General features: G+C 49.7%; 10 protein-coding genes across 15 annotated transcripts; 5 read left to right on the forward strand and 5 right to left on the reverse strand.

The window, feature by feature from the left end:
• Positions 1-504: 504 nt before the first annotated feature.
• On the forward strand, positions 505-4,588 carry ANKRD34B (ankyrin repeat domain 34B). The gene has a single exon (XM_036402530.1). It carries the CDS (start codon positions 505-507, stop codon positions 1,987-1,989), a length of 1,485 nt encoding a protein of 494 aa, XP_036258423.1. The 3' UTR covers positions 1,990-4,588.
• A 1,654-nt stretch (positions 4,589-6,242) lies between these two features.
• Positions 6,243-15,703, reverse strand: FAM151B (family with sequence similarity 151 member B). Of its 2 annotated transcripts, XM_036403317.2 has the most exons (6): positions 15,665-15,703; positions 15,196-15,321; positions 14,084-14,240; positions 11,401-11,609; positions 9,699-9,834; positions 6,243-8,160 (listed from the first exon to the last, which is right to left on the reverse strand). In XM_036403317.2, the coding sequence occupies exons 1-6, from the start codon at positions 15,681-15,683 to the stop codon at positions 8,010-8,012; spliced, it is 798 nt and encodes a 265-aa protein (XP_036259210.1). In that variant the 5' UTR covers positions 15,684-15,703; the 3' UTR covers positions 6,243-8,009. The 2 variants fall into 2 exon arrangements, with proteins under 2 accessions (XP_036259210.1, XP_036259212.1); XM_036403319.2 differs by lacking the exon at positions 9,699-9,834.
• Positions 15,704-16,587: 884 nt separating this feature from the next.
• ZFYVE16 (zinc finger FYVE-type containing 16) lies at positions 16,588-43,268 on the reverse strand. Of its 3 annotated transcripts, none has more exons than XM_036403422.2 (18): positions 43,158-43,268; positions 36,231-36,339; positions 33,909-36,043; positions 30,644-30,740; positions 29,614-29,790; positions 28,665-28,813; positions 26,241-26,619; positions 25,512-25,634; positions 25,257-25,412; positions 24,461-24,685; positions 23,079-23,167; positions 21,157-21,261; positions 20,590-20,740; positions 20,323-20,403; positions 19,641-19,803; positions 19,176-19,281; positions 18,605-18,769; positions 16,588-18,342 (listed from the first exon to the last, which is right to left on the reverse strand). In XM_036403422.2, exons 2-18 carry the CDS (start codon positions 36,298-36,300, stop codon positions 18,181-18,183), a joined length of 4,533 nt encoding a protein of 1,510 aa, XP_036259315.1. In that variant the 5' UTR covers positions 36,301-36,339; positions 43,158-43,268; the 3' UTR covers positions 16,588-18,180. The 3 variants fall into 3 exon arrangements, with proteins under 3 accessions (XP_036259315.1, XP_036259316.1, XP_036259317.1); XM_036403423.2 differs by having other exon boundaries at positions 43,137-43,268; XM_036403424.1 differs by having other exon boundaries at positions 43,213-43,230.
• Positions 43,269-43,966: 698 nt separating this feature from the next.
• CCDC125 (coiled-coil domain containing 125) lies at positions 43,967-55,636 on the reverse strand. Its single transcript, XM_036402558.1, has 12 exons — positions 55,610-55,636; positions 55,034-55,410; positions 53,893-53,951; positions 53,210-53,296; positions 52,305-52,382; positions 51,539-51,624; positions 49,877-49,959; positions 49,217-49,329; positions 47,390-47,497; positions 46,249-46,420; positions 44,894-45,027; positions 43,967-44,318 (listed from the first exon to the last, which is right to left on the reverse strand). Exons 2-12 carry the CDS (start codon positions 55,302-55,304, stop codon positions 44,010-44,012), a joined length of 1,500 nt encoding a protein of 499 aa, XP_036258451.1. The 5' UTR covers positions 55,305-55,410; positions 55,610-55,636; the 3' UTR covers positions 43,967-44,009.
• Positions 55,637-56,403: 767 nt separating this feature from the next.
• AK6 (adenylate kinase 6) lies at positions 56,404-59,025 on the reverse strand. The gene is made up of 5 exons (XM_036403977.2): positions 58,974-59,025; positions 58,335-58,427; positions 57,587-57,645; positions 57,328-57,473; positions 56,404-57,236 (listed from the first exon to the last, which is right to left on the reverse strand). Exons 1-5 carry the CDS (start codon positions 58,999-59,001, stop codon positions 57,047-57,049), a joined length of 516 nt encoding a protein of 171 aa, XP_036259870.1. The 5' UTR covers positions 59,002-59,025; the 3' UTR covers positions 56,404-57,046.
• Positions 59,026-59,162: 137 nt separating this feature from the next.
• RAD17 (RAD17 checkpoint clamp loader component) lies at positions 59,163-75,319 on the forward strand. 2 transcript variants are annotated; one of them, XM_036403825.2, is made up of 16 exons: positions 59,163-59,341; positions 61,947-62,210; positions 62,949-63,032; positions 63,701-63,857; positions 64,339-64,475; positions 65,569-65,621; positions 65,713-65,838; positions 65,938-66,007; positions 66,650-66,758; positions 68,700-68,894; positions 69,331-69,416; positions 69,699-69,845; positions 70,256-70,402; positions 71,109-71,229; positions 72,462-72,519; positions 74,601-75,319. In XM_036403825.2, exons 1-16 carry the CDS (start codon positions 59,309-59,311, stop codon positions 74,791-74,793), a joined length of 1,980 nt encoding a protein of 659 aa, XP_036259718.1. In that variant the 5' UTR covers positions 59,163-59,308; the 3' UTR covers positions 74,794-75,319. The 2 variants fall into 2 exon arrangements, with proteins under 2 accessions (XP_036259718.1, XP_036259719.1); XM_036403826.2 differs by lacking the exons at positions 59,163-59,341; positions 61,947-62,210; positions 62,949-63,032 and having other exon boundaries at positions 63,796-63,857; positions 64,326-64,475.
• A 6,544-nt stretch (positions 75,320-81,863) lies between these two features.
• Positions 81,864-83,829, forward strand: EXOSC5 (exosome component 5). Its single transcript, XM_036403392.1, has 6 exons — positions 81,864-81,982; positions 82,478-82,591; positions 83,077-83,198; positions 83,278-83,418; positions 83,490-83,579; positions 83,665-83,829. Exons 1-6 carry the CDS (start codon positions 81,877-81,879, stop codon positions 83,755-83,757), a joined length of 666 nt encoding a protein of 221 aa, XP_036259285.1. The 5' UTR covers positions 81,864-81,876; the 3' UTR covers positions 83,758-83,829.
• Positions 83,830-91,674: 7,845 nt separating this feature from the next.
• Positions 91,675-95,933, forward strand: SLC25A51 (solute carrier family 25 member 51). The gene is made up of 2 exons (XM_036402885.1): positions 91,675-91,810; positions 92,495-95,933. The coding sequence occupies exon 2, from the start codon at positions 93,159-93,161 to the stop codon at positions 93,999-94,001; it is 843 nt and encodes a 280-aa protein (XP_036258778.1). The 5' UTR covers positions 91,675-91,810; positions 92,495-93,158; the 3' UTR covers positions 94,002-95,933.
• DCAF10 (DDB1 and CUL4 associated factor 10) lies at positions 95,925-107,462 on the reverse strand. Of its 2 annotated transcripts, none has more exons than XM_036402884.2 (7): positions 107,157-107,462; positions 106,511-106,624; positions 104,043-104,240; positions 102,752-102,954; positions 102,535-102,645; positions 101,484-101,629; positions 95,925-100,266 (listed from the first exon to the last, which is right to left on the reverse strand). In XM_036402884.2, exons 1-7 carry the CDS (start codon positions 107,444-107,446, stop codon positions 99,922-99,924), a joined length of 1,407 nt encoding a protein of 468 aa, XP_036258777.1. In that variant the 5' UTR covers positions 107,447-107,462; the 3' UTR covers positions 95,925-99,921. The 2 variants fall into 2 exon arrangements, with proteins under 2 accessions (XP_036258777.1, XP_036258776.1); XM_036402883.2 differs by having other exon boundaries at positions 95,925-100,290.
• A 5,169-nt stretch (positions 107,463-112,631) lies between these two features.
• TRMT10B (tRNA methyltransferase 10B) lies at positions 112,632-117,567 on the forward strand. Its single transcript, XM_036402943.2, has 7 exons — positions 112,632-112,826; positions 112,928-113,206; positions 113,637-113,789; positions 114,286-114,364; positions 114,644-114,711; positions 114,893-115,016; positions 116,945-117,567. The coding sequence occupies exons 1-7, from the start codon at positions 112,638-112,640 to the stop codon at positions 117,136-117,138; spliced, it is 1,086 nt and encodes a 361-aa protein (XP_036258836.1). The 5' UTR covers positions 112,632-112,637; the 3' UTR covers positions 117,139-117,567.
• The last annotated feature ends 1,578 nt before the right edge of the window (positions 117,568-119,145 follow it).

Genomic DNA, 119,145 nt, shown 5'->3' on the forward strand with positions numbered 1-119,145 from the left:
GTCTGCAGGTATACTTTCTTATATGACTGTGTATTGTTATTTACAAATGTATATTGTTATGAATGTTATGTACGCTTAATGTAATTTAAGCTCTTAATTTTTTGTGTGAAACCTCCTCATTCTCTTTGATGTTGTCAAATGTTTCTTTTGTTGTGGAGCTGATACTCTCTACTCAGGCAGAGGACTGTGTAAAGGACAGTCAAAAAGTAAGAAGGTGACAGTCATGCTTTAATCTTATATAAACATAATAATTATATTGAAGGGGTTTTTTAAAGTTTTCAACACATTTGTTGTAAGTCTAAGGGGTGGGAAAACCTTTCTTCTTTTCTTCCCCTCATAGTTTTTTCACAAAATACGAGGGCGTGTCCAGGAGCAATTAGCGCAGTTAAACCCTCTGTTATTTTCTCCCCGTTTCCTTCTCCTTGTCCCGGGGACGCGTGTGCTTTCTGAGGCAGGCCAGTGAGGCTGTGAGGCCAGGGCAGGTGCCGAGGGCAGAGCAGGGCCATGGAGGCGGGGGACATGCCGCCCGAGGGCTACTCGCTGATCAAGGCCGTGTACCAGCGGCGGCTGCGGCTGACGCGGCTGCTGATCGACGGCGGCGCCTACATCAACGAGAGCAACAGCCGCGGCGAGACCCCGCTCATGGTGGCCTGCATGACCCAGCACGCCGACCTGCAGAGCGCCAGCAAGGCCAGGATGGTCAAGTACCTGCTGGACAACAAGGCCGACCCCAACATCCAGGACAAGTCGGGCAAGACGGCCCTGATGCACGCCTGCCTGGAGAAGGCAGGCCCCGAGGTGGTGTCGCTGCTGCTGATGAGCGGCGCTGACCCCAGCCTGCCGGACCACTCCAACTGCTCCGCGCTGGTGTACGCCATCAACGCTGCCGACAGAGACACCCTGGAGCTGCTGCTGAAGGCCTGCAAGGCGCGAGGGAAAGAGGTCATCATCATCACCACCGACAAGTCCGCCTCGGGCAGGCAGAAGACAAAGCAGTACCTGAACGTGCCTCCTCCAGACCTCGAGGAATGCGCTTCCCCAGCTGAGTGCATCTCCCCGTCAGAGATAGAACCAGACGAGGGTCCAGAAGACCCGTTCAGCTATAAAGAGCTGTATGGTGGGCAGCAGGGGGACAACTCCTCTGAAAGAGTGCCACTGATGACCAAATGCAGCTCCACACCAGCACGGTTCAAGCTGACACAGGTCCTGCAGTGTGATCCGTGGCTAAAGTGCTGTCCAGCAGTGTTCCAGCAGAGGAAACTTGCTTCTCCACAAGAACTCCAGAGTATCAGTCCCATGGAAGAGCTCTGCTGTAAAGTCGATGACCTTGACTTGTGCAAGAGTGTCACCTCCAGTTATGAAAGTAGAGACAGGAAGGACCCTGCTCAGGCACTGAGAACCTCTGATCAAACCATGTCAAGGAAAGCACTACGTGATGCAATCAACTATCAGCCTCCTTTTGTCGAAGAGAAACACAACCCCAGTGAGATTCCCATGGGCATGGATGCCAGTTTGGGACAAATCAGCTTACTTTCAGACCTCGGCAGTATTATCAAGAAAGGAAGTGGAGAATCAAATTACAACATCTCTGGTTCTCTGTTAACCAACAGTCTAATTCCTGCTGCTGATACCAAAGGTAGTAAGTCACCAAAAGGAAATAGAGAGATTCTTCCTACATACCAGACTTTGTTGCGAAGTCCAAGAAGAGGTCTGGAGATGTCTCCTGTTTCTCCAAGAGGCAGAAGTCAGGCTCCCCTAGAGGAAGAGGCCTCAGGAGCCTTAGTGCTGGATCAGACGAGGCCAGGTTTTCTGCCTCCCCTGAATGTGAGCCCCCGCCCCCCAGTTCCAGAGCTGACTGTCATAAACACAGTGTCTGGAATGGTTTCTTATGGACAAACTCACCTAGCACCCCCAGGATCTGCTTTCCCTAAGGGGCCCAAAGAGACGAATCTGATGCGGAGGAGGCCCTATGAGCAGATCACAGTCTAAACAGATTCAGCACTCACTGAATCTTTAACAGAAGAGCAAAGGGGATATTTACATGTAAATAAATTCACCGCAGTCCTTGATTGTAATAGTATGTATCACAAAATAGAGCAGGTCTGTCATGTAAAGTAATGTCTGCCTCAGGATTAGTGGTACAGCCCAGAAAGTAAATGAAAAGACGTCTAATGAGGCTGTCCTCTGCAATCTAAGCAGTATTTGTTTTGCTGGTTTTGTAAAGTTTTCAACTTGCCTGTGACAGACAACCCACAGCAGTCCTTAAGTGTTGCAGTTCTCATTGTAGGTTGTAAATAGTACCCCTCCAGGCTTTCCCCAAGCGCACGCCCTTGCAGCACCCAGAGAGGTGGCGCACACGGAGTCTGGGACCCCGAAGCGTTTGACTGTGATGCCGGAGCCCAGACTGCCTGTGTCCAGCTTGTATATACGCGCACAGAAACCCCGAGGCAGCGGCGTGCGGCGGGGCGGGCGGCAGCAGGCGCACGCCGGCCGTGTCTCCTGGCCGCAGCAGCCCCGCAGAACGTCACGGCTGGTGGCACTGGTGTGGCAGGGCTGTGCTGCCCGCCGAGCCCCGGCAGCGTGCCCCCGAGCCCGCCGGGCCCCGGGCGCCGGCGGTGGCAGCCCCGGGGCTCCGCAGCGCTGCCGGCAGCCAGCAGGGCGAGTGACCCACCTGCCCGGGGTGTGCCACACGCCAGCCCCGCTCAGGCCGTCCCGGGCACCGCGGGCTGCTGCAGCCGCAGCCTCTGGAATCCGCTCCAGAGCGATTTCTTTCATTCAGGAAACCGAGGAAAAGCGCTTTTATTTGGGGGAAGCGAGGGTGCGGGGGGCAGAGCCTGCGCCTGGAACAGGCTCTGTAGCCTCCTGCAGTTCTGGAGCCCCCAAAAGGAGACCTGGCCGGCGGGCCGGGTCCATGTGCCCCCGTGACAGCGCTCCTCACCGGGAACGGACACCGGGACACACCCGGAGCGTCTGCACGAGCAAGGGCACTGCACACACACACAGACACACACACACACTGGGGAGCAGCGAGGAGCTCTGCCCTCCCGCTCAGACAGACCCAAAACAGATAACCCAACAGCTCCAGGGAAGGTGAGGCCCTGGCACAGCTTCCCCAGAGAAGCTGTGGCTGCCCCATCCCTGGGATGTGCCAGTGGCTTGGAGCCACCTGGTCTACTGGAAGGTGTCCCTGCCGTGGCAGGGGCCTTGGAATGAGATGGGCTTTTATTTCAGATGGTTTCCAACCCAAATCACTCTGTGATCCTGTGAGTCTAATTATGAAACTCACCTGGGAGATGGAAACCCACATTCTGCTAATTTGAAACAGAGGCCTGAATTCGCCACCAGTGGAAAGCAGTCCTCTGCAGCCTCTGAGCTACTGTGTATTTTTGGGTATCTCTATCTAAAAATCTTTCTTTCCTTTAGTGTCTTGTGATTCTGAGTATCTCCCTTGTCTTTGTGTGCATCCCATAGATGTTGGAATTCTGGTATTGCATTTAGATCTCATCCTCTAAATTTTGAGAAAAAGTGAATGTGTTCTGTTGTGTTGTAATTTACAGACATTAGTTGTATTGAAATTGTGTCTGTGTAATGTGAATTTCAGTATACTGAAATTAGGTATTTATTTATTGAAAATGCTCAGTGGGTATGTTGCAGCTTCAGTCAAAGTTCACGAAATCTGGCATTGCCTAAAAAAACCCTGTAATGTTATTTAGCTTTGCACTTAGTAGGAGACAATGTAACGGGGATCTTAACCATAAAACAGTGGTACGGGGATCTTAAACAGAAGCCGATTTAAAGACGATCGGGGACATGAAATAATTTGAAGGGGATCACCAACATTCAAATATTTAATGGGGATCATCACCATAAAACAATTTAATGGGGATTCTAAACATTAAACCATGGGGATTGCCAACATATACTCTCTGTAAATAACTTTTGGGAGTATTTGTTTCCATTCAGGTTCTGCCCTTTCCTTCAGGCCCTCTGTACGTCAGGTACAAAAAAGGATTATGTGGACATATTTTTAAGAAACAGAAATTATGTGGAACAACATATGTCAGTATTAACTGAGTACAAATTAGTCCCTACACAGATTAAACTTTCCTAATGTTTTTATGATAATACAAAGGGAAATGGCAAGTTCTCAACCGTTCATCTCATAGTGAAGTTAAATATTTGAAGGGGAAAATAGATCTTTAAAAAATAAAAATTCTTTCTTAGAAGAAATTGACTATCACCAGGTGTTCTAACTGGTATCTTTGCTGAGGGTATAAACCCCAATTTATGCTGTTTTGATTTTAAAATTAATTATGTATCTGGGACCATGGCTCCTTAAATGAAACCATAATTTTTCTATTAAATGCTCAGACAGTGGAGGGAAGTGGCAAGTGTCTTGAAAAGGGAAGTTTTTTGCTAGTGTTACCAGTATTGTGTGATTGTGATGTAAAGTGGTGTGAAGTGTTAGTATTATTGTTTGTGTTACTGTTACAAGTGACCTTCAAAGGAAAAAAGCTTTGTTCTCTTGCTGTTGTTATGCTGAATAAATAAAAGTTATTTTTCCCCCTCAGAGGGAACATGGAAATAAGCACATGCTTTTATTCACTACTCAGGGAATGATGAGTCATTGCAAAAGGTACTCACTCACAAGTGTTTCTCAGGCTGCCTCTGTACAAGAAAATGGGAACAGTTACTTCGATTTAATCCAATACAGCTAAATTTGTCCAGGGTATGGTGCGAGAGAGGCTCTCTCCACCTGCCGGAAGCTTCCTGCGGCTCCACTTGTGGAGCAGAGATGCACTTGTGTTATCTTTGAAGCCTGACTCCATGACATTTCCCAGCCACGGCGATGTTCTTTTCAGCAGAGCACGGTCAGCCTGACCCGAGTGCCTGGTGTTAAATCCCGGGTGAAAAACAAGCCTGTTCGGTGTCCTTGGCTGCGCCGCGGCTGGGGGGGAGCCAGGGCAGGCGGGATCGCACAGCCACCTGCCGGCTGGGGAAAGGTGCGAAACAATCCGGGTTTCTCCCTTCATGTTCCCTGCAGAAGGCTGACGGACCGTGCAATGAAAGCCACTTCAAAACAAATGCTGGAGGCTTCACAAAAAGCAGTGATTATGTAACAACTCCCGTTATTTTGGTTTAAGGGATTTAAGAGCAGCAAGTCACTACACAAAAATGCCATGAACTAGCAGTTTTCAAGGTTGTATTTAAGGTGCAATGTTCAAAGTATAGGCTTCAAAATATCTTTCCCTGCACATTTAATTTGGTTTCGCTTTTAAGGAGTAATTGCTTTGTTGTGATCTTTGTCTTTTACAACTGCACAGCACTTCTAAAAGAATATTGCCATAATTTGATGCAGCTATACAAGAAAAACAGTAAACTAAGTAGGCACTAAATTTCCTTTCTTCTCCTCGTCAATCCCATGTAAGACTTTTATCTCTCTGCATGCCATACACAGCACAACTAACTACTTTCCCAACTAAAGCAAGGGGTTTATAAATATTCTTACATTTTCACTGTAAATACTGGCACTGCACTAACTTCGAGGAAATCAGGTTTCATAACAAAACACCTTAAGGAAGCTCAGGGGGAGGTTTCAGAGTCAAAGGGATAAAATTCCAGTTGTCATCACTAAATATTCCCATAAAACACCCAGCTGTCAACCCTCTTGGAAAGACAATGGGTCTTTCACTCCTGTATACCTGCTGACCTTTTTTGTGAAAAAGCTCCCCAACATTGAGATAAATATACACACATATATATGTATATGTCTAAATATGCAAAATTCCTGTTTTTCAGCAGCACCTGTTACCTGAGCCAGGCATCTCCCGGACTGATGACGCAGGCAGCTGCAGAGCTCCTGTTAATCCAGGGGTTTTGTCCCAAAAATTGTGGCCAGCTAGTTAAAAATGATGCTGGGATCTTATGCTGAACATCAGAGAGATTTTCCAGAAATATACACGAGGCTATTTATTCTCAAGTTCCTGAAACTCAGACACAGAGGCACGCTGAGGAACTGCAGTGAATTCCTGTATTTTTTCCCTGAAAGCATCAGCAACTTTGAACACTTTCATGCGAGTTTTGCAGGCGGAGTGAGTTACAGCCTGCCTTCTCTCAAAAACGTCTTGGTTCTTAAAAATAAACCTGACCTGTACATATATGTTAAAGCCACATTAATGTCTCCCTGCCAGGCCCACAGCAACACATTTTATTTTAGGAGAGCATTTGAATAAACACAGAGAAACAAAATCAGATGAATTTATTTATGCGCAAGTCAGACTAGACTGACATAAACAACTTCACAGAGAACTAGCAAAGATACATAGGTAAAATTACTTACAGAAATTCATATATATAGAATAATCCATACAGAATAATCATATTCACCACATAGCCATTTCCTGGTAATCCAGATGATGTCTTCTTTAATTTTATCTGATTATCCTGTTTACTGACATCCACAGATATTGCTCAGATATACTTCTTCCTTAAAAATACTTCTGGCAGTTGCTGATGTTTTCTACTTAATAGTTTAATGAGTTTTAACAAATCCCAGTACTTGAGGTGGGAACTGGTCAGTGGGAGGATTTATAAACAGCAGAAAAATGTGTGCCTGTGGTCCCAAAGAGGCCTACCATTGAGAGATGAAATCCTGCAAATCAGTGAATGCAACTGCCTGCAAAAAAACACAACTGAAGAATGAATTGCTTCTCCAAACTCACTGTAGAAATCAGACAGCCAAGACTGACCCTTTGGTTGTTACTGCCACTCATTTTATGGGTGATTAAATTAAATTAAGTACTCTGCTTAGTTATCCCAAGTATAATCAGGTAGTTTTCTTCCTTATGTGGAACAATCTTTTCCTAATTTTTGGCCAAGCACATCTCAGTAAATGACCAAAATGAAGAAAGCTCTACCCCTCAATAAGGGAAAACAACTATTAGATAAATCTCCCAAAGGAGTTGTAGATTACAAAAGGGAGTCTTGAATTTTAGTGTGAGATCACGATAATTCAAAATGTAGGATTAAGAAATGTAACTGTTTTATCACAGCTGTACCAATGCCATGTAAGAGCCAAAAATTACTGTAGTTTACTTTAGTACTAACAGCCTGTAAAGTGCTGTGTACAGTATCTGTTAGGTTAACAGGTGAGTTAATGAAATTCCTACAGGAACCATGTGAGAGGAATGGGAAAGGAGGACAAGAGGTTGACAAAGTAATGCCTCTCAGGGCATTAGCTGTTACTCAGAGGCTAAGATGTCCTCTGTGATTGTGGCAGAAACCTTTGGTTTTTCTGCTATCGTTTGTGGTGTTTGGCAGAAGCCAATCCCCCAGGGTCGGTGTCTCAGTCCGTGTGAATTTTGGCGAATTGCAGCAGCAAAAGAGGCAATAAATGGCTTTAATGAACCAGGTCAGGCTCTTCCTGCAGGTGGTTAGCAGGGGTTTAGCTTTTATCTGGGAAATTTCCACTGTGGAGAATTCTGAGAGCTGCAGGGCCGCACGGGCCCAGTGAGGGCCGAGCCACCATCACGCACCTGAGGGCCTGAGAGCCATGGGGATGTGCCTGCAGCCCTGATGGGGACAGCCCAGAGCAGGGACAGCCCTGATGGGGACAGCCCAGGTGTGGGCACTGCTGCCCACACCCAGCCCAGCTCAGCACCAGCCAGGGCTGCTCGCTGGCCATGGCACTGCCCTGGCACTGCCTGGGCACGGTGACCACGGGCACGGTGACCACGGGCACGGTGACCACGGGCAGAGCAGCTGGCAGTGCCATCCTCCCCTCCTCCAGTGTGGCACCAGGGTCCCACGCCAAAGCAGGGCCAATGGGGACGGCACTGCATTTCTGTTTCTGCACAGTGCCAAACCAAAACTCCTCCAGTAACCACAGGCGTGCTCAACACGGCCCTTCTGGCAAGGAAATTGCATTTCTTTGAATAAAATATCCTCACATTTGAAGGGGTTTACAGTTTAAAGCACTACAGGGTCAGGCATTGCCTGCTTTGCATCTACTATTCTATTCCAATGGCTTTTTTGAATTCAGAATTTTGTGGCTCAAAAATGTCATAATAAACCCTACTTTTATCAAAATTTTCTCGGATGAGAAGCAAGTCTTCCACAGAATACACATCCTCCTTTCCTGTCCAAACAGTGAGGCTGTACCTGTGTCCAGAAACAGGGAGAAAACAAACAAAACAAAGAGAAAAAGAGTATGTTAAGATAAAGCATGTAAACCAGGAAGACATTGCACTAAAACAGACTCCTAAAAATACTCAGGATTAACGCATCATAACTTTAGAAATGTAATTAAATACCCCCAATTTATCTGTGATTGTTCTGCCAAACCTCAGAGGGATTTAAATAAAAAACCCCAGGTAAATATCCAGCAACAAAATTTGCCAGACTGAGCATTTAAGGTTTGATAAATTAATCAATAGTCATAAGCTGAGCCTCAAAACAGGACATATGATGCAATCCCAGACACAGGTGATTGTTGTGCTTTGTCACATCAGCAATGTCTAGAGATGCCACCTAATCCAATTCTCATTAACTGCACACAACTTCTCAAAAAACACTGAAATCCCCCAAAGCATTATTCAGTTAAAGCATTATTTCCACATCCTCCACATGACATATACTTCGTTTTTCCCTTTTGTTTAATAGAACTGTATTAATTTTAGAAATGGATAAATGAACATTCAGTTGTATGGGAGCAAAACTGGCTCAGGAATTTCTGTCTGTCTTCTAATCATGCCACTGAAGAACCCCCCTGACTTTTATGAGGAGGTAAAAGAGAAAAATCCCAGTATTTCAGTTGGAATGTTTGTATCCATTGATATTTGAGACTGACAAAATTCATAAGATACATTCTTAGTGCAATAACATTTTAAAATCAATTTCCCAGGAATTTAACAATTTCTGTCTTGAGTGCTCATCATAAAAAAGAATATCAGCACTTAATTTGTTCACCCTGTTTTTCTGAATAATTAGAAATTTTTCAGAGATTCCCTTAAGTTTTCTGTCTTGGGCTTTGACCTTGGTTGGAATGGTTTTATTAAACTCTGGGTAGGCACAGCAGTTGAAAAAGATGAGTAAATGGTAATATGTGGGAAGCTGTTTTTATTCTCATTCCATTACATGTGAATAATTTTTATAATTAAATGCTTAAGGGTTGGTAAGAATGATTTTGAAAGAAAAATGTAAGTTCCTGTATGAAAACCACTGAATACATTTCAAGTGCCTCAGTAAAATTAATTAGCATGGAGGGAAACACCTGACTTCCAATTTAGAAATCATCTTTGACATTTCTCAAAAATGCTACAAAAAATATAAATAGCGAACCCAATACAAAGTCTTTGGATTGGATGAATTCCCAATTGCAACATCAAACTATTTAGTCTATTTAACTATATTCATCTCAGGAAATGCTTGCAGCACAGCCGGGTTCCACAGCTATGCACCATTTAAAAGTCCTCATAGTAGGTAATGAAAAATAAGCTTCTGGAATTTAACTACTTTAGAGAAATTAATAGTGACCACTTCTGTCTGAGGACTCCAACGCTTGGAGGCCTGTGGGAAATGAAGCGCTGGGAGAAGAAGAATTTCCACATTTCCAATGCCTCTGGGCTGAGTGTGACACAGGGCTGGTCGGGACGGGCCAGGGCCCAGGGGCTGAGGGATGCAGAGGGAGCAGCACTGACCTGGGGCACTGCTGCAGCAGCCACTGCAGCTGCGGGAGGGAGCCGGGCACCAGCGCAGCCCTGACCGCGAACGTCACCGGCTGGGACAGCGCGCGGCACAGCCGCCGCATCTCCTGCACCACGGGCCACTCGTAGCCTGGGGACACACAGCACACCCACAGAGCTCACTCCGAGCCCCTGCGGACACTCAGAGCTCTCTGATCCTGGGGACAGACGCAGTCCCGCGCCCCTGGGGTCCCCTGGACACACAAAACCTGCACATCCAGCGTTCCTCAAAACCACACAGCGCCACCCCGAAACTGCTGCGTGGCTCTGAGCAGCAAACGCCCCAGGGGAAAAATGCAATAAATGCGCTATCAACATGGAAAATGAACTTGCTATGAAAACCTTTATTTCCCATACTTTACATACACGCTTACTTACTTTACATACAGCTCTACAGCACGTGGCATTTTTAATGTATCTTTGTCCTTTCTCTAAAAAATTCTCCTGCCACTGACTTCAATATGGCCTAGTTTAACATTGTTGGGGACCCTTTAAAAATAAAAACATTAAGAAAAAATTAGGACGAAAACTTAAGTTAATCCTAGGAATGAAGATGTACACAAATCAACACGCACGGACAAAACCATTCTGTGCCTAAAACTGCTACAATCGAGCAATCTAAAATACTAAAAGTGCCTTTGCTGGGGTTTTTATAAGGACTGGAGCTCTTTCAAATTAAATTGACTGTTCTTTTGTTTCTACAGGCTATGAAAATCCTATAACAACAGTTAATAATTTTTTCCTCCATTACTCAAATGGAATGCAGTAACTAGAAAGAGTAAAAACACAGTAAATATTAAAGAAAGTTTTCTGGGCCAAGCAGCAACTTCTAGGTGAAATCACTCAGATGAGCTAGTTTTCTTAAGTTTTATAGTAGAACCTCACTTAGTATTTCCATAAACTGAAATTTGGAATGGAGGTGAAGTGAAATTTGTTTTCACAGGTTACCCAGTATTTCTAATGCATTTTCCAGCAATTTTTTCCTGCACTGAAAATACCTGGGAGAAAGCACTGAACACTTTAATAACACTGCAGTGTATCATACAACAGAATACTAAATCTTGCTAATGAGTAAGAAGCAATGGGAGTAGTGTATAATCCTGACACGGTGGCCCCAGACAATATTGGAGGGGACTCTACTTCTCATGAGAATTGCAAGAGGAAGCCTGTGAAAAAGACCCTATATTAATGAAAATTGGAAAGCTAACTCCAAAAATTCAACTTTCCAAGAGAAATGAAATGTTAGGGATAAGGCTGACCCATGATTTGACTTCAGTGATCAAAAAAAGCAGAGATAAAGTTCCACATTTTCAGCTGATCTGTTTTTCCTCAGGATTCATGCCATCCGACCACCAGATCAATGCTCCCAGGATTCAGGGACAGCCCTCCCTGAAACAGAGGCTAAGGAGTTTGTCCCTCAGAAGTGCTCAGCAGGTGAGAAGGAGCTGAAGCACAAACCAGCTTATTTTAGGACCAAAAGATGTGGTTTTCACCCATCTGTGCTGCCACTGCAGCACTGGTCTGACCGCTGCACAGTGCTCTGTCCAACACCGCAGCACAGGACAGGGTCCCCAGAGTCACTGCAGTTCCCAGCCGAGGACATGGCCTGGGGCTGCTGCCAGCTGCAGCACAGGAAGCACAGGAGCCCTGCCCTTACCTTGCCCTCGGTGGCAGCCCGTGGTCCAGCCCAGGGACAGGGTGGCATCGGGGCAGGAGGAGGTGACGGCGCTCAGGAAGGCGCGGGCGTCCAGCGGCGCGCAGCTCCCGCCGGGCCCCGGCAGGATGTCCCCGTTCAGCCACACGGGTCTGTCCAGGGACTGCCCCGCCTGCCCCAGCAGCTCCAGGGAGGGTCCCACGGCGGCCAGGCTGCGCAGGACACAGGGCAGGGTCAGGATGGCAGCGTCACCCCAGTGTCACCGCAGCCTCTGCGCCGGGCAGGGCGCACCCAGCGCCCGCTGCCATCCCCCGACTGCCCCTGCAGGAGTAAAACCCCAACTCCCACCCCCTGCTCCCAGCACCTCCTGGCCTCACCCTGACCCCCTGACCTTGCCACCTCTTCATCTCAGGCCTGAGAAGGGTTTTAACAAGGGAAGCCACTGCAGTCTCTAACACTTGTGCTGCATCAGCCACAACTGCTGCAAATCCAGCCCAGAGAGCGAAAGCCATCTGTCCCCACCTTAACCACACTCAAACTGGAAAAGATTTTATCATTAGGCAGATCCAGACTCAAAGCTACCTTCAGATGCATGCAAGGTGATGCACCTGTACTAGGGGAATAAAAGGCACGACACAGACCAATTTAAGGCAACTAAAAGAGAGAAAAGGCACCCACTTGAACATTTAATGCCTGGTTGTGGTTTGTCCCACAGCTCCTAAGTGTGGCAGCACACAGAAGCCTGCCTGTCCAGTGATCATCTGACAGATAATTATTGAATCGTTAAATATGAGCTGGCATCACTTGAGGAACCAGTGCAGACACCCTGTGAGCATTTAACACAACCCGTGCTCACATATTCCTACTGTCCTGTCCAGCCACAGGAAAAAGCATAGCTAGATTTTTCCTACCACAACTTTCAAAGCACTGAGGAAGGAAAGGAGATGGGGAACAGTGGGGAAAAGAAATGAACACCAAGAAAAAAAATCTTCTTTCTGTCATAGCCCATTAAGTAATGCACTCTGTAACAGCGAGGAATTTAAAATCACTATGGTCAGAGTTTTGGAATTAGGTTAGGTCAGTCCCCTGAGCTGCTTGTCTTGTTTCCTCTGTAGAGTCCCTTTGTGTATTTTGCCTTTTGTGCTGTTGGGAAGGCTGCGCAGAGGCAGGAATTCCACTCACTGAGATGAGCTCGGGCTCTGTAGGAGAAAAGCCAGTGATGGTGTTAAGGTGTGGGCTGCAGCATTCCTCACAGTCTGGGGCCAGAACAGCTGATATCCTCACATATGCAAGGGACTGTCAGGGCCAGAGGAATCCCTCCCCTTGTACTGCAAAGTGTAAGGTGAGAAAAAAGCACAAAGCAAAATGGCAACACAGGGAAAGAAAGAAAAAAAAAAAAAAAAAAGAGAAGAAAAAACAAAAAATCAAATCAAAACAACAACAACAACAAAAATCCACTCCCAAAAACCACAAACCCCAGAGCACTGGTTTTGTTGCACAGCATTCAGAAAACTCAGACTTACAGCTGACTTCATGTGAAATGACTTTGGCATTTCAGAACTGGGACACTGAAGACCTTTTGCAGAATACATGAATTTCAGTAGCCAAAGCCAGCAGGAAATGTAATTATGTGGTCAATCAGGCTGATAGAGCAGAGATATAAAAAAAGTACATTTTAAAAGCACCATTGAAATAAATCTCCAAAACTTCAGCAATGGCATCCAATTAATTATTATGCAAAGGAACATCAAATTCACTATTTGACTCTATCTGCACTGTGTGATTTACTTCTAAATGTTTTTATACAATAGTTATTTTATAATGCCATGTACTTTTAAAAGTTTTCTTGAATCACTCCACTTGGCTGTAAACTCCTTGTGGAAAAAAAATGAAAGGAAGGTAGTTTAAAATTCATTTAAACAATAATTAAAATGGAGGAGAAACTTCACCAAAACTCACAAGAAATAAGCCCAAACAAATGCCTACTGCTGCTTTTCCCCTCCTCTGCCCAGAAGGACACACACAGATCCTGTGACAATAAAAGGATTTAGCCTGCCCACATTTTTCACTTTCATGAACTTTCACATGAAAACCGTGACTGTGTAACACAGAACCACAGGCATAAATCACATTTTACAACTATCTCGTGGGGGGTTTCTGCATTTCTATGGAGTCCTTAAGCAGTGATGAAGCTCTTTGTAATTTGCTGCCGACACAGACTGAGCACAGGGACACCGAGACAAAGCAAGAGTCAGGAGCTGAAGGGCTTCATGTCTGGAGGTCACAGCTCATTTCAAACTCTTCCAAGGCAATCTCCTGGGGCTTTCAGGTGTGTTCGAGAAATGAAACAGCTAATGGCTCAAACTGTGACTGAACCTCTGAATGTTTAGTTAGTAAGGGCAGAGAAAGGAGCCTTCCAAAGAGGCACCAGCATTTCACCTGCCAGATGGGAAAGTTCTGCTCACAGCACCTAATTCACTGAGCAAAACCAAAATCACTACTTGTAGCTCAAAACTCTTTTAGAGGTTTTGTTCTTGCCATGCTTTGAGAATTATGGACTATTTTTCCACATGGATTATGCTTCTGAATGCTAAACTGCACAATAAGGAGGAGTTGGTTGACAACGAGCTGTAGAACTGTAACAGGTAAGAATGCAAACAACACAACAATCCCTTTGTTGAGATACCTCTTAAAGTCGAGCTTGATGCCTTTGTTGGTGCTGCCCATCTGTGCCAGCCACTCCTGCAGGGTGATGTCGCTGTCAGTGTCCGGGGGATGAGCCAGGATGGGGTCCCTGTCCCCTCCCCGGAGGACAACGTCCACCTCCACCATGTGCACATCGCCTGGGGGTTGAGAAATCGCAGCTCAGCTTTCGGGGCTTCAGGGCAACAACGACCCAGCAAGTCTGTCCACAGCAGCCCTGCAGCCTCACTCCAACGGGAGCTGCTCTCTGTGACACGAGAGATGCCATTCTGGGGGGCTCCCAGCCACTAAACTCTTTGCAAGCCTTCAACCAAGTGAAAATTGATGTTTGAGGGGGCATTTGGCCAAGCAACAACGTGGGGTTTTTTTCTTCACGAGAACAGATAAATGGACATCCAACATGTGAATCCACTGGTGTTAAATTTCACATCTTTTCCTCTGTAAATAGGGTTCCTGAGAGAGGAAAGATGAGTGCAGGATTTAATACTGGCAGAGAATGAGCATTCCCCTTGACTCATTGCCAAAACCGACAAGGAAAATGTTAGCTCACACACACGACAGGCAAAGAGGAGTCTCAGGAGAGCTCAGGCTCTTGAAAACAGCTTTATGTAATGAATCTGGGCAGTGCTACCAGCTTTGCAGAGGGCCCTAAACACACAGTGACGGCTGAAATACAAAGAAAAGAGCTACTGATGGTATTCAGGATAAAGGATATCATATATACATTTATGCAAATATGTGTTTGGCAAATATTCACATAAATTTACACACAATTCACTGCCACCCAGGCTGGTGCACCAGGGCCCTTCTGGCTCTGCACAACCTTTCCTTGAGAGGAGAAAGGGGGGATTTGGGATTTCAGCCCAGGGAACAGGGACAGGAGCAGAGGGAACTGCCTCAGGCTCGGCCGTGGTGGGCACAGCAGGAATTTCCCCATGGAAAGGGGGCTCAGGAACTGGAACTGCCCAGGGGGGTTTGGAGTGCCCAGCCCTGGAGGGATTTCACAGCCGTGGGGATCCTGGAGGAGAGAGGGGAAGAGGAGGAGGAGGAAGGGGAGGAGGAGGAGGAGGAGGAAGAGGCCTGTGCCGCACTCACTTCGCGCGGCCTCGGCGGCCCGTGCCCGGCTGTTGGCGGCGTGGAACCAGCGCACGGCGGCCCCGTCCCTGGCCGCGATGTGGCCGGTGCGCAGGAAGTGATCCACGGGCCACTCGCTCCAGGCGCCTGCGGGGACACGGCGGGGACACGGCGGGGACACGGCGGGCAGCCCTCAGCGCGGCCCCCCACAGCCCCGAGACAGCCCCGGGCCCGGCCCCGGCCCAGCCCCGGCTCTGAGACAGCCCCGGCAGCCCCGGCCCCGGCCCAGCCCTGACAGCCCCGGCCCCGGCCCCGGCCCCGGCCCCAAACCAGCCCTGACAGCCCCGGCCCCAGCCCAGCCCTGACAGCCCCGGCCCCAGCCCGGCCCTGACAGCCCCGGCAGCCCCGGCCCCAGCCCGGCCCTGACAGCCCCGGCCCGGACCCGGCCCCAGCCCAGCCCTGACAGCCCCAGCCCGGCCCCGGCGCTCACCCCGCGCCCCGCTCGCCATGGCCCGGCCCGGCCCGGCCCCGCCCCGCCGGGGGTTGGGTCCCGCCGCCGCGGCTCCGGGCGGGGCCGGGCCGGGACTCGGTGTAGTGTGTGTCCGAAGGATCCCGAGCAGGGCTGCTGTGCCGCTGTGTCCTTTGCAGCCTCAGCGGCAGCACAGGCCTGAGGCGGGGACAGGCAGCCGGGACACGGACACGAGGGGCTCCGAACGCTGGAGTCAGATCGGGAGGACGCGGTGCTCAGCTAGGCCAGGGCAGGCTCAGGGTGGGCACAGCAGGAATTTCCCCATGGAAAGGGGGCTCAGGAACTGCCTTGGCACTGCCCAGGGGGTTTGGAGTGCCCAGCCCTGCAGGTGTCCCCTGGAGGTGGCACTCAGAGCCCTGGGCTGGGGACAGGGTGGGGATGGGGCACAGCTGGGACTCCATGGGCTGGGAGGGATTTTGCAATTGATTAATTCTGTGGTTCTCTGTGATATCAGGATGTTGGTGTAGGGCCCTGCATGCCTGGCAGCCTGGTGTAAAGGCTCAGGGCCCCCAGGTGCTGCAGCCCCCCTGCTCAGGGCAGTACCGGACTCAGCCCTGCAGGTCACACAGGGCTCACCCAGCCTGCGGGGCACCTGGGGCACTGCTGGCACAGGGCAGGGCAGGGGCAGCCCCGGCTCTGTCTGCGTGTGAGCGACGGCAGCGCTGGCAGGGAGAGGGCAGGGCTGTGCTGGAACAGCCCGGGGGGCAGCCAGGCCTGCCCAGCCCCGGTGGGGATCTCTCTCCTGGGTGCCACTGCTGGCCTGTGGCACGCTGAGGAATGAACCCCATTTCTGGGGCAACATCAGGAGTCCCAGAAAGCTGCAGAGACAGGACACGCACATTCCAAATCTTTGTTTGTTTCATTACGAGTAAGAGGCAGAAGGCTGCAAGCACTGTAGTTAACTTTATTGATCATTACTGAAAATGAGTTAGTAGAGGTTAAGTGCCAAGAGGCAGCTGTTCCTTCAGGTTCCCTGCCCTGTCACAGACCCAAAACTCTGCTGAGCCTCTTGCTGGGGCTCCCTCGAGGGCCTGGATGCAGCTTGTTTTCAACAAGGACAGTTTTGTTCGTACTCTGCGTGGGTTCAGCCCTTCTCCCTAACAGCAGCTTCTCAGGAGAAGTCAGCTGAAATGCAGCTCAGCTCCATCCAGGGTAAGATCTCGAGGCCTGAACCCTTCTAGGACTGGAGTGTTAAAGCACAGGTAACAGCAGAGCAGATTAGGTTAAATTACAAATTGTTTTTGATACAAAAACATAAAATATCCCCTATTAGCATCAAGAAGGCATCCAAGTTTTAATATTCTCATTATAAAATTGTACCAGCATTTTTACTGAAAACAATATAGATCTTGTATCTATTTAGTTTTGGTTCTGTTCTCGACAAGCAGTTGTGTGGCTGCTACCAAACCCCAACGGCAGTTTGATGAACCTCAGTACAAACCACATGCATCACAAATACATAAATAGGTCTACATGACCCGGTATAAAAAATACATCCTATGCAAGAACCTCAGGTATACTAAAAATCCCACAACGGTTTGGGGGTTGGAAGGGACCTTAAAGAGTCCCAACCCCACCTGCCACGGGCAGGGACACCTTCCACTAGAATCAACCTGTTTGTGAAAATTCAGACTTAATACATCTGTTCTCCCTGAAAGCAAAGGTGGCTACTAAAATGTGGCAAAAGCAGTAGACAGGAGCAGAAAAAATACTGCAGAATCGTTGTCTGACTTATTGCTACATGTAGATTACATCACGAGTAATCTGTTTTTTCCTAATCCTTGAAAGGTCAAATTGTGTATGGAATTCTGAACAGAGTAAAGAAAAAAGCACTTTTTATAAAAATAGCATCCATTTAAGTTAGATAAATCCTTATAAATACAAGAAAGAAACCAGTTACTCTATAAAACATTAATTGAGAGCATATGAAGCACCAGCATCACATCCCCAGGTTAAGGACCTCAGTGAGGTGTTTATCTACACAGCCACAGCGTTCCCCTGTGCTGCCAGAGCTGCCCTGGCACACGGGGGGCTCCAGGCAGCTTCAGCACCTCTGGGCTCTGAACCCCTTTCCCATGGAAAGGAAACGGCTTTGGGCCAGCCCTGCTCCAGTGCTCAGCTCTTGCAGAGATCACACAGAGCCCCAGCAGCTTTAGTTGCACACTGGTGTGAGGGTGAGAGGCAAGATCCTATGACTTGGAGTCACACTACACCTACCAAGTGCTGCAGCTGTGTGACAGTAGCAAAACCTGCACTCTTCTGCACCTGTATTAAGTGTCAGCTTTCGGAACTCCATGACACAAACTGACTCTTTTGTGGCAGAGGAAGCAGAGAGCATCTGAGGGGTTTAAAAATAAACAGTTTGAAAAGCTATTAAAACATAAAAGGTTTAGAAACTTTAACATTTTTAGTGTTTGTAGCATTACAACTTTGGTGTTCAGATCTAGCAAATCAGTATAAGCATGTAATCAGCCTCATCAAGAGAGGTGTTCTATAATGAAAAACACTAATTCCATTTTCAGTGGCAGAGCTGTAGGATCTGACATTCCACTGTGAATCACAGGAATCAGAGCATTGTCCAAGTCGTTCAGGTAGTTCTGTGGGAGAAGGTGTCCTCCAGAGCCTGCTAAGTATTCAACCTGGGAGGGAAACATACTGATATTAATTAACACTTCTTGTATTAACATTATATGCAAAACATGCTTTATCACAGTAAAAGAGTATTCCATCTACCATGAAGTGAGAAATTAATGACTAAGACAGCATCTTCCCCAAATGTCATCCTCAGCCTGGATCTTGGGTAGGGCAAAACTCTAAACCTTCATGGAGAGATCCAAGGTATTTACAAGGGAAGGTACTTCAGTGGAAATGGAGTGTGTGCAATAAAAGTTGAAAGCTTACCATGTCTGAGTCGATGGAAACTCTGAGTCCTATCTTATTCATCCCGTTATTTTTCAAGGTTTTAAGGTGAGGGCAAAGAGCAGTGCTGCAGGCAATGGCAATCTCTCTTGCAAACCGGTGGGGAACAGCACTGGAGAGTTCATGATCCTTTGCAAAATAGTAAACCTGAGATCAGAGAAAGGGAGGGGCAGTCAGCAGCCTGGTACAGCCCAAGGTTAGGAAAAAGAGTATTTCAGGATCACATAACACCAAACAGGGCAAGCTTTGGTGCTTGTCTGCTGGGAAAGCACCCGAGTCATTCATCCACACAACCAAAATACCTCAGGAACCATGGGAATGCCTTCATTAGGCATTTACAGAGCTGTCACTGCCAACAGACTTGAGTCTTTTTCAGAGGACAAAAAATTACAAGTGTGTAAACTCAGCAAGCAGCTGCAGAGAACGTTCTGCCTGGCAGCATGGCTACACACAAAATCAGCTCATTTTAACAGCTTCACTTAGTACCATCACATTACCACTTAAATATTCCATAAGTAATAAAAAAGGCTCAAGAGCTATGTAATTCACTAACTTCAGTGCACTTCATAACTTTTCCCTCTCTTTCGAAGTCTCTGTATTGTGGTGCTTTTTCCCTCTGAGTTCCTTCCATTGATTCTCCGTCAACTGGGCTCAAAATTCTATGGAAAACAATAGTGTGATTAGCAATTTAAACAACACTTATAGTTTAGATACAGTAACTTCTAAGCATTAATATTTACCTATCCTTTAAGGCTATTTAAACACCTTAACAACAAAGTACGAAACAGGACTTGCACTATGAAAATACAGATGGTACAAAAGGAAATATCCTAAACAGGGAACCAACAGCATTAATAGAAACCTAATCTTGCAGGTTTAAGACACTATAAACCATCCTTGGTATCAAGCACTTTCTGTCACAAGAATACTTCAGATTAATTTTAAGAAACTAAAGGGAGATATTTGAACATTGGGAGCAAGAACTCTCTCAGATGTCTGGCTTTGGCAGTACATTTACCCTTTGTTTGTTTTCTCTTCATTTTCTACCCAGCAAATATCTACGTATTCCTTCACGTCCTCTGTGTCCACTTGTCCACAGGTTATCCTGAAGTCCTTCTTGTCTCTTAATGCCTGACGAAGGCCTTCCATAGCTTCTCGTGTTATTTGTACCATTAGCCCATCTAGAAGAAAACCAGTTAAAATTCCACATTATCCACAGGAAAAGCAGCTCAGGTTGTTATAGAATCTTGGCTTCAGTTCTACTGAGACCAACCATCTCCTACAGGTAATTAATAAATGCACAAAAGTACTGCATGCCCTACCTACAGCACTGAACGTTACATGAAAGAGGAAGAAAACCTATTCTGTCAACAGAACTCAAACTAAAAGATAACTTTTAAGTTAATTTTTGAAATTTTTTGCATATATATGCCAATATATATATTTCAGCAATATGTCAATGAAAATAGTTCCATAAAGGAAAGACTGCAGTGATTAAACAGAGTTTAAATTTGAATGTTTTAAAACAAGTAGGTGAACTATCATGTATTTTTATGCAGCATTTCTTTGCAATAGGTTTCATACAAAATTTAAAAACCTGAAAAGTTTAACTTATTGAGGCATAAAGACCTTGCACAAGACTGCTGCTATTTTTTTTTTTTTTTAAGTCTCTTAAGAGGAGAACAGAACAAAATTCTTACCTTCAACTATACTGGATTTAGCTAAAAATCCTGAAGATGTTTTTAGGGCTCCATTAAACACCACAAAACTTGCACCTGTAACTGGACAAAGTAAGAAGGAAGTCAGCACCATTTCGTGTCACTCCAGTCAGTCATAACTGACATTAAACTTGCACTCCTCCTAAAACACAATTTAATGTGACACCAGAGATGCATTTTCCGTGCAGCCTAACGCTGAACTTCCATTTCTGCTCTAGAAATGTGCTTTTCCTCCCCCAGACCTCTTACCTTTCCTGGGCTGTCCCGTGGCACCGATGGCCCGTGTGTGACAGAGGCCCTGCTTGTTCTGCACACACACCAGGTGAGAGTCTGCCTCGGTGCTGAAACTGGCTCCAATGCTAATTACATGTTCGTTAGAGGAACTGATCACCCTCATCACCTGTCAACACAAAGTTTGTCATTACACTGAAAAATCTCACCAAGAGGGTTTTTTGGTTGTTGCTTGTTTGTTGTTTTTTTTTTTAATTACTAAAGCAAAACATCATAATCAGGAAATCTGCAAGAGGGAATGTTTAAAAATAATATGCTGAAGGATTTTGAAGAGACTGCAGATCTTTCAGTATTTAACAGCTATCCTAAACCTCTACTCCTCATTATCCACCTTCCAGTGTATCACAGAAGGAAGTGTGTGCTCAGGTAATTGCATGCCCTTCCCATTACACGTTTAGGTCAGTATAAAGCTCTGAGAGAGGGTTTTTTCAAAGAGCTGATGGTAGAGGTGTGACTGCTGTTATTAAAAAAATGGAAGACTAAAGCAGTTTGGATTAGAAACCTAAGATGGGGGTGGGTACTCACCTCATGGTGCTTCCTCAGAGGTATTTTAATACAGCTTCTACCCATTTCCACATGGACAAACAGGTTGTCTATGGTAGGCAAACTATATTGGTAATTTCTAAAGTCCTATAAAAGACAAAATATTTATGTTAGCAGACAATTAAGTATTGCTTTATTACCTTTTCCTTACCTTCATCACTTAGATGAAGGTACTCTAAATGCATCTGCAGGACCTCCAAAAAACAGTAGTATTTAGAGTGGCTGAAGACTTAGGGATCCCTTTTTGCCCACCAGGTGTATGTGACAGGCATCTCAGTGAATGTATTAATAAATTCAGAGCACTGACAAATTAGCTGTATTAACCAATGGGTTATTTACTCTATGGCTACTTCATTCACATTAGAATCCCAGTGATTTAAGGAAAGAAAAACTTCAACACTCTCCCTTCTCTGATAGAAAAGTGAACTGTGGAAGATGAGTTAGTTTGCAAGCTCACAGCCTGTCCCCTACATCTCTAATTTGATTTACAGATTGAATAGCGCAACGTTTCTTATCCCTTTCTGTGGCAGAAGTAATCTCCTATAACCTCAGCCACTTCTGCAAAATTCTGTTTATTTCCAGAACAACAACATTAGGTATGAAATGGTCTCATTTGCTTTTACTACTTCAGCTAGGAAAAAAAGTATAAAGAGGCTCTTTTCACCAGCTGAGCCAGGCAATCAGTGCCTTCCTCCATCAGCACAGCTGCAGCAAGAAGGGTATTTACAAAACATCTCAGGGCACTAAGGTTTCCATGGGACAGCATCCTGCAGTAGGGATGTAAATCATAGGTGCCCTTTGCCTCAGCCACTTGTGTGGGGACAGGCTCTGCGTGATCTCTCACAGAGCATCTGCATCACAGGTGCCAAGGCACCACCCAGAGAACATTCTGCAGCCATGCAGTGACTGGAACTCCTGCAAGGAGCACCTACTGCCCCTGCCTGCCTCAGGCTGACACAGCCACCAAGGGGAACCCAGGTAACTCTGATCCCCCTGGAAAGGAGCTCCACAGAAACCCCATCCAGCAGCAGCACTGCAGGAAGGCTGCCCAAAGCCTCAGGGGGCAGCTACACAGTGCCACTTGCACAGCACCAGTGAGGCTGGTGGTGGCGCGTGGATTTCAGTGGGAGGCTCCTACAGGAGGAGGAAATGTGCTGTTCTTTGATGGGGCACCTCCTCCAGCTGCGATCTGCACACCTGTGCTGGCAAAAAGGGGCAGAGACTGCAGTTTCATCTCAGCTATGATGGTCTCCAGACCCAGGAGAGGATGCAGTGATTGCCCAAATGAGACCTGTTCTGCTTTCCATGGCCCTGCCCTGAATGCTGGGATGGAAGGGCTGGAAGTTCTGTGTAAGTATCAGAAGAGGAAGGTTACTGGCCAGGAACGCAGGCTTACTGCAATCTGAAATCAAATCATTTGGGTAACAGAGGGAAAGCTTCCACAGGAAATGGCATGAATTCCAGACCTACAGTTTTGCCAAAATGCCCTTCACAAAAGACAGTCAAGCTGAGTAACTGTGGCAAGGTTAAGTTTGTCTGACAAAGCAACTAAACTGCAGTTAGTCCCCAGCATCTGCCTGTCAAGTGTTTCTTCACATGTAAAACTGTCAGATTTAAGACCAGAATCCCTGCACCACAATGATGCTCAGAAGAAAGAAATGCACCTGAATGATGACTACCAGCATCAATGCAAATGCCAAGATCTCCCTCACTCATTAAAAGTCTTTTTTTGCTACCAGAACTAATGCATAACAGTACAAGGTGAAACAAACTGCTTTCTTAACTCTCTCATGAGTTTTAAGTTAAGTATGACAAAAACATTTGCTCTGCTCTCAAGATTCAGCATTTGTTTGGAGGATATTTTGATGACAACAGGAAGGGCAGGTAATGAAGCATCTACTCACAACAGGCAGATTCAGAATGTCCAATGTGCGTCCCATGTCTCCAAAGAGCGGCTCCCGGTGCCTGACACTTACCATGGGAGCTGGATAGGCTAGGAAGAAAAAGGGCACATTTACCTAACAACAAACTCTACAACTTGCTATTCCAAGTAGTTCTATAGGCTTTTTTTCAGCCGGAAGCTGTCTCTAAATCTCAAGATCTACCAGCCAAAGGAAGCAGAGCCCCTCTCTAATTCTCAGCCACTGTGTGGTTCTCTCCCCCCACGGTTATATCTGACAAAAGTGGCTAAAAAAGCCAAGCGCAGCAAGTGGATTGGTAAGAAAAAGAACAACAACAAAGCAGCTGCCACCTCTGTTACCACACAGACAGGATCTGGCTGGTAGAGGTCCACTGTGGGCTCCAGAAGTCCATGAACAGGTGACAGGTTCATGTTTATGTGTTGGACAATTCCCACCTTTACAGAGACGGGGCAACTGAGAGGCATTTTAAAAGATTTTATTCCATATCAGTCTCATTGAAGGGTGAGACATAAGAGATGTAAAGCTCAACGCCATTCTATCAGAAACCCACTTATTTCCTGGTTACAACACCTCATAAATGTTTCTCAGTCTATTAGCTGTAGCCACACAGTGCTGCTAATACTTCTAACACCAACCACCTATTATTTTACCCCATGTGGTTTTGCTACAATGCATCTTTCACAGTTCTAAATCTTCAAAATATCAGGTCTTTTTGCAAGGCCATCCTTTGAAACTTTTTTCTAGTTCAATCTCTCTCTCACCAATGTCATCTCTATTCCATGGCCTTCCTAAGGCAGCACACCTTGTCTCAGAGTTTGCATACAGATGTGCAAACAAGGCTGTGAGAGCTTTCAGTCAGGTTTGGAGAATCCCTTATAAATCCATTTCTCACATTTATGGACTTGCAGCTTCTACAGTGGTGGGCTACAGCCTTTTTACGTGCCTAGATGTTTCCAATGTATTAATAAGTTATCCTTTTAAGTAATCAATACCTTTATTTGGTTAATGAAGCAGTAATATTTTGCCAATAAACTAATTTAATTAAAATAACCATTTTATCAGAATTGCAAACTGGACTTGTGATCATCCCTTCAAACCCCTCTCCTACAACCAAAAAAATCTTTATATTTTACTGACAGTTTTTGTTTCTTAGCTTTCTCATCTGCTAAGAGAAAAAAAAAAAAATCAAAGAAGTCTATCAGGACAATGAACACTCCCAGGTGGCTCCACATGTTGGGCTTATACAAGTATAATATAAAATACTGCAAAGATTATTTTAAAATAGCTTGCTTGTCTAAAAACTACTAGTATTTTCCAAAGGGAACTTTACAGTTTATGCAGCTACTGGCACTGTTAAAACTTACCCCCATATTCTGCTCCCAATCTCAGCATCAAACGTACTGGAAACACTTTTGCCCAGGGTATTTCCAGCTTATGGATAAGAATGCCACAAAGAAAAGGGTAATCTGGTAGAATCTGATCATCAAGTTCCTGAAAAGCTGGTGAAACAAACAGGAATCCGCCATGCTCTTTGTTGCTGAGAAAGCTTTCTGTAAAAGTAATGTTTTCCATGTTTTTTATGAACCTTCCTGTAGAAAGAGGAATGGAGAGTGTTTACAGAGCTGGGTCACTCAGAGAACTGCACTAAGCAGTGAGCTCTGACAGACCTGCCAGCCCACCCTTCCCCTCACATCTTCCTGCAGCCTGTCAGCTATCTAAACCCACAGAGTATGAGCCCTGTACTTCATCACCAAATGAACCTGACTACGAAACTAAGCTCCTCCAAACAAGTGCCTAAAGTCCTAAACACATCAGTGGATGTGTTTGATCAACAGACCTAAGATATTTACATTTATGAGCACTGTACTTCTACAAATGAAGTGCAGGTGTCCTAAAAACTACAGACTCAGGGCTCATACCCAGAATCTCCAGCACAATACAACTAAAACAACAAAAAAACCTGCAACATGTTTACAGAAGTATATAAAACAAGCATAAATTTATTTGTTTCTGTTATTTAGAACTCTAGTCTAACACTGCAAGCTCTTTCAACAGAATCATTAGACAAATAATTCAAGAAAAATTACCTATCAACTTTACGTTTTAAAGATCAGCAAGAATATTCTACACAAGAAAAAGTTAGACATTAAAATGACACACCTTTCATTGCATCTTTATAGATGTCAAGAAATAATTTGAATAATTCACTAGGGAAAACATCTTCATCTGGCAAACGCTGCAACAGAATGACAATTTCTGCCTGACCCAAACCATGCAGTCCATTTGTTGAGAAGCACCAGCACTTTTCTGAGGAATCTTTAAAAAGATAAGATACCACAGTAATGCTGTTTTACAGACAGAAAAAAAAAAGAGAAAAGGCTTGATTTAATGGAAAAGAAAATGTGCAATACTTACATGTTATTAGCTTCACATTGACAAGCAAGTTTGCATTTAGAATAAAAGTCAATGGATTAGGACCTCCTTCCCCAAGCAGCAAGGTGACCTTTTGGTGAAATGGATGTTCCTCCACCACAAGATCTAAATAAAGTGACACATGATTTAGTTCAAAATACCAGCCAATGACCCAAACCAAGAATCAGTTCACTGCATGACAGAGTCATCCCATCCTCCTACCCCTGTGGTAATTCCCAAGATTTGAAGAGCTACAGATCAACCAGGGAACAGCTTACTCTAAGATTCAAGGAACATAGAGAACTGAAGCAGCAGCTTGAAAGAAAGGTGCAAACCAAGGGTGCCCTTCCTTTGGAAATCCCTGACTGAAAGTGTGCTGACTGCTCATTCATACCTTGATTCTGCCAGGTACCTCTGATGAGCACAGCCACCACTATCATGCAATTAAGTGGTGACCCACTGTTCTCATAACATACTGATCTTGTTAAAAGTGCACAGTCATTACCCAACAATCCAGTGTGCAACAAATAAATTACATGAGAATTATATTAAAATACAAGTTTTTGAGTCTGTATTTATGGATGAGTCTGTATTTACAAATCTGGGATAGTGGAAGGTGTGGGTGATAGGGGGTGGCACTGGATGAGCTTTAATGTCCCTTCCAAAGCCAAGCAATCCTAGGATTCTGTGAGTAAACAGCAACAAGTTTCTCAAGAAGTTAGCAGCTTTTACCTTTCCCTTTTTCACCCAGCGCCAGCAGAAGTGGAGGCAGCTGATCACCACCAGGAAGAAGGCTGATGTCTCGTCGCACCCAGCTCTCTACCCCACACAGGGCTCTGCAGCTTGAAGCAGAGACAGGCACAGCCCGTGTGCTCCGACCCTCTGAACTGGGACTGCTCTTCTCTGCTGCTGCTGCAGGGGAACACTCCTCAGTGCCCAGAGTGACAGATCTGTCACCAGGTGCCACCTCACTCTGGCCTGGCGTGGCCTGCTGTGCACCATCTGAAGGAATAGAAGGATGCAATCCCTCCATTCTTGTCATCTTATCTGTTTCTTCCTTCAGTTTTTGATTTACATCAGTTACCAGGTCATCTTCCTCTGGGTTTGCAGCCTGTAAAGAAGAAATAACAAAAAAAATTCTACATTGTCTCATAACCAGCTAAACTTTCATTACTAGTACTCTAGAAGCAAAAAAGAGAAAGAATCTATCACAAAAGTTAGGAATACATTTCCTCCTAATAAGAAGAAAGCCATCCAATCTCTCCTGGATCCTCCTCTCTTTTTTTTTTTTGTTTAGGAGTTACATGAGTGAAGATGCAGAGTTAATATATTTGTTTGGTAACACAAACTGGCTCAGCAGCTGTGTACTGCAAACATTTCTACACTATTTCTACTATTCTACTAATAGCTGAATGTAGCTTTGCTCAGCCTGATTAATTTCTAGTTTGGAGTCCAACCCACACGGTTTCCCCAGCAAGACAGGTATGACAGCCATACCCAGGCACACTGGGATGTCAGCTGCCATAAAAAAATAAAATGGAAAAAACTAATCCCCCAAGACCCCTCAAAAAAATCAGAGATGTACATGATCTTTCTTTAGCCTTGCATCCGATACCAGAGGGAAGACTTTGTCCATGCAAGAAAAACCCTGGCAACTGTAAGCTTGCCCTGTAGCAGTTCTCCTGGTGTCCCATCAGCTTCCAGCAAATCCTCCATTTAACAAATATGCTGCCACAAAATAAAAAAAAAGCCACCAACTCCAAAGGGAAGACTCCACAAAAACACAGACAAAACCAAGGCTAAATTGGCTAATAACAGACTTCTTCCCTGAATCTGCTTGTGGGTGTTTCATACTTGGCATTTCTGCCCTTCACACACCTGCAGCAGCACTTCCAGGATTTTGTGCTGCCTTTTCTTCGGAGCTGCACTGTGCTGGTTTTGTCCAAGCTCCTGAGGCTGCACAGGAGAACCATCAACTAATTGTCTTCCACTCACTTTATCCATGCTGCTTTTAATTTTACACATTGCCCATCTTCTGCAAGTGCAAATATCCTACTCTTTCTCCAAAATGAGAGACAGGCTGTATCTTTTGTTTGACTCTTTTTTTATTTGATTACTACAGTTCTTCATGTGTATAAGCTGGTTAAGTGTTAAGTGTATAAGCACCTGTTAAGTGCTCAGATCCTCTATATACAAATAATAATGATCTGGTTTTTTTAGCTTTATCAATATATTTTAAAAATTCTTGAGTGCTGTGAAAATCATGGAATTTAAGTTACTAATTGAGACAGTGCTTCAGTGCTTTACTATGTTTTATCTTAAAAAGGCTTCACCTGAGGAACATTGCTAAGTCTTTCCACAGCAAACATTACACCTCTTCTGTGGACATTTTTTTTAAATTGCAGTTCATTCACTAGTATGCATGTGACTCATTATTAGAAAACCAATCCCCCTCTTGGTTCAGTATTAGTTCACACTAAAAGCAATACACAGATTTTGTTGCACCCTATAATGTTGCAACCTATAATGCCCTAATAATTGCAGGGCACTAAGCAAGTTGGTTAGTCTGATTCAGCAGGGAAACTGATGGATTATATAATATAGATAGATAGATAGATAGATAGATAGATAGATAGATAGATAGATAGATAGATAGATAGATAAATGTATTTATATAAACTGATGATGGATTATATAGTGTACATATAAATATAAACTGATTGGTTATATAGTACATATAAAATATAATATAGCATACCACTGGGAATAAAAACAAACAACCACAAACTTGTACTATAAGCATGTTGCTAATGACAGCCTTAAGAACTGTGGCTGAGGTCACCTTCACAAAAGTGGTTCATCAAACACTGTGTACTGAAAAAATTGCTTTGGCAAATTTTCAGCCACACCAGTTCTGAAGTTCACAAACTCCTCAAACCAAACAAAGTTTTCCTTTGAAAACTCTGCTCAGTTTTACTCAAATTGAAAATTACTACAATGTTTTTCAATCCAAGGACTTCAGAGCTGGTGCCCAAAGGACTGTCTCAGGTTCCAAAGGCTGTGACTCAGAAGCTACGGTGTGTAAGAACCCCATTCCCAGGCCAGCAAAGCTCTCCCAACAGGTAATTCATGCAGCTGAACCATCCCAACTCCTACCGCGGGTGTCTCGGGCCGGTCTGCGTTCTCCGGGCTGGATTCCTGAGACCGCTTTGCTCCTGAGGACAGCTTTGCTGTGTCTGCCACCTCCCCGTTTGGCAGAATGCCATCTGCAAACCAAACCCTCTTCTGCTCTCTGGGGCACAGCCCTGTGACAGGTGAGAACAACAACTCTGTGTTATCGCGAGTTACAGCCGCTCCAACAGCTGAGGGGGACAGAAATGAAGCCCCTTCTCCCCACCACATGGACAGAGAATGTCTGTTCACTGCAACAAAACACAGGGTGACATCAGCCAGTCTCCAGTCAGGCAATGTAACCTCTCACCTGCAGAGGAAGCTGCCCTGCTACAGTTAAATCTATCAATTCGTATTACAGAAGGCTACTTCCTCAATCACCCCTCCGCAGTGACATAAGAATGAAATGCATATCACAATTAAAGATGGAATACACTCTAAAAAAAGTTGATTTATCATTTTAACAATGTGTTTTGTTTGAAGAAGGTCAAATGTTTAAAAAAAGTTGAACAAAGACACAAGTTAGCCACTAATCATTTGTATTTACACAGAGAATAAGCTTTGCTCTTCCCTTGTACCTTCTCCCAGGTACTTTTTGTTTTCACTTTAAGACTGGCAGTCCAACACAAGCCTCCCTCCTAAGAGATGTAAAAGACATCTCCTAAGAGATGTAAAAATTATAGAATGAACAGCTACACAAAAAGATTTACAACGTAAACAGAGAAGGCAATGAAAAAAGTAACATCCACTTTTCATAAATGGAGATTTAGGACCAGCTGGGGCCTGACACCCAGACTGGGAAGTGAAAGTGTTTCCATTCAGAGTGTTCCTGTTTCACACAAAAAAACCCAACTATAAATCCCAGACGTGATAAGCAGATCTTCCCAAAGAGACTCTCAAAGTGTCAGATGTGTGTTACACCAAGGATCTGTACCTTCAGGACCAGGTTGTTTAAGTGCTGAGGTAGGCAACAGTGCAGATGGTGAAGGAGAGCTGGCACCCCCGGGTATCTGGGCCCCTTCTACAGGCACAGCAGCAGAAGAATGCTCAGAGGAGACACTGGAATTGGGGACAGGACCAGTTGGACTCATCATCCTTTCAAATGCCTGTGCTAAAATAATGTGGTTAGTTTTTAAGATCGCACAATTTATTAAATTTCATTTGCAGAGCAGTACTGTAGGTGGGTGGGGGTTTTTTTGCAGAGGCAATGTAAAGTTTGTGATCTAGCTATGAAAAATAAACAGTCAAACTGTTGTATGGAAGAAAATTTAGACTCATTTTCTACCTGCATAATTGCCTCATTTCTCATGAGATAAAGAGACCTCCCCTTGTTCTCCTTGCAGTGGCTACACCACTGTGACCCCTGGCCCTTGGGGCAAACATGTGTCACATCTGAGATCCACTGAGGCGCCTATTAAAAATCTGACATAGTTTTCAACTTGTTATTCACATACTCATCAACAGGACCTCACTTGTTTCTCCTGATGTTTTCATAAGCATCCATGGTTAGCTTTCCAGTTAAGAAAAGGTTATCTGATGAGTCATTTACTGCAGCCCTGGCAAGTAACTTTAAAAACACCAGGACAGGAAGCAACTTAAAGTTGGGCAAACATGTGAGAACAAGGAGAGATGTGGCCTTTAAACATACACAGGGCTACAGTGGAGGGAGGATAACTTCTGCTAGATTCCTGTCACAGATGACTCAAATTGTATTCTTCTGTAACTTTCTATTTAGTCCTATGGAGTTAAAAGCTAATTTTTTTGTTTTTTAATAAAAAACAACCAACTAGATCCTCAAAGTTCACAATAAGAACTGGAATCCAACTAAGAAACAATTATCTTTATCCCTCCATCTCAGAAATAGAAAAACCTACACCAATTAAAGTAATCAAGCTCCCCAAAAAGAATAAGGGTTAAAGAGACAGTTCAATGATTACTGCAATTACTCAAAAAAACCTCTTTACCTTTATTAATATCATCATAACAGCCAGTGCAGACTCTTGCTTCCTTCTCCATGTATTGCAGTTTGCATTTTCGTTTGCAACAGCTACCACAAAAAACCTGAATCAGAAAAGTATTGCATTAAATATTATAGACATATTGCACAGCAAATAGCAAAATACACTTCCTTCATTCTAAACCATCTGCAGCCTTGTATTCAAGCCTGTATCTTAACCCCTGACAAAGAAATCCTCAGGAAAAAAAGAACGACAAAAACAAAACCCTCGAAATACCAAGCAGAAAGCAGAACATGGAGGACCCAATTGAAATTATAATAAAATTCTTCTCTGGAGTGAAGAAAAGGATTTCAGGTCACACCACCCATCCCAAATTCTTCTCAATCCTACATGTGATCCTGCCATAAGTATTTTATATCAGCCAGCAGTGCCAGGGCCAAGGAGTGAGGCGCAGAGCTGGTTCTTGCTCTGGTGCTTCAGGACCATCTCTGCAGCCCTGTGTGCAGCAGGGCTCTCAGGAAGCTGTTACCTGCCTGCCAGGCGCTCAGGGCTGCCTCTCCAGCCTGGCACAGCCCAGAGCTCCCTGCTGCAGGCTGCTGGGGCAGGCTGCTGGGGCAGGCTGGCTCATGTGCTGGGGCTGCTGAGTGGCTCTCCTGCTCCCTCAGCAAGAACAAGCAGTGCTGCCTGCATGGGACAAGCTCCCTTCAGACAAGTATTTGCAAAGAGCGCTGCTTTGGAAGAACAGAATATGCTCTTCTATTCCAGCAGGTATATATCCTCCCTATTTTAAAGCAGAAACAGGGGAAAAGTGTGCCTCATTAGCCTGGACAATCTACAACGGGATCTACACAATCCCATTCAAAGAATTATGTCTTTAGAATAGCTGGTGTTTTGCAAGAGTTGCTATAAATATCTGGAGGTTTTGTCACTTTCCCCTTATGTTCTTTCAAATATGATCTGCAAGTTTTTAATGAGTCACACCATTTTTAGCTATATGCAGACTCTGGACCTTTTACAAAAGGTCATCTGAAACCCCCTAAAGGTGTTCTCTACTCCTAATTGCTCCCAGTCCAGAAAAACAAAGTGGATCAAGGCAGGGGGGAAGGGGGGAGGCAAATCCCAAACAGGAGTGGCATAGGAAAAAAGAAAGTTACTACAATTAACTCCTCCAAGCAGGAAAACTCACTGCAAAAGCAGTGATTGATCAGTGTACTACAAGCTAAAAGAAGAAACTATTCCAGCTGCTTCTGGATTAGTGCCACAGGTAATCTACCTCTACAGGAAACACACATGCTCAGTACATATGTTAAGAATGTAATGGATGAGGATTAATTGCTAATCAGTTATAATCCACTTCAGGGCTTCAAATGCCGAGCAGCACAATCCCTAGCAAGGAGTGTTCTCCTCATACCCTTGCCGACACTGGCACTTGCAGGGGATTGCAGGAGGATTAAATCCTAATGCACCTGAAAGGTGAAGGCAAACTAAGGGACAGGAGAAAGGAGGTAAGTAGCAGGCTGTTGAGCAAGCAAGTGGGTCCTGCTTGAACTAGGAAGAAAAAAGGTACCACAGCAAGAGAGAAACACCTGGACAATGGAACTGCAAAGCTGTTTGGCCTTGTGAGGGCTGCAGAGGGCAGAGAAAAAACAGGGACCACTAACTTCACACTTCCCTGTGCCACAGATGCCAGAGTCCACAAGTGTTGCTATTTTCAGGGATAAAAAAAGAGGTATGGGAATCCATACAACTGTCTTCTAGAACAGTCCACAGAGGACAACTCTGAATTCCAAACAGTTTTCACTTAGTTCCCAAATGGCTGAAAGCACAACAAACTACAGCTTCACAAGGAGTGTCCGATTTGGGATTTTTTAAGACAAAAAAAAAGTTGCTATTAAAAAGACACAAAGTCTTATGAGGCAGAAAGTTAAGCTGCCCATTCACAAAAGCTGTAATTGCACAGCACTCCCATATCTGTAAGGTTTAGACAACCCATGCTGCCTTCACTCCCTCTCCTAATGAACAGGCATTGTGATGCTCCCTAATTACACTGCTGTTCTGCCATGAGCCCCTCAGCTGACACACTCACAGCTGTCAACAGCACTGTGCAGTGAAGGGTCTCCCATCCCCACCTCTAGACAAGGTGTGAGAACTTCACAGCAAATGTGAAACAGGAACCTGGAGTCAGTCAGACTTATGACCAAAATGGAACCCACTCCGAAGGACTGTGCTTTAAACCATCACAAAATCTCACCAGGATGTTCTGGCAGTAAGTTCCATGGCTGCCAGGTCAGCACAAGGAATTCTTCATTTCCTGGACACCTCAGTTCACACCCACATTTTAGTTCACAGTGGCTGAGTAAATGAGCATCGTGCTTTGAATACAGAGTGCTAGAAGAGAGGTGGAAAGAAAAACTGCCGTGCCTTTCCAGGGGGTGCTTAACACAGGGGATGCAGAAATTTAGTGCAGACACCAGTCTTTGCTCTGTCTCGTCATCCTTAGAGCTTACAGAGCAACACAGAACAGTGAGGTCACTAGTACTCCTAGCATTTCCATCTATGTACTAGTACAAACCACAGTAGATCACAAGGGAATCTGAACTGAGTATCATCAGTTTTTGGCATCGCTTACTCTCTGTAGAAGACCTCAGGCTTAAAAAAAGTTCTGCAATTACTCACTTTGTTGGTGAATCACATACTTTTCCCCTGAGATGAGTTCCTTAGAAAGTGATACATCTAAACACACTGGAAGACAGATTTAGACCATAAATCCTTTTGCATTGGTACTGCTGCTACAGCTCCTGAAAGAACACAATCCCTTCAGGTTCATTGGCAGTGCCCCACAGTTACAATAAAGTAAATCCACTGGATTCTTATCATCACCACCTCAATTTTTTAGAACAAAAATACTTAAGTTAAAAGCTCAATAACGGGCTGATTCAATACGATTATGATTAATTAGTCCATCATCTCATCTCCCCTACTCTATGCAAAACACACCAAGCTATCCAGTAATGGCAGGTAAGAACTTACTTTGTAATTCTCTTTAGTCACAATTTTCACAAAAAAGGCCACATGTTTCTTAATTTACATCAGTCTTTTCCAATAGTCTTTAGGTTCCTGTGGAGGGAAAATACAACCTGGCCTTTGTTAAATAAAGTACTTTGGGCCTAGAACACTTCTGTCAATATTCTCTCCCTTCTCTATCTTGGTTATGGCTAAATGAGAACGTCCTTTTCCTGTGGCAGCACAGGACCCCTCCCCAGTGACTCACCTTCCCACAGGCTCGGCAGTGGTGTCGTCTCTTTGTGAAGGTGAACTTGGCCTGGCAGTTCATGCAGTTGGGTGCCTCTGAGTCCGGGACCCACAGGGGCTGCTTCCAGGACAGAGCTGCAGGTGCTTTACGTGGCTCAGCACCTTCAGATGTTTGATTTTCTCCAGCCCCAGAGCTGCTTTCCCCAGGCTCAGTATTACCAACATTTACACTGGTGTCTGAGAGGGGAGCCTCTGGGCTAACAGAACCACATTCCTGGTTTTCTCTTTCAAGTACATTTGTTCTATTCAGTTGTTTCTGACCAGCAGCTCCTTGGGAAAGGTCAAGCAATTGCTTTGGTCTTGCACCTTTAATACAAACATCAGAAGCCAGAGCTCCACTGCCACTCTCAGTCATGCCTTGACTTTGAGACATGGTGACCTCTGCTGCAGCTTCCACTTCATTGTCAGGAATAGATGCTTTAAGGTTACTATTAATGCTTGTTATCTCCTCCAGTTTTGCTTGCATAAGCTCTTCACTGACCTCTGTGAAATCCAGGTTGTTCAGATCTGTTAAACTCCCTCCATCTGCATCAGCTTCCACCAAGTTACCATCATTGTCTGAAGACTTCAACATACTGGACTGCAGACTTTGTCCATACAAGAAATCATCAAGCTCAGCGTCACTTATCAGAATATCACTTTTAATAACATTCTCCTCAACAGTAAAGTCAGCCAGAACAGAGCTCACGCTCTCATCATAAAAAGTGTCTACACCAACATCATATGGCTCAGCTCCAAGGTCTAGAAAAGCAGAAGCAAAAGCTTTGATTTGCTGAGAATCACTATCATCAATTACATTCTCAGTACTGTATTTCTCTCCATCTCCACTTTCTTCTGCAATATTTTCACTGATTTCAGCTACATCTTCTTGCTCATGCCAGGTTGTACTTTCACAGGATTCCCTGCCAGGGAGATGAGTTTTAGACTCTCCAGCATGAACAGTTACAGTATCACTAATAACCTCTGCCACTGCATTTTGAGGTAGAGGATTAACCTTTTCTTCTGATACAACTAAGGAACCACACATGGACACAGGAAGGGAAAGACAAGACTGAGATGTCTGGACATCCTCAGCTGACATACACGAACTGGAAACACTGCTTGGTATCTCACTGCTATTAAGTTCTTCACTATCTACATTCTCTTCTGTGGCTTTCTTTTCCAATTCTACTTCAGCTCCTATCTGACACGAAGAGCCTGGTAAGACACAATTTCCAGGTACTGTTGCATTGCTGTTGTGCAGGGGGTGCCTCTTTGGCAGATCTGAAGGCATGGAATCAGCATTACTCCCATTGTTTGGGTCTACTTTTCCTATGGCATTTCCTACACACGCTTCTTTGCTTGCTGCAGAGCACGCACTGTCGTCTTGTGTTTCAAAAGGCAGTTTTTCATCTTTGGGACTGTGTGCATTCCAGCTCTGTGATGTTACACTGACACATTCAGGATCCAGGGCAGCAGTTTGTCCGGGGTGGTTGAGTACTTCATTGCACTTTACAGGTTCTGTCCTGTGTTGATCATCACATAGACCCAGGACTGTTCCTGCAGCGTAACTTTCAGGTTTTAAAGCTGAATTATTAATTTGTTCTGTTGTAAGATGCCCTGAACGTTGTAACACTGAGTCCCCATCCCTCTGCTGTGCGCTGGCAGCCCTGCTGCAGCCAGGTGAAGTCACACAAACAGGAGTGGGGACACAAGACACACCACAGCCAGCGGGCCCCTGGCTGCCCTGGAACTCATCCTGAGCCCCTTCTGGAGCAGCCACTGAGGGGATTAAATCTGCTGTGTCACTGACAAGATCACACACAAGCACGCTACTACACCTTCCCAGGCTCAGAGCCTCAGCTTCATTTAGGGAACTACTGTCCACAGTGGACAGGAGGTCAGGTCCAGCCACACCCCTCTCTTTGGGTGGTGAGAAGCTGAGCACATCCCTTGTGCCTGCAGGGACGCAGGGAGAGCTCTCCTCTGGGGCAGGACATCCAGCAGGATCCTCTGGCAGCTCTGCTGTGGGGTGTGCATGCTCTAAGCAATCCAGGACTGAAGACAGCTTTGAGTCGTATGGATTTTGAGGTGCACTGAAGCACTCATATTCATCTATTTTAAGCAAGAAGAGATCAAAAGCAAAGTTTATAAGACTGCTCTCTTTCCACAGTGTACTCCCTCCTCTCAACCCCATCTATTCATCAATACAAGCTTTTACTTAGCAGATGCTACTTTCAAACTCCATGGTAACAGTCATTTGACCATGTACTTCCACTAAAAAGGCAACGCAGAAACCAACCTGTATTCTGCTCAAATTCATCAAGCAGTTTGTCCAAGTCACAGACTGCAGCTTTAAAGTAACTGTCCATTCTAGTCTCAGTTCTAGCGAAGCTTTAGCCTTCTTAAACCTTAAACAGAGAAAAACACAGCATTTTATTCAAGGCAATTTTTGTTTACAAAGCCCAAGTGTTCATATTAGACAGCAGCTCATATGAGGTGTTTTTTTATTTTTATTAATACTTTGTTCCCTCTCCACGTAAACAAAACCTAAGCACAAACAGGGCTGCAGCCTCTAAGCATTCTGGATATGCTCAGTGTACTCAGCATTACAAACAATACATCCCCAAACTCACTTCAAACTGCAGAATTGAGGATCCTTATTAAAAAAAAAAAAAAAAACCAAAACAAACAAACAAAAACCAAAGCATCTGAAAGCATCTGCTATGGCATTACAATGTCAGCATGTTTAAAACCAGAAGGAATATTAGGATCTTCTAGTCTGACCCCATAAACATTTTATGCCACACAGGTCACAGGCAAAAAACAAAATAGGCCATTATTACCTTTCAACACAACTGAACTGTGTAAATAATAGTAATAATTAAAAATCCAACATGGTAATTGAGCTCATAATTTCTGTTCTACTCAAAACACACTAACTATGCTTCTGAGACCCCAAGAACATGAAACTCTTATTATAGACTTACCAGGTCATCAGAAAGCTATTTGTTTATCAATCACACCCCCCCACTGCAAAACACCCTGGTTTATTTGTTTAATGAACCTTTCCAGCCACTCAATTTTATGCCTTTTTGGTCATTCAGAATTGCCTTCCAACTGCACATCTTCTTCAGTGGCTGAACACCCATACAGTGGAACTACCAGTCAAAAATCAATATCTACAGCTCCTCCGAGCGAACTGAAGGGACTGAGATCGGTTTAGTCTGACGTCTGTAAACCACACCTGTTGGAGAGCTGTCCAGTTTTCCTCCTGCTTTCATCAGTGCATTCAGCCTCTGCACTGGGTGACCTCACAGCCTACCCCAAGGCCACTGGAGCTCTGACCGCCTAGCAATGCCCAGCCGTCCTCCCGAAAGCTTAGAGCCCAGACAAGCAAACACTTCAGTCCTCTCACGCCACGCACACCGCCCTGCAGCTGCAGATCTAGAGTCCATGCCTTACTTCCCCCCAGCTTTAAGGCTTCCCCTCGCTGAATGGTTCAGAGCAGGAGCTTTAACCCGTGTCAATGTGTAACTGTTCACCACATGTGACGCAATTATTGTTCCACACTAGAATGCGTGGAACAAGAACACTTCAGGGCAACGTGTGGTTCAAACAGGGGCTTGCAAAAGCGTTAAGGAAGGTGAAACAAATACGCAGTAACACAGTACTTTGTGCCCATAAGTAAGCCAAAAATGTGAAAAATGCCTATTATATGATTGTCTTTTTGCAAATGTTAAAATGAATATAATATGTGCAATGTTAGAAAGCTATGCTGTATTAACGCTTTTCAGTAGTGTGTTAAATATAGTTTTTAGGCTATAAAATAATATTAAAATAGAAACAATACAATGTAAGACACTTTTTCTAACTAGCTCAAGAAATTCTTTGCACAGAGATAACAGCAACAGCACACCAAAATCCCCAAGAGAAGAATTACTGCCTCCTTATTGGGAAGAACCAGACTTGGTGGGGACGGAGATGACTGATTTACAAGATGAGGGGGGGAAAGCTGGCAATAAACAGGAAACACCCTCTGCTTGAAAAGAATTTTTGAATCATGCATGAGATACATGAATATGCAACAGGCTCTTGCTTTTAAGGGTTAATCCTTTGTTAGCGAGCCGAGCCGTGCTTCCTAGAGGAAAGCATCCAAATGTTCAGAATTCTTTGGTTTTTTTATTGTCCTTTATTGTCCTAACTCTGACTGTCCAAATTCTTATTGCTCTAATTTGTATCACTATTTTTATATTTTAGTGTATATTAGACTTTTAAACTTAATATTAGTTTATATTAAACTTTTAAAATTTTGGAAGAAGCGATCACAAAAATGTCACCAAAAATGAACGACCCGAATATATCACTGTTTGGGTATCTGTGGCCATTAATCAGTCACAGCCAAAGCCTTCAGGCTGCACTCTAATACAAGCCTCTGACTGTTGTCTGGAGCGCTGGAGGAGCAGCAAGCACAGGACTCGGTGCCCCTTCTCCTCACCCATCTGAGCACAGCTCCTTCCTGTAACAATCACGACCTCCCGGCAAGGGGGATGCAACAACATGGACTGGAAGTTATTTCAATTAAGAGCCTTACACGATTAACATCCTTTTGGTGATTCGCTGAGAGACATCAAAGTGCAGATTCCGTCCCTAAAGCACGTATCTGTGGGCAGTCAATACTCAGATAGACCACAAAAACAAGAAATATTGAAGGGTTACAAGAAAACCGGGTATCAAAGGATGCGTAATGCCGGTTTGTGTCCTCTGTAGGTATTTATTATACAACCTCATCACTTATCACAGATATCAATAACAACAGGAGCTTACAAATAACAAAAACCTTCCCCACTGGAAAAAAAAAAAGACGAGAGGCCAAGCAATTATTTCATCTACCTTTGTCTTTTACTTAAAGAGGCCTAAGGAATATTCACTGTGCTGCACTCTTGAAAGACACACAAACAAACTGTGATTTAAGCATAAGGGCATTATTAGATGACAACACTATCTATTTTTAGATTATAATGCTAATTAGAAAGGTGCATTGATGCTGTACAGCATTGGCCCACTAAAGTCTCCAGAAAAAGGAAGAACTCAATGAAAAGAACCGCAGAACTAAAACCACACACCAATATTTACATCTATTTAATATAGATTAACCCACTTCTACAGAGAGCTCACAAAACTATCATACCTCAGTCTAACCCAGCAATGTTGCTTTGTTTAGTTAAATCTATTTTAAAAATAAAATGGTTATTTGAGTTGGTAAAGTATTTTGAATGACTAACCTAACCTTGAAAAACCAGCATATGCATTATTACTAATTTCATTACTCTTTCCACAAACTTTTCATATGTCTTCATCTTTCTACAATGGACCTACAAGCAAAAAAACCCTGAAACCCACAACAAAACCAAAACCCCCAAAACAGGGCAGACCAGCAGTACCTCCTTGTCCCTTGTGCACCTCTCTGTCCCAACTCCATGTGTCTGCATCACCGAAGAATTCTAAAAGCCTTAAAAGTTTTATTTTTCTGCTGCCTGGATTTGCCTGCAGCCTGTCCCAGTGTTTACATTTTTGTATTAGAAGCCATGAAAAAGCTCTGGTGACAAATTTTTATTAAATGGCTGCTTGCTTCCCTGAGTGAAGGGTCTGGAGGAACCACATGCTTCAGCAAACTGCATTTGTTCTGAGCATATTCTTTTAAGACTTATATTTGTAACAAAAGAATTACACTACATTCTAACTATCAGAAACCAGGAGCACCACCACCATATGTTTTCTAGGCAGGCAACTGTTGTTTTCTGATTTTGTTTTTGAGAGCTCTGAATACAGTCACTAGGCACTCTCTAAACTGGTTCACAGATTAGGTTTTTTTTTAATAAATGTTGTACTTATGACTTTACCTGAGGCAATAACACTGCAAGGAGACATACAACTTTAGGCTCTCACCAGCTCCATTTTACAGATTTTTTAAAAAAACTTTTAAGCAATATTGAAATCACTGCCTGTTAAAGACTATATGGTTTCAGATAAAGATAGATCAAACATTTATGTAGGGGGAGACTTGAAGATAAAATAGCCGTCTGTCTCAAAAGGGAAAATAATCATCTAAGCACAAAAGGTACTACCAAAAAGTGCAAACTGGACATGTCACTTCTCCAGATAAGCCTCTAAGCAGGCTCATCTTGGATCCCCAACAAATGGTCTGACACACTTCCAGAATAGCACCACACAGACCTAAGAACCAGAGGCAATAGTTCCACCCCACTAAAACTGTTAACTGTGGAATGCAAACCCTGAGATCTCGATGACTGCAGGTGTGACAGGGCGTCCAAAAACCCTTCACAGCCTTCAACACTTCCTTTAAATCCTTCATGAATTACTTATCCCTTCAGACGTAACAGGCACATGTTCCAGAGTTCAAAACCAGCATTCCACTGGGGATTTCTCAACACGCTCTTATTTAAAGGAGAAGATCACACAAGGCTGCTGGGACACCGGGTGGCCAGCTTACAGGATGGCTTGTCAGGGCTTTTTCCCCAGACACACTCTGTAAATGGAGGCAGTGAGCAGCTCTCAGTGGTGGGTGATAACTTGCAAAACAGAATGGATAGGTTAATTATTACCAACTAGCCAATTCAATGTCTGAAGACAAGGTACCTTTTGATATCTAAGCACCCCTGAAACCACTGTCTGTAGTTTTCACACGTACGGGCACCACCAGACGTGCAGTTTGTTACAGCTAATCCCCACTGCAGAGGATTTTACAGCAAACATACCAGAACAGCCCAAGCTGGGGTTTAGAGGCAAAGGAACACAAGCAGGGGCACAGGGGACATCTCTCCCCTCCAGAGAGATGACCACAGGATGACCACCACCACAATTCTGATCACCACAACTGCAGTCTTTCTGCTCGCTGGCTACGTTGCTTCAGCTCCATCACCGTGTTTAATTATCACATTTGGCCTGAGCAGGATGCTGAACTAAGGATTGTGGGAGCACTGAAATGGTTTTTTCCACCTTAGCACCCCAGCAGCTAGCACAGGCAGAACAAAACCTCCAATATAAACACGAGCACTCAGCACTAAATTCACAGTGAAATGCCCATGGAGTACAGTGTGCCCCTTCTCCCTCTCTAAGGGTGATGCCATGATGATTTTTATCTTTTTCTTAATATACCTTTTATATATTCTCAGTACCTTTAACATACATACCTGTAATTCTTTAGGCCTAATATCTTAATACAATCTTGGTATTCTGCTAAGCCAAAAGACCCAACTCATAAAAGCCTCACAGTTAGAAGCCAGAAAACTTTACACTATCTTGAGAAACAAACATCCCCTCTAAAACACATCCGGTAAACTTAGGCCTATCTAAGAAAAAATACTTTAAAATAAAAAAAAAATCACACTATTTATTTAAACCTATCGTTGAAACATCTCTGTTAAATATACTAATTTAAAATTTGTAAAATTGTACACACTATCTCCTCATATGTACGCATTTTGGTATATTCCACCGTGACAAATTTTTACCCCATAAAAATCCTTATTAAATATAAAATAAAAACCTTTATCCCTTACCCGTGTCTAACTCTGAACTCTAAGACCAAGGAAAAGGCATCAAGGGTACTGAAGGAATTAATTTCCAGCTTTTTACCCCTCCCTAACATCATAAACCCACACATAGACCTGAAGCCCTAAAGACAAAAAAGTTTAAGGGAACAGCTGCCCACAGATCAGCAATCAACCTGATGGAGAAGTTCAGCACAACTGAACAAACACTGCATGAAAAATTTAAATAGAACAAAAATTATTCTTGCTGAGCAGAACAACCTATTGTCCAAACCAAAAGCTGAGGTGGCTGCTGCCACAGCAAGTTTAGGAGCTGAATCATGGGGTGAACAAAAAGCCGCAGAAGTTTTCAGGCGTCTAAGGACAAGCTTACAGGACACACCACAACAAATTGTCTTGTTTGAAGAATGCCATCTCCTTAGGTAAACATGGACTCTTCAGAAGGACAGAACTCCAGCAGCAGCATGGACATTGCCACCCTCACAGCTCCATCCCGCATCACCTTCAGCTTGTGAGGATTTTTGTTCGTTCATCCACACAAAAAACCCTGAACTGAGAACAGCATTACTAGCACCACCCAGAATCCCTGAATTAAAGGACTGGAAGGTTCCTCTGGAGCTCCCCAGCCCAGCCCTGCCCAGGCAGGGTGCCCTGGCTGGGGGCACAGGAAGGTGCAGCTGGGGCTGGGATGTCTCCAGCCAGGGACACTCCAGGCCCTCCCTGGGCAGCTGTTCCAGGGCTCTGCTGTCCCTCCATGGACACAAGTTCTCCCTCCTGCTGCCCTGCACCTCGCTGCCCTTTATTTGATGGCCACTGCTGCTCATCCTGGCACTGGCAGCACCGAGCAGAGCCCGGCCCGTGCTCTGGCAGCCCCTGGAGATGTTGGGATGCATTGATGGCATCCCTGGCAGCGTTCCCTTCTGCAGCCTGCCCAGCCCAGCTGCCGCAGGCTCTGCCCAGCACACGGATGCTGCACAGCCCAAATCCTCTCTGGGGCCTGCCCTGGGCCCTCCAGTAGATTCTTCTTTATTCTGCTGTGAAGCCCAGACGTGGGCACAGCACACTGGAGGCAGAACAGACCGGTTCTGATTCCCAGTACCAGCAGTACCAGCAGCCAGCCCCGCCGGGAGGAACGGGCCGGGCAGACCCAACCCACCTGTATCTGCCAGCCGGGACAGAAAATGGCTCTGGAGAACAGGACCAGGCCCGGCAGAGCCCTCGGTGCTCGGCGGAAACCACGGCTCGCTCACCACCCCGCTGCTCTGGTTTGCATTATTAACCAGCCGAGGTTCGCATCACACCTCGCCGGCCACAGAGCACCGACAGCACGGGCTCTGCCAGCCGGCTGTGGCCTCGGCCGTGCTCCCCAGAAGGTGTCAGGGACCATTCTGTGCTCGTATTGACGCACAGACTCAAAATTATTTACACTCTCTAAGTGTACGGTGTATGATTGTCCATTCTACTCTATATACCACATATGTATCCTATACAACCTATAAAATAATCTCGTCTATTTTACTTCATATACCGTATATATTCTCCATATACTCTACACAGCACTCTTTGTATATATACTATACTCGATATACCGTATATAAGAACAGCAGTAAGCAATATCACTAACACCCACAAACCTCCGGGGGCAAATAACCCACCCAGGGAACCTCAGTCAGAGGTCAGACTCCCACAGCCGCGTCGCCCCGACCTCACCCGGCCGGCTCGGGGCCGTCTCCCCTCAGTGCCCGCCCCGGCCCCGGCCCCGCCGGCGGCTCCGGGCGGCGGCCTCGCCTCTCCGCTGCGCGCAGCGCGCCTGCGCGGCCACACCCGCGCCTGACGTCACCGCCGCCGCGCCCATCCCCACCCTGCGCGTGCGCTTCCTGCCGCGGCCGGCATGGGGCGCAGCCCGGGGCAGGGGCGGGGCCACACGGCTGACGGACAGCGCCAGAGGGCGTGGCATACCGAAACGGGCGGGGTGTGCTTCTGATTGACAGTGCAGGAGGGCGGAGTCGCCGACGGGACGGACCTGGGGCGGGGCCTATGGGGGCGGAGCCTCCCGTGCAGGCCACACCTCCTGCTTTGTTCCGTACCCCGTCGGCAGGGGGCGCCCCTCCCATCCGGGTCTTGTGATGTCACACCCTCAGACCCCGGTGACGTCACTGCCACGACATCTGCCACCCTCAGGCCCTGTCTATGCCCGTTCCAGTGACATCACACCCCTCACAAGTGATGTCACTGCCACTCCATCAGCCCTGCCTGTACAGACCCCTGCTCAGTTCCTGTCTGTGCCCATTCCAGTGACATCATACCCCTCACAGTGACATCACTGTCACTCCATCCCTGGGCACTGGGCTCAGGGGAGGCCCAGGCCCCGGAACACCATGCCCTGCTGAAGCTGGTGAAGCTGCCCCTCTCCCACAGGGCCCATGCTGTGCCATCAGCCCCACAGTGACACCATCACACACAGTTCCAGGTGTTTCCACGACAATCTTCTTTTTCACAAAGCCACACTATGGCGAGAGCACCCGCAGTCCCTCAGCCATGCCCAAGGGCCAAGAGCGCGGCCTTGGCAGCATGGCGGCTGCGCCCGTGAGGGGCGGGCAGGCACAGCTCGGGGCAGGGGCGGCCGGGGGGCGCTGCGCTCCGAGCCTTCTGAGCCTCCCTGGGCTCTGACACCTTCCTGGGCTCTGACACCTTCCTGGGCTCCGACACCTTCCTGCCGTGTGCCCCCCGGCCTGCCCCGGCCTGGCCTCCGCCGCCCGGGCCAGCATGTAGCTGACCTTGCGCTGGTGCGCCAGGGCCTCCTCCTTGTCGTTCACCTGCGGAGAGGAAGGAGAGCAGGCCACAGTCAGCTTGGGGTACTGTGAACCCAGCTAACACACGCACTCCAGGAGGTGAACCAGGTGACAGTAAACAATTTTAAAATCAAAAATTATGGGAATTAGAAAATTCAGGAAAAAGAAAATTCAGGGAGCTAGAAAGAAAGGCTTAGTAGGCCCTGGGAAAATGTTAAAGGTAGGCCCTGGGGAATGTTAGGCCTTGTGTTTGCTAGATCATGGGAAACTGCACCTGTGTAGTCAGTATATGATGAATGATATAATTGTTAGATTAGATAGAATTTTTGTTTAAAGAATCATAAGAAACTATGTTAGAGGTTTGAGGGGATCACAAGGAATCCATGCTTGGATGAAATCAATGTATACAATAGAACAATGTAAGTTTAATAATTAATATGTAAGTTACATAATGATAAGATATAAATACACATTTGGTCGGGAACCATGTCAGGTCAGATTTGGGTCTGTACCCCTGACACCCAGAACTCTTCAACAAAAGCACCTGCATATAATCATTCCGTGATTGTGTGTTCCTGAATGCTGACACAGGTACTGACCAGATCAATCAGCATCCTGAGGATCTCGTGGGCGCTGTCCAGCTCCTCCACCTTCCTGCAGTCCCCCTCTGACGAGAGCAAGCTGGACAGCTTCCTCCCCAGGTTGGTCTTGCTGCCCTCCAACTTGACGTGCTCTGTGGAAAACACAGGTGTGTCAGCTGCTGAACTGCTCAGGTAGGGAAAAACGACTTTGGGAGAAAGTAGGCACTTGTAAACCTGGATCCCATAGAAAATAATTTAATAATTTAAAATAATTTAGTTTTTTTTTAATACCATAAAAAAGGGCAATACGAGCTGCAGCTTCCCCCACTGCATGGTACACGGCAGGTTCCCACTGCTCCTGCTGTCCCACAAAGGCTACACAGACCTTACACGGAGGCACATTGAGAATTCTTTGTGCTCTATGGAAAATACACTTTTGATGCTCTAGTTAAAGAATAATTCAAGGTAGTTTGTTTTTAAACCATAAGTAGCCTAAAAAGTCCAAAGATTCTCTGACACAGGCCACAAACTTAAAAGTCTGTAAGATTTCCAGAAAACACATTAAAATTAAGGAACAGCTGTGCCAGTTAACGGAGCCTGAAAGCAATGGTGTCAGCATAGGGGAAACAGCTACTCAAGGTTATGCTGCTGTAGTGCTACACCCCAGGAGAGCCCAAGGGATCTGGGAGACACAGCACACTTCTAAGCCTGGCACCTCCTGGCCAATGGTCAAAACAAAGATATTGTGCCATTCCTGAAGTCTGCAGTGGTTCTGACCATGATGTAAGCACTTAATTAATTCTCTTTAAACCTTTTTAATTTTTTTTTTTAAAGAATAAATTATTATTAGAATTATTCTTATTTACAGATCGGAATTCTTCCTCTTTTACACAGGGCTTTGTAACTCTGTATTAATGTAATAAAACTAGTAAACACTAATATTGATACATATGCATAATTAAAGGCTAAAAATATTCAAGAAAAAAAAACCATCTGTTTGGTACTCCAGTGAATTTTGGAGTGGCCTGGGTTAGAAGAGACCTTGAAGCTCAACTTGTTCCACACCTTCCACTAGACCACGTTGCTCAATACCCCATTTGGAGCTAAAAAAAGCTCCAAATACACTTTTTTCCTTTTTGCATTTCTCCCCCTTCCCCAACTCTTCCATGGAGCCAACTTGAAACAAAACCCCCAACACCAGAGCAGTTGCTGGTAGCACACAACCAGCCAGATGTCAGCTCTCCTGAGTGCAGTGCCCAAGCCCTGCTCAGCAGCTCAGGCACCAGCACACATCCAACAGGGGCAGAAGAGGCCCTGCTCTGCCAGCCCCACACACACAGACAGACAGACACACAGACACACTGCCCAGCTACCAGCGCCCCGCAGGCGTCTCCAGCTTGCAAATCTGCTCTCCTTCTTCACATTGATCACTTCTGCCAGCCTCAGGGCCTGCTCCTGCCTCTGCATCAGCTGCTGCTCAAACGCAATCCTGAAGGCATCTGCCATGATGTACGCTTCATCCTTACTCTTCTTCAGGTTTTCCATCTGGTTTTAGTTCGGGGAAAATTTAAAACGTGTTAGATAATTTGGAAGCAAAAGCAGATTTAAAATTAAGACACAGACAGCTTGCAAGTAAATATAATCAAGGAAGTAGCAGGAACCAAAGGGTTTTCCTGACATGTAAAGAAATGGATTTTGAAACATGTACTAAGGTCCTAACTCTTCATTGTCTGCAAATATTCACATTCCCAGCCACCTACACAATCATTTCTGTGTATTTATTTATCTCTGCACATCTACAAGAGCTCAAGGAGGGAAATAATAACCCATCGCATCCCGGCCAAGCAAGAAAAAAAGGAGCAGGAGATTGGAGCCCATATGAGAGACCTAAAGGGACAGGCCAGCACCTATTTTCAAAACCAGTTAGCCAACTGCAAGCTCTGCAGCAGGACCACAAGGATGGCTACCACACTTGCAGAGTCAAATACAAAATAGAAGAAAAATTGTAAATCCACACAGTTTCACTAAATAGAAAAAAATTAGGAGCCTGGAATTCACATAACTGATTTAACTGTGAGGTTAAAAGGTATTTTCCAGCAAGATCAGCTTGCTGCCCTAGCTGAGTGAGCGGGCTGTGGGAGCTGATGCCAACAAGGGAGGGGTGAAATGCACTGCCAGGAAGGAAGGGAAAGGTTCAGTGCTAGTCCACATGCAGTGTGTACATTCATGGAGAGCACACACTTAGGGCGTGTTCCCTTTTTTCAGATTAAAAAATATGGGGAGAAAGAATGCAAAAATATTTTTTTTAACTAGTAAAGCTGAGTAGATAAAAATAATTTTTTTTTCTACCAGCAGAAGTTATGGCATTACAAGCATCACAAACGAACTTCACAGTGTTTTGAGATCCATTGTGGTTGTGAGAGTTTGGGTAAACAGTGTCTGGGTGTTTCTGGCTTTGTTTGGACTGGTGCAGGAGCACCCCCTCCTCGTCGCCACGCTGCCAGGCCTCCTCACCTCTTGCTTGAGATGAAGGAGCTGCTTCCGAGTGAGAGCTGCCACTCTGGCACACGGGCAGGGCTGCCCCTTGGCAGGACTGCAGGTGCAGGCTCCCAGCACTGCCAGCTGGAACACAGAGCAACCCCGAGGTCAGCATCTGCTCACAGAGGTGCGAAAAACGCCAATCACTTGTTCTTGAAATTTTAAAAGTTTAATAGGAATAAAATGGTTGTAAAAATATAATTAGAGTAATAATAATTTGGACAATTTCGATTAGGACAATATGAGACAACAGAAACAAAGAGTTATGGACAGTCTGGGTACCTTTTCTGGGCAAAATAAGCCCGATAAAGGACCCAGGTTAACAGAGGATTAACCCTTAAAACAACAGCCTGTTGCATATTCATACACCTCATCCATGATGCATCAATTCCATTCAAACACAGGATTCTGCCTGGGCAGTGTCAGCTGCTTCCTCTGAATCCTGACAGCTCTTCAGGGCTGAGTGAGGCAGGAAGAAGTTCATTTGTTCTGATAATGGAGCAATAAATTCCATTTCTCTGAAAGATTCAGGTGTCCTGTGGCTGCTATCTCAGTGCCAGTCCTTTCTTTAGAAAAAGTATCTTACATAGCAAAGTTTCTATTTTAACCTTATAACCTAAAACTATATTTAACACATTACTTAAAAAATTATTACAGCATCATTTTCTAACATAACACTTATAATATTCATTATAACATTTGCCAAAAGCCAATCATAAAATACGCATTTTTCACAGAGGGGCCAGCAGAAACTCCCCCCCCCGGAACCATGAGCAGCTGCGGGAGATGGAGGGGAATGACTCACAGTGAGAGCTGTGTTTTCAGGCAAAACCTGACAGATGGGTGTGCCACACCCTGCAGCCCTCACTGGCTACTGCTGGGCTCGGTACAGCGCCAGCAACCACGGTCAGGTGCTAGGCAGAATGAAAATAAGCATCACCGCTTGTGAAAAATAGCCCGATGCCTTCTCCTGCCTGATCTTTCTTTGCAAGGTGGACCAGGTAGAAGAAAACTGATTAACAGGCATGCAAAGGCATGTGCTAATTAGCCAAAAATGGGTTCAAATAAAAGGGTGTGTAATGAGCAATTATATATATATTTTTTTTCTCTGTGTCATTTGTACACAATGCGAAAAATGCGTATTTTATGATTGGCTTTTTGCAAATATTAAAATGAATATTATTTGTGTTATGTTAGAAAGTAATGCTGTATTAATTTTCTTAAGTAGTGTGTTAAATATAGTTTTAAGTTATAACAAACTGTTAAAATAGAAACTGTGCTATGTAAGAAACTTTTTCTAAAGAAAGGACTCACAGTGAGATAGCAGCCACAGGACACCTGAATCTTTCAGAGAAAGAGAATTCATTGCTCCATTATCAGAACAAATGAACTTCTTCCTGCCTTGCTCAGCCCTGAAGAGCTGTCAGGATTCAGAGGAAGCAGCTGACACTGCCCAGACAGAATCCTGTGTTTGAATGGAATTTATGCATCATGGATGAGGTGTATGAATGTGCAACAGGCTGTTGCTTTTAAGGGTTAATCCTCTGTTAACGTGGGTCCTTTTTGGGGCTTATTTTGCCCAGAAAAAGGTACCTGGACTGTCCATAACTCTTTGTTTCTATTGTCTCATATTGTCCTAATCCTAATTGTCCAAATTATTATTACTCTAATTGTATTACTATATTTACAACCATTTTATTACTATTAAACTTTTAAAATTTTAAAAACAAGTGATTGGCAGTTTTTCACACAAAAACATATCTCTGAAGCAGCCATTTGGAAAAACACACAGGCAATACTTACTTCAAGACCTGTGAAATCAGTGATGTCACTTTTGTTCAACATGTTCTCCTGAAAAACTTTCTGTTGTTTCACATCTAGCATTGCAAGGAATTCCAAGCACTGCTGGTTCAGGACTACAAAATAAAACAAAGGAAGAGAATTACAAATATCTCCTGCTCCAACTTCTTCATTTCTGAGTTCAACTACACCTGAATGAGGCAGCTTTACAGCTCAAGCATCAGTTTGGGAACAAGATGAGTGTGTAGAAGGCGAAACTCATCTCCCAGTTGTTTCTCCTGGTGTGTTCTCCCAGAAGTAATGGCCCACTTAGAGAGGAGCATTTCCTGTATTGTTCTGCCTCAGGACTGAGTGCCCGTCTCCTTGTACACTCAGAAGTCAGGCAGCCTCCCATTTAGGACAGCACAACATCGGGCAAGTGATGATTTAACTCAGCTATTTCAAAGCTTTTTGGAAGGCAAAAATGAAGGAAAGGGACTCGGGTCTTCTGATTCAGTGGCTGCCCTGGCTGCTTTCCAGTTTAATTTCCAGGCTTCTGCAGATCCACTAAGATCAGCTGCCAGGAACAAGACGTTGATCCCCACAGGAATCTTCCACCACAGCTAAAACCTGATTTATTCCTGAAAAACAGTGTATTCAGAGGAATAGCTGCTGCTGGCTTACTTGCATTTTCAGCCTTAAGTGTTTTAACTTCTTCTGTCCTCAGTTTCAATGCTTCCTTAAGAGCTGCATTTTCACAGTATATCCTGTAGAAGTCAGAAAATGGCTTTATTATAATCTTAAAAACGTTTTTAAGTGGGCAGTCAATAATTTTAAAAATAACCTGTTAAAATATGGTATCTAATATTTCTGAAAATTAAAATTAGGATTACTTGACAGACAGAATAAAAAAATCAAAAGTGAAAGGAGTTGAGTACTAGATATACATTAAAAAAAATCCCAAACCTTCATGTGTAAGTAGGCAGTGCCCATAGCTTTAACAAGATATTAGTTTAAGTGTCACATTTCCATTAGAAATGCAAAGAAATTGGTAATTATGAACCTCTGAAACACTTGCTAGAAATTTCCTATTTCCTTGAAGGAACAAAAGTGACATTTGAGGAGCACAGCTCTGGTCTGTAAACTTCCTGTAGTCTGAATCCTGTTTTCAAGAACAGCTGTGCCTTCAGGTGTTGCTACGTGAGAACACACAACACACACTGATAATGCATTTTTCCTTGAAGCATTTCCCTCTTGAGCAGAACACTGGCAATCCAGCGTCCTAAATGTCAAAGCAATACAATTTATTTGGTGCACCTCAGCTCTCAGTAAATGCAGCCTTGGAAAAAACCCAAGGGAAATGCTCATTCTTCTTGTCCTGCTGCCTCAGATGTCAGAAAACTATCAGAAAAATATGAGATGCTGTGCAAAGCAGGCTGAGCCCCTGGCTGTCAGCTTTCTGAAGCTATGTCTGTGTCTTCCACCAGCCAACAGCAGTTTTGTGGCTCCACAGACTGCACAGCCACATTTCCAACCTACTCAGTCAGGAAAGCCAGAGAGCCTTTCAAGAGGCATCCCTTGACAAATGTGTCTCTGGAATAGTTTGTAAACTTGTGGCTTACTCTTTGATTCGAAGCTGAAACATATTTAAATATAAAACCATATTCTGATTTGTAAAAACAACAGCAAGAATATTAACAAATAATGACAATAACAACTCTGATGGGTAGACTTTAGAGATACAATTTCTACATGTAAATGAGTGAGCCTGCTGGTCCCATTTCTCAAGGTCTGTTATGTATAATTAGTTTAGAGCCTCTGGCACATTCCTCTTGCCCAGCCACACCTGCTGTCCACCCAGAGTGACTCCTATTTAACAAAGAACCTCTTGATCAACCTCTCTCTCAGGCACTGCATTTTACCTGTACTCATGCCCGGACCTACAGTGCCAGACAATAAAGAAATGATTAACCAGGGAATTATATTTCCACACGCATGAACATACCATTATTTTCTCTGCCTTATCTGTGGTTAAGGTAAATAAGGATAATCAATCCCCCAGCTGGCTAATATCATATGATTCAAAAAAACTTAGCCTAGGAAAGCCAGCCTACTGACACCTAAAAAAAAAAAGAAATCAGGACGATACATCTAGAAGTTTTAATTGAAAAATACAAATGTGACTAGTGTGAACAATCAAAATGGTTCAGAATTTGGAAAGGAATTGGGAAAATACAACGAACCTGAGGAAGCAAATTTGGAACACAGAACAGAAGACATAGAGCACTCAGTGCAATTTTAAGAATCAACCAAAAACCCCAGTGATACACAGTGTAAGCCAAATACCTGTCATATTTTTCTGTCCAGGTGTCTTCTATGTTTTTAAATCTGTCCTGATCAAATTCAATTTCCCACTGCAAAATATTTATTTCCTGTGGAAACAAAACAAACTTACAGCAGCTCATTAGAGGGTTCCCCCCAGAAGGGTGCCAGGGATGCTGGGTTTGGCAGAAATCTGAGAGACAATCTGAGATCAAATAACAAATAACAGATTTGGTACTAGACACCAAAGTTTCTGCACCACTGGCCTAGGGACTCCAGTCTCTGTTCAGAACTACTCCTTCCAGAGGCCTCCAACAGAGACAAACCCACGCTGTCCCACCTCCCTGTCCCACTCCCATGGTGTGGAATAGAGCAGAACAAGAACCTTTGTTCTTCTAGGAGGAACAAAGCAAAGAACTCAGTTTGACAAGGGAGCTCTACACCACCTCCCTCCTAAAACTGGGCAGCCATTCTTCAGGGTCCCTGGGAAGCCTCAGCTGAATCCCTGAGGAGCTGTGCAGCTCACTCTGGGCAACTGAAACCCTCAACCAACACCAGCTCAAAGTACAGGAGGAGCTCTGGTGGTTTTACGGTATTATAATGATAGCATGAAAAGGCCGAAATCCAAAGAGATAAATTAATATTTCCACTTTCTACCAAAAAGGGACAGGAATTCCTTTTATAAAACCCCTGGAATTAATGTCAGTTAATAGCACATTACATAGACAGTCTGATAACCCCTTTTTAATAGCCATGGGCTTCTCTGTGTGAAGGAAACACCCACACTTACCTTCTCTAGAGTCCTCTTTTCTTCCTCAGTTTTCTGAAGCATTGCTTTTGTATGGCTCGTGGCTTTATCAAATACTGCCTGCAAAATCAACAAACAACCAAAGCAAAACCCAAAATGCAACTCTGTCAAACGCTGTGATTAAACTGAGTTAATTTTCAGTTTCACACCCATAGTCAAACAGCAGAGTGCAGAGTCACAAACACCAGCAGCCTCCTCATGAGCCCCAGAGGGTTCTGATCTCAAGTCTAACTGAGCACAACAAACTTTTTGGGTTTCAATCCCAGAACCTCTGCTGCATCATTCAGGTTGAGATCGTGTCTTCTTCAGGAAATCACACCTTGAACAACTGGGTTACAACACACCTAAGCTCTGATCCAGGCCTAACTGGCTACAAATATGTGATGGTAGAAACTACACAATTAGAAATGGGTTATGTAAGTAGGTTAAATTCCAGGAACTGATTTCAGCAGAATTTGTTATGAAAGAGAATAAGAATACTACAAATGGTGAACAAAAGAACAACCTGACATTTAAGGCACAGTGTCCTCTAGGGCAGCAGATGGAGCAGCCAACTCAAAATACTCATGCTTTGCAGCAGGATTCCAAGCACTGCCTAAATATTCAATATAAGGGACTGCAAAAAGCCCTTAATTTTATCTTTAGTAGATAAATCCTCAAGGATTGTCAAAGCTAAAATTATAAGAATTGCTACAACACTAAAGTCTTCTTAAATAACACACTAGTTGCAGTAAATTGTAGAGGCAAGTCTGTGGACACCTGCAGACTCGATGATGTAAATTGCAGTCCTGGGAAGGCCTTAAGGTTTTTGAGGTTTTGATGAGGAGCAGCAGAAGATTTCCTCTGTTTTCCTTGTTACCACCAAGAGATTTCTGAACAGCTCCTACCATGCTCTGCAGGATTCTTAGGGCTTCATCTTTTCCTTCAAGCTGTCTTTGAGATGCTTCAAGCTCAACCTTCAGAATTTCAAGTTCCTGAGGTAAAGCAAAGTAGACACACTGAGTAAAAGCCAAGGTAATCCTGATAAGATTTGGCTGTAAAACCAATGTAAATTCGCCCTCCTCAAAAAACAAACCTCTGTTTTACCTGCATGATGTCTTTCCATGGGCTCACCTGAGGTCAGAGAACACAGTGCAGGTGGAACGTGTATTTTTACAGCTGAAGTCAGCTGGCTGTGATGCCAACACCTCAACACATTTAACCACAGTAAAATCAAAATGTACTGTTAACTACCTTTCAAGAAACATGCAGACTAAAAATCCAAAGATTGTTTACACATTTTCAAGCCCCAAAGCTTAATAAAACATAAACATCTGCTAGAAAAGTACAGCAGTACCTTCACTATTCTCTCCATCTTTAAAAATATTTTGTAAACAAACCCCCCAGAATATAAAGTACACAAAATCACACTACAATTTCCTGACATAAAGTTTAATGAAACTTCCAACTCCTGCTGTAATTCCAAGAACCTCGGTGCACCCAAGTCTCCCAGCATGCCAAGGTCCTCTTGCTACATGGGAGGGAAATGCAGATTTGGAGAGCAGCACCCTGGGCACTGCTGGTTACCAACCTCCAGAGCTTCCCGAAGCTGTTGCTTTAGTTCCTCATTTGACACTTCAGTATTAGATTCTGTAGGATCCATAGAAGACAATAAATGATAAGATATTGTGACATTTAAATTTTAAAAAAAGTGAGGATTTGACCCTGAAAACAGGTAACATACAAAGGTGAATTTTCATCTTTGTGTTGTGCGGGTTTTTTTCTTGTGGACCTAATAAACAGATTTAAGAAACACACCAATATAATCTTCAAACACATTGCTTCAGAATTGAAGAAGTGAAATGGGGGAAAAATGTCAGCTGTAAAGAGACATAAAGTAAAGGCAAACATCTTATAACTTCCTTTAAAATAAAGCCAACAAAATTGCCATCCTGATTTTTAAAAAAATTGTTTAGATTCTTTTCTGATTGTAACTTTTCAACATCCACACTCAAAACAACAGCTAGCACTATTTAGAAGTAGGGGCAATTTTCAGGAGGCAGAGATAGCTCAGCTTACTGTGGAAAGGATGACAGGGAATTGTTTAAAGGAGAGAAATAAGTAAGTTACAAAGAAATACCTCAGTCAAAATATTAAAGATTGACAGGAAAGCAGCCAGACTGTAATGAACAGCACTGCCTACATTTGATTGTTTTTACAGCAGCATTGCCTTCACAAAGAAAGGAAGATGAATGCCAATGCAGGTTCTAAAAGCTACTTCCTAACCCCTAATGTAAGCCAATTCACTAATTTCAACTAAAGAGCAAAAAAGATTTTGAATATTTAGCTATAAACTTTAGGAACTGTCTTTGGGAAGATTTTAACTGACTTAAAGCAGGAATCCAAGCAGTGCCACCCATTTTCACAGACACAGCCAAACCCATGCTGGTACACCCACCACAGGATGCTCTCTGATAAATGTTGCTTTCAAATGCAGAATTAAACACCTTAAAACTGGACATTTTACACTAAGAATGGCCACTGCCTTCAACACTGAGAGGCAATTCTCCTGCTCATGTTCCGGGAGGAATCTGGAGGATCCCAGCCCTTCAGGGATTTTGGCAAGTGGTTCGAATTAAACGTGATGACACTTTGTGAGGCAGCTGAACGGCTCACTTCCACTAACAAAAACCTTTCGTATGGTGAATAATTAACTTCCAAATTACTCTTACCACAGCTATTCTGCCGTGTGGAACTAGAGGCAGGTTTTTTGAGTGATCCATCGTAAAAGCTGTTTCGTTTTGGAGCAGGAAGAGCTGCAGCATCACTTTCTTCTGCTACCTTTGCGGACAAGGGGGAATTACAAGTCTTTCCAGACCCCTTCCTAGATCTAACTGAATAGGAATTTTGTAAGTTTTCCCCTTCATAAACACCTCCCGGTCTTCTCCCCAGTCCGTTTCCCAGGTCTCCACATGTCATGTCATCCTCTTCTGCTTCCTCCATCTTCTCCTCCTTTTTTTCGGGTTTTCCGTTGGTTTGGGGTTTTTTTCCCTGACCGAGGGCCCCTCACCTACCGGTGAACAGCGCCTCCTGCAAGGCCAGATTTCATCTGGAAAAACAGGAAAGCTCCGCGTTTACAGCAGCAGGGCGAGCGCCGGGAGGGAAACGCGGGGCTGCGGGAGCCGGGGCTGCCGAACCCCCGCTGCCGCCCGCGGTGAGAGCCCGGCCCGGGGGGGACATTCCCGAGGGGACACACCTGGAGGACACAGCGGGGGGACCCCCCGGCCGCGCCCGGGACCCCGACCCACCTGCGCGCCCGCCAGCGGCTGCCGGAGCGGTCCCGCCCCGGGGCGGCTCCGGGAGCGGCTCCGGGAGCGGCTCGAAAGGAGGGGTTTGCCCATTTCTGTTTCTTATCATTTGGTTTGCTCATTTATCATGGTTTTTATCCCCGTCCCCTGCACGGCCCGGACCCGCGTGGGAACGCGAGCTGCGGTGACCAGGCACGGCCACTCCAACTGGTCCCATCCCAGTTCTCCCGGACTGGGGCTGTCCGGACACCCCACACAATCCCCTCACCTGTTCCCTACTCTCGGCAGCCTCTGCCCCAGCTGCCACAATGCCCGGCCCAATTCTCCCAGGAGACACACTGTTTTTCACCGTTTTGCTTTATTATATCATCAGTTTTCTGTTGCAGTACTGCTGCACAAGTGTCACCAAAAAAAAAAAAAAAAAAAACAACCAAAAAATCCCAACAGCACATTTGGAATAAAAAATAAAGCTGCAAATATGTGACAACAACACTCTTCACAACAGAATTTCTCAAGAAAGTTGTTTTACTAGCCAAACTCGTGTATATAAAGGGTTTAGAAGCAAGTACTTCCTTCAGAACCTTCCACAAGGCTTTCCTTCCAAGCAGCTTTTCTGTGAGGACCGGTTTCCTGTTCCTTGTGCAGCCCTGCCCCCCTGGGGCCCAGGCTTTAAACAGCACTCAGAACAGATCCTACTGCATCTGTGACCATGCTCGGGATCCATGCGGGTCTGTCCCGACACAGCATGCAGCTCCTGGGTCATCCTCCCATCACTGGGACAGGGAAGACAGAGAAAAAAGGAAAAATGAAGTTTATTGTTTAACACTCCAGACCAGTGCTCACATAGCTGATGTTTCCTTACACATGAAGGAATCTCCAAAAGCCCCGTGCAATCATTTCAAAGCAACTCTCACATCACTTGTCTTCCCTCCAACACCTTAGCCTGCAGCAAACCCTCCCTCTCTGCATTGTCCTCACATGCCTACAGTGCAGCACAGCAGGTTTTAGACCCACAACTCAAACCAACTCCTTTCCAGGACACTGTTCCACCCTCTGGAAATCAAAACTGCTTCAACTGCCACCTGTTATCAGCAGGATTTTACAGTTTTCTCACAGGAAATTCATGGTTTGGTTTTAATTGTAAGGTCTAAAGAATTCTCAGTTACTGAACACAGCTCCTGGTACTGAGGACAACCGCCTCATTTTGATCCTTTCAGTCACTTCTCCTGCTGTATCAGTTTTATCAGTATCAGTTCTCCTGTTGCCTCTCAGGGTGCTGTTACACATCCTCACACACCCTGGCTACTCTCAATCTTCTCCTACTCCCCAGCCACTTACAACAAAACTCAGGTTCATTTACAGTACAAGAATTACAAACATAATTTATTAAACCCTCCCTCCCAAAAAGAGATCCAGCAGTTACTGTTTCATCAAAAGTCAGTTATTGTCCTTCATCCATTGCTCAATCCATTGCATAATCTGATCCAAATTTCTCTCTAGGTCCTCTGGAGTGTTGCTGGGTAACTGGTGCACAATTTCCTTTTTATAGGACAACACAGCTTCCTCATACAAAGTCTGAAAAATTTCGCATTGAATGTTGTCCTGCAGCTTCTTGCCCGTGTAGCCCCTGGAGAGAGAGCAGCAAGAGGCAGAGTGAGGCACAGAGGGAGGCTGAGGAGGGGTTTTGGGGCCGGTGCAATGACACCCAGGTGACAGACCTGCTGTGCAGCCTATCGTACAGACAGGAGTTGTCTGTGCGCAGCACGAACACGATGTGGAACCAGCGCTCGGGGAAGAAGTCGCAGCCATGGTAATCCACAATCACCCCTCCCTCGCTCATCCTGGCCTCCAGCTCATCCACTACCTGCACACAGAGAGGGGGAGAGGTCAGACTCACCTGGAAATGCACTGAGAGAGACAGGGGGGCTCACCTGCACTGCTCAGAGAGCAGAGGGGTGGCCCGGGACCTGCACTCACTCTGTCCTCATCCAGGATGGGGCAGTTGTACTCCTCATCAAAGCCTTCATAGAGCTCTCCTGCAGCACAGAGGAATCACAGGTGTTTGCTGGGTGCCACAGCAGTTACCATGGTAATTTAGCACAATAATTCACATTTCTGTTTTTGTCTCAGGAGATTGCAGGCAAAAGGCAGAGTTCAGGGTAGGGAGCACTTTGTTTACAAATGCATGTCACTATGAGTTTGTCATTTATTACTTAGCACCAAGTGTGCTGCTACAGACATGCCTGCTGAAGTAAATTAATTTAATTTGAATAGAACTGCATGTTGGTCTGGCCTGGAAGGGACCTCAGAGCCCACCCAGTGCCACCATGGCAGGGACACCTTCCACTGTCCCAGTGTCCAGCCTGGCCTTGGGCACTGCCAGGGATGCAGGGCCTGCCCACCCTGGGAACAATTCCTCATTGCCAAGATCCCATCCAGCCCTGCCCTCTGACAGTGGGAGCCATTCCCTGGCTCCTGTCCCTCCACGCCTTGTCCCCAGTCCCTCTGCAGCTCTCCTGGAGCCCCTTTAGGCCCTGGAGGGGGCTCTGATGTCTCCTTGGACTGTTCTCCTCTCTCACAGCCCAGCCCAGGTGTCCCAGACAGGTGTGCAGGGGCTCCCAGTGCCCGAGGCAGCCCAGCAGAGTCCCGGCCAGCAGCTCCACAGAGATAGAGAGGGGCTCTCTCTGTCCCCATGTCACAGCTCGGGGCTGCTGTCACACAGCACCTTCCTTGGCCAGGTCCCCCACGTTGACATAGCTCAGCCCAGATCTGGAAGCCAGCTCCTTTCCCAGCGTGGTTTTCCCAACTCCCGGCGTGCCTGCAGAACAAACCGCAGCCAAAGGTAAGGGGAGAGCTGCAGGTCACCACGAAGAGCCCCCGCCAAGCGCCCTGGAGCCTTCTGACAGCCCACATCGCAGAGTTCATGGGTTGAAAAGGGGCAAAAAGCTGCGGGACAAAGAGAAACAGGCTGGGGCAGTGAAACGGGAAAACAGGGAGAGAACTCGGACTGTGAGCAGGAACGCCACTCCCAGCGTGCGGGACACAAGGGAAATCCGCACTCCTTCGAAAACCCCCAAGTAACACAGAGGAGATGCACACTCTCATGAGGGAGGGGAGCTGCAAAGCCACCCCGGGCTGCACCCACACCTCGGAGCAGCCAGGCTGCTGCCTCACACCGGAACCGCCCCGGCTGTAATGGGGCCCGGGGCCCGGGCCCCGACCCCAAATCCCGCCGGGCTGGAACCCCGCGCCCCGAATCCCCTCAGGCCGGGCCAGGGCTGGGACCCCAGTGAGCCCACACCCGCAGCTCCCCGGGCCGCGATGGGGCCGTGCCTCGCTGCCCCCCAGTGTCCCCGGTTCCCACCGGTGATGAGCACATTGGGCCGCCTCATGGCTGCCGCCCGTCGCCTTGGAGACACGTGCGCAGGGGCCTCCGCCGCCGCCGCGCGCGCCGATGGCGTCACCGCGCGCGCCCGGCGCGGCGCGGACAGCTAAGAGCCGGTGGGGAGGAAGGACCCCTGGGCGCCGTGTGAGGGGACGCGGCCGTGCCGTGCCGTGCCGGTAGCGCAGCGTCGGCAGCTCCCGGGACGGGTCACACGGGGCTCGCCCTGCCCCTGGAGCCACTCCGAGTCCCGCGGCACCCACTCCCCTGGCCTTGGATATCCGGCCGGGCCCGGCGGGGGGCTCCCCCGGCCGAGGATGTCCGGCAGCGGCCCAGGACGGCCGGCGGAGGTTGGTGTCATTTATTAAAGAATGCTTATTCTTTATAAATAAGGGCTCTCGGCGGCCCGGTCGTTCCTCCGTGGGCTCTGTATTTGTCCTGTTTCAGCGGGGCTTGTTCTGAGGGGCTCTGATTTTTAAATTTCACGGGGATGTTGCGGGTAGTGGCTGCAAATTCGTCCTTATGCGGTGAGTGGGGCAGTAACGGTGGCGGGGCCGCCACTCTGTCCCGGGCACGGAGCGAGGGACAGTCACAGCTTGTCAGGGAAGCTCTCGCTAGGTCTCAAGGTGCGGGAGGGATCCCCAAAACCTCCCGTAAACCGCCCTACACCCCCGGCTTCCCAAACTCTCAGAGAGCGGACTGAAACCAGTGCTGGATGATGTTAATGCCAATGAGCAGTGCTGCAGGTAGCGGGCAAGACACGGTGAGACATGTAAGGACATATCTGAGAAAGAGATCTCCAGGACAGGGTGATGATCTGGACACGGTCTCAGCCACAGGGGGGAATCTCAGATCCTCCGGGTGCAGTCTGTGGGGTGGGGAGCACCAGGTCAGTGCACGACCTGCCTGTCACACACAAAAACATCCAAGGAGCATCCGTGTAATGTACTCTGAGTGAAGCGGACTTTTCCTTTCAAAGTAGACTTTCTCCATTCGTTTTCCTTTCACTAGGGACAGACAGGAATCTGCAGAGGCTCCTGCTCCCCTGGCATGGCAGGAACAACCTCTGACAATGTTCTCTGCCTCACAGAGGCTCCCTGGGGTCCCGGCCCAGGGGGACTTGGGGCCCGGGGTCCCGGCCCAGGGGGACTTGGGGCCCGGGGTCCCGGCCCAGGGGGACTTGGGGCCCGGGGTCCTGGCCCAGGGGGACTTGGGGCCCGGGGTCCCGGCCCAGGGGGATTTGGGATCCGGGGCCCAGCCTGCATCACAGCTCAGGGTAGTCACGTTGTGAGGAGGAGAGACCCCAAAACCTCCTGTAATCCACCCCACACCCCCAACTTCCCAACCCCTCAGAGAGTGCAGCTGGGTGTGGTGCCAGCCCCAGAGCTGTCCAGAGGGACAGGGCTGTACAGATGGCACTGAGCCTCTCCTGCAGCACTGGGGCTGCCAAACAGATACATTTGATAATGATTAGACAAAGACATCTTAGCCAGAATTGTTCACAGGCAGTATAACCACTGCTCTAGTGCACTGTGCAGCCACAGATGAAACGTGAATTGTGTGAGCAGTGGGAATGTGAAGGAAAGGCTGGCCTTTACTTCTTGGAGGCATTTCCAGCCTTAGTGCTTCTGTGACTCTGAGCATTGGGGTGGCTGTGTGACAGCTGCAAAAGCAGTGGCAGAGCAGAGACCAGGCACAGACACAGAACCTTGCTCACCCAGGCTGTGTGCCCATGGCTCAGCCTGCAGTTGAAAGCTTGCTTTCATTTCAGTCTTGCTTGTAGTTCCCATATTCTCAAAATGTTTTGCCAGACAATCATATTTGTAAGGCTTTCCTGTTTGATCTTCCCCTAGAGGATGGGGCTTTGCCAGTCTGAAGTGCTGCCCTGCCAGGCTGGGCCAGCTCAGCAGCTCTGCAGAAGCTCTCAGTGGGGTCACTTGCTTGTTCCTTTCTCTGGGGATTTGTCCAACCCTGCCACAGCCTCAGCTCCCTCTGAGGATGTGGAACTTTGGGATGGAGGAGTCAGGCTGGTTTCAGCATTATTCACCCCAAAAGCAGCAGTGATCCCCTCCTGCATTTCCCACTGGGGCTCTGCGGACAGGGCCTTGCTGGGGTTGTGTGAGCCCCTTGCCGGCAGAGCCTCCTGCTCCAGCAGCTCTCAGTGTGCTGTGTTGGTTCAGGGCTCCACAGCCCTTTTGGGGGATGCAGTGTCTGCGCTGTCACTCCCATGTTCACCCAGCCTGCTGCCCCACACCGAGGGGCTGCCACGGCCCCTCTGGTGTTATTGGGGGTCAGTCTGCCTCCCTGCCCCAGCAGGGTGCTCCTCCAATCCAGAGTCAAACCCTGCTGCTGCTCAGCACTGCTCCTTGTCCTGGCACGGGCTCTGGTTCAGCGCAAGCTGCCCAGGGCAGCAAACACTCCCTGATTTCACTGTGCTGCCTCAGCAGCTGTCCTCTGCCAAATGTTTCTAACCTTTATGCAAAAATGGTTGCATTGTAAATATTTTTTAAAAGCAGGGGAAAAGTGCCACATACTGAAGACTACACAGAGACAGTGTAAGCATTACTATCATATAAAAGTGGTCTGAGTAAACTGATGCTGCTTTTCCATTAATTTTTAATTCTTTAGGTTGGATGTGTGTTTGTGGAGTTCTCACCTCGGTGATTTGCCAGTTTGCTGCAGAATACTCCTGGCATAATGATGCAGCTTTCCTTTTCATACAGAAGAATCACAGAACCCCAGAGCAGCTGCAGTTGGAAGGACCAAATCCCACCCAGTGCCACCCCTGCCATGTCAGGGACACCTCCCACTGTCCCACGCTGCTCGCAGCCCCAGTGTCCAGCCTGGCCTTGGGCACTGCACACCTGACAAAATGTGCCATTCTCCAGGGCTAGCTGTGCCCGGCTGAGGGCAGGAGGGCGCCGCGTTGCTACCCAAAGTTTTGTGTTCCTGCAGGTGGCAGAGTGGCTGGCACATCCCTTTGATGGCTTCCTCGGGAGCACGGGCCCGTGTGCCGCCGCCGTCGGGCCGCGGAGGGGCGGCGCCGGCAGAGCCCGCGGGCAGCAGCAGCAGCAGCAGAGAGCCCCGAGCCCCGCGGCAGAGAAGAGCCGAGCCACAGCTCCGCGCAGGAAGAGAGCCAAGCCGGGAGCTGCGGATCCGCCCTGCGGCCGGGCCCTGGCGGAGCTGCCGTGGGTGGAGAGATACCGGCCTGAGAGCCAGGTGTGAGAGCTGCTGCACCACGGGACGGGCTGTGCCTCTGCCCCAGCCTGCCCCCACACCCTGCTGGTAGAGCACGCGGCTCCTGGGTCTTTGCGTTGTCACTTCTGATGCATTCACTGCCTGCCACACCCCAGGAGCTCTCTGTCTGTGGCAGACACGCGTTCCCCCAGGCTTCCTGAGCAGGAAAGTTGCTCAGGAGGTGTTGTTTCCTGTCAGTCCACTTGTAAACTCTCAGACCTGTTACTGAATTCCAGACACATCTGGTATTCCAAGCACTGGGGAAACACAGCTATGTGGGATTTGCAGAACTTACAAAAACTTCTTCATTATTAGAGTAAAAAAAGTAAAAAGGACTAGCTCCAGCAATGTGGGATTTGCAGAAGTTACAAAACCCTCTGCAGTAGAGTAAAAAAAGTAAAAAGGACTAGCTCCAGCAAGAGCCATGAAGTATCCTGACACAGACAAGATTGTAGTGTAACCGCTTAAATAGCTCATTATTTCCTGACTACAAGGAATGGGAAACTGATTGTTTGAGGAAACAGGATGAGATGATCATCCTTAACGGTGGCATTGCTTCTGCAGGGCACACATGTAACTGGAACACACACCAACATGTCTGTTGATATTTTATCCAGCATTTATTCTATTTTTTTAATTTCATCATTAGAAACCAAGAGTTTAGTGTATATACATATATATATATATATATAACTTTCACATATTTTAACCTTGTTTCAGAATGACCTTGCTGTGCAAAAGAAGAAAATTGAGGAAGTTGAAACCTGGTTAAAAATGCACATAGTTCAGAGGCAGCCAAAGCAGGTAAACTTGCTAAAATTGTAACTGGAGGCATCAAACCATACAAATGAGCTATGCAATGCAATTTCAGGTTCAGAGAGAAAGCTCAATTGAGGGAGATAGTGACTGTGTATCGTTGTAAGAAATACTCTAAGAACATAGGTTAGAGCTCATACATTTATAATGGGCTTATGCTCCTAAGAGGTGGATTCTGATTTTGCTCAGAAATACTGTTTTCTGGCATCCAGTCATAAATCACAACTCTTCAGTATGTGCTTGAAGCTGCATTTTATCTGCCAGGCTGATTTTTTTAAGTCTCCTGACACATTTCCAGTTGCGCTGAGCTGGTGTAAGGGTGGTGAGGATGTTTTTAATCTCAATTGATAAGAGGCATTCTTGGACACAAATTGCCAGCCTTGCCTGGTGTTTTCCAGAGCCATTTCTTCAGGTGAGTGTCACATGCAGTTTATTTACCAGAGGCAGTGGGAACAGAGCAAGGCTCTCAGAGTCCTGGCTTGGTTCTCTCTGAGTACTCAGCAGGTGAATTAACAGCAGAAACTGTGTGACTGGGGTTTCACTGGGAGAGAGGATCATTACCAGAGGAACAGGAAAAGCTCAACCAGTATTCGTCCTTAGCCAGCTGTCAGTCTTTATTTGTCACATCTGGATTATGTTTTGTACTTCTGTGTCAGAGTGGCTCTGTCTTGCTGCTGACTGGTCCTCCTGGCTGTGGAAAAACTGCAACTCTGCAAATTCTAGCCAGAGATCTTGGCCTTCAGGTGCAAGAATGGACCAATCCACTCTCTTTAGACTTCACAAAGGAAGACTTGAGGAACATGTTTGGCCATGGTAAGTATTTTGGGGGTTTATATTTTTAACTTTTTATTTCCCCTTCCAGTTACTTTTGTGGGTTTTTTATCTTATATTTTTGCTTCATTTCTGTCTGTCACGTATGAAATCAGATCCTCCATGTTAAGTCCATTCCTTAGTGTTTAATGGGACTCTCTCTGTGGCTTTTATCTGGAAAGGGATTTAGGGTTTTTTACAGTGTTTCATCCAAAATGATTGACACTTCAAATCAGTATAGAGAGTGCTGTAATAGCCTGGATGTAATCTGAACCAAAAGAATGAAAACAGGTAAGTGTCTCTGTCTGGGTTCTCTGTTGAATTACACCCCTTTAAAAATTCTCCTGTTTGTCACATGTTTGCCAAAGGGCTTGTTCAGTGCTGCTGTCAGAAAATAATATGGGTGGGTATTAGTTCATGTGGGTATTTATATTTTACTTGGCATAATATAGAATACATATTTTTAATTAGTTTTCTTTTTCAGACTCAAATTTTCATACGTTTCCGAGTCAGGCCCAAGCAGCTCTCTTTCAAGATTTTCTATTAAGAGCAAATAAGTATAACAAACTTCAGATGCTTGGGGAGTCCTCAGAAAATGATAAAAAGCTTATTCTTATTGAAGTAAGTGAAAACTTGTGCAATGTTGTGTTTCAAACAGTACCTTTTGTTGTAATATTGGCTTGCTGGCTGGCTTCAGATACTGGATTGGTGTTTCCCAGAGTTAGCCTGCTTTACTGCAGATGAGATCCTCATTACTGTTTGTGTCTCTGCAGCACTCTAGAGCCACGTCCTGCCTGTTGTTAGTTATGCCACAGAAGCAAGTAGTGAGGCAGATTTGGGAGTCTGCTGTGAGCACAAAAATGCATAACAGAGTATCAAAAAGCAGATCAGTATTGAGAAGTCATTCCCATGTCTCTGGATGATTTAATTTCTAGAAGTATGTATGTGTATAAACAAGAAAAGTGGAAAACACACCCTGTTCCTGTTCTTTAATGATGCAGGAGAGTGTCGGGGACTCTTGGGAATGAACACAAGCAGGAGCAGTTTAAATTTAGCACTTTCTCCCTGGTTTGACACAGGTGGTGTTGTTTAGGGCACAGGTGTGAACTGAGGGTTTGTGGGCAGGTACAGGACAAGGCTTTATTTGTACTTGCATAGAAGTGTGCTTCAATAGCAACTTCTTTCTGAACTTTTCAATTCTTTTCCCAAGAGAAATTTTAGAAATTGGTAGTCAGGTTGTCTGTAAACTTTCAAGACCAAAACAGACAGAAATTCTGGCAGGGTAATGTGATGTTCTGTAGAATTTAGGAAGCAGATTCTCATGAGACTTGTCTTTATTAAGTCACCCTCTTGTGCACGTGCTTTCATACCTCACATGGGTCCTCCCCTCTTCCCCAAGGGAGCTGCTTCCTGGAGTGCTTGTCCTCTGGGTGAAACTCCTGTCCACAGGCAGTGTGATCACCCAAGGCTGTGTCTTAGGGAACTGGGACAGTAAGAAAACATTTCTGTGTAGATGATCCTTTTCCTTAATGAGACATACTGTGCTTTGGGTTTGTTTCCTCCTCTGCCCAATGTCAGCTGTGCTTAAATGTAGTTGACAGCAAGCAAACCAGGAGTTAAAAATGTGTGCCAATGTAGTGTGCCATGAGGATCAGTCTGTGGAGGAGAGTATTTCCATCTGAATGTCATGACAGCAGCTCTTTGTTTTGGACAGGACATTCCTAACCAGTTCTACAGAGATCCTGGCAGCCTGCATGAAATCCTCAGGTCAGTGGCAAATGAGTTGTTAGTTGTGAGCTTTAACAACCTGCAAAGCTGCAGTTTGATATTAATCACATTTTGTTGTTCTGCTGTGCAGGAGTTTTGTTCGCAGGAGTAGGTGCCCCCTGGTCTTTATAATCTCAGATAACTTCAGTGGAGACAGCAACCAGAGGTCACTGTTCCCTGCTGAAATTGTAGAGGAGTTGTGTATATGCAATATTAGGTGAGATCTTCTACCTCAGTCAAACACTGTTCAAATAACTGAGAGGTTGGAAACTAATAAGCTCATATTTTTTTATTGTTTTTTTATGGAATTCAACAGTTTCAAGCCTGTTGCACCAACAAATATGATGAAAGTTCTCAATCGAATAGCTGCAGCAGAAGCCAGTATGGTAAGTTTTCAAATCTCTTAACTTTTCTGCAGGGCTAGGACCATATAAAAATATGTTATTTTTGTTGCTGTATTTGATCTTTGATAGCAGAGCCCCAAATCTCCCCAAAGGAAAAAAAAAAACGTTTTCCCCAGGACACCAGAAAGCAAGGAACAAGCTGGAAAGATACCCTGTTTTTAAGATTAGTTTCACTTGATCTGTGGTCCAAGTCTACAAAATTGCTTCTGAAAATTACTCTGGTTATTACAGTAACTATATAAATGAAACAAATAATAGGAAGAGATATAATATTTCATGTATCCACTGAGGCCAGAAGGGGTCATGAACATAAATCTTGTATTGTTCCTGAACTGTTTTGATTACAAGCAGTATGATACTGAGTGACACCTTGCAAAGAATTATGTGCATTTTTCTGTTTAATATTGTTATATAAATTGTGGCAGTGTGCTTAAACGGATTAAGTTTTTTTAAGTCTATAGTATTCTGTGGTTTGAGCACATGGTGGATACTCTTGTGTCTGTTCATGTTGTGTGGCAGAGGTGGGTTCCCAGAGCCATGTTTAAATGCTCCCTTTTCCTGCTCCTCTATTGCTTTGAATATTGCTGTTTTTCCTGTTTCTTCTATTGCTGTTTTTCCTTGTAGAACAGAGAGAATTACACTCTTGATAGAACTTCTCTGGAGTTGCTTTGCAGAGGTTGTTCAGGTGACATAAGAAGTGCAATAAACAGCCTTCAGTTTTCCTCTACAAAAGGTAAAAATTAAGGTTTTGTTAGGTGAAGTGATGTTTTGACCATTTCTGCTGAAAACATGTTCTGTTTGCAGCTGCAGCACAGGTGGGTGAGTTGCAGAAACATCCTGGACACGCTTCTGTGGAGCAGGAATAAACACAGGGTGTGTGGGGGCGTGAGTGAGGCTCAGCTGCTCCAGGCTGGGCTGAAACCATGTGCGTGTGCTGATGTGATTTGATTAAATACCCCATTTTCTTCCTGATATCTCTGCTATTTGTGTTTGCTGTTCAGAGTTTCTATGATGCTGCCTTAGTTTGAAAGGGATACTTTCATTGCTTGGTTTCTGCATTTCCCAAACTGCTGATTTTATGAGCATTTTTCAAGTCAGTAGTTGTTAAGGAACCAGTGTATGTGAGTTGCATTTTTAAAAGCAGTACTCTGGTGTGTGTTGCTCATTCTCAGCACTGTGAAATTATGACATCATTTTGGTCAAACTTAGGTCTAAGGAAACAGACTCACCACTTGTCTTCTGCTGTATGTGGTAGAGCTAGTAATGGTGTTGTTAACTGTCAGACTTCTTTTCCCTCCCATTTGTTTGCAAGTAGCAAATGTGCTCACGGAATACAAGATTAAAGGTAGTTCCAAGCCCATTTTGCAAGAAGGAGAGTTTACTTTGGGGTTTAGGGCATATTGAAATTAGCTGGGGAGTGTTATTTATGTTACACAAGGCAGAGAGTAAAGTTTCTAGATTCAGCTTGCAGATGTTGAAGGTCAATTATTCTGATGATGTCTTCAGGTGTACCAGGCTTGGATTGTTCTGTGTGAATCAGAAAAATAGAGGATTGCTCTCAGTGGGGTGATTATGCAATTGGAATGAGTGAACATTAGATTGGTGATACCTGAGAAAAGCATGCAGCATCTCACTGCTGGACACATCCTCCAGAAAATCTAAATAATGTTAAAATAACCAGTTTGTGTAGTTTTTAATAAGTTATCTTAGAAATGTAAAACCATGATAGTTAGGGCTGGGGAGAAAATGAAGGCAGAGCTTTGGTGTGTGGACTGTTGGAGTGCACACTGAGCATTCTCCTCTCACATTTTCCCTGACTTTGAGAGGGTGTTTGAGCAGAACATCTGTAGTTGTGCAGGTATTTCAGTGATACTGTCTAGTTTTGGGGTTCCCCATCTCCTTGCTGGTCTCCTGAGCATGCAGCATTTGTTTTTATGTACATAAGGTGTGTTTCTTCATGTGTGTATCTATGTAAGTATATTTTGTAACACTATTAATGGGTAAAGTAGATCGATGGTAGTTGTAGGAGAAAAGGAAAATACCTAAAGGATAATTTATCTTAGCTCAGTAAGGAACATTCAAGTACCGCAAAAGAAAATTATGGGTGAAAAATTTCAAGTTTATTAACTTAGAATAGAATAAGGGTTTTATTTCATGAAGCTCAAAACTTTGTGGAAGATAGTAGGCAGTTGGAAGAATCACCTAAATGAAAGGTTTTCTCTGCCAATTGATATTTCAGGGAGGGAGGTTATTGTACAGATAATGCCAGTAGAAGACAAAATTGATAAGTAAACAGGATGTAACTGAAATATAATTTACAAATATTTGTACTTGTTCTTTAAAAATGTGAAGTTTAAACGTGGTCAAGTGGGGAGTGTATCAGAACTAGATGGGATAAGCCTGAAGGCTTTTTTCAAAGACAGCTGTTTGTTGTTCAGAAAAGTACTTGGTACCTCAGCTGTGCCTTAAGGGACAGAAGTGGAATGAAGGTAATGAATGATGCTAATTTAGGTGACTGACTAATAAATGAGTTTTCTCATCGTGCTCCTGTTTATACAGCCTGTTCTGTTCCTTCTGTTAGTACTGTTCACACAGAACATCAGCAGCAGCATAATAGAAAACTTCTGCAGATACATGTACTCTGTCTTGATTTTATTTTTTATTTTATTAATAGGCTGCTCATTGGAGAAAGAATTTTGGTCAAAGAAGAAGAAGAGCTCCACAATAAAATGTGATGAAACAGGAGTATCCAAAGTAAGAAAGAAAAGTAAATGTAATACCTCAGAAGACCAGGAGATACAAGCGATTGGTGGCAAGGATGCATCTATTTTTCTTTTCCATGCTCTGGGGAAAATTATTTATTGCAAAAGTAAGAAAACTTTGACTTATTCTCCCTTTCAATGGGCAAAGCATGTCAGCTGCTATTAACTGGAGTTGCTAAAGTAAGGCTTTGGATGGGCTCTGTCTGGGATGTTTGGTCAGTAACAACAGCACAAAATCAGCTACATCAGGGTCCCTCATGCCACTGGCTGTGCACATTTCGGTAGTAATTCCCAGTACTGGCTCCAAAACCAACTGAGGAGAAGTACTGAGGTGAGGGAATACAAAAATTATTTTGTTAGATTTGTTATATGAAGCTTAATGCAGATAATTCTGTGCTGATGACTGTGTTGTATTGACTATAATAATTAAATACTTGTGCCTGTCCCAGGGCTTTCTGGGAATGGAAAAGGCTGTAATTTAGCTGCTGGTGGAGCTGACAGTTGCTAACATTTGTGAACATAAAGCCTGTGCAATCCTTACAGGAGAGGCAGTGTCACAAGCAGAGTGCCCTCAGCTGCCTGCGCACCTGTCCAGACACCGCCGGGACACCTTGCTCATCCAGCCTGAGGTACTGCTGCAATGGCCCCAGGAGTTCAGCTGGGCCCCAGGGGGGTGCTGCAGATCCTCAGCCACATGGGGATCCTTACTGCTCGCACCTGGTGTGCCCTCAGTCTGGGTTAGGGGATCACTCACCTGGGAGGGAGCACTGGGGCAGACCAGCCCCTTGTGTCTGGGCATTGCTGCACAGGCCTTGCGTCCCAGCTCCCTGACCTAGATGTATCACAGCTTTTGTGCAAGGGTCCTTTTCCTTATCCACCTGTAAAATCCAAACTCTTCTTCTTCCTGACAGGAAATTGTGGAGAAATCTCATATGTCTGGAAGCATGTTCAGTCTATACCTTCACCAGAACTACGTGGACTTCTTTTCTGACATAGATGATGTAGTGAGAGCCAGTGAATATTTGAGCACTGCTGATGTCCTTTGCAGTAACTGGAGTGTAAGTGTCATCTTTGTATAGACACACACTTATCTTTAACTACTTGGACATTGAGCTCTCAACTTTTCACTGCATTTTTGGGAGTTTGCTGCAAACTTAGGGTGTGAGTGATTTGAATTGTTCATGAATGCTGAAGTACATCAGCTGCAGAAGAGATGCAGAGATGATGTTTTGTTCACCTTCTGTCAGCATTTTATTACAATGGGCTGTAGTGTTTGTAGGATACTCTACAAAGTATTTTTGAGTACAATAGATTCCTGCTAAGAAGCAATCAAACTGTTTCTCTAGTCAGCTGCTTTGAATACAAGTTTTGCAGTAATCTAAACTCCAGGAGGCTGTGCATGCTGTGTGTGTTTCAGTGCAGATGAAGCACTGCCCGGAGCTCACCCCGGGCCCCGTTTCTCCCTCAGGCACGGCTGGTGATGGAGAGCTACAGCGCCTCCGTGGCCACCCGGGGCGTGATCCACTCCAACACCTCCAGGGCCTTTGCCCACCAGCAGGGGGGCATGGGCTTCCGACCCTTACACAAACCACAGTGGTTTCTGATCAACAAAAAGGTACAGCCTTGATTTTGTTTTTTCTTCCTTTTCCCCTAAGTTGTGACTCTTGAGTAGTGTAGATCAAATGTGATCACTAAGATGCTAAACTTGTCAAATACCCTATTTTGAGATAATCTGGTTCTATAAAGCACTTGCTAGAAGAGCAGTTTGCATCACTCCTTTAATGTAAAAATAAATTGGAGGCCAGTGACAAAGTCTGATGCCTGTGTCCAAGCTGGCATGTTCCTGGGAGAGTGTTAATCCTAAATTAATAGGGAGACAACTAAGTGCTGTTAAGTGTTCCTAGAACTGAGTCTGGTTTTGTGCAGTTTGGAGCACATTGAACTGTTGTATAAGTGTAAGAAATGCCTGCTGTTATGGTTTATGTGTTCAGGTGACACAGCAGGTCTTAGCATTTTTTTACTTTTGAACTAATACATTGGCAAAAAAACATTGGCCTTGATGGGCTGGGAATTCTATAACCAAGGAATATATATATTTTTTTTTTAATTTTAATGCCCAGTAAAAGGCAAAGTTGAAGGCTTCTACCATTTTAAGATTGGCATGTTAACTGCTTACCTTTTCTTTATCTGGTCTCATTTTTCAGTAGCTCCCTGTAGCAGGCAGGAAGAAAGTCTTTGTGTTATGGTACAGAACATCTACATTCTTAATGTTTTACCTGTTTATTCACTTGTGTTTTCCCCCCCACCCCCACCTCTTACAGTATCAGGAAAATTGCATTGCTGCAAAATCCCTGTTCTCAAGCTTCTGTTTACCACCTGAGTGCCTTCAGACAGAGCTCCTGCCTTACCTTGCTGTGTTAGCAAACCCAATGAGAAACCAAGGTAAGATGGATCAAGGTAACTCCTGGTCTCGAAGTGTTTTTGCAATTGAAACATACTGGCAAATTTCATAAGCCAAAAGGTCAATACTGTTTATGTTTTTGCCTCAGCATAAAACATTCTCCTGGCATATGTTATGTAGGTGATGCCCAAAGATGCTTCCAGTACCAGAGCCAGATTTAAAGCTGCCCTGGTAGGTTGGTCAAACTGTAGTGGTTAAGGTGCTCTCTAGACCTAGGCCTTTGATTATATTTGCTGGAGGATTTGATGAGAAGAGTTTTGTAAACCCAGCAGCCAATATTGACTAGATCTTCATTGCTTACTGATACCCTTCTGAGAAGAGAAAGGACTCTGCATGATTCCATGTGAATCAAGCAAAAGCCATTTATTGTGTCTCTAAACATAGTTTATATTTACTTCTTGTCTTGGTCTACACAATCATGCATTGTTTCATTGGCAGCTCTGCTTTGTCCACAAGGCAGCATACATCTTTTTAGTAATCCAATGGATAGATGCTGTAAGAATCATTTTATTGGGGTTGACATCCCTATGTCTGCCAGCAACTTTTCTGCCTCTTCTTTCTTCTTGCAACATCAGGTTTTTTACCCACAAAGATGACCTTGTTCTTTAGTTCCAGAAGGTTGGGCTGGTTCATTTAGTACACGCCCATTTTCCTGTGAATATGATCCTACACCTTTCCAGTAACAGCAACACACTTACAACAGCTCAAAAAAGCCTTTCAGAGATAAAAGAAGCAAAATTCCAGTTTGCAGTGCATAAAAAAAAAAAAAAGTTAAATCTGAGATAATCTATTAGCAAACAGTTCATGCAGAAAAATTTACTTTGTGTGGTACATAATGCAAAAATTAACATTTACAGAGCTGGGCCACTTACGCTGTTGTTAATTGTTTATAATAAAAAGCATCATGTCTTAACTAAGGCCTTGACATCAGGATGAGTGAACATTGTAGGCTGTGGAATAACAGCTCTGCATGATAAATACACAGGGGTGAATGTCAGGGATTTGGAATTTTGTATGTAGGCCATCTGTACATATGTTGTGGTAAACTGGAACAGTTTGGGGGGGAAAAAGTTACATGCACAGTGTTTTGGTATCTAAAATATTTCAAATATAGACAGGAATACTCGACTAAGGTCATTGTTGATTTTCTGCTATGCCCAGCTGTGTTCATTATGATCTACCTGATATGATACTGGTGGCTCTTTGTTCTTAGCTCAGATTGCTTTTATCCAAGACGTGGGGAGGCTGCCACTGAAAAGACATTTTGGGAGGTAAGCTGAACTTGTGTCTGCAGTTAAAAAGTGACACTGTGTCATATATGAAAGGGAAGAACCCTTTCATTACATAAGTCTGTGATGTGACATACAAAGACAAAGTATTCTTAAAGGTTTATTTAATCTGAAATCAGATAGCTGCACTGATTTTATCTGGTAGTAGTTTTGCCTGTAAGGCTACTCAGAGTGAACCTTTGTTCAGAATTCATGGTTTCTCATCAGGCTGTAGCTGCTGGCTGCTGGGAGCCCAGGGTTTTCCCTGTGGGGCTGCAGTGCCCTCCTCACAGGCTGTGTGTGCAGCCTCAGGTGACATGGCACGAGGAGCTCTCCTGTGACTCTTGTGGGCCCTCTGGAGCCGAGACTGCACTTACCCCAGCACAGCCTCAGCTACACCTCTGTGGCTGTGATGCCCCTGGAATTTAAAAGGGGTTTCAATTGATGAGGTTTTAGCACAGAATCAAGTTCACAGCTGCAGTGAGACAAACTGTCATCTCCTAACTAGGATGTAGTTTGTTGAGGCATCTGACAGAGCATCTCCTGCTTGTCCCCAGTGTTGCTGCTGAGTTTAACTGTGAATTTCCAAGCTTTATTTCCCTGTTCCCCAGCTGTTGCATTAAAAGCCATTTTGGTTGTTAGTCAGGGAGGAAGGAGAGTGTCCCTAAGGGGTGTATTTCCTTGTAATCACCCTGCCACAAGGTGTGAAGTTTCTCAAATTAACTGTAACTTCCTCATCCCTTTAAGTTCCCCTGCAGCATGCCGGTGGGTACTGACATTTTGTATCTGCATTAATAAGCTGGTGAGGTGTCACAATGTCTGATGCGAGGGGTGATGCCCTGCTGGCAGCACCGGCGTCCTTTTCCATCTGTTCAGTAGGACAGAGAAATGCAGGGCTCCTGCTAGAGAGCGCAGTGTGTTCCTGGGCAGTGCCTCTGCCGGAGGGAATGAGGCACAGGGCTCAGGGAGCAGCCTGTGCCCTGCTCAGGGGCTCTGGGAGCAGCCTGTGCCCTGCTCAGGGGCTCTGGGAGCAGCCTGTGCCCTGCTCAGGGGGCTCAGGGAGCAGCCTGTGCTGTGCTCAGGGGGCTCTGGGAGCAGCCTGTGCCCTGCTCAGGGGCTCAGGGGGCTCAGGGAGCAGCCTGTGCCCTGCTCAGGGGCTCTGGGAGCAGCCTGTGCCCTGCTCAGGGGGCTCAGGGAGCAGCCTGTGCTGTGCTCAGGGGGCTCTGGGAGCAGCCTGTGCCCTGCTCAGGGGCTCAGGGGGCTCAGGGAGCAGCCTGTGCCCTGCTCAGGGGCTCTGGGAGCAGCCTGTGCCCTGCTCAGGGGGCTCTGGGAGCAGCCTGTGCCCTGTTCAGGGGCTCTGGGAGCAGCCTGTGCCCTGTTCAGGGGCTCTGGGAGCAGCCTGTGCTGTGCTCAGGGGGCTCTGGGAACAGCCTGTGCCCTGTTCGGGGGCTCAGGGAGCAGCCTGTGCCCTGTTCGGGGGCTCAGGGGGCTCTGGGAGCAGCCTGTGCCCTGCTCAGGGGGCTCAGGGAGCAGCCTGTGCTGTGCCCTGCTCAGGAGGCTCTGGGAGCAGCCTGTGCCCTGCTCAGGAGCTCTGGGAGCAGCCTGTGCCCTGCTCAGGAGCTCTGGGAGCAGCCTGTGCTGTGCTCAGGAGCTCAGGGAGCAGCCTGTGCCCTGCTCAGGGGGCTCTGGGAGCAGCCTGTGCTGTGCTCAGGAGCTCAGGGAGCAGCCTGTGCTGTGCTCAGGGGCTCTGGGAGCAGCCTGTGCCCTGCTCAGGGGCTCTGGGAGCAGCCTGTGCCCTGCTCAGGAGCTCAGGGAGCAGCCTGTGCCCTGTTCGGGGGCTCAGGGAGCAGCCTGTGCTGTGCTCAGGGGGCTCTGGGAGCAGCCTGTGCTGTGCTCAGGGGCTCTGGGAGCAGCCTGTGCCCTGCTCAGGGGCTCTGGGAGCAGCCTGTGCCCTGCTCAGGGGCTCAGGGGGCTCAGGGAGCAGCCTGTGCCCTGTTCGGGGGCTCTGGGAGCAGCCTGTGCCCTGTTCGGGGGCTCTGGGAGCAGCCTGTGCCCTGCTCACGGTGCTCCCCGGTGCTCTGCAGGCTGCAGCTGGAGGCTCTGGGTGACAAGGACCCCGGCGTGCCCGAGCTGTCCCACGGGGACGGCGACCCCGAGGGGCTCCCCTCCAGCCAGTCCAGCGGCAGCGACCTGCCCGGCAGCCAGCCCCAGCCCGTGGCAGCCCAGGCCCTCCTGGAGGAGGAGGAACTGAGGATCGAGGAGTACGACAGCGACTGAGAGACCGCGACACGCCCCGCGCCGTGCCCGCGGCGCTGCCCAGCCGGGCTCCAGGGCTGGGAGCCAGCCCGGGCCGGCTCTGAGCCCCCGGGGAGCTCCCGGAGCCCTCCTGCTCTGCTGGGCCGGCCGAGCCACTTCCTGCCTCTCCTGAGCCATGACACTGCCCGAGGGCGGTCACCAGAGAGAAATAAAGGACTGAAATCCGTTTGAAAGAGACTAGAGATGAGCAGTTGTCAGTCTGAAATTATTTGTATTCTTACACGTTTTAATATACTTTGCAGTCGTGCAGTGTGTTTCCTGAGGACACATTCCGTAAGTTGTCAGCATTTAGAGGGTTCGTTCAAGTTCACACTCTCAAAAAAACTGCTGTTTGGAAGTTGAGCCCTTCTGGAAAGAGGAGGCTGAAAGTTACACCTGAAAAGTCACCATACTGATGATGTAAAGAAAACTTCTACTGTATTCATACTGTTTTGTACTCTGACTTACAGAAGGCATAAATAAGATCTTCATGTCTTTATAAGTGGAACTAATGTTGTACCATGGATTATTTTGTATTCCTCTTGGAAAAAAAAAAATTCATAACTCTTAGAGGGGAAAAGGCAGCAATTAAGTACAAGTTGTGCTTTGTAGCAAGTTAAATGTATAATGTGCAGTTTTTCTCCTTGACTTGCAGTTGTGCTGGGGGAAACTCTGATCTGTGTTTGGTAACTGACACGATTGAGTGCTGTGGTTAATGCCACAGCAGAGAGGAAAAAACAGCTTTGTGTGATGCACGTTGGCATTCCTGTATTTCTTACAGCCAGTTTAGTGACAGAAAACACATGTTTATCCACCCTGACCTTGGGTTTATGCTATTGAAGAGTCTGTACCTGTCCTCTCTCAAGGGACAGGTCTATCTTTTCATCTACAGCTATTGCTTAATTTGGAAGGGGGAAATTTCTCTCCTAAGTCTAAAATTCTGTTACAGCTGTACTCATTACAGGAAATCAGAATGTCTTTGGCTGTTCATGACCATTAACCCTTTTCCAGGGTGGTTTGGATGGGCTATTCCTGGGGTGCCTCCAGCACAAGTAACAACCAGGCATAAAATACTGTTTTTTATCATGCAAGCACACTGCCACCCTCCTTTGTTGTGTCTTTTCAGCTTTCTTTACAGTAGCACCAGGTAACTGCAGCTGCTGTGGTGGCCTTTCCCTTGTTAGGGCAGAAATCAACGCTCACCTGGCCAATCCCACCTGGCACTGTGAGCTACAGCGTGCAGAGCTGCCCTGCAATACCTCTGTCACCTGCAAACACCACCTGGGCACACACACAACCCCCATTGCTCTGTCTGGAGCCCGAGTGCTCTGCAGTGCCCAGGTAACAACACACGAGGTGAGGCTGAGGCTGGGCTGGCAGCATGGGCAGGGCAGGAACAAGAGTCAGTGCAGCCCCCTGCCATCTCAGCTCTTCACTGTCCCACCTGCGAGCTGGGGAAAGAGGAGAGCTGGGCTTCACACCGGGGTGAGAGGTATCCCCAGCCGGGGCCTGTGTACAAACCACAGACAGGACAGGGCTGCTGGGAACGTGCCTGGAGCTGTTTGATTTCCCAGCATCACTCCCATTCCATGGCTATGGCAATGGGAAGATGCCACCAGCTCACATCCCAGGCAGCAGACACAGAACTCAATGTCACAACTCACTCCAGGAGTTTTTGCCCAATCCCACAAAGCAAAAGCACATTGACAGTGTTTATATCTGTACAGTAACTATTCTATATTGACAGTAGTTCTGTCCAATCACTATAAGCACAGGTACCTGTGGTTAAACAGTGCTTGCTTATTTCAAATACAATACCTGCTTGTGAGCCTTCAAACACAATGCACAGAGCTCCATTATTAAGCTTTAACTTCCCAATATCTTGCTAAACTTTTCTGTAGCTTAGGGAGTTATTCTAGACAAGCATTAATACACAGACCATTGCTCTATTTGTCCTTGCTTTTCTACTTTTTACATAATTTTTCTGCTGACCAATCTCATGGCTGCTGCTCAGCTCCAATCCCAGTTCTGCTGTCTCTGGGGCCTGCCTTTTGCAGCTTTCCCAAAACCCTCTGATTTTGAGGATTCCCACAATAGGACCTGGGGGTGCTGGCCAGCAGGGGCTGAGCACGAGCCAGCAGTGTGCCCAGGTGTGGTGGTGTTCTCAGGGGTCCCAGGACAAGGGAGGAGATGAGAATCTTGACTCCATGTTCCAGAAGGCTGATTTATTATTTTACGATACATATTACAGTAAAAGAAAATTATATACTAAAACTATACTAAAGAAAAAGAAAGCATTTCATCAGAAGGCTAGCAAAGGAAAGAAAAGAATGGTAATAAAATCTTGTGACTGCTCACAGCCTCAACACAGGTGGCTGTCTCTGGTCATCAAGTAAAACCAATTTCACATGCTGGGTAAACAATTCTCCAAATCACATTCCAAAGCAGCAAAACACAGAGAAGCTGAAGTTTCCCAGCTTCTCAGGAGAAAAGATCCTAACAGAAGGAATTTTCATAAAATACGTTCTTGACACCCAGGTGGCCAAGAAGGGCAATGGCTCCTGGCCTGGCTCAGGAATGGTGTGGGCAGCAGGAGCAGGGCAGGAATTCTTCCCCTGTGCTCAGCACTGGCTGCACCTCGAGTGCTGTGTCCAGTTCTGGGCCCCAGTTTAGGAAGGCCATGCAGGGGCTGAGCGTGTCCAGAGAAGGGCAGCAAGGCTGAGGAGGGCTCTGGAGCACAGGTCCTGTGAGGAGCAGCTGAGGGAGCTGGGGGTGTTTATCCTGCACAAGAGGAGGCTCAGGGGACACCTCCTCACCACCTACAGCCCTGAAAGGTGGCTGTGCCCAGGTGGGGCTGGGCTCTGCTCCCAGGTGGCACGGGCAGAACCAGAGGACACGGCCCGAGCTGTGCCAGGGGAAGGTCAGGCTGGCATCAGGGAAAAATTCTCCACTGAAAGAGGGGTTGGGCACTGGGATGGCTGCCCAGGGAGGAGTGGAGTCACCGTCCCTGGAGGGGTTTAACAGAGCCTGGACATGGCACTCGGTGCCATGGTTCAGCTGATGAGGAGCTGCTGGGTCAGAGCTGGGACTTGATGGTCCCAAAGGTCTTTGCCAACCTGGCTCATGCTGTGATTCTGTGATTTAGGAACATCCCCAGAAGGAAAGGTGCCTGTGCTTTCTGGGTGTGATCAGAGAGCTGAAACTGCTCTGGGTGCCTTTGGGGAGCCCCATGGCTCACACTGGAGCCAATCAGTGTGCTGTTTGTGAGGTCCCCAGGATGAGGTGAGAGATGAGAATCTGACTCCATGTTCTCAGAAGGCTGATTATTATTTATATTACATTACATTATATTATATTATATTATGCTATACTAAAACTATACTAAATTAAAAGAGAAAGGATACACCAGAAGGCTAAACAAGAATAATAATGAAAGCTTGTGACTGACTCGGAGTCCAACACAGCTGGCTGTGATTGGTCATTAAATTAAAACAATTCACATGGAACCAACCAAAGATGCACCTGTTGGTAAACGATCTCCAGACCGCATTCCAAAGCAATCAGATAATTATTGTTTTCATTCTTTTCTGAGGCTTCCCGGCTTCCCTGGAGAAGAAATCCTGGCGAAGGGATTTTTCAGAAAATATCATGGTGACAACCCAGCCCTGTCTCCATGTGAAGCTATGACTGGGGGTGGGCTCAGGGCTGCCCCTCACAGGGCACCTCGGTCAGGGTTAGGGACAGGACACACAGACACGGATGCAGGTGGCTCAGAGCAGCAGGGAAACACAAAAGTTAAACACAAGGAGCAGTATTTTCCTTCTTCTCCCGATGCTGTGGGGACCAATGTCCTGTTGTGATGTCACCTGTCACTGACATCTTTTATGAAAAATCCTTTCCTTAGGATTTTTCCTCTTCAGAAGGTGAGAGGCTTCAGGAACAAAATGTAAACAATGATTATCTGCTGCTGGGGAATGCCACAGATAGATCTTTGATTGGCTCATTTTGGTTGTTTCTAATTAATGGCCAATCACAGTCAGCTGGTTCAGACTCTCTGTCCGAGACAGAAGCTTTTGTTACCATTCCTTCTTATTCTATTCTTAGCTAGCTTTCTGAAGAAATCCTTTCTTCTATTCTTTTAGTACAGTTTTAATGTAATATATATCATAAAATAATAAACCAAGCCTTCTGAAGCATGGAGTCAGATCCTCGTCTCTTCCCTCACCCTGGGACCCCTGTGAACACAGTCACCTGCTGGTGGAGGGTGACAAACCAAGCGTGTGACTGTGGCATCCCTGGGGGCTGTGTTGTGATGTCACATCCCTCCCTGGCTGTACTGGGCACTGGCAGGGCCAGCGTGGCTCCAGCCTGGCTGCTGCCAAGCGAGGCTCTCGAGAGTGGAGCCGGGCGTCTCCTGGAGCCGTGGGCTGACACTGGGCTTCCCTGCCCGTGTCCCGAGCCCTGCCTGGCGCTTGCAGCACTGCAGGTGAGCCCCGTGGGGATGCTCCCCGTCCCCACAGGCTGGCTGGGCTCGGGGAGCAGCGAGGGTGTCCTCTGGGGCCTTTCTTCCCTGCCCTGCATGCCCCAGCACAGCCAGCGTGAAATAAATAGGGCACGAGATCTTTCTCGTTTTTAATGCATTTATTAAAAATCAGCTTGGGTGGGAAGAATCGATGGGTCGCACTCACACCGCCGCTGCTCCCAGGAGTGACTCGTCGGGGGAGGAAAACTGCAGCTTTGTCTGCTGGTCTGCGGGGAGAGCTGGGGCTTCTGTCCTCACGAGATTCCCGGTTTTTCAGTTTGACATTCGAGGTCCTCTTTCTAGCCGACATCTTTTAGATTAGGGTGAGGGGTAAAAAGGGTCTCAGCAGACACTGGATTCTGTTCCTCACGTCTAGACATCACTTCGATCCATCAATTTCATGTTGGCTCATTGTTTTTAGGGGTTTTTGCTAGGTTTGGTTAGGGTTGTCCCCTCCTCTTCATCGTCCCGGGTGCCATCCTCCAGGAAGCAGCAGGCAGGGTGTTACTCGACAAAAAGGGGAATTCCCAACCATCAACAACAGGTAGTTAACGAAAAGCTATTAACAACAGCTGATTACAACAACAAACAGTTAGAACTCCACCCTGGCAGCAACTGGCCCAGCCTGTGAACTCTGCAGCCTTTTAAAAAAATGGGCAACTCTTCTACTCATAACACAGAGCCCACGGCCTCTCTCCATTCCGCAGTGTGTGACATGCTCTGGAAGCGATACAGAATCCCAGAATCGCCAACGCTGGAAGAGACCTTCGAGACCCCCAAGTGCAGCTGTGGGCCCAGCACCGCGGCCGGTGCCAGCCATGGGGAGCGTGCTGTCCTTGTACCTCTCTGCAGCCCCGCCGGCCAACAGCAAGGCCACGCAGACGGACTGGAACTGCCCGGTGTGCCACAGCGTGGAGGGCGACACGGCCGCCGTGCCCTGCGGCCACCAGTTCTGCCTGGGCTGCCTGCTGCGCCACACGGCCGGCAGCGCCACCTGCCCGCTGTGCGCCAGCCCCGTGCTCAGCGCCCGCTTCTCCGTGCTGGGCCGCAACGATTTCCTGCAGTGCCTGCTGAGCCCGGCCGCAGCGCCGCCGGGGCCCGCCGGCCGGGCCCGCCGTGCCCTGTTCCGCCTGGTCTACACCGGCCCGGCCGCCCCGCGGGCAGCGCTGGCCCCGGCTGAGCCGGCGGGCGCGGATGCCGAGGAGGAGTTCCCGGTGGAGCTGTGCGCAGAGCTGCTGCACGGCCAGGAGCAGCTGCTGGAGCCCGTGCGGCCCTGGCTGCGGCACAGCCTGGACGCCATCTACAGCCCGCACTGGTGGGAGGCGCGGCAAGTGGAGAGCATCGCGCTGGCCACGCTGTGCATCTGCGGCCCGGACAGGGCCGAGCTCACGCACATGCTACAGAGCTACCTGGGCGACTACACCGCGCCGCTGATCCGCGGCCTCATCCACGTGGCCGTGCACGGCTGCAGGGAGGCCTGGCTGCGGCGGCGCTCACCGCCGGCCCCGCAGGACGAGCCGGACGAGGCCCAGAGCCCCGCGGCCAGCGCTGGGCCCTCCTCGCCGGGCGGGACCCCCGGCCTGGCCCCGGACCCCGCAGGGCCCGGCCTGGGGCAGCGGCCCGGCCGGCCTGAACGCGGGGCTGGGCCCGGCCTTCCCCCCGCCGGGCAGGAGAGGCCCCGCGGCGGCCCCGAGCAGCACCGGGCCCCGGCGGGGCCGCAGCAGGGCGCGCTGGCCCCGGGCCCCTCCGCGCCCTGCCGGGACAGGAGCTGCCGGCCCCCGGCCCGGGTCACTCGGCGCTCCGAGGGGGGGAGGGCCCACAAATCCCGGTGCCCCTTGAGGGTCAGGAGGAGGAAACCAAGGAGGAAATAAAATTGTGACATTTCCGTGACACAGTCTCCCCCCTCTCCTGGGGGCTGTTCCGATGGCCAGGCTCCGTGTGCCAGCATTGAACAGAGAAGGGTCGCGATGCCGCGGGCCGTTCCCGCGTGCTGTGGGCAGCCCCGGCCCCTCACAGCAACCAGGGGCTCCCTGCCCCGTGTCCCACAGCCCCGGAGCCGCAGCGCCTGGCACAGGCGCACCTATGGCCCTGTTCATCTGCAGGATCCCAGACAGAGCCCGGAGGGGGTTTCAAAGGCCATGGAGAACGGATCAGCAGCGAGGTCTGCCCGCTCCGCCAGTGCCCGCAGGCTGACCCGGCTGCCCCCATTCTGTCCCTGCCCTCTGTCCCCACTGTCCCCAGTCTGCCCCTGCCCTCTTCCCCACTGTCTCCGACTGTCCCCGGGCTGTCCCCAATATCCCCGGGCTGTCGCTGCCCTCCCTGAGGCCGGGCTGTCCCCGGGCTGTTTCGCGCTGCCCTGCCCTCCCCGAGCCGGGGCTGTTCCCCCACTGACCCCTCCCTCCGCTGCCGGCCCGGCCCTGTGTGGAGAGGGGCGCGGCCCAGCACGACGCCCGGCGCTCATTGGCTGTTACGACACCCGGCGCTGATTGGGTGTCGCGCGGCCCGGAAGCGGAAGCGGCTACGGAAGCGGAGATACGGCCGTGATGGCGGTGGAGATGGATGTGGCGGACGGGCAGTGCCGGCTGCGGCCCTTCTCCTGCGAGCTGGGGCTGCTCTCGCGGCCCGACGGCTCGGCCACCTTCCTGCAGGGTCTGTGGGGCTGCGCTCCGCGGGGCTTCCCTTCCCTTCCCATCCCTTTCCGCAGGGTCTGTGGGGCTGGGCTCCCCGAGACTTCCCATCCCATCCTATCCTATCCCATCCCGTAGGGTCTGTGGGCCTTCCCTTCCCTTCCCTTCCCTTCCCTTCCCTTCCCTTCCCTTCCCTTCCCTTCCCTTCCCTTCCCTTCCCACATTGTCTGTGGGGCTCCACTCACCAAGGTCTCCTTTTCCCAGCCTTCCTCTCCCGAGACTCCCCATCCCATCCCGGCTTCGCTTCCCGGGGCTCCTCGTTCCTTCTCAGCCATTCCCGCAGTGTCTGTGGTGCTGCCCGTCCCAGGCCTCCCCTTCTTTGCCTCACAGAGCTCCCCTGCTGCACGTCCCGGGGCTCCCCTTGCCAAGTCCCGCTCCCACCCTTCCCGCAGGGTGCCAGGGGCTGCCGTTGCCGGGAGCGGCCTCCTCACCTGAGCTCTGCTCTCTGTGTGCCCAGGTGACACCTCGGTGCTGGCCGGGCTCTATGGCCCTGCGGAGGCCAAGATCAGCAAGGAGCTGCCGGACCGGGCGGCGCTGGAGGTGCTGCTGCGCCCCAAGGTGGGGCTGCCAGGTGGGAACCCACCATCCTGTCCCTGTCCCAAAATAGGGTCTTCCCCCCAGAGGTATTTGGTTTATTTACAGGCCTTTATTTCAGTTTTTCTGGGTGGCAAATCCACAACTCCATCACAACCAAACCCATTCTCTACTGACACGTTTTATCAATCACAGGCACTGCAGTGCCCCGGTTCTGTGGGTAATCAGTGCCCTCCCTGCTGCTGGGTACCGAGCCCCTGTCTGCTGTCACTGCCCAGTGCCACGCTGGCTCTGTCCCTGCTGTGCCTGGGGCTCCCTGCCCTGTGCCCAGCCCAGCTGTGCCCAGAGTTTGTCCCTTCTCCTGGCACTGTCCCCGCCGTGCTGGCAGCCCCTGGGTGCCCCTGGCCCTGGGTGTCCCTGGCAGGGATCTCCATGTGCGGGGCTGCTGCACTGTCCCGGGGCGGCCCTGGGGAGCTGGGCAGGGAGGTTTGGGTGCCAGCTGACAGGCTGCCCGCTGTGCAGGCGTGCTGGAGCGCAGCCGGGAGCAGCTGCTGCGGCAGACGTGCGAGGCCGTGCTGCTGGGCGTGCTGCACCCGCGCACCGCCATCTCCCTGGTGCTGCAGGTGCTCAGCGATGCTGGTTCCGTATCCTTCCCTCCGTGGGGCAGCCTGGGGGGCAGGGGGACGGGAGCTCTTGCTGCTGTGGGTCCCTTGACATGCCCAGCTGCTGTCGTGCTGCCTGAACGCCGCCTGCATGGCGCTGTTGGACGCGGGGCTGCCCCTGGCCGCCCTTTTCTGTGGGGTCACCTGCGCCCTGCAGCCCGACGGCACCATCCTGCTGGACCCCACGGCCCGACAGGAGCAGGTGAGCCCTGTGTGGGTGGGGGGCCCTGCTCTGGGTGTGCCCCCCAGCCCTCCTGACCCCTGTCCCTGCAGGAGGCACGCGCCATCCTCACCTTCGCCATCGCCAGCAGCAACAGGAAAGTGCTGATGACCACCACCAAGGGCAGCTGCTCTGTGGAGGAGGTGAGGACTCCCCGGGGGGGGTTTGGGGTGCAGGATTCCCTCACAGGGGGCCTCACACACAGCCCTTCTCCCTGGTCCTGCGCAGATGCAGCAGTGCCTGGCCGCAGCCCAGTGTGCCGCCAGCACCATCTTCCAGTTCTACCGCGACTCCGTGCGCCGCCGCTACTCCAAGTGCTGAGCCGGGGACACCCTGCGGGCAGCTGGACTGGCCTGGGCCCCCAGCCCTCAGTAAAGGACCCTTTTCCCTCCACTCTGCCTCCTGAGTCCATCCTGTGTCACGGGGCCTCCTGAGAGGGGCACACACGGGGACACTTCTGGGGATACATGTCCCAGGACCTGCTGGCTCCTGACACCCCCAGGGTGGGGACAAACGGACACGGCGTGGGCACGGCCCTGGTGGGACACCCAACATGGCACTCCAGGGTGGCACACATGTGCAGGTACACCCAACATGGCAGCCACAGCACCTCCTGAGGGGGGCACACATGGGGACGCTTCTGGGGATACGTGTCCCAGGACCTGCTGGCTCCTAAGACTCCGGTGGTGGGGACAAATGGACACAGTGTGGGCACGGGCCTGGTGGGACACCCAACATGATGGCCCTGGGGTGCCACACATGTGCTGGGACACCCAACATGGCGGCTCTGGAGTGTCACACATGTGCTGGGACACCCAACATGGCAGCCCTGGGGGTGGTGTCTTGGTCCCTCTGGGAGCCTCTCAGGAGCCCTGGGCCAGTCCTGAGTCGGCAGACACTGGGGGGCAGCCCTGACACAGCCGACAGCGGGGAGACACTCTCTGTGCCCCGAGGGTGCTGAGGGCACCTGGGCTGGGGGGAGACACTCTCTGTGCCCCGAGGGTGCTGAGGGCACCTGGGCTGGGGGGAGACACTCTCTGTGCCCCGAGGGTGCTGAGGGCACCTGGCCTGGTTGCCTTTGCAGCAGAAGAGACACCAGAGACAGCGGTAGATGATAAAGGGCCGACTCTTAGCAGGGGTTAATCCAAGGCTTTATTAGGAGTCCCATAGGAGCTCCTGCACCTCAGGGGGCTCCTGCCGAGAGCCCCGGGAGATGTGCCACGGTCACATTTAAAGGGAGGTGGAAACCAAAAGTAGATAACACCCTACCAACCATTAAGTGACCCTAAGGGATGGATGCTGGGGATAGACATACAGGACAGCGTATGGGGCAAGGCTTGGGGGGCTGACTCCCAGCCTCTGGCTAATCACTCGACAACTTGGACCAAAACTTCTGGATGGAGGGATGGGATGCTGAGTGATTGACAGAGAGCCAGGGTGGGGGTTTGGGGATGATCTCATCCCAGGAGAGGGATAACACAGATAAAGGGAGGGGAGTACAGTCTGGGATAAACCATTTGGGAAAAATATGGGAATACAAAACAAAACTACTTCAAAGTATTACAAAGTATAAAAATGCAGTACAACAGGGCGCCACACATGTGCTGGTACACCCAACATGGCAGCTCAGGGGTGCCACACATGTGCTGGGACACCCAACATGGCGGCTCAGGGGTGCCACATATGTGCTGGTACACCCAACATGGCAGTACTGAGGTGCCACACATGTGCTTGTACGCCCAACATGGCGGCTCAGGGGCGCCACACATGTGCTGGGACACCCAACATGGCAGTACTGAGGTGCCACACATGTGCTGGTACACCCAACATGGCGGCCCCGGGTGCCGCTATCCCGCCACACCGTCCCGGTACACCCAAGATGGCGGCGCAGCCGGTGACCTTCGAGCATGGCGCGTCGACTCCGTGCCTTCCTGGGCGGTGCTTGTGTCACCGCGACCAATAGGGAGGCGGCGTTGGGCTGGATCACGCAGTGGGCGGGGCGATGCTGACGCGTCTGGCCGCGCATGCGCGGTGGTTGAGGGATGAGGAGGATATGGAGTCAAAGAGGAGGATCAGTGGGGTGCAGTAACGGGGAGCACTGGGGGTGTAGGGGCAATAAGGGGGATGTGGGGGGCATTACCGGGGGCTCTGGGGGTGAGGGGGCAGTAGCGGGGGCACTGGGGTTGTAGGGGCAATAACGGGGGCAATATCGGGGTTCAGTGGGGGTGTAGGGGCAATAATGGCGGCAATTTCGGGGTTCCGTGGGCTCAGGGCTCCCCCACGGGCAGCGCCGGGGCAGCTGTGAGAGGTGAGAGATGCGGCCCTAACGGAGGTGCCAAGCCTCACCCAATAAAAGTTAATGTGCACAGCAATGAAAGCTGCGAAAAATGCCAATCACTTGTTTTTAAAATTTTAAAAGTTTAATAGTAATAAAATTGTTATAAATAGAGTAATATAATTTGGACAATTTGAATTAGGACAATATGAGACAACAGTACCAAAGAGTTGTGGACAGCCCGGGTACCTTTTCTGGGCAAAATAAGCCCGAAAAAGCATCCACGTTAACAGAGGATTAACCCTTAAAACAACAGCCTGTTGCACATTCATACACCTCATCCATGATGCATCAATTCCATTCAAACACAGGATTCTGGCTGGGCAGTGTCAGCTGCTTCCTCTGAATCCTGACAGCACCTTTGAGGCAGGAAGAAGTTCGTTTCTCCTGATAATGGGGCAATAAATTCCCTTTCTCTGAAAGATTCAGGTGTCCTGTGGTTGCTATCTCAGTGTGAGTCCTTTCTTTAAAAAAAGTATCCCACATAGCACATTTTTTTATTTTTATTGTATTTTAACATTTTGTTATAACCTAAAACTATATTTAACACACTACTTAAGACAATTAATACAGCATAACTTTCTAACATAACACATATAATATTCATTTGAATATTTGTGAAAAGCCAATCATGATAAAATACACATTTTTCACCTTATAGATGAGTAATGAGATGATTGGCTCTCGCAATTAAAAGATAACTATTGTGTGAATATTAAGAGAAGCTTTAGTGATGTACGGTTATGTTATTGTATTATGTATGTCCTCTTTCCCCCCATAGCTCCCTTTCCCCCCTGTATTGTTGCCATCAGACAGCTGGGCTGTCTGGCACAGGTACAAAGAAGCTGCACAGGTGTCCCTTGCATGGGGCAGGTGGGGATGGAAAAGCTTGGGGGTGCTCAGGGGGTGGGCATGGCAGCACCTGAGCTCCAATGCAGGTACAAGGAAGCAGTTTGCACTGATAAATGGCAAAGAAGAGCTGACTGACAGACTTTGGGAGGGGCCAGGGTCACTCTGACCAGCAGAGATTCTGAGAGCAGCCCTGTGCACCTGCACCCTGCCAGGCTGCCAAACTGGACTCACTGGCACTGCCCAGCACACTCTGAGCTCCTCAAAGAGAGCACTTACAAATTTACACAGCAGAGGTGTTCAATATTTTCCAGACAAACAAAATCACTTCTTAAATCCACATCTTACAAGAGTTAAGAAATAATTACAAATTGCTTTTGCATAGCCCACTTTGACAAACAGCAGAGATCAGAAGGTGTCACTGTCACATTTTCTGAAAAATCCCTTTGCCAGGACTTCTTCTCCTGGGAAGCTGAGAAGCCTCAGAGAAAAAGAAAACCAATATTATCCCATTTGCTTCTCCCTGTTTTGCTGCTTTGGAATGGGGTTGGAGATTGTTTATCCAACGTGTGAATTGTTTTTAGTCAATGACCAATCACCATCCAGCTGTGTCGGACTCTCTGGAGATCGTCATGAGTTTTTCATTAGCATCTCATTAAGCCTTCTGTAAGGATCCTCTCTCTATTCTTTAGTATAGTTTCATTACAGTATAATATAATAAATAAAATATAATAAATATAATAAAATATAACGGATATAATAAATAGAAATATAATAAATAAAATATAACTAATATAATTAATAAATATAATAATACAATATAATTAATGCAATATAATATAATGCAATATAACATAACATAACATAACATAACATAACATAACATAACATAACATAAAACAATAAATTAGGCTTCTAAGAAGATGGAGTCAGATTCTCAGTTCCTCCTCTGTCCCGGGGACCCATAAAGTACCAGGAGAAGTTAATTAAATTCACTCCTTTATTTGCCCATTCGGACGGGTGCCTCGCTCGGTCTCAGCTGCACGGGGAGCCCCGCGGGGTGTGCCCGTGGCCCGGCTCCACCGGGCGCGCTCGGCTCCCGCGGGGCCACGGCCCGGTCCCCGCCGCTGCGCTGGGCTGGGCTGGGCCCCGTCCGGCCGCAGCGAGCCCAGCGCTCACAGCCCTGACCTGCTGCAGGGTGCTCCTGCTCCCGCTCCAGCTGGAGCTCCTGCCTCAGCAGACTCCCGCTGGCAGCTGCCAGGGAACGCTGCCCTTCCTCCGCACCTCCGGTCTGCAGAGCCGTGGAACGAAAAGGGGCCCAAACCCTGCGCTGGGCAGCCCTCGGGCAGTGCTGCTCTGGGCAGGGCTGCAGGGGATCCCCCAGCCCGGCAGCAGTGCCAGCCCTGGGGACTTTGGCAGTGAGGGAGGGCAGCCAGCCCTCGCCAGCACCATCCCGTCTGGCACGGGCACAGATCTGAGCGCTGTGGGCATCTGCAGGCTGAGGGAAAGCCCCAGTTCAGTGCCCAGCGGGTGTCCCTGGCACAGACACGTTTCATGAAAAATCCTTCCCTTAGGACTTTTTCTCCTGAGAAGCTGAGAGGCCTCAGGAACAAAATGCAAACAATGGTTATCTGCTGCTGTGGAATGCAGCAGGTGCATCTGGGATTGGGCTCATGTGGTTGTTTCTAATTAATGGCCAATCACAGCCCAGCTGTCCCAGACTCTGGTCAGTCATAAGATTTTATTATCATTCCATTCCTTTCTATTGCTTGCTAGCCTTCTGATGGAATCCTTTCTTCTATTCTTTTAGTATGGTTTTAATATATCATTTTCTTTTAATATAATATATATAATAAAATAATAAATCAGCCTTCTGAAACATGGAGCCAAGATTTTTGTCTCTTCCCTCATCCTGGGACCCCTGAGAACACCACCACATGTCCCCAGCCAAAATCCCCTCCTCTCTGATCTCTGACCCAGGCAGGCTCCAGCCAGGAGTTCTGCAGCCCCCAGCCTCTGCAGCTGCGCTTTTACAGGCTCCGGTGGGCCTGACTGGGTGACCCCAGCCTGCCCTGTACTCATCCTGCCACCTGTGATTTCACCACCGGCTGCAGGAAGCAGGCAGCTGCCAGCACCCTGCCTTTCCTTGGGGCTGCTCAGCACCAGGGAAGGAGCTGTGGAGCAGCAGGGAAGGGGAGAAGGGCTCACAGCGGGCTCACAGACCTTTGCTGCCCCGTGTGCAGTGCCCAGCTGGGCTCAGGTGCCTGCAGGCGCTTCCTTCCAGTTCCACCTGCCCTCAGGAGTGAAGGAATGCTCTCACTTGGCAGCCCTGAGGCACTGCCAGTCAAGGCAGCCCAGTGGCCAAAGCCTGGACTGCTCCTCCTGCTGCAGACCGGAGCTCCAGGTGCGTGTGAGGGGCGTGCACCTGGCTGCTGTGTCACCTGCTGTCCCCTGGGGCTCCACCGTGCGCCCTGTGTGCACGGCAGCTGTGGGGCAGGACGGCAGGGCACTGAGCAGCTGTGGGGCAGTGCTGGCCCAGCCTCTCCACCTGTGCAGCAGCTCACCTGCTCCCCGTGTGCTGGGCAGCAGCTCCAGCCGGTCACAGGGGCCAGCGGGGGCCAGGGCAGCCTCAGGCTGCCACACTCACAGGAGCCAGCAGGAACACACCGACCTCCATCTGCACCTCTGCAGGTGAGGACAAGGTCACAGAGTCACAGAACCACCGAGCAGGGAAAACAGCTCCGAGGCCATCAAGCCCAACCTCCGAGCAAAGGTCGAGCTGGCCTCGTCAGCTCGGGCACAGCAGAGTGTCCCTGAACACCCCAGGGACAGCCACTGCAACACCTCTCTGGGCAGCCTGAGACAAAACTGATACCCGACCTGAACCTCGCCAGTGCTGGAATCCAGGACATCCCTCTGGCTGCCCTGGATTGCCCAAACCCCTGCCTGAGGGCTCAGAGACCCTGGCACAGAGCCCAAGGTGGCTGTGACTTGATTATGACCCATGGAAAAAGTTACAAACCTTAGATGAGCATCTGCAAGCCACGAAAGTCTAAGTAGAATAATAGTTAATTTGCCACAGGGTGAAAAATAGATTTTTGGCTTTTTGGTATGGGGGTTCAGGGGGCAAGATGGAGGGATCTGGGCATGTCCAGCCTTTCTCCTTCTTCTTCTTGGCCTCCATCTCCTGGGTGATGTTGGCACTTTTGGGTTGGTTTAGAGTAGAAGCTCAGTGTCTAACACAGGTGATGGGTATTGGGAAGTAACTGTAAATATTGCACAGGTAGTTTTTAGTATAAAAAGATAACCCTGCCCTGGGGCAGGCAGAGTGCCTCTGACTGTCCTGCTGAGCAGACCTGGGCAGGACAGGAGAATTTTATAGATAAGGAACAATAAACAACCTTGAGACCGAGAAATGCAGAGCTCTGACTCCTTCTTTGAGCATTGGGCTGGGAAAAGAGACTCTCTAACACATCTTGGGGTCACTGTGAGCAGCAGAAGTGCCCAGACCCCAGCACGGCTTTGAGACTGTGTCCTCTCATCAGTGGCTGTGCAGCCAGCACAGGAAGGCAAAGCCTCACCAGGGCTCACAGGATGTGCAAACCCACGCCGGATCCGTGCCAGCGCAGGCACAGCTGACCGGGGCTGCCCACACGCGGACTCTGGCCCCTGTCACCCCCTCAGGCTCACAGGCCAGCAAGGCCACCTGAGCTGTTCTGGGCTTTCTGCTCCCTCAGGGCAGTCAGGCCTACATCGCTAAACAGGGGCTTTGGCACAAACAAACCCATCTGCAGGGCCTGCCGAGGACACGGCGCTCCTTCGGAAAGGACCATTCAGGAGAAGTCCTGCCTGACAAGTGCTCTGTGCTGCCCCGGCACACAAGGCCATGCCTGTAAGCAGCACTGCAACACCCTGCAGCGGCTCCGAGGCCCTCCAGAGCCCCCATAACTGCCTGGGTGAACTGAGGAGAGGCTTCAAACACATTGGGCCACACATAAATTAACAAGTCATGAAGAGAATCTTCACAGCCGAAGCCACAAACACCAGGGGACATGCGCTGCACCACAGCACTGGCTGTTTGTCCGTTTACAAGATCCCTGCGAAGAGAGCAACGAGACTTAAAAGCAACACAATTGGACAATATTTCCTTCCTCAGGGGCTCCTTGGGAAAGGATCCGTTCTGTACCCGGCAGGACCCTGCAGCCAGGAGAGGGACCAGGCAGCAGCAGCACCCACGGCCGAGCCCCCGTTCCCAAGCCGCACGCAGACGCACTGGGCAGCCCCGGCAGGGACAGGGCTCAGTGGCGGCGGTGACACATCCCTCAGGGCCGGAAAGCCTCTGCCCCGGCACGGCACACGAGGGGACACCGGGACGGAGCTCGGCGGGACGCGGAGCCCCGCGCTGCCCCAGCCCCAGGCCGGTGCGGGCACCGGGGCGCTGAGCTGCACGGCCTCGGGCAGCGGTACACACCGCAGTGAAAGCGGGCCGCACCGTTTGTTACCGAGCCGGTAACACCAACTCAGTTCCGCGCCAGCACACACACCCCCCGGCGCTGGCCGTGCGCTGCGAGGGGCACCGCGGGCCGCCTCTGCGGGGAGCGGTAGGACCCAGCTCTCCGGGGCCGGGGGCCGGCTGGGACCCCCCGGGGAGCATCTGCGGCCGCACGAGGGGCACAGAGCCCGGCCCGGCCCCGTGCGGAGCTCTCCGGGAGCTGAGTTCTCCCGGCCCGGCCCCGTGCGGAGCTCTCCGGGAGCTGAGTTCTCCCGGCCCGGCCCAGCGCGCCGCTCTCCCAGCCCGAGGCTCCCTCAGGCCGCTCCCTCAGGCCGTTCCCGCCACACTCCCTCAGGCCGTTCCCACCTGCCTCTACCCCGCCCCGGGGGGGGGGGCGTAGCTAGAGGATCACCGCTATCTGATTGGCGGACGCACGTGGAGGCGTGGCCTGTGCCAGGATGGTTGACACCGCCGGGTCCTCGCACGCTCCGCTGGCCCCGCCCCGTGCGGTAGCGTGGTGGCGTCACACGGTGGCGCGGTGACGTCAGAGAGCGGCGCGAGGCCGCGCCGTGCCGGGCGCTTGTGGCCCCGCGATCGCGGTAACGGTGCGGGCCCGGTGCGGGCCCGGTGCGCTCCGCTCAGCTCAGCTCCCTTCCGCTCCTCTGTGCTCCGCTCCGCCATGGCAGCGCCGCCCACAGGTGCGTCCCGTCCCGCGGCGGCCGCGCAGGCGCCGGGGTAGCGGCAGCCGCGGTTCGCTGGGCCCGGCCGCAGCCGCAGCCTCCGCCGGGCTGACCTTGGGCCTCGGTGGCGGCGCTGGAGGGTGGCGGTGCGGCACGGCGGGGCAGCACACGGTGCCGGGGGAGCGGGAGCGGCCCCGGCCGGTGCGCGGGGCTGCGGCCGCCGCGGCCCGGAGCAGGAGGCCCCGCCGGGAACCTGCACCGGCAGCGCGAGGGCTTCGCCGGGGACGGAGCCACTGCTGCCATCAGAGGCAGCGGGACCTCGGAGCGCAAACGGCTCTGCCATTCTTCCCCCATCCTTTCTCTGCCTTTCTCCCCCCGCCCTTTTCTTCCCTCCCTTTTCTCCTCCCTCTTTCTCCCAGCTCCTTTCTGTCTCCCTGTCCTTTCCTTTTCCTTCCCCCGTCCTTTCTCCCCTCCTCGTTTCGGTAGCTCCTCATGCCAGGCAGGGCTGTTGTCCCCAAGCACCCCTTAGATCCTGGGGTCTCCTGTGTGCTGCTGGTGCTGGGGAGCATTTGGGGCTCAGGAACACCCCCAGCCCCACACGGCTGTCACAGACCTTGCTGTGATCGAGGGTGGGATTTGGGCACCTGCAGAAACATCTTCTCATAACGGTTAAATAAATAATCCCATTCTTCTGTCAAACAGGGCTTGCCAAGTAGAGATCTCTGCAGTCCTTCTTCAGACTGTCTGGCCAAGCTGCCTCTGTCCACGTCCTTCAGGAGCCTGGGCCCAGCTGAATTCCACCTGTGACCCTTCTCAGCAGAGCGAGGACGTCGGGCACGGGGGCTGATGCAGAGGAGGCTGCATGGCAGTGAGCTGGGACTGATTGAATCGCTGCCCTGTGCCAGTGGGGTCACACCTGTGTGGCACCTGTGCCTCCCTGTGGGTGGTGGTGAACCTGAGTTACCTGGTGTTTTGTGCCACGGGGAGAGGCAGAGTGTAAGGATCAGGCTTTGTGATGCCACTGCACACTTTTGATGTAGTTTTGGTGTTGCATAGGTTTTTTGGCAGCCTCTCTTTTGTTCACAGTGTTCTGTTAGCGTGAGGGCCAGCCTTTCACTGTTGGAGCTGGTGATTCCAGGGGGAGTTATTTCTGTTTAGGTTTGGAACAGCAGAGAAGGGAAGCAGTGCTGCTCTCTGAGGTTGCCTGGCTGCGGGCAGGCATGGCCCAGCCCCTGCCAGCGCTGGCTGTTCGCTGCTGCTCCCCGCGGGCGCCGGGGCGTTGCTGCAGGCTGCAGGGGTGATGCGGTAGCGGCGGGGCCGGCTCCGGCTGTCTCACCGGCTGTTCCTGGCACGGAGCGGCGGCGCCATGGCTCGGGCAGCCCCCGAGGAGGCGCCGGGCTCCTCGGGCAAGCACTACGTGTGCGGGCTGTGCGCGGCCTTCACCAACATCGCGGTGACGTTCCCCATCCAGAAGGTGCTGTTCCGGCAGCAGCTGTACGGGCTGCGCGCCGGCGAGGCCGTGCGCCAGCTGCGCCGCGACGGGCTGCGCACGCTCTACCGCGGCATCCTGCCGCCGCTGCTGCAGAAAACCACCACGCTGGCCCTCATGTTCGGCCTCTACGAGGATTTCTCGGCGCTGCTGCTGAGCCACGCCCGCGCCCCCGAGCTGCTGACGCGCAGCGCGGCCGCCGCGCTGGCCGGCACCACCGAGGCCGTGCTCACGCCCTTCGAGCGCGTGCAGACGCTGCTGCAGGACTACAAGCACCACGACAAGTTCACAAACACTTACCAGGCTTTCAGGGTGCTGAGGGCCTACGGGGTGCGGGAGTACTACCGGGGATTGGTGCCCATTCTGCTGCGGAACGGGCCCAGCAACGTGCTCTTCTTCGGGCTGCGCGGGCCCATCAAGCAGTGTCTGCCCGAGGCCACCTCGCACAGCTCTCACCTGATCAACGACTTCATCTGCGGGGGGCTGCTGGGCGCCCTGCTGGGCTTCCTCTTCTTCCCTGTGAACGTGGTAAAGACTCGCATGCAGGCTCAGATCGGTGGCGAGTTCCAGTCCTTCTCCAAAGTGCTGGTGAAGATCTGGCTGGAGCGCGACAGGAAGGTGATCCACCTGTTCCGAGGAGCCCACCTGAACTACCACCGCTCTGTGCTGTCCTGGGGGATCATCAACGCCACCTACGAGTTCCTGCTGAAGCTGCTGTGACCCGTCCTGCTTGAGGGGCACCAGCACTCAGCGTCCCCGGTCCCAGGGAGCAGTGCCTGTGCCTGTGGCAGGTAATTCCTCCCAGCCTTCCGTATTTATGGGGTGAATGGTGATACATTTAAACCTTGGTGCAATTATGATGAACTTCTTGAAGTATTCCTTTGCTGGCAGGCGAGTTTGCCCATAACAGAGCTACCAGACAAACACAAGGTGTAAAAGAGGAAAGAGACGTAGTCTGTATCACTCCCAAAATTGCGCTATGCTCTGTGGTGGGATGCACTCCACTGCCCATATTTAGAACATGAGAATCAAGGAGGAGCTGAGGAAAAACAATTCCATTGCCTGATCATCTTCCCAGTCTCGATTTTGGAACTGCATTTTCAGATGTTTTGGGGTCCTCATTACTTTGTGCGAAGCTCAAAGGACAGATACAGAAGGGGATGGCTGAAGTGCAGAGCTCCCAGCTGCACCTCAGCCTGCTGCAGCCGCTGCAGGGTGCAGCCTGTGGCGACCATGTCCTCCAGCCGTGGCACTGAACGTGTGACCTCAGCCCAGGCTGGATCTGTGTGTGTTGTGTGCGTGCTTGTACGTGTGCCTTCCTGTCAAAAGGGAAAAGTGGAAGGAATGGGACAGCAAACTCACTAAAGCTTTAAAGTGTCCTTCCTCGTTAAAAAACTTGGGAGTTTGTTCTGCTTTTTCCGGGGATTTTTTATTTTTTAATTGCTGCTTTTTCTGTTGCCTCCAGCTGCAGGATCAGGGAGGTGTCCCTGTGTGTAAGGACACTCCAGCTCCTGCGGCTGCTCAAGCACTTCACAGGCTTTTTGCACTGCCACGTCTTGTCTTTTCTCAGCTCCATCTGTGGAGTTACCGATCACGAGGTGTTTGTACCCAAAACTCGGGGTTCTGTCTGCTTGGTGTGTTGTTAAAGGTTCTGCAACATAGGAGTGGCACGGGCAAGGTGAGAGTCCTGGGTGACCTGCTTCAGTGGAGGTCTGTAGGTATAGTGGGAGACGAAAAGCCAAAGATGACCTTGGAAGCAGGAAAGGTGGAGTGCTTGGGGATGTGTTTCAGGACTTCTGTTGGCAAACTTTGAAAGGGACTGACAGCAATCTGTGTGTTACAGACACAGGAGATGAGAGAGAGGAGACTTGAGGCTTTAGATACAGGGACAGAAGAGCGAGCACAACCCTGAGCTAGATTGAGGGTCCCAGCTCAAAAGTGTTTGAGTCTCCCTGAGGGCTTCCTCTTCAATTAAACTATACATTCACATATAAACCAAAACACTTTGGATGATCGGGAGCAGCAAAGCTTTCAGACACTGCTTTGAATTTAGTCTTTACCTAAGTCTTGGAGGGGCTATTGCTTTTCTGAATTTGAGTTTTCCATTTGCTAAAACTGTCTTCCAAAATTGATTCTAATCAGTGTGTTGTAATCATACAGTCCTGAGCTTCAGACAGCATGGGTGGGCACAAGAGCGAGTTCCTGCATCCCAGTGGTGATTATGCATCTAAATAAAATGTTTACTGGATGTTTGTTACTGGCAGAATCTGATTTTTACCAGTGTACCTTCTTTTTGTAATCACTCCTTGATGGAATAAAAACAAAATCTGCATCCTGTTTCTCTGTGGAAGATGTTATGTGCTCCTGTAATGTCAGGGAAGCCAAAGTGTTGAGGATGAGAGTCTGGCACAAGCCCAGCTACCCCAGCAAAAATGAAATAGTGGCACCCTGGGTCTGAGGTTCAGAGTCACTTTTGAGTCTTGAAATGTCACTTTCAGAAAAATTTAATGTAAAAGCAGTACTGTGACATGCACACTCGTGAATGGCGGCATCTAAGCACTAGGAAGTGTTTTTCCTTTTAATTTTTAGGGGATATGCAAGAGCCAGCATGGCTGATTGTAACATAAATAAAATACGTTTCAATTCAGTGAATTATTAAATGTTTATTATGCAAGCAAGAGAAACTGTCCACAAATAGTAAGTTACTGTACGGCTGTAAGTACAATACTTCCAAAGCAGTTCTGATACTTCATATACGGTATTAAAAGGCTACAGTTTTTACTAGGAAATCTCAGGTATTTCAAAATACTCTACATGCACAATTTGTTTTTTTGTATTAAAAACCTTATACTTAACTGAGGATCTTTAGTGCTTTAGAAAATGCACCTTTGACTAAGATCAGCCAATGAGAAGTTTCTGTTTCCTGCAGGTTAAAAACATGATGGGTCGTTGACTTCTTCCTTTCTCTCCAACTTTTTAGGATCTTGTAAACTAAATTTTTTGAAACCTTTCATTTGGCAAGTGTATTTCTTTTTTCCCCAAAGAGTTTATATGTCATAGAGCAACAGACCCATGTATTACAATGTCAGAACCATCTCCACATCAGTGCTACCCAAATTAAAACCACAACACAAACAAACAGAAACAAAGCCCACTAAATTAACCAAGACCCCTCCTCCCCCCCCCCCCCCGAAAAAACTGATGTTTACATTCTAATTCTGGTAGTAGGCATCGAGCTGTCCTTACCCCAAGACTCCACGAGTGCAAACAATCGTGTGTGTGTGTGTGTGTGTGTGTGTGGGCACCGCTGTGCTTGTCCTCTATCCCCATGGCGCGGCGGTGCCGTCCCGGCGCGGGCACGGCGGGACCCGGCAAGCGGGGAGCCCGCCCGCCGTGCGAAACCAGCAGAGCGCTCACAGAGCTCCGTGCACCCATCCCGCTCCGTGCACCCATCCCGCTCCGTGCACCCATCCCTGGCGCTGCCGCCCCAGCGCACGGACAGCGCGGCCGGCAGCCGCCCCGGCCCTCTGCCAGCGCAGTCCTTCCTCCCCTGGAAATGTCTCCTTACAGTTGTTTCAGAGTTTTGTACACTTCTCGAGGTCGAGCGTTCAGTCTTTGAAACACAACTAGAAGCTTTTTTTTTTTTTTTTTTTTTTTTTGACTACCTAGAAATAACCCAAAGCTCACCAACACAGAATTTCATTGTTTCAGTAATGCTACTGAGAGAGAACTGAAAACACTTGCACCACTACATGACTGTGAGGCATGTCAGCTGTAAGCCACTGAGAAGTGACCTTCACAGGTAAAACATGGTAAAGCCTTCATGGAAAACTTCCAAGTTTGTTGAAAAGGAGTAATCAATCGAATGACCAAAATCTAAGACTACCTACTTAAGCTAATTCAAACTTATTACAAATGTCATCAGAAAAACTAAGTAACATTTCTACAGCATACATGTACAGAATCTGTCATTTTATGCATCTGCTGGACACGCTACAAAAGCATCAAGGTGACCAAACCCCTCCACCAGGTGAGCTGCCGGTCCCAGAGCCAGGCAGGGCCTGCCAGCCAACCACAGGTGCTATCAAGGAGTGGTGGTGACGACGCATCTGCCACACATCTGTCACTTCAGGGTTATGGTTCCTCTGTACAGAAAGGTGAGTGTCCAAAGCTCAGCACAATACTGGTGTAAAACACAGCGTATCATGAGGTAGAATTTAAAAGGTAACACTCAGTGCATATTCACAGGCATGGCATTACAGTCACTAGGGATCCACCAGTCTGAGGAGGTTCTGACAGGAAAACAAAAACAGCCTTGGAAACACAGACAGAGCCACCCAAGAACTGCCTCGGTCCTGTGGGTGCTCCCTTCACCTCCAAAACAAACACTGTGCAAGCCCGTGAGAACCCCAAGGTTCTCTCAAGTGTCCCTGTAGTCCCTTCCACGATGCGTAATAAAACATTAAATAAGGTGAGAAAACAGCAGCCTGGCAGTGGGACAGCAAAAGCTGCTCTAGTCCTGGGCAGGACCTGGGTGCTTTTCCCCAAACAGCTTGGCCCATACAAACTCCTTGTAGCTCCTCCTTTGCAGGAAAAGCCTGCATGCCAGGCTTGTCCCCACATTTCCTGCACACACTGCACACCCAGGGTGCTGAACCACAGCCAAGGGAATGCCCTGAGGGCTTCCACAGCCCAGCAGACCCACCTGCCCCACTGCAGGCCTGGGCCAGCAGAAGGGATGGTTGCCCTCAGATTACCCTACACACAAAACTGAAGGCTTTGCATTACCAAAGAAATTCTCCAAAAGAGGAAACTTGTGATTTTCTTCTCTCTAATGCAAAGGAGGCTTTAGTTTCAATGATTTCCGCACCAACACCAGGGTATACTACCCACATAAATACAAAGCTACAGGAGGGTCCTCAGGCTTACCTTTCCAGCTCTCTCACGTCCATAAACGTTGTCTTTATCCCCAAATACGTTTTGCAAAAGGCTTTGTAAGAGTCAGCTTTGAACAAGTGTGCTCTGCTGAGCCAGAGAGTGTACCTGAACACCAGCAGGTGACAGTCCTTTCAGGTAAAGTTCCCTGCTGAACTGAGTGTGTGACTAGTCCGCAAAACTTCAGTGAAACACTAAAAAACCTCATCTGGGAACATATAAGTTATGAGAATGTTATGAACTGATATGGATGTACAACACCTGTGCATTTACAAGGTTAGCTCTATTAATTTGAGGGCTGAAATCTGGCATTCATACTCTGGGTGTGACCACAGAATCACAGTCCCCTCAGCTGGAAGGGACCCACAGGATCACCCAGTGCCACCCCTGCCCTGCCCAGAGCCCCAACAATCCCATCCTGGGCATCTCTGGGGTGCTGTCCAAGCTCTGCTGGAGCTCTGGCAGCCTTGGGGCCGTGCCCATTCCCTGGGCAGAGCCAGCAGTTACCCTCTGGGGAAGCAGAACCTTCCCTGATCCATCCCAAATCCCCCTGGCCCAGCCCCAGCCGTGCCCTGCTCCTGTCCCTTGTCACAGCAGTGCAGATCAGTACCTGCCCCTCCACTGCCCCACAGGGGGATGTTCAGGAGCACCAGGAGATCTCATCTCAGACTCCTCCAAGCTGAACAAACCAAGTGATCTCAGCTGCTCCTCGTACAGCTTCCCCTCCGGGGTGAGCAGTACAGTGCTCCACATCTGATGACAAACCTGGTTAGATCCAGGTAGATCCCACTGTTGGCAGGTTTGCTTTTAATCCCCTCCCAAACTGACAGCACATGTGAGGAAAGGCTCATCTGGCGATACCAGGAACACATCCAAATGGATTTCCCCCACAGACAGAGTGCAGCCAGGTGTGTGTGGAAAAACAGCCAGGTGGGAAATATCCCATCAGCAAAAAGCCACCATGATTCAGATGTGGAAAGCCCCCTGCAACAGACACCTGGCAGAGCAGGGGCCAGAGCTGCCCTGCTGCACGGACCCAGAGAGACCCTCAGGGCCAGGGTCCTCCCTAGTGCTGAGTGGGGGGCTCAAGGGGAGCCTGCCTGTGCAGGGGTGGGCCTGGGTGACCTCCAGTGGTCCTGCCAGCCTAAGCCACGCCGTGACTCATTTTCCTAGCCAATGACAACCACATTAACATAGAAATAAAAGCAAAATTCCTTTTTTTTTTCTTTTTTTTTTTTTTTTTCCTTTTTGGTGAGAGTAACTAACCGTGTTGCTTATGTAGATAAGCAGTCCATTATCTACTAATCACCACAGAGTTGCTTCAGCGACAGAAGAGGAAGCAGAGGTAAGGCAGTCCAGCTCCTGTGGGACAGGAGGTACCTGGGCACCCTGCCCCTCTGTGCTGCTCCAGACAGCCCACTGGAGTTGTGCTGAAGGCAACAATCAAGTATCAGGGTACAAACACAGCAGGACAGCAGCCCGATGGCACAGGATCAGCAGGAGCAGAGGTTCTGCTGACAGAGCTGTGGGCTCACAGATGCAGGACCCAGATCCACGCGGCGCTGGCCAGAAAAATCCTTCCAGGTCACATCCCGAGGGCACAGCAGCCGTGACTCCGCTGGGCTCCGAGGTTTTGGAGAGAGCACACTTCCACTCAGCTGAAGGAAAACCCTCCCAGGTCCATGCAGGGGGGCCGCTGCCGTGCCTAGAACTTTGGCTGGTAGAGGGAGACGCGTCCGCTAAGGCACCCCGAGGCGATCTGACAGTGCGTGGGCGAGAACTTGGTGGTGAGCACCACGTCGTTGTGGGAGTAGAGCGAGCGGATCTCGCGCAGGGGGCTGGCCTCCCGCGGCAGGCAGTCCACCAGCTCGCTGCAGTGCGCGTCGAAGCCCAGCAGGCGGATGCCGAAGCCGTGCGGCGACGAGATCATGCGGCCGTCGGGGCTGAAGCAGAGCTCCTTGATGTAGCCCCGGCCCACGTTGGCCTCCTCGATGCAGTGCGTCAGGCGCAGCGAGCAGCGCGGCGACACGGGCCGCACCGGGGCTCCTTCCTGGAATTCATAGACACAAGTCCACTAAAGGGAGAGGCAGAGAAAGGGACACTGAAAGAGAAGTAAAGCACTGCAAACACACATTCCCTCCCCCTGCACCTCTAGCGGTGACAGCAGCTCGTGTGAACAGGAGGGACACGCTCCTGCTGGGCTGCTGCCACTGCCTCAGCGCCTCCCTCCCTGTGAGCTACCCGAGCAAAGCGAAAGCGGCTGCCCAGCACTAAAGCTGCTCTTCTGATTACATGGCTGCCAGGTATAATCTTTCCAATCTGGGTTTCATCTGCAGAGGGCAAAGCCTAATCTCCTTTGGCCAGGCACCTGCTCTAATTTAGTAAATATTTAAATTAAGTCCATATAGTCAGATTCAGCTGACTGTACCTCAGAGCAGATCACTGGGATTTTATGCCTTTGCCTTCAAAAGGAATGGAATCTTGAAGCAAGTGGGTAACAGACTTTTGAAGGAAGGTTATGAACAGCTCTGCAGCCAGTTTGTGATTTGTGAGACACATTAAGGATCCCTGTCTGTCATCCCATTATTTAATATCAGAACAAATGTAAAAAAAAAAAAATCAATGACAAAGTTTATATTGTGTTTATTCTACTTCACCCCCAAGACAAGCATTCCTAGCTCTGTTTCATGCATCGTTCTGAATTAACCACAACACGAAAAGTACCAATGAATATTCATAAAACAGAGTAAGGCAGACTCTAGGACTAAGAGACACTATAACTCAGCCAATCATCAGTACCAGCTGACCCAATGTAACATTTTGCATGTTACAGAAATTTTGTGTTGTACATCAGTTTGAAGGCTGCAGAGCCAGCATTAAAATTTATAACCAATCTGCAAGGCTTCCACTCAGTCCTCTACACTTGTGTAAAGGGTTACCTTTACAAAGAGTGACTTTCTTTAACAAAAACAACAACAAAAAACCCCAAATAAATGCACAGAGACAGAAAAAATCCCACCAAAACCAACTGAACCTCAATTTACATCAGCCATCAAAGCAACTAGCACTTTTATTATTGGTCCAGTACTATTGTCTACTGTTGGTCAAGCTAGAGGAGCAGAATCTGCAGCTTGCAGCTGAACTGTAGCTGGTCTTATGACTTCCTGCATCAAGCAAAAGGCTTGAAGCAGGTTCTAGCAGGAAGATCATTTAAGAAAAAAAGCCAGAAGCACATAATTGAAAGAAGAGCACGAGGCAGTGTGTTACCTCCTGGTCATCCGTGTTGCTGGAGCAGCGCAGCAGCGTGGCCCAGCCCTTGGGGTGCAGCTGCAGCGACGTGATGCAGTTACCGCGGTCTCTCTCTCCAGGAACCTCTGGTGTTAACACCTCGAGGCTATTCCTAGGTGATCCCCCTGCAAGGGAATCAACTGTGAGTCTCAGTGAAATGCACACAGTGACCTCCCGCTCTCTCACCAGTCCTGCTGCTGAAATGGGGGCACACCTGTGGCAGCTGCCAGGACAGACTGCACCGTCAGGACAGGGAGACTCAGAGGGTCACAGGAACCCTGAGCCCACACCCATGGGCTCAGTCCCCACTTCAAACAGCTCCTTTTGGTGACATTGGAGTGCCAAGACCTGCACGGAACCCACCACACTGACAACTACACTAACCTTCCACACTCATGCTCCTCCTTGGTATTACAGCAAAATCTAAAGAGTGAGGCTCTTATGAGATTTGCTGATTCTCAAACTTGTATGATGTGCCCTCCAAATTCCTCCCAACACTTGCTCAGCTTGCAGCTTTTCTCCCTTCTTCCCCTCAGCCCCAGGTAAATCACTCCCTGGCATCCAGGTAAGCCTCCTCTCACCAGTATGCTTCAGCATCTCACAACCACAAGTAGCTAAAAATTAACATTACATTCTTTCAAATTACAAGGGGTGCACAAAGTATTCACCCATTTGCCAAATTCATGCTGATTCTCTGGAGTTTTCACTGAAAGAACATTCACACAAACTTTGTTCATGGAAAATCACAAGGAAAAGGGAGCACCTCCATGAAACAACAACATACTAACATAAAATACAGATCTTGATACTTTTACCCAATTTCTCAGACGTAAAACCTGATTAGATCCCCAGGCTTTGGTGTGCAATGAGATTTTATTGGTTTAATACAAGTCTCAGCAACACCATCCTTAAAAAACCACAGGACAAAAAAGCAGTTCTTCTCGATTGTACCCTGGCCTCTTTTGGATACAGTAAATCAAAGTCCAAGGTTTATTTTCATTTATCTCTTTGTTTGGTGATCTGTTCCTACCTTCTCGCTGGGAGGGCCGTGACAAGGTTTTCTCAGAGGGCGGCCCTGAGTTGTTCTGGTGGCAGGGTGAGCCCACAGCTCGAGGGCCAGAGGAGCCTGACGACGTTATATCTGCAAACACAGCGCACAGGTGAGCCCACAGGTGTCCCAGCACAGGTGGGCTGCTGCCCAGGAGCAGCCCACAGCACAGGCCCTGCCACTCCTCCCCAGCACTCACCTGAGCTTGACGTGGTCCTCCTGGCCCGTAAAATGGGGTAGCTGCCAACCTCTAAAGACTTGTTTAGGTCAAGGTCGTGCAAAATCAGAAGGTAACCAGAAGAGGTGGAGATCAGCATTTTGGAACAGTCTGGCGTCAGCCTCATCCGCATCAGAAAACGGGTGTGAAAAAACTTCTTGTGGGGACATCCATCCTCTGTGCACCTGGACAGCAAGACAAGCACAGGAGGGGCTGTGGTCAGCTGCAGCTCCAGGCCCTGACTGTGTCCACAAGGGTCCAGGAGGTGCCCAGCATCATTCATTTTGTTCACCCCAAAACCCTTTTTTAAAGCACTGTCTTTATCCTACTTTTTAATGGAATGGGTGAAGTCACATCCTCCCACAACTACAGCAATGAGGACAGAACCTTCTCTGGAAGGAAGAACTACGTTCTGGCACGTGGCAAGAGAAGCTCCTGTCTAACCATTGCGTATTTTATGATTGGCTTTTTGCAAACATTAAAGTGAATATTATATGTGTTACATTAGAAAGTAATGCTGTATTAGTTCTCTTAAGTAGTGTGTTAAATATAGTTGTAGGTTATACATAATGTTAAAATAGCAACTATGCTATGTAGAATACTTTTTTTCTAAAGAAAGGACTGGCACTGAGATGGCAGCCACAGGACACCTGAATCTTTCAGAGAAATGGAATTTATTGCTCCATTATCAGAACAAATGAACTTCTTCCTGCCTCACTCAGCCCTGAAGAGCTGTCAGCATTCAGAGGAAGCAGCTGACACTGCCCAGGCAGAATCCTGAGTTTGAATGGAATTGATGCATCATGGGTGAGGTGTATGAATATGCAACAGGCTGGTGTTTTAAGGGTTAATCCTCTGTTAACGTGGGTCCTTTTTGGGCTTATTTTGCCCAGAAAAGGTACCCGGACATCCATAACTCTTTGTTTCTATTGTCTTGTATTGTTCTAATTCAAATCGTCCAAATTATTATTTATAACCATTTTATTCCTATTAAAAACCAAGCGATTGGCATTTTTCACACCTTGGCAATGGCTATAAAGTGGTCCCAGTGTTTCAGAGCACAGTGCAGCCCCACTCTGGGAGGGAGGCTCTGCCTCCTGCATGGAAGGCCTGGTGGTGCCTGAGCTGGTGGTGCCTGTGCTGGTGGTGCCTGAGCTGGTGGTGCCTGAGCTGGTGGTGCCTGTGCTGGTGGTGCCTGAGCTGGTGGTGCCTGAGCTGGTGGTGCCTGAGCTGGTGTGCTGCACAGGCCCCACAGCTCAGCCCAGCCCCGTACCTGTTGGTGTCCCAGATGATGACGTTGCCATCGAAGCCCGAGGTGACCAGCAGCCTGGTGTTGGTGTCGTACTCGATGTTCTTGACCCAGCTGGTGTGGCCATGCAGCGTGCACACTTTGGTGTTGAGCTTCCTCAGGTCCCAGAGCGCGATGGTGGTGTCGTCGGAGCACGTGGCGAACAGGCGGTTATCCAGGAACCTGCCAGGAGGGAACAGCTCAGGGCGCCCTGCAGGGCACCACAGAGACACCAGGGCAGCCCCAACAAACCCCTCTGAACTCAGCACAGAGACACCAGGGCAGCCCCAACAAACCCCTCTGAACTCAGCACAGAGACACCAGGGCAGCCCCAACAAACCCCTCTGAACTCAGCACAGAGAGAACAGCCCCAAACAAACCCCTCTGAACTCAGCACAGAGACACCAGGGCAGCCCCAAATAAACCCCTCTGAACTCAGCACAGAGAGAACAGCCTCAAACCCCCTCTGAATTCAGCACAGAAACATCAGGGCAGCCCCAAACCCCCTCTGAATTCAGCACAGAGACACCAGAGCAGCCCGAATAAACCCCTCTGAACCAGCCAGCAAAGAGAACAGCCTCCAAATCCCCTCTGAACTCAGCACACAGATACCAGAACAGCCCCAAACAAACCCCTCTGAACTCAGCACAGAGAGAGCAGCCCCAAACCCCCTCTGAATTCAGCACAGAAACATCAGGGCAGCCCCAAACCCCCTCTGAATTCAGCACAGAGACACCAGAGCAGCCCCAGATAAACGCCTCTGAACTCAGCACAGAGAGAACAGCCCCAAACCCCCTCTGAATTCAGCACAGAAACATCAGGGCAGCCCCAAAAAATCCCCTCTGAACTCAGCACAGAGACACCAGGGCAGCCCGAATAAACCCCCTCTGAACCAGCCAGCAAAGAGAACAGCTCCAAATCCCCTCTGAACTCAGCACACAGATACCAGAACAGCCCCAAACAAACCCCTCTGAACTCAGCACAGAGACACCAGAGCAGCCCCAACAAACCCCTCTGAACTAGCCAAACTAGCCAAAACAGAGACAGCAGCCCAAACCCCCTCTGAACTCAGCACAGAGAGAGCAGAGCAGCCTCAAATCCCCTCTGAACTAGCCAAAACAGAGATACCAGAGCAGCCCAAACAAACCCCTCTGAACCCAGCACAGAGCACACACCAGCAGCAGCTCCACTGCAAGCACAACTGCTGGGCTATGAACCAGCAGCGCCTCTGGAGCAAACACAGAGGCACAGCACAAGTTTGGCTTGGGGTTTTTTAGGGGGTTTGTGAGCCAATGAATTGTGTGCCAGCCACACAAGAGCCAAAGCACCAAAGGAGCAGGTGCTCAGACAGCACCCCAGCCTGTTCCCCCTCTGCACAGCACTCAGCTCGCTGGGGCTGGCAGCAGCACAGCTGGGAAATCAATGGCATAAACACAGCCTAGAGCTTCCTGAGGCAAATGCAAGGCTTTCCAAAAGCACTGAGTGAGGATGGTGTCTCGTTTGAGCACACCCCAACACAAGTTACTGGGTTCAGTGAGAAAATGAACGGATGGAATCACTGAGTTTGCAAATCAAAGGTGAGCACCACTGGAACCCAGGTGTGCCTTCAGCTTCAGAAGGACAGGGCACGCTGGCTCATGTTTGGGATTCATTTGGTGAAGGTGCTCCATTGAAAAAAGCCCTACCTGAGGTAAAAGGAACAAGACACCCATCCAAAAAAACACACACTAAAAATCCTTCAGGCCCAGAGCTACACCACAGCAACAGCAACCAACTGTCAAGGAGAAAACCCCAAACTTTGGTGAACAGTAAGCAGTTTTGGTGCTGACCACAAGGAACCCCTGCAGTGCCTGTAACCCTGCTCACTGAGCTGAGCAAGGCTCCAGGTAATGCTGTATAAACTGTGCAGGACAGAGGTCAGCTCCTCTGTGCCACACAAACACACGTTTTAACCCAGCTTTCCTGACACAGTCCCAGCTGATGTAAAACATCAGTCTTCTGTAAAAAGTACAACCAGCTTGTGAAAAACATCAACTTATCTGAGGGACATGGCACCCCACATCATATTTGGCTCTTTTGAGTGAAAAGACTCAGAATGTTCTACAGTTTTCATGGGGCTTTTTGTTTGGGTTTAGTTCTTGGTTGAAGCTTTTTTTGTTGCTGTGTAGTCAGTTGTTGGTTTGGGGTTTTGGAGTGGGTTTTTTTGCTTTGAGAATCTGAGTGAAGAGCAGCTGGAATACTGTTAGAAGATGCCTTAAAATCAGACCTCAAAATCTACTACCAGAACAACTTAAACCCCCTGAATTTAAAAGGAAAAATACGACATGATAAAAACAGTGATGGATTTAGAGTCTGCTCCTGCTATTTCCAGCTCTATCCCAAGAAGGAGTAAGATTTAAATTGTAATGCTTAAGCATAGGCAGAGCTGTGCCAAAAGGTCCCTCCCGACTTACCTGATGTTGTTGACACAGTCCTCGTGAGCTTCAGAGAGAGTCTTGATGTGCTTTGAAGATATGGGGTCAAAGAGCAGGACCTCAGTCTGTTCACAGGCCACGGTCAGCACGGAGCTGCAGGGAGCACAACACAAAACCCACGTTTGTGGTGGGTTCTGCCCTCCACCTGTGTCACCTGGTGCCTCTGCCCACACCGCCCAGGGGCTCTGAGACAAGAAAGGTAACACCGAACCAAAGGTTTATCTGCAAATCAGTGAGGTTTTTTCACTAAAACCTTGCAAATTACAGATTTATCAGCACCAGGGGACTCCCAGCAGCAGCTGGAGGAGGATTGTCACCCCGGTCCCCTCCTCCTGGACACGGAGAGGCTCCACTTCAGGACAGCTGGGAGGGGCACAGCAGGACACCTGACACCAGGTGCGTGCCCCAGTCCTTTAAAGCACAGCCCAGGGGTGCTGCTGATGCACACAGCGATGACACCTGGTCACCAGAGCGGGCCCTGCGCCTCGGGATCCGGGGCACACCTGGAAGGGCATCCCAGGCACACCTGGGCGGGGATCCCCCGGACACACCTGGGCGGGGGGATCCAGGGCACACCTGGCGGGGAGCCGCAACACGCCGCCCCCCCGGGATGCGGCACACCTACCCGTCGGGCGAGTACTCGAGGTTGAAGACGGCGCCGTGCGTGCGGGTGCTGAGGGACACGGAGTCGGCGGGCTGGATGGCGCCGTACAGCCCGGTCATGGCGCCGAACGTGTCCCGCGCCGGGTCCACGGCGGCCCCGCGGCCCAGGCAGCGCCCGCGCAGCCAGGCGAAGAGGCCGCCGGGGGCGGCGGGCCCGGTGTCGGCGGGGTCGGCGTGGCTGCGGGGCTGTGGGTCCGGGCCCGGCTCCGGGGCTACCTGAGGGCCCGACTCCGGCCCCGGGCCCGTGCTCATGGCGGCGGCGGTAGCGCCCGCCCGCGTCCGCCCCCTGCCGGCCGCCCCGCCGCACTGCGCCTGCGCCGCCCCGCCCCCGCCCCGCCCCTGCCGAGTCGGAGGGGCACCGCGCCTGCGCGGCCCCGCCCCAGGCCCCGCCCACGCGGTCACCTGCTCGCCGCCCCACATGAGCGCGGTGCTTCAGGGCCTGGCCCGCTCCGAGCGGCACCGGGAGATGGCACCGAACCGAGGCGGGCCGAGCCGAACTGCACCGAACCACAGCGAGCCACACCGAGCCCAACCGAACCCAGCTGAACAGGACAGAACCGACTTGAACGGACACCGAGCCGAGCGGAACTGAACTGAACTGAACTGAACTGAACTGAACTGAGCCGAGCCGAGCCAAACTGGGCCCAGCGAGCCCAACCAAGCCGAACCGTACCCAGCCGAACTGAGCCGAGCTGAACTGAGCCAAACTGAGTCGAACCAAACCAAACTAAACTGAATGGAAAATGCAAACCCCCTCCCTCTGAATTGTTATGATTTTGAAAATAAGGGGCTCTCAGGCAAAGATATGGGAGTAGGAATAACAGTTCTGTACTAGGAAAATCAAAAATACACAAAAACAAACCACTGCCAGAGTGAGAGCAGTCCCTGTCCCCTGTGTGTCAGGGGGTGGCACAGCCCCATCCCATGGGGGCTCAGCCCTCCTGCAGTGCCAGCTGTGGCTCTGCTGGAGCAGGGATCCTGCACAAGGGGGGAGTTTTCCTCTGCAGCTCCAGGGCTGCTGGAGATGGGCCTGGGCTCCCTCTGGCAATGCAGGGCAGCAGAAGCTGCTCCTCTGGCAATGCACTGGGCAAAGGCTGCTGGGCTGTCCCAAAGCTCAGATTGGATCCAGGTAGGAATGCTTGGCTCCTCCCCTGGGCGGAGCATCTCCCCATGGGATGATGGGATTGGATCAGCCCTGCAGGGACACTCAGTGGCCATGGACAGGAGATAATTAATAATGAATGGCCCATGAACAGCAGAGATCTCCTGGAGGGAGGATTGGCTGTGGGAGAGATAAAGAAAACTGCCCCATGAACAGCAGAGAACTGCCCCAGCTCTGACAGATGGGAATAGAGCACACGCATCTCTTACAATATAGGGCAGGGTGTGGATGGGGGCTGTGCCCCAGGAATGAGCCCTCCATGGGGACAGCCCCTCCAGCCCCAGCACCCTTTGTTCTCCTAAAGACAATTAGCACCAGTTTTTTTCCGAAACTACCCAGGGAAGGTCAGGATTCCTCCTCCCCACAAAAGCCACAGCTTTAGTGGACGGTGAATATTTCTCCTTAAGTTTCTATAAACATAACTGACATAATATTTTCATAAACACATTAAATATCAATGTGTTTTTTAAACAGAGTGTCCTAAGAGTGTGGGAGCTGCTACTAAAACCTGATTGGGAAGGAGGAGTGTGGAGAGGCCTCCCTGGTCTGCTCCCGTGCTGGAGGGTGCAGGACAGGTGCCCTGAGGATGGACCTGTCACAGCCCCAGGCCTCGAGCCCCAGGGCAGGACCAGCCCCTCCTCTGGTGTTGGATAATGCCTTTTTCTGACCCAGAGATGGGGCAGCTGAGAGGTGTTTTCAAAACTCTTATTCCATTTTCAGTCTCATTTGAAGGGTGAGACAATACAGATGTTGTAATTCACTCCATCACAATCAGAAGCCAACTATTTCCTAATTACAATACATTATAAGAGTTTCTTGGCCTGTCAGCTTTGGCCACACCATGCTGTAGATGCCTTAAAGCCAATTATCTAAAACTACCCCTCGTGGGTGTCACTACAGTGCATCTTTCACAGTTCTGTTTCTCCACAGTATCCAGCCTTATTTGCAAGGCCGCCCTTTGTAGCTTGTTTCTAGCTCCAGTTCTCTCTCAGCAATGTCTGTCCATTCATTCCATGGCATTTCTAAGCCAGCATTTCTTGTCTCAAAGTTTGCATATACGTGCACACTGTGTGAGCCTTCTGTCAGGCTTTGAGAACACTACAAATCCATTTCCCACACTCTGGGGTCTGTTACATGCTGGGAGTGCCGCTGTGACCTCTGTCTGATCCCCAAAATGCTCCTTCTGTCCCCTACAGACAAACTCAGTGTCCTTCAAAATATTCTTTGTCCCCTGCATGTTCCCCCAGGTCTTACCCCAGAATTTTCTCTACCTGTCTACTGCTGACCACTTTTGCCTCAAAATTGCCAGCTCAGTCTTGGGTCTGCCTCATTCCTGGGGCCTTGACCCTGGTCACCACAGAGACCTGCCCCAGTCACAGGGAGAGGGGCCACCGGAGCACGGTGTGGGGCCAGGAGGAGCCCCAGAGTGTGCGGGGGTGGTGGGGCCTGCTTGGAGCCCCAGCTGTTCATGGACAAACAGGGCAAGAGCACAGAGTGGGACATTAAAGCTCGGGGCTTTCTCAGCAGAGCCCTCTGGGGAGTGTGAAATGTGCTCCTGAGGCTGCCTCAGGCTAACACGGGTGCTCTGCTAGGAAACTATGAAAAATGTGTATTTTCTGATTGGCTTTTTGCAAGTATTACAGTGAATATTATCTGTGTTCTGTCAGAAAGTTATGCTGTATGAATTCTCTTAAGTGATGTGTTAAATATAGTTTTTAGTTATAACAAAATGTTAAAATAGAAACTTTGCTATGTAGGATACTTTTTCTAAAGTAAGGACTGGCACTGAGATGGCAGCCACAGGACACCTGAATCTTTCAGAGAAAGAGAATTTATTGCTCCATTATCAGAACAAACGAACTTCTTCCTGCCTCACAATGGGGTCAGCATTCAGAGGAAGCAGCTGACACTGCCCAGACAGAATCCTGTGTTTGAATGGAATTGATGCATCATGGATGAGGTGTATGAATGTGCAACAGGCTGGTGTTTTAAGGGTTAATCCTCTGTTAATGTGGGTCCTTTTTGGGCTTATTTTGCCCAGAAAAGGTGCCTGGACTGTCCATAACTCTTTGTTTCTATTGTCTCATATTGTCCTAATCCTAATTGTCCAAATTATTATTACTCTAATTGTATTACTATTTCTATAACCATTTTATTATTATTAAACTATTAAAACTTTAAAAGCAAGTGATTGGCATTTTCAAAGAAACAAAAGATGAGTCAGTGTTGCAGCTAACCTCGTGAGCGGGACACAGCCCCCTGCCTCATGGAACCCCCATCCTGCAGAGACACCACAGCACCTCCAGCCCCATGCCATGAGCTGGAAGGAGTTTGCAGTGAGTGCAGCCTCCTCAGTGCCAGCCAGGTGTGCCGGAAGGGGTTTCCAGCCAGTCAGATGTGTTGTATTTGCAGGGAATGCCCGACAAAGGCAGGAATGATGACTCTGACTCCATGTTCTCAGAAGGCTAATTTATTACTTTATTATACTATATTAAATTAAACAATACTATGCTATACTAAAGAATACAGAAGGGATACTTACAGGAGGCTAAAAAGATAATAATGAAAACTCGTGACTCTCGCCAGAGTCCTGACACAGCTTGGCCCTGATTGGCCAAAGAGTGAGAACAACTCACAGCAGAATCCAATGGAACAATCACCTGTGGGTAAACAATCTCCAAACACATTCCACATGAGCACAACACAGGAGAAGCAAATGAGATAATATTGTTTTCCTTTTCTCTGAGGCTTCCCAGCTTCCCAGGAGAAAAACCCTGGGCAAAGGGATTTTTTTCAGAGAATGTGAATGCCAGTCATGTGTGTGCTGGGCTGTCGGCGATGGGGAGAGGCAGGGACACTGATGATGATCAGAATCCCATTTTACTGTGGGACACAAACGTTTCAGCCCCCATAGCTGCTGGTAAAGCCCAGGTAAGGGAGCACAAAGGGCCTTGCATGGCACCCACAGGTGTTTGATTGATTCAGCCGTGCAGGGAGGTGAGCAGGCCCCAGGCACACCCACATGCGGGGTCCAGGTGTGTCTGTCCCCAGGGCCCGGGGTCACCCTGGTCTCAGGGCAGTGCAGAGATCAGGGATTGGGGAGGGAGCAGCTCAGGGGCACAGGGACAGACACAGGGACAGACACAGGGACAGGGCAAGGAGCCACTGGGGTCTGACAGCTTTTGGGGGAGCTGCTTCTGTCCCCAGCCCAGGGGATGCCCCCAGGGTCTCCACATACCAACACTTACATGCTGTCTTAGGGAGACCAGCAGGGTGTACTGCAGTGAGTGGGTTACAATCACAGACTCAAACTTATGCGTACAACAACATCCTGGCTTGCAGAGTTCGATGGGATTTTCTTCTTCCAGTAAACCTGCTTGATTGAATCTTCTTGCAATCCAGGTCTAAATTTCAAACTTCTTTTGCTTTTGACAAGGTATCCTGTTATCAAATCTCTTATGTTAACCAGGTGCAGAGTGCCTCATCTGTCCTGTGTCCCCCAGCACCCAGCACTGGGCCTGCCTGGACACCCTGGTGTGCCCTGGGGCTGGGTTCCCTCTCTGCTCTCAGGGTGAGGGTGATGCTGATCATCTCTGGAGCCTGTGGATGCTGCTGGCACTGCTGACCCTGACAAGGGCTTTCCATCTCCTGCCCTGACTGCAGCCAGGACAGCTGGTCACAGCTGGGCCAGCTCTGGTTTATATCCCCTCCCTTTACGTTTCTCCATTTCAGATACTGAGCATGACACCACAGAGTGGGGATGCGGATTTCCAGATCTGTCTGGGGGCTGCTGCTCACGACCTGGCTAGCCAGCACTCACTTGGCTTCCTGCAGTTCCAGCCAGACGGTTGTGCTGGTTATGCAATTCGTCCACTTTTTCCAAATCAGAAGTCATTTTTTGTGATTCATTGCCTATCCAGATGCCAATAGTTATCCAAATTCCATCCGCTTATGTCTGTCTGCATAGGCACAGTATAATGGGACAGAAAAGGAAGAATAACGATAAAATAATTCAAATATACAGAGCAGGGGTGCACGATGGAGGAGCATCCTTAGGAAGCTGTCCCCAGCTGACCAGCCCGGTGGCGTCTGTTGTGTGAGCTGTTGACTCCGCACGGCGACAAACAAACAGGGAGCGGAGAGCGGCACCGGAGCCGACCCGCTGGGCGGGAGAACGGTGCACGGCGGCAGCGGGGACACGACCTGCCCGCCGGGGCGGTGCCGCCGCGCGGGGGGACGGACAGACCGCCCCGAGTCCGCCCCTTCCGTGCCGGCGGCGCGATGGAGGCCGGGGTGGCGAAGGGCACGGAGCCGGCGGCGGGCACGGAGCCGGCGGCGAGAGAGGCGGAGGCGGAGGCCGAGGCGGAGGCGGCGGTGGTGGCGGAGGCGCTGCGGCTGCTGCGGATCGAGCCCTCGGCCGCGGGCGATGCCAGCGCGGGGCGGGCGGGCGACGCGGCGGAACCGTGTTCGGTGCGTGCGGCGGGGCTCGGTGCGTGCGGCGGGGCCGGGCTGGCTGCTCGGTGTTCGGAGCGCCCCGGCCCCGCTGAGCTCGGTGCCCGCTCCCCCCGCAGAGGAACGCGCTGCGGAAGCGGCGGCGCTGGCAGCGGGTTCTCGCCGCCCGGCGCGGGAAGCGGCGGCAGGAGCGGCAGCGCCGCCGGGCACGGCGGGCAGCGGGGGACGGGCACGGCCCGGGAGCGGCGCTCGGCAGCGGCCCCGGCGGGCCCGGGCCGCCGTCCCTCCGCCGCGGGAGGGTCCCGGCCGCCCTGGCCACCGAGCGGCTGCTGCAGGCGCGGGCAGCGGGGCCGCGGCTCTGCGTGGACCTCGGCGTGGGCGGCGGCATGAGCGAGAAGGTGCGGGGGTCCCGGGCAGGCCGCTCGGCGGTTCAGGGCTCCGGGGGCTGCTCGGGGGGGGGCGGTCCCGGACAGGCTGCTCGGGGTTTGCTCGGGGGGTCCTGGACAGGCTGCTCGGGAGGTGCTCGGGGCTCCGGGGGCTGCTCGGGGTTTGCTGGGGGGTCCCGGACAGGCTGCTGGGGGGGGGGTCCCGGACAGGCTGCTTGGGAGGTGCTCGGGGCTCCGGGGGCTGCTCGGGAGGTGCTCGGGGCTCCGGGGGCTGCTCGGGGTTTGCTGGGGGGTCCCGGACACGCTGCCCTCCGCGTGTGCCCGTCCCCGCTGCGGGCAGCCGGAGCTCGGCGGAGCCGCCCCGGGCCTCCAGGCGCCGTGTGGCCGAGCTCGGCCCTGGGTCGCAGCCCGGCCCCGGGTCACCGTGCCGCCGTGTCCCCAGGAGAGCGGCCGCCTGGCCTCCCAGATCCGGCGGCTCTACGGGGCGAACCGCCGCGCCGCCCGGCCCTTCTGGCTGTGCCTGACCGGGTTCGCGGCCGGGACGCCCATCTACGAGCAGTGCTTCCGCATGAACGACGGCTTCGCGGGGTACCTGGTGAGGCTCTGGCCGCGGCATCGGGGACAGCCCAGCCCCGGGCTCTGCATCTTGTGTAGGACTAGTCAGTTGTTGCTGCTCTCCCTTTCTCAAAGCACCCCGAGAACTTCTGAGGAGGAGAGAATTTAATGGAGTTTTTAGGTGTGTTGATCAGTGCCTAGGACAGAGACATTGTCCATTTGGAAAAGAAAAACCCTGGGTCACTGGAGATGTGTAGGATGTACAGGGCCTTTAGCAGTTTGTGTCAGTGCTGGGATAGGGGGGTGTCTGTGTGATAGCAGTGGGGCTGATAGCAGTGTCTGTGTCTGGGAGGGGGCTTTGTTCTGGCAGAGGTACCTCAGGCTAACCTCGGAGATCTGTAGGAACTACAGGGCCTTTAGCAGTGTCAAAAGCATCAGTGTCAGTGCTGGGATGCCTCTGTGTCTGGGAAGGGGCTTTGATCTGGCAGAGGTACCTGAGGCTAATGGGCTGCTTCACTCTGTCTTGTGTTTTCGAGATGGATACAACTCCAGAGAGTTACCTGGACCTGTTTCCTTTGGAGGCCATTGTTTATCTCACTCCTGACTCTGAGAATGGCAAGTATTTCACTTTAGCAAAGGGAGAGCCAGGGCAAAAGGCTGACTTTTAGAAATTTCTGTTTGAGGCCATTCCATGCTTCAGGCAAGCTGTTCCTCACTGGGCTGTCTCACGTGGCATGAGCCATTCTGTGTGCTCAGATCTGGTGCTAAATCTGTGCTGGTGGGACCTGTGTGCCCCGGGCTGGAGCCCCTGGGGCGAGGAGGCTCTGCCCAGGGCTGTCCTTGGGCGTGTGTGCTGGGAGAGCTGTGCTCTGGGGTGACTGCTGCTCTTTGCAGTGCTGGAAGACATCGACCCGAGCAAGGTGTACGTGCTGGGAGGGCTGGTGGACGAGAGCATTCACAAGGTGCGTGCGTGGTGCCTGCCCCGTCAGCAGGCACATCCCACACCCAGCCCCTTGCCAGCAGCCAGCAGCCAGCTGGGAGAGGCTGCAGCAGCACAGGTGTGAGCCCCGGGGCAGGTGTGGCTGGGTGGCCTCTCGGGCCGCGTGCGAGGCCGTGTGTCCGTGTGTCCGTGTGTCCCTGCAGCAGCTGACCCTGCGGAGGGCGCGGGAGCAGCACCTGCAGACAGCCCGGCTGCCCATCCGTGAGTACATGGTGAGAGCCCCCAACGCCAGGAACTACCACTCCGAGACACTGGCCATCAACCAGGGTGAGGGGCTGCTGGGGCTGGGGGCTCACACAGGAGGGGCTGGGGGCTCACACAGGAGGCTCACACAGGGGCTGGGGGCTCACACAGGGGCTGGGGGCTCACAGAGGGGCTGGGGGCTCACATAGAGGGGCTGGGGGCTCACACAGGGGGCTGGGGGCTCACACAGGGGGCTGGGGGCTCACACAGAGGGGCTGGGGGCTCACACAGGGTCTGGGGGCTCACATGGGGCTGGGGGCTCACACAGAGGGGCTGGGGGCTCTCACAGAGGGGCTGGGGGCTCTCACAGAGGGGCTGGGGGCTCACACAGAGGGTCTGGGGGCTCACAGAGGGGCTGGGGGCTCCCACAGAGGGCCTGGGGGCTCACACAGGAGGCTCATACAGAGGGTCTGGGGGCTCACAGAGGGTCTGGGGGCTCACAGAGGGTCTGGGGGCTCACATGGGGCTGGGGGCTCACACACAGGGCCTGGGGGCTCACACAGAGGGGCTGGGGGCTCACAGAGGGGCTGGGGGCTCACACAGGGGCTGGGGGCTCTCACAGAGGGTCTGGGGGCTCACACAGGGGCTGGGGGCTCACACAGGGGCTGGGGGCTCACACAGAGGGGCTGGGGGCTCACAGAGGGGCTGGGGGCTCACACAGGGTCTGGGGGCTCACACAGGGGGGCTCACAGAGGGGCTGGGGGCTCACACAGGGGCTGGGGGCTCACACAGGGGGCTGGGGGCTCTCACAGAGGGTCTGGGGGCTCACACAGGGGCTGGGGGCTCTCACAGAGGGTCTGGGGGCTCACACAGGGGGGCTGAGGGCTCACACAGGGGCTGGGGGCTCACACAGGAGGCTCACACAGGAGGCTCACAGAGGGGCTGGGGGCTCACAGAGGGGCTGGGTGGGGGCTCACAGAGGGGCTGGGGGCTCACAGAGGGGCTAGGGGCTCACACAGGGGGCTGGGGGCTCACACAGGGGGGCTCACAGAGGGGCTGGGGGCTCACACAGGGGGGCTGGGGGCTCACACAGGAGGCTCACACAGGGGCTGGGGGCTCACACAGGGGCTGGGGGCTCACACAGGGGCTGGGGGCTCACATAGAGGGGCTGGGGGCTCACACAGGGGGCTGGGGGCTCACACAGGGGCTGGGGGCTCTCACAGAGGGGCTGGGGGCTCACACAGGGGGGCTCACAGAGGGGCTGGGGGCTCACACAGGGGCTGGGGGCTCACACAGGGGGGCTCACAGAGGGGCTGGGGGCTCACACAGGGCTGTCTGTGTGCCCTGCTCCCCGTGCACGAGGCAGGGACGCTCGGGTGCAGGGACACTGGGGTGCAGGGGCTGCTCTGGGGACAGGCCACAGAGGGATGGGCACTCCTGAGGCCACCTCAGCCTTCTTGGCCCCCTCAGCCAAGTCTGACAATGGCAGGCGGGGGTGTTGGTGTCCTGTGTCCCCGCGGGCTGGCACTGCTGGGCACAGCAGAGGATGTGCTCCTGCCCCTCTGCAAGGTGAATGAATGCCTCTCTGTTGGCGACCGCAGAGGGGCTCATGACCCAGGCCAGCTCCTCAAGGTTCTTACCCCTGATGTGAGGGCTGTGTTACCATGGACAGAGGGCAGAGGAAGTGGCGGGAGGCTCTGTGTGCCTCGCTGCCTGGCGGTGGCAGTGGCAGCGCAGCAGGCGTGGCTCACTGCAGGTGGCACATGTCAGCCAAGACAGTGACGGGGACACATTGCTCTAGTGGACACAGCCACTGCTTGGCCCAGAGCTCCCTAGAGTCCAGTCCAAAATGCCTGTCTGCCCCCGGTGAGCTGGCAGCTCACCATGTGTGAGGTGGGGCAGCTGCCCTGGGTCAGCTGCCATCACCTCCCTCGTGTTTGGTGGGTGTGTGGAGCGCTGGCACCACCGTCAGTCACAGCACGTGTGTGACCAGCACCTCTGTGCCCTGGCAGTCTTTGACGTCCTGTCCACCTTCTACGAGACGCGGAGCTGGCCAGCAGCTCTGAGGGCTGGCGTTTCCTCTGGGAAGGGCTACGTGCTCCCCGACACAGCGCATCAGGCGGAGACAGCCCGGAGCACCACTGCTGCCCAAGGAAATGCTTTATTGCATGGAGAGGAGCTGCACAGGCAGGAAGCACCAGCGTGACCGTGCACAGCAGACAGCTGTTCGCAGCAGGACCTCGTTGGAGCAACACCTTCTACCTCAGGACTGCGGTGCTGGACATCGCCGTGCCCCCGAGCAGGGAGGAAAGCCTGGGATCAAGTGAAAACTGACAGGAATTCAATTCTTTGCTTCTTCGTAGCTGTTCATTCATGACTCCTGCATCTACACTTGTTCTGAGGTGGGGAGGAGAGCTATGGGGTGTTTTCTTCGTTTCATTGAAACAGGGTAAGGTGCAGCTGGGGTTGCAAAGCTTTTGGGCAAGGCAGAGGCCCTGCATGGGACAGAGAAGGCAGGATGGGGAGCAGCTCCCAAGGGCACTGTGGCCCTGCAGCTTAAACCCACGGACACTTGGTGGGTTGTCAAAGCCTTTGGCAAGTTGTACGCATCTAATATAAAAGGTTTAGATCCCCATTGTGTCCCTACTGATGAGTGGTGCCTCGCCACAGCTGGCACACGCAGGGCCCTGAGCCCTGTGTCCCTGCTGGGAGGCACCTGGGCCTGGCTGTGCCCTGCAGGGTACACCTGCCAAGCCACAGCAGGAGTGTGTTTGGTGCAGCTGGGCCGATGTATTACCTCAGCCACTGCTGCCACAGGAGCCCTGAAGCCTCATGGCCAGTGGCAGCAGGACCTGCAGGTCATCTGAGGTAAGGTTGGTATTGTGTTTTCCTTCCTGTCTCACGGCAAACCCTTCCACAGCCCGGGGTGTGTGTCCGGCTGTGTGTGACAGGGGAGTGCAGGAGCAGGGGGTTTAACCCAGCTTTGAGGTTTAACCCAAACCAGGGTTAACCTGAGGCTGAGCCACCACGGGGGCTCCGAGTTTTTCTGTGCTGTGCCCGGGGGGCTCTTGCCCAGCTGGGTGTGGAGATGATCCCCATCAGTCAGTGTCCCCGAGCCAGGGGACAGCCCTGTCCCCACCTGTCCCCAAGGCAGGGGACAACCCTGTCCCCACCTATCCCCGAGGCAGGGGACAACCCTGTCCCCACCTGTGCCCGAGGCAGGGGACAACCCTGTCCCCACCTGTGCCCGAGGCAGGGACAGCCCTGTTGCCACCTATCCCCGAGGCAGGGACAACCCTGTCCCCACCTATCCCCGAGGCAGGGACAGCCCTGTCCCCACCTGTCCCAGAGCCAGGGGACAGCCCTGTCCCCACCTATCCCCGAGGCAGGGGACAGCCGTGTCCCCACCTGTCCCCGAGGCAGGGGACAACCCTGTCCCCACCTGTCCCAGAGCCAGGGGACAACCCTGTCCCCACCTGTGCCCGAGGCAGGGACAGCCCTGTTGCCACCTATCCCCGAGGCAGGGACAGCCCTGTCCCCACCTATCCCCGAGGCAGGGACAGCCCTGTCCCCACCTGTCCCCAAGGCAGGGGACAGCCGTGTCCCCACCTGTCCCAGAGCCAGGGGACAGCCCTGTCCCCACTTGTGCCCGAGCCAGGGGACAGCCGTGTCCCCACCTGTGCCCGAGCCAGGGGACAGCCCTGTCCCCCCCTGTCCCAGAGCCAGGGGACAACCCTGTCCCCACCTGTGCCCGAGGCAGGGCCAGCCCTGTCCCCACCTGTGCCCGAGGCAGGGACAGCCCTGTCCCCACCGTGCCTGGGCAGAGGTGCTGCCATCACTGGAGCCCACCCGTGCCCCTCAGCTGCCGCCACAGCTCCGTGGGCAGAGGCAGCCGCCCTCCATCATCCCCAGGCTGGGTCAGAGCAGGCGGGACCGGCTCTGCCCTCCCGGCCCGGTGCCGCGCGGGGAGGCACGGCCGCGCCACGCTCACCTGGCCACGCTCACCTGGCCGGGCTGAGCGGCACCTGCGGAGGGGCACGGGGCTGCTCCCGGCCGGGGAGCCCCCCACGGGCCCTGCACAGCCCTGGCCGGGCTCGGGCTCGCCCTGCCTGCGGCCGGGAGCGCTCTCACCGGGGCTGCCTCAGCAACCGCGGGGCAGCAGCAGCGGCAGCAGCAGCAGCAGCGCACCCCGCGCGGCTGAGGAAAAGCGGAT

The sequence above is a fragment of the Molothrus ater genome, chromosome Z, assembly GCF_012460135.2.
Source record: "Molothrus ater isolate BHLD 08-10-18 breed brown headed cowbird chromosome Z, BPBGC_Mater_1.1, whole genome shotgun sequence".
Taxonomy (NCBI): Eukaryota; Metazoa; Chordata; class Aves; order Passeriformes; family Icteridae; genus Molothrus; species Molothrus ater.

What these genes read in the sequence shown, in the direction of transcription:
- EXOSC5 (XM_036403392.1), top strand. Translation starts at nt 81,877, where the DNA reads ATGGCGGTGGAGATGGATGTGGCGGACGGGCAGTGCCGGCTGCGGCCC. An exon ending in TGCTCAGCGATGCTGGTTCC is followed by an intron (nt 83,199 to 83,277) that starts GTATCCTTCCCT and finishes TGACATGCCCAG; the next exon opens with CTGCTGTCGTGCTGCCTGAA. An exon ending in GCAGCTGCTCTGTGGAGGAG is followed by an intron (nt 83,580 to 83,664) that starts GTGAGGACTCCC and finishes GGTCCTGCGCAG; the next exon opens with ATGCAGCAGTGCCTGGCCGC.
- SLC25A51 (XM_036402885.1), top strand. Translation starts at nt 93,159, where the DNA reads ATGGCTCGGGCAGCCCCCGAGGAGGCGCCGGGCTCCTCGGGCAAGCAC.
- RAD17 (XM_036403825.2), top strand. Translation starts at nt 59,309, where the DNA reads ATGTCCGGCAGCGGCCCAGGACGGCCGGCGGAG. An exon ending in GAAAATTATTTATTGCAAAA is followed by an intron (nt 68,895 to 69,330) that starts GTAAGAAAACTT and finishes CAATCCTTACAG; the next exon opens with GAGAGGCAGTGTCACAAGCA. An exon ending in CTGAAAAGACATTTTGGGAG is followed by an intron (nt 72,520 to 74,600) that starts GTAAGCTGAACT and finishes GGTGCTCTGCAG; the next exon opens with GCTGCAGCTGGAGGCTCTGG.
- ANKRD34B (XM_036402530.1), top strand. Translation starts at nt 505, where the DNA reads ATGGAGGCGGGGGACATGCCGCCCGAGGGCTACTCGCTGATCAAGGCC.
- TRMT10B (XM_036402943.2), top strand. Translation starts at nt 112,638, where the DNA reads ATGGAGGCCGGGGTGGCGAAGGGCACGGAGCCGGCGGCGGGCACGGAG. An exon ending in ACGGCTTCGCGGGGTACCTG is followed by an intron (nt 113,790 to 114,285) that starts GTGAGGCTCTGG and finishes TGTGTTTTCGAG; the next exon opens with ATGGATACAACTCCAGAGAG. An exon ending in GACACTGGCCATCAACCAGG is followed by an intron (nt 115,017 to 116,944) that starts GTGAGGGGCTGC and finishes GTGCCCTGGCAG; the next exon opens with TCTTTGACGTCCTGTCCACC.
- AK6 (XM_036403977.2), bottom strand. Translation starts at nt 59,001, where the DNA reads ATGAGGCGGCCCAATGTGCTCATCACCG. An exon ending in GGGGGACCTGGCCAAGGAAG is followed by an intron (nt 57,646 to 58,334) that starts GTGCTGTGTGAC and finishes TCTGTGCTGCAG; the next exon opens with GAGAGCTCTATGAAGGCTTT. An exon ending in CCATCCTGGATGAGGACAGA is followed by an intron (nt 57,474 to 57,586) that starts GTGAGTGCAGGT and finishes CTCTGTGTGCAG; the next exon opens with GTAGTGGATGAGCTGGAGGC.
- DCAF10 (XM_036402883.2), bottom strand. Translation starts at nt 107,446, where the DNA reads ATGAGCACGGGCCCGGGGCCGGAGTCGGGCCCTCAGGTAGCCCCGGAG. An exon ending in ATCATCTGGGACACCAACAG is followed by an intron (nt 102,955 to 104,042) that starts GTACGGGGCTGG and finishes CTTGCTGTCCAG; the next exon opens with GTGCACAGAGGATGGATGTC. An exon ending in ACGGCCCTCCCAGCGAGAAG is followed by an intron (nt 101,630 to 102,534) that starts GTAGGAACAGAT and finishes ATTCCCTTGCAG; the next exon opens with GGGGATCACCTAGGAATAGC.
- CCDC125 (XM_036402558.1), bottom strand. Translation starts at nt 55,304, where the DNA reads ATGGAGGAAGCAGAAGAGGATGACATGACATGTGGAGACCTGGGAAAC. An exon ending in AGCTTCGGGAAGCTCTGGAG is followed by an intron (nt 53,297 to 53,892) that starts GTTGGTAACCAG and finishes GCTTTACCTCAG; the next exon opens with GAACTTGAAATTCTGAAGGT. An exon ending in AAAAGAGGACTCTAGAGAAG is followed by an intron (nt 51,625 to 52,304) that starts GTAAGTGTGGGT and finishes TTGTTTCCACAG; the next exon opens with GAAATAAATATTTTGCAGTG.
- FAM151B (XM_036403317.2), bottom strand. An exon ending in GGCCGCCGAGGCCGCGCGAA is followed by an intron (nt 14,241 to 15,195) that starts GTGAGTGCGGCA and finishes CTCAACCCCCAG; the next exon opens with GCGATGTGCACATGGTGGAG. An exon ending in GGGCTGCCACCGAGGGCAAG is followed by an intron (nt 9,835 to 11,400) that starts GTAAGGGCAGGG and finishes GTGTGTCCCCAG; the next exon opens with GCTACGAGTGGCCCGTGGTG.
- ZFYVE16 (XM_036403422.2), bottom strand. Translation starts at nt 36,300, where the DNA reads ATGGACAGTTACTTTAAAGCTGCAGTCTGTGACTTGGACAAACTGCTT. An exon ending in GCTGGGTGAAAAAGGGAAAG is followed by an intron (nt 25,635 to 26,240) that starts GTAAAAGCTGCT and finishes CACTTTATTTAG; the next exon opens with ATCTTGTGGTGGAGGAACAT. An exon ending in CTATAAAGATGCAATGAAAG is followed by an intron (nt 24,686 to 25,256) that starts GTGTGTCATTTT and finishes CTCTTTCTACAG; the next exon opens with GAAGGTTCATAAAAAACATG.